Raw genomic sequence first — 133,703 nt, forward strand, 5'->3', positions numbered from 1 at the left:
GTTATCTAGCCCACAACACAGCAAAATGTACCAGACTTTGTTTAACACAGGAGGTCCTGAGTGTGTGGGGGGATGTTAATAAAACAGTAATAAAACAGCTCGACCTTCTGAACTGCCCAAGTGTACACTGCCCTAACTAGAAGCAATGATGCAGTGCAGAGGTTCCCAAACTATTCATTCATTCATTCATTCATTCATTCATTCATTCATTCATTCATTCATTCATTCATTCATTCATTCATTCATTCATTCATTCATTCACTCACTGCGGCACCCCAGGGCTCCACCAAACCCAGCCAAGGGCACTGTGAAATCCTCAGAAGTATGTCCATAGAATCCACGGAAGTCCTCAGTCTGGGCTTCCCCTCAAAGTATCATGGTGGGGGAGCCATGGCTAGAGAACACAACATTTTTCATGCAATTGGTCTGCAGTATTTGGCAGGGTGCCTTTCTCATGACAGGCGACACATTGTTCACAAAAGCAGTCATGTCTACCTGTTTGTCTGAAAACCGTGCACATGCCAAAATGCTACGTGTAGTTTTACCTGAAAGCAGGTCGTTTCTTATAGCTTGACAAAGAAAATTGTTCCTTCATTTAGCCAGGAATAACTTGGGATGGGTAATGGATGTGTTTTTGATGGATTAACACATACATGCATCCGCAGCAATACTTGAAACCCATTTCTTAGTTTTATCCTGTTAGTAAAATCTACTTTCCTTGAAAAGCTATAGAATTACAGCCACTTAGACAAGGGGAAATTCTTTCATTATTTTGGATTCAAATGGTTTCCCCCCCCCTAAAATGTGGGACATGATTCCCACCCTCATGAATAAGGAAGGTGTAAAACCATATGTACGGTGGACCTTCTTGGTTTTAGATGCAAGTCCTTTTGAGGGCTTTTAGCACATTGTGGCAATGTGTCAGAAAGCGGATGCTTTTCTTGAGAGGAAGAGTGTGCGGTGGGGTGGGGAGTCAGGGTGCACCGCTGTTCCAGCCAGCTATTATTATACCGCTTGAGCGAAATGAAAGAACTATGCTTTCTTCTTCAAATAATGGGCCTGGGTGATCGTGCGCGATCATCGGCACATGCTTTGAATGGGGGCAGGAAACTGTGGGTGTGGGGATTTTAAAAAGGCACCATATTTGCAGTATGATAAACCAAAGGCCTGATAGTTTGGACTAAGGAACATAAGAAATACGGTAAAGGGTTAATTTACATGTATTCGCGAAGGCTTTCACGGCCGGGATCTAATGGTTGTTGTGGGTTTTTCAGGCTCTTTGGCCGTGTTCTGAGAGTTGTTCTTCCTAACGTTTCGCCAGTCTCTGTGGCCGGCATCTTCAGAGGACAGCACTCTGGTTAATTTACAATTCCCAGGGAATAGTTACTATGAAAAGATTGATGGTGGGGTTCATTTTGCCCCCACTTCACTCAGGTTCCCTGTCACTCAACCCTCCCTGTCTCTCAGAAAGCTGAGTGCCCATTTACATTTGTCAAAATGCAGATGTGAAAACTTTGCCGTTTTTTAGAAGTGTGAAAATCCATAAAGCAACTCCCGAACGGAAACTGTCTTCGGACAAGCGCTGGCTCTATGGCTTGAAAACGGGGATGAGCACCGCCCCCTTAGAGTCGGACACGACTGGACTAAAAATGTCAAGGGGAACCTTTACCTTTACCTATGCAGACTAGGGACAAAAGAGGAGAAGAAAGACAGAAGAGGACCCTTAGCACTGCACTGAGACACCTGGGGAGAACAATGGCAACTTTGAAATTAGAAGTGGATGGCACATTTGCTTTTCTGCCTGAGCTATCAGACTTGCAAACAGGCTTGTTTGTATGTTTACCTCCTGGTGACAAATCACAAAAGCAAAGAAAGGGGGGGGGAAGGATTTCAACCAGTGGAAGGAATTAAATCTCATGCTAGGACAAACAGAAATCTTTTACTTTATAAAAGAGATCTGCTTCAGACAACATAATAACTGTATCATCTTCTTTGCCACCCAGTGGAATATACGTTATGGCATGTGTTTGAAGACACTGCCATGATTGGTGAACCAGCATGTGTTGTCCTTTCTCTCAACACATATAAAATCAAGGAAGCATCACATTGCACCTTGATTTTTCCAGTAACAGTAATACTGAAATAAGAACTGACATGCACAGAAGGTTATCCAGGCAGATGTATTGTAAAAATATTATATGGGCTTCCAGTGGATTCCCAGAAAACATGGAAAACACCAGGAAAACTAAGGAACCAACTGAGTACAATGTTAACAGCAGTTAAAATTACCTCCCCTGCTGTTTTTTTAGTTACACTCTAACATTTTTTAAGGAAATGGAATATTCTATTTTTTGTCCCTCGTTGGTTTTCTAAGATACTTTTAATCAACTTCCAGGTGCATTTGCCGAGCTGGATGAGGAACTGCATGCATGAAGAATGAAGATGTTTTGTTTCTCTGTCTGCTTTTTGATGTAGAAAAAATTGCATACTTTTCTAATTGATTTTTGCACATTTTCATAAATATACAAAATATAAAACTACTAGAACTGTTGTGTGGACTACCATACAGGAGTTCATTTGCATCTTTTGAAGCATTCACCTTGTCTTTTTACACATGCACGCGCGCGCGCACACACACACACACACACACGCACACACACACAAAAAGATGCTACAGACATTTTGTGTGCATTTTGCAAAATATGAGTAGAGAGAAAAAGCACTTGGTGTCTTAGAGGATGATTACCTTGGCCATTTACCTCACCGTTCGTGTCAGATTTGGCATGAATGAAATCAAATTAAAATCCAGCAGCTACATGAGGTAAAGCTAAGCATGGGGAAGCCAGGAGGAAATCATCCATTTTCAGTAAGGAATGGTCTATTTTTAATCAACTGGTAGGAATGGTTTAATTTTGTTCCAATTACCTAGTATAGCTTTTCTCTACTTTTTCTCCCGTGTAGATTGCCTCATGCAAGCAGGGACTTGTAGGGGTGTCATTTCCCTTCTACTGAATATTTGCTGTCGCTAAACAGTGTTTTTTTCTTAACTTCCCTAAGTTAGCGCTGCAACAGATAACACTAAGTCACTTTGGGAAAATTAAAAAGAGGCAAGGGATGGGGTGTTCCTTGTGAAAATTGCTGATTAGCACCTTGTCAAATCACTTGAGGCAGCTTCTGCTGTTGGAACTCTGTGCGTGAGTAAACGGGCTAGAATTTTTTCTGGGCAGGGCAAAGACCTCTCTACTAAAAGAGTTCCCTGTAGCAGCATCTCCCTCAGAAAGGTCCTTACAACTGGGCAGAGCAGTCTTGATGGAAAGACAGGAGATAGCAAGTAAATTCACAGCTTCCTGCCTCTGCCCTGCTGAGTCCTGACATATGACAATTGTTTATACTCAACTCGATGGGTGAGGCAATTTCACCAGCAGAAACCAGCAGAGACCTAATTTGAAAAAAAATTCTAATCAAAGTAGATTTTCCCTCTATGTAATCATGTCCTCAGTCTTGAAGGAAAGAGAAGATCTCATAGAGTTTTGAGAACCAGCTCTGCCATCATGTTAATGGAGCGTGTCTCAGCCATAAACAAGGCAACATAATAGATTTCCTCACAACCCTTTAGGGAACACAGGAGAAACAATAAAATGTATATTAACCAGCCTTTTCTTTCTCACCTCCAAGTCCCATTTATTCCAGGTTCTATCTTTTGGGGTGGGGGAGGGACAGCCTCAGTCCCCAGTTTTTGCTTGTTTCCACTCTAAATGTACACATATGAGTACGCATTTAAAAAAACATTACAAAAATATGCATAGCTTGAACTCAATCTCTCTGCTGAATAAAGTGCACTTTAGCGGTGTTTTGAAACACTCCAGAAACGTGTGCCATTTTTTCTATGCTTGCTTCTCCGACAGATGCCTTTTTTCTTAGATACCTCCAGAATTGCTTGTCAGTTTGAAAAACTTTTGAGTGTTGTCTTTTGCCCACAAAACCTCCCAGAGGAATCTGGCCGAGAAGATGGCTCACACATCCTTATTGATGCTCCTGCCGGAGATTTATCCCTGCTGTGCCAACAGCGGTCAAGCAACCATGTTGGCATGATCAGGAACACACACGCACACAAACACTCACACAAGCAAACACACAGAGCTATTGTCGCTGGTCGCACCAAGAGGAGCCACACGTCTCAGAATCCAAGTCAGCTTTTTCTTTTCACAAGCGTGTGTCTCCATTCACTGATGTCTCCATGCAGGAAGACTCATCTTTCGAGGTTCCAGTCCCTGAAGACTTTATAGAGGGCACTTCAGTCCTTTCCATAAGGCTGACCTCTCCGTGGTGGTGTCCAAATCGCTTAGAGATTAAAATGCAGAGGATGATATATAAGAGGCAGCATCCAAACCTGAGCGCAGCAGTGAGTCCAAGGTAGACATTTCTAGAATACAAACAAAGGTAAGAAAAGCTCAACTGCCATAGAATTGGGCCTTATTGGTCAACTCAAAGACACAAACAAGCAAGCAAAAAAATAAATAATTCTGGGTCCAGATGAAAATCAATCCAGAGTTCATAATGAACTCAAATGTTAAACTGCTGCCCTTCAAACTCAAATATATAATGAGCAGCCTCTGTACCAACAGACAGAATCATCAAACAATGGAGCTGTAAGGGTCCCACAGGATCACTGAGTCAAACCACTGGGTAAAGCAGGAAATCCACAGCATGCTTCATCTGTCCCACGATAGCCCTTGAAACGTTTGAAGTCATTCATTCATTCATTCATTCATTCGTTCGTTCGTTCATTCGTTCATTTATTTATTTATTTATTTATTTATTTATTTATTTATTTATTTATTTATTTATTTATTTATTTATTTTATATGCTGGAACAAACTATATAAACTGACCAAAAAATAATCAAAAGCAAAATATCCTTGTTATCCTTAATATCTATAATATTAAGGATAGGAAGGCTGTCACACCACATCACAATCTTCCCTTCTCAGCTTCCTCAGCTGTTTTTCATACGACTTTTCAAATTCTTGAAAGACAAGACTTACAGAGGAGGGGCAGGATCTGATCATCCCAAAGTGCAGGACATGTAATAATGGACTCACGTTACAAGAAGTGAGATTTAGGCGGAGTCTCATGAAAAAATTCTTAACCGTTAGAGTAGTACAACAATGGAAGCAATTACCCAGGAGGTGATGATTGCTTTAACGCTGAAGACATTCAATAGAAAATTGGACCACCCTCTGTCAGATTTGCTTTGATTTGGATTCCTGCCTTGAGCAGGGGGTTGGACTTGATGGCCTTGTAGGCCCCTTCAAAGTCAATTACTCTATGATTCTATGACTCGATTTCCAAAATGTTTTCCATTCTGGTTGCCCCACTATGAATACATTCCATCTTGTTCATCTCTTTCTTAACCTGTTGGGCCCAGACCTGGACACAGTATTCCTGGTAAGGTCTGACCAAAGCCAAATAGTACTGTAGTACTACCTCCTTTGATCTGGACAAGAGACTGCAGTTGATGCAACTGAGTATTTCATTTGCTTCTTTAGCCACCACCTCATGTTTCTGACTCATATGGAGCTTGTGTTGTACTAAGACACTTAGATCTTTTCCCCATGTACCAACTCACCCCATCATCCACTTTATATTTGTGCTTCTAATTTCTCCTCCATAAATAAAGAACTTTCTCCTTGTTGACATTCCTTCTTGCTTACTGTTTTCCTTTCTATGATAATTGACAGCGAGTTGCATGTAATTTCCTATTAGCTGTCTCAATAGTTAAGGACTTTTTAGACATGACAGCTCTGTGATTCTTTGATGCCTAAGCAGTTCCTAACCATCCAGACACATAACAGGAAATAATAAATAGTCACCAATTAATGTGCAAGGAAGCCCGGAAAGAAACTCTGATGCAAAGCTTCCTCATAAGTTACTGTACTCATAACACAGTCAGAGGTACTTCTACATTGAGCCTTACCTAAATGTTTGTGTATCATACACCCTGCAAGATCCCGATCCACCACAGGTTTTCACACCCCATTTCAAGCAGGTTAGGTCAATCAGTGCTCCAAAATAAATCGGTGCTGGAAGCCCCCCTGCATAGAAGATACAGCAGCGAAGGTGAGCTTGAGTGAAGTTCAAGAATAGTCTTTTCAAACAGTTCACAATCAACCTTCCGTCCCAGTATTGGGAATAGACAATGTACTACGATCATCAAAATCTCATTGAGTAAATTATGGCTGCATTAAGGGCAATGAAACTATAATTGATGACAACTAAATACTGTGTTTACCTGAAAATAAGACAGTCATATTAATTTTTGCTCCCAAAAATGCAGTAGGGCTTATTTTCAGGGGATGTTTTAATTTTTTCAGGTACAATAATCTACATTTATACTAATACAGTCAAGTCATCTTTTTCTGGTTGCTGCAGAATGGTGGAAGGCAGGGTTTCACTTAACTGGAGTATATTTTTTGGGTAGGGCTTATATTATGACCATCCTGAAAAATCATTGTAGGTCTTATTTTAAGGTTAGGTCTTATTTTCAGGGAAACAGGGCAGTTCTTGCTTTGACTCTGGGTTTTACCTGGCTTGTCCACAACTCACCCACTCTCAGACTCATTGTGGGCCTGTCAAATGAGCTGGGAACGAAGCAGGAACTCTTTAAATACTGGCAAACCCCCTCTCTATTGACATTATCATCCTTATGGAAGCATAATTGATGCAATAGCCTTTCCCAATAAATACAGCAGAATACAATGCAGTACAACACTACACTACAGTATACTAGATAATGGTCATGAACCACAACTTTGGTGGGTCATGCCAGTTTGTTTTTTGATCAAACAGGTGTTTGGCAGTTCACAGCCCTACCTCCTCCAGCAGGTACCCTTCTGAGAAGTAGTGCCCAGAGGAGGCAGGGCAGGAAAGCCAGGACACTGCCTCTGAGTGGGCATCTGCTGGAGGAGGCAGGGTTGGGAAGGCTGAAAAACAAACCAATATGAACTGCAAAACTTGTTTTTTTGTGTCCATCTCTATACTGTGCTATTCTGTGCTGTGCCATATGTGATTGTCTTTTCTAGTCAAGGAGCCTTGTGGCAGAGTGGTTGAACTGCAGTCAAGACTCTGCCCATGATCTGAATTCGATCCTGACAAGCTTAGGTAGCTGGCTCAAAGTTGACTCAACCTTCTAACCTTCTAAGGTCAGTAAACTGAGTAGCCAGCTCACTGGGAGGCAATGTGTAGCCTGTGTAATTAAATCGCAAAACACCCAGCGAGTGTTTTAAGCTCTATAGGACAGTATATACGCAGCACACTTTATACTATGCTATGCTATGTTATTTTAAAACCAGATCAAAGAGACTATGGGAAACATTTACCAAACACCCTTCCACACAAAGTTTCAATGCCAACAGCAAAGGATTTTAACTCTGGCGAAACTGATCTGAAAAAGAAAAGAAGGAGATAACAGATTAGAAGTTGGCGTGAAATGAAGTGCGTGTCTTTGGCTTTCGAAGGAGGAGAAGGGTGTGGTACAGTAAGATTAGAATGTATCGTATGTCAAAATTGAATCTGTAGAATATGAACTGCACAACATGCTGACTAGTTATGGAGCTGAAACCAAGTTGAATTACATTCCACCATCGAGCTGAAATTAAGAACCTTTTTACTTCTCTCTTATTGGAAGATGACTCAAGTGCATAAAATGTGGACAGATCTTGCTCCACTAAATTTGAACATGTGCAAACTGAATTTCAAATTTCACATAGATTGGTTTTGTAGAGGAACCAGGGCTTTGGACTGCTCTTTTCTCTAAGACAGAGAGAAAGAGTTCAACCTTTTCTGCTGGAGCTTAAGCCACAAACATTCAGTTTTTCAGCAGGGCACCACCGATCTTAGTTTGTCTGCTCCTCAGGCATTTATTTTGCAACAGTTTCACTGCAGATCTTTTTCGCTCCAAACTGGACAGAAAAGAGGGAGGCCAGGATAAAGAAAGCATGTTCACCTGAATATAATCATGTACAATGGTGTTCCTCCCAGACCTAAGGTAAATGTCAATATGGACAACAGAAGTAGAAAATACGGCAGCTTTTTGGTGCAGTTCTCCCTTGGACATTGACCCAAAACTGCAGTGAAATTGCCAGATCCTGATTCTCCCACACAACTGCAGCTGTGAAACACCTGTAAGACAGAACTGGATGTGAATGATCACTGAGGAGACTTTGCATTTTTAAACAACAGATGCATTACTGCTTTGACTGGATTTTTAGTACTATTTGTGCTTTCCATTTCTAAGTGTGGCATTCGTTTTCTTCTAGGGACGTGGTGGCACTATGGGTTAAATCGCAAAGCCTCTGGGCTGAAAGATCAGCAGTTCAAATCATGATGGAGTGACCTCCCATTGCTTCTCCCAGCTCCTGCCAACCTAGCAGTTCAAAAGCCTGTAAAAATGTGAGTAAATAAATAGGTACCACCTCAGTGGGAAGGTCACGGCATTCTGTGTCTAGTCACGCTGGCCACGTGACCACGGAAACTGTCTACTGACAAACGTTGGCTCTATGGCTTGGAAATGAGGATGAGCACCGCACCCTGGAGTCGGACACAACTGGACAATTTGTCAAGGGGAACCTTTATCTTTTTACCTTAATAATGCCTTTTATACTCATTGTTCTTAGCTTTAATTATTGTCTTTTAATGATGTTAACCACCAGTGTACACTCATTGTTTTTCAAATTTAAATATTATCTTTCAATGTTGTAAACTGACTTGGGTCCTTTTCAAAGAGAAAGACGGTGGAAAAAATATTTTAAATGAATATATAAAATAAATAGCTGCAAACTATTTATAAAATAAATAGCTGCAAGCAGGCAAACAATACCATTTAATTAACTTTATGATGCTATCAAAATTCCCCTTAAGAATTTTGATGATGATGTTGATCTTAGAACTGCAGAGCTGGAAAGGATTCTATGGATCATCAAGTCCAGCGCTTATCATGGAGGCATAGTGGGGAATTGAACTCCCAACCTCTGGCTCAGCAGTCAGATACCTCAACCAATGAGGTATCCAGTAGTTTATGGTACTTCCTTCCTTTCAAGCCTCCCTTCTTTCTCAGAGATTCCTTGTTGTTATTGTTGCCACTGTTACCATTATAAATGGACCAAAGAATTTGAATACTTTTTAACAATTATTGGACATATTACCATTGCTTGTTAACAATAATTATTAGGAGGTTTTACCAATTATTGGATTACTGCTACTGTTATTATCGCTATTATGGTTGTTTTACAATGTATTACTACTACTAACTGTAAATACTAAACTAAAGAATGAAAATAGCCAGTCTCTTGTTTACTGGCAGACAACACTCAGCTTCTATTGGGTCGTTCAGCTAGTTTTACACACAGAACACACTCTCACAATCATTAAGCCTGATGTATCACTAATTCATTTTCTTCCCCTTTCTGTCTCACTTTAGATTTAAAAAAAAAAACTAACCAAAATTCATATGCAGTTTTGTGTATGTCTTCTAATATACACATTTTGTGTGCAGTTTTGCTTAAGAGGTTTTTGCAAGCTTATTGTTCAGCTAATTTTCACTAATGCACATTTCTGTGCACACTTACCTCTATTATTGCGTGCTTCTTACATTTATTTTTTTAAATATTAAGTCAACTATTCTATCATAATTACACTTCAGTTTGTACACTGGATTGGGGACTCTGGATCTTATAATTTCCCACTCAGATATAAATCAGACTAAACTTCCCATTCTTCATTGTTCACAAGTAAGTAGACACTGGCTCAAATCCTCTTGCGCAGCTATACTAACATCATACCTTATGGAGTTGAACTGACCAAGTTAAGAAATCACTGTAGACATTATCAGTTGCATGCTGAGTCAAACAACTCAGTATGCAATTTATAATGTTATGGTGATTTCTTAACTTGGGGCAATTACACCTCCTGTGTGTGATACACTGGTGTAACTAGATAAGAAGATTTGGGCTACTAACATCTCCTTTGCTGGGTTATTAAAAAGTAGAATGATATTTGCATTTACCATATCTTTTCCACTTCCCACTGATGCTTTGCAACCTGCTAGACAGGCACTCATGTACGTGATTCCGTTGCTTCCACAAACCGGATCCCAATGGTTATCTTCACATCCACAGTCGGCATTGCAGGCAGAAATGGGTTTTGCTTTCAGGAAGGATGGTTCTTGAATGCTTAAAAACAACAGAAACAAAGCTTCAGGATTTGAAGGAAGCAACTCATCTTGGAAAACTCAATTCTGTATGGATACTAATCATCATCTCATTTTTTTGACCAGCCGCTCGTGTGTTTCCAAAATGGCACCACTCACGCACAAGAGTGTGGGATATAAATGCATGCTGGTCTCATCCCAGCAGATTCAATCAAGGTATCACACATTATTCGACTTATCTACAATGACTGGCCATGCTCGTCTGCTTTTCTCCAACATCCTCACAATCGTGAGAACAACGTTGAGGTCAAAACCCAGCAATCGGCACAAATTACCATATTTTTCCATGTATAAGACTATAAAGGTAAAGGTTCCCCTTGACAATTTTTGTCCAGTCAAGTTTGACTCTGGGGGCGGTGCTCATCCCCGTTTCCAAGCCATAGAGCCAGCGTTTGTCCGAAGACAATCTTCCGTGGTCACATGGCCAGCGCAACTAGACACGGAACGCCTTTACCTTCCCACCGAGGTGGTCCCTATTTATCTACTCACATTTGCATGCTTTCGAACCACTAGGTTGGCGGGAGCTGGGACAAGCGACGGGCGCTCACTCCGTCACGTGGATTCGATCTTACAGCTGAAGATCTACAGACCTTACAGCACAGAGGCTTCTGCAGTTTAACCCACAGCGCCACCGCATCCCATATAAGACTATACTTTTGTCTAAAATCTTTAGATTAAAAATTGAGGGTTGTCTAATACACGGAAGTAAGCTGAGAGGGGAAAAAAGTGGAAGGGAAAGCAGGGATCAAAGCGATCCTGCAGTCCTTTGATCCCTTTCCCCCTACACTTGCTAAGCCCCACTTAGATTTCTTAATTTTGGGTTAGAAAAGTGGGAGGTGTCTTATACATGGGGGCGTCTTATACATAGAAAAATACAGTAATTGTACGAAACCAGGAGGTCTGCATCTTCATTTAAGGACTTGGATCAATGAAATCCTTGAGCTGGGTTGCTGATTCATTTGCTTACAGTCAGCTAGTCCTCTTGTGCTTGTTGTATGTAGATGCTTTGCTTTTCAAAGTAAAAGGATCCTGTACATAATACAGATACCATAAATCAGTAGTTCCCAACCTTGAGTCCCCAGATGTTCTTGGACCACAGCTCCCAGAAATCCTAATCAATGCAGCTAATGGTGAAGGCTTCTGGGAATTTTAATCCAAGAAGATCTGGGGAATCAAGGGTGGGAACAACTGCCCTAAATTAAGACAAGAGCCTTTGTCACACTCTTGGCATGAGATAAGGAACCTTGTCTTCTTGTCATATTCCATGTTGAGACTTCTTACAAACTGAGGCAGCCCAAATTTGAAATGTAAATCCCACAGCCTTTTAGCTTTAATGGGAGAAGCCAAGAAAAAAAATCCTCATCTCTCCTCACAGTAAGATTTTCCCAGCCTGAGATTCATTGATCCGTTCATTGATTCCTTGATTTTCAAAATTCGAAGCATTTCTTGGAAATTTCATGGCGATCAAGAAATACCAATCAGCATAGAATGGATTAGAATTCCTCTTTAAAATGCCTCTTTCCTGCAGATAATGAGATTCAGCTGCACAGAACTGTGCCATTTCTGTCCCAATGGAAAAGTGAAAAATGAGAGGGGGGGGAAGAGGAAAAATGAAAACAAGCTCTTATTTTTGCAAGAAGCCAAGAAATCTCCCTACTGCAAAAAGGGGCATTTTTTACATGGCGAGACCTAGAGAATCACTGAGACAGTGAACTTTTCTGAATACTCCTCCCAATCCTAGCCTAAATCACTTGGGACAAGGAATTTTATAAGTATTTTTCATGTCTGGAGTAGGGACAAGCTTGGAAAAATTCCATAGCTTGCAAGAGTGATCGTCTCAAAAAAAAAAAAAGGGTAGGAAATACTGTAGTTTATTAGGGAAATGGACAGGAACAGCTGATTAGAGCTGTGCATGTTTACTATACAATAGTTCTCTACTGAAAATCCCCATCTTAGGTCTTTAACAGAATAGTCCTAGAACGAGCTGGAATATTCAGCATGTATACATTACTGAAACAGCGACGTCTACGTTGGCTTGGGCATGTCGTGAGAATGGCTGATGGTCGGATTCCAAAGGATCTCCTGTATGGAGAATTAGTGCAGGGAAATCGCCCCAGAGGGAGACCACAGCTGCGATACAAGGATATCTGCAATCGGGATCTGAAGGCCTTAGAAATAGACCTCAACAGATGGGAAACCCTGACATCTGGAGGCAGGCAGTGCTTCACGGCCTCTCCCAATTTGAAGAGACCCTTGTCCAGCAGGCCGAGGCAAAGAGGAAGTCACAAAAGCAGCAAAACCAGGGAGCTGGAGAGGGGACAAATTGGATTTGTCTTCAGTGTGGAAGAGATTGCCACTCTCGAATGGGCCTCTTCAGCCACACTAGACGCTGTTCCAAGTCCTCCATACAGAGCACGACACCATAGTCTTTTGAGACTGAAGGATGCCTAACTAAAGGTCTTTATCAAAGATGAGGATTCAAAGATCACGTCTAGATGAAGGGATGAAATGCATCTGATCCTCCTCACCTATTTACTCTTCACCTTTTGTGATTGGCCATTGGAAGGTAGACATAGACCTTAATTTGCAAGTTTGATAACTGGGCTACATCTCTTTGAGAAAACCCCACTGTGGGAGGGGAAAACAGGTTAATTGTAATGAATATCTTAGAACAGCACAGCTGGAATTAATGTTTAGTTTAACCTGAAGTCAGCACATTCAAATTCTGCTGGCTAATTCCCCAAAAAGGAAGCACAGGATGGGGAAATAACAAGGGCAAGATAAAATGTCCAGAGCACAGAGATGCCGGCCAAAGAGACTGGCGAAACGTTAGGAAGAACAACCTTCAGAACACGGCCAAAGAGCCGGAAAAACCCACAACAACCATTAGAGCCCGTCCGTGAAAGCCTTCGCGAATACATTAAAATGTAGCAGTCACTAGATAATTCCTTATTTATCACTCTTAATCCTGAACTGCCTTTAAGGAACAACATGCATGGGGTTATCTCTTCTCAGTCATATAACACCAGGCTGGAGTGCATCTGTTTTCAAGCATGCATGAGTTTCATGTGTGATAAACTCAGGCAATTAATTCTCTGGGCACATTTACACTGCAGTCTTAAGTGCATTCTGTGACAGGATTAGGCTCTTTAGCAGAGCATTTTGAGCGTGCTCACTAGGCAACACTTCCCAGATGTCTTTCAAAAGAGGTCATGATCGAGGAGCTAGTTTAAGTTTATGGCCATACTACTTTTACACACACACACACACACACACACACACACACACACACACACACACACACACACACACACACACACACACACACACACACACACACACACACACACACACACACACACACACACACACACCAAAATTTTGTGGGCAATTCCCTGACCACTCTCACATGACTGAAATTTTCTCCTCTCCTCCCCTGCTTCCTGCCTTCTTCTATATTAGCTGAAAACTGGTTTCCCCAGCCTTCCAGAAAGGGTTTTAGATATCGATAAGGAGCTACAGAGAGAGGGGGGTTACTCTTTTCTGGCTCCACAGCTCCGCCATCCTATTCAATGCTGGCTTTCAAAAAATCTACACAGGCCTGAGTCAAGTTGGGAATTCCAATAAGAGTAGACCTATGTCATTTACATAATCATGGACCTTGCAGACATAATCCTGTTTCTTCATTACACTGGCGTAAGTGCAAGGGTTGTCAACTGTAGTAGTGAATTGCTGCCAGTTTATGAGTAGCCACCTGTATCATGCACCAACTCACGTAACTGGCATACAATGAAGGGTATGAGTGGTGACTTACTAAACAGCAGCAATTCGTCACTGCAGTTTATGCTGTTGCACTTATGCTGGTGTAACTGACAAACAGGATTTTGGTCACTATACCACAATTAATGCAATGGGTCTACTCAAGTTGGAATGACCAACTGGCCACAGCAACAATGTCTCTTTTTTTAAGCAATCAGATCTGAATAGCAAGAGTATAAATAAGGGTGTGTTTTTTAAATACTCCATGTGGCTGCTTTGAGGCAAGGGAGGGGGTGTTCTCTATGATGGATGGTCTTTCCGGCACCCTACACTACGTTGTTTTGTAGACACGAGAAAGGCACGAATCACTTTGATTGTAAGAAAATGAGGTGGAGTTTGGACTGTAATGGGTTGACGATCCCTGTGACATGGAGAAAAGAATAATCAGAAGATATTGGAAATATGCTACCCCCCACCCCACATTTTGTCCCCAGAATAGACAAGGCAACAAACCCAGAGTAATTGACAGTCAAGCCAGCCACCTGAAGCACCTCACAGTTGGATGCAAAGTAGAAGAGATTTAACAAGTAGGCCACCAGATACGTGATGCATGCTAACTTCACCATCGCTGCTGGTTGTAACTTGAACTTTTTGATGATGAAACCTCCCAGGAACATCCCGATAAACATAAACGGTAAAAGTATCACACCTGCAAAGAAATGAGAGTGTTGATAGGACCACATATATACTGACAAGAGATGGGCACAAACCCCCATTCCATGGTTTGGCGCAGTTCCGCGGTTCAGTTGAAGAGCTTCTTCCATAGGCACCCTGGCTTCCCAGTCTTGCCTCCCCCTGCAGGTGCCCACTTAGAAGCAGCGGCTGGGGGAGGCAGGGCTAGGAAGCTGGGGCACCCATGGAACAAGCTGTGTGATCAGACTGCCGTACCATGTTGAACCACTGTGTGGCGGTTTATGCTCTTCTCTAATAGTGATCTCTAATGAAACATAATCCTTCTTTTAATAACAACATAATATCAGAGGTGCAAATTGCTTTATCAGGTCCAAGCTGCGTTGCCCTGAGAGTCAACAGCCACAGACTGTGATAACGGAGAAATTCAATCAATGCAGCATTTATGCGCATGCAATTTGTGCCCCACCACATGTACAAAAGAAACCAACTCAATGCTATTGAAATAGCCCGCTTCTGATCAAAAACAGTCTCATTATCTCAACATTTGAATTTGTTTTTGGATTTTACCTTTATTTCATATACCTCCATAATTTTATATTGTGCAATGCTTTGATATGAAGAAAGAAAGTACAAGTTATTACACAAAGCAACAGGATTTCAGCCTCAGCGTTCAAGCATAGTATCTCTCTGACTATATGCAGAATGCTTTTTCTTCGGCGCTAAAAACACCAGGGTCTCCTACCGTTCTAATTAATTTCAAGTAAAGCACTTTTCAGTTTGTTTTGAGAACAGCAACTTGCTGTGCAAAACCCTCCCCACCCCCATCCTCTGGTGTACCTAAATCCCATCTTAGTCTGAACAAGACAAGCCTCTAGTCTGAAAATCATCTGACAGGCATCAAGGGGTCACATGAGTTTAAAACCTCTTAGGTTCCGCTTTCCACAACACTGTGCAATATCAACTTCTCCTACAATTTCCACACTGCACAATTCATGCAAAAGATCCCAGACATTGCAAGAGAAATGTATTGGTTTACAATTACTAGTCTATGCTGGTTAGGAAATTCTAAGATTTATAGTCCAAGAAAACTCTATCCTACATACAACCCTTGTCTGCATGAGGCCTTTTCTTCCCTCGGCATAGCTTCATGTCAAACTGATCACAACTCAGTCACTATGTTCTCTCTGCTTGGATATTTTTCTGGTTTTCTGCAGATACCCAGGACTGCCAGAAAGATGAACAACAGGGTCCTAGAGTAAATCAAGTCTGAGCTGCCTCCGGAGGCAAAAAAAAGTAATGAAACTGAAGCTGTCCTACTTTGGGCACAACATGAGACGGCAAGATTATCTGGAACAGACAATAATGCTGGAAAAGTCGAAAACAGTAGGAAAAGAGGAAGATATGGAGTGCTTCCCAAGGATGCCATAGGCTTGAGGTTACAAGAGCTGAGCAGGGCAGTTGAAAACAAGAGATTTTGGAGATTCCTCATTAATGGAGTAATCATAGGTCGGAGGCAACTTGACAACACATAACAACACTGCATCTGACACTGGAAACTCCCTTTGGCTGTCATAGCTTAAAAATCCAAATCTAATCACTAGCAAACTTTCCTTTAAATGAATTGCTCATCTTGTCCTGTTTTTTAAAGTTACCTGAGCTAGCGGCCAGTGTGGTCACCCACCATCTTCACATGGGGGTGGAATTAGGGGCAGATGAGTGGCACTTTGCTTACTTTTGATATGATACAATAAAACACTTCCCTGTGTGTATGTTTTGTATGTGCTGTTTGTTTGTCTGTCATATAATAACATTATATACATATATAAAAAAGATATTATACAATACATGGGTTTCCCTTGCTTCATCATCCTCTCACTATGTTTTTGCAGTCCAGTGCAGACAGTATAAGCACACTGACTGAAATTATGATTGAGGATCACAGAGACTCGGCATTTAAATGTTGCGAATGAATTGATACTGTGACATTACCTTACGGCAGGAGTGGACAAGCCTCCTTTGCTTTGGGCCAAAAACATCTTTCAAGGACCTTACCAACTCCTGAAAATGAAACTGGAAGTGACCAATACAGATGCCTTCCTTCAGGTCAGAATTATATTCTTGGGCTAGATCAGGTGATCCATTTTGCTTAAAAAAAGAAACGATTAGGGAGTCCTGGGGAATCCAAGCGAATCCCACTTCTTGTTCAGTTTATGTCATAAAATAAATACGTAATTCTACACTGGCCCCCAAACAAACACGTCAGAAAACTAACAGAAAGACAAAGGTGACCTACCAATAAAAAAGACGGCCCTTGAAATGGAAATGTTGAATTGCTGTTCCATAAACTTTGGCTCGTAAGTCACTGTGCCAACAAAAGAATTGAACTGGAGGATATTAAGAATCAAATAGACCAAGAAGATGGAGTTTCCAAGTAAGCTCTTCAAAGCAGGGAAAAAATCTGGAATGGAAAAAGGATACAATTTCTTCTTTCAAATTAAAGTATATCAAGGGAAAGGGATTCAGTTCTCACTCTACAGGCATCTAGATTCAATACTGGCTCTACCCCGTCTGGGCAATGATTTATACTCTCAACTTGAAACTGCACTGGAAAAAAATGTGGGCTGACTTGCATTTGTTTTAACTGACAAATTAAAGGGAAATACAAATCAGCCCACAATCCCACCCCATCTATATTATTCTCCTCTGCCTCTGGTGCTTCTAATTTTGAAAAGATCAGATCCATTCACATCAGTTCAGAGGTGTGATGACCAGAACCAATGCAGAAGAGGGATAATGACTGTGCAAATTGATTGGCACATTGTTTACTTAGTTTAAGGAACTTTTCTCTAAAGATTTCTGTGGGGTTTTGATCATACAAGCTTTTAACCAATTTTTTAAAATATGCAAATATTTGCACATTTCAAACAAAAAAAGTTAGCTTTTAAAAATCATCATCATCAACTTGGTGTGGGAGAAAGCAAAACTGATCTAGTTTTCTTACCTTAATTCCCTATATTCTCTTAAGCGGCATGGATCTCAGTGATGTAATAGAACAGTTCTCCAACACACTGATATTATAAAGTATCAGAGCATAATATATACTTTGACAGCATTACTACAAATTGACGTGCAAAAGAGAACCAGACCAAATAGATTCTTCAATTACCTTTTATTGCCTCTGAGACTTTCAGCTGTGGCGATGGTGGCTTTGGAGAATCTGTTTTGCCATTGTTATCTTTTGTGATGGTAAAAATGTCAGTTGTCTTTTTTCTTTCTTTTGGCAGAGAGTAAGGCAGGAACCAGAAAGGCAAGGAGGACACAAAGCTGACACCTCCAGCAATCAATATTCCGAGCCACCAGGCGCCAACCCAACGCATATCTTTTGAATTTATGGTCAGAGTATCTGGGAAAAAGAAGGAACCCCTTGTAATTGCACATTCCTCCTTGCATCAAGGGTGTTAAGGCCCATGGGATTGCCAAGGGTCAACTCTAGTTGAAAGAGAGTGAGTGAGTGAGTGAGTGAGAGAGAGAGAGAGAGACTGTAGGATTGGGGCTACTGTTTCGAAGAGAGCAGGAATTAAGACTGAGATCACCTAACTTCTGCATTAGAAGAACTAACCTTAGCATTTCCTTATGCAGTGGTGCCTCACAAGACGATGTTAATTCATTCCGCGAAAAACGTCGTCTTGTGAAAACTTTGTCTTGCAAAACGCAGTTCCTCATAGGAATGCATTGAAATCTAATTAATGCATTCCAATGGGGGGGGGGAAATCGTCGTCTTGTGGAAAAAAAAGTCTTGCGAAACACAGTTTCCCATAGAAATGCATTGGAATCTAATTAATATGTTCCTATGGGCAAAACAAGTCAGAACAAAGTCAAATCAAACAACTTTATAAATGTCATATAAAAACAGTCGTCTTGCGAAAAATTGGCCGTTAAAAAATCGTCTTGCGAGTCACAGACCCAACTGTCAAAAATATCGTCTTGCGAAAAAGCGTTTCTAAATAAAATCGTCTTGCGAGTCATGGACCCAAACATCGTCTTGCGAAAATCATTCATAGGAAAAACCGTCTTGCAAAGCGCAACAGCAATCGCAAAAACCAATCGTCTTGTGGATTAATCATCCCACGAGGCAATCGTCTTGTGAGGCACCACTGTATTATTAAAAACAACCAGATGAGGCCAAACTCTTTAAAAACACAGGTCTGTGTGTTCCACTTAAAGAACGGAGAAGCAGTGAGGAAGCTCTGAGTTACCTGGGAAGGCAAGATTTTGGAACATTGCCCTACCCAAAAATATTTGAGTGCTACTCTGGATTGAACCCTGACCTACAAAAAAAAACATTGTCTAACCACCAAACAAAAAGTTGCCATCAGAAATAGCATACTTAGGAAACCAGCTGGGTCAACACATGCACAAACAATAACAGCAACAGGTTTGTCCCTGTGTTACTCCACAGCAGAATGTGCTAGAGCTAAAAGTAGGTATAGCACTTAATCATACAGGATTATTACTGTCTGCCTGAAACCTACCCACCACCTGAAAAAGTCTGTTATTTGGCTGGCATTGCTCCTCCAGAAGTATGTCGAGAGGTGCTAACAAATAATGAATGAAATAAAGTAATACAGCACCAAGCCCACCCACTTTATGGACACTGATGTAGTGGTGTCTTTGTAAGTTCAGGCATTCATTATGGCAGTTCCTATAGCCAAACTGACCACCAAAATGCAGGCAGCTGGATTGGACCATATCAACAAATTAAGAGCAAGTCTTGTGTAAAGTTAATGCCTTTTAACTGCCCATATAAAACATTTAGTATCTCTGAAATACTTTCCCTTGCAGCAGGAATAGCTTGGAATAATATACAGTGGCGCCCCACATGACAATGATAATCCGTTCCATAGAAATCGCTGTTTAGCGAAAATATCATCGTGTGAAAACTATTTCCCCATTGGAATGCACTGAAACCCATTTAATGTGTTCCAATGGGGAAAGGTCATTGTCATTTTGTGAAGATTGCCCATAAGGAAGCCATTTTGCGAAGCGCCGATCAGCTGTTAAAATGGCTGCCCTGCAAAGCATCGGTCCGAAAACACCCGTTTTGCAAAGTGCCGATCATTGTTAAAATTGTCGTCTTGTGAGAAACAGTTTGTGAAGCAGGGACCCAAACATCGTCCAGCGAAAATTGCCCATTGGAATCACTGTTTTGTGAATTGCTATAGCGATCACAAAACCTCATCATCATGCGGATTCGTTGTTTTGCGAGGTTGTCGTCTAGTGAGGTACCACTGTACTATTCTTCAAGAAATCAACTTCCTGCTCAGTTAATGAGGATTCCAGGTAAGTTCAGAGGAGATTCTTGAGTAATGGGTGTTTCATTATGATTTCAGAGTCCCTGCTAGTAAGAAAGTCTGGCTACACTACACAATTACTTGTGAGCTTTAAAAAAAACAACTCTGGAGGACTAGGAGAGCCTCTGGTCTAGATTTCTGATGTCCTAGGAGGATATAACAAGAGGGTGAGAGGAAGAAAATCATGATTCTGTTAGCACTGGATATGGAAATAGAACATTAGTTATTGGCCAACACACATGTTAATCTAAGAAGACTGCATTTCAGATTCAACATGGGGACTCACTCATCTACTTATATCAAAGACATGACAGGAGATATGAAAGAGACATTCAATTCGGTACTTAAGAGAAAAGGAAGGCATAGATGATCCAGAAGAGATACAGCAATTAGGTACAATTTGAGTTCTTTCTTCCTTACCAACATTGACTGCTCCAATGTCAACCCACAGGTTAGCGCAGAAGGATCCAAGCAGAAAGCCAAACATGGGTCCAAACAACCCAAATGATCTTACTATTCCTGTAAAAGATGTCTTAATGTAAGCACAGCAACATATTCGTAGTAATTGTCACAGAAGATGATAGGAGACCTAGAAGGTGAGAAGGGGATCTTCACACATTCTACTATGAGTTGGATTCATAGGTATCCATGGAGGAGTCAAAGGGTGTTTGCCCTCCGAAATCTTGCATTTAATCATTATTTTAATTTACACAGGCAGATGCACTGTGCTGCGTATTCTGTGTTTTGACTCCCTCTCATGGTAGAATTCCTGGGGACACTTTTGGTAAGAAGAGAAACATGTGCAATGACCTGGAAGAGCTATGACCTTACCTTCTCACCAGCATAAGATCAACCTGCTCTCCCAGCTGACCAAAGACCTCAGGTGGAACCCTTTACATGTTTACCGAGAAGTAAGGTCTACAAAATTTACTGGCACATTGTCCCAAGTCTTTCTATAAAACAGTGGTTCCCAACCTTGACTTCCCAGATGTTCTTTGACTAAATCGGTGGTCCCCAACCTTGGGCCTCCAGATGTTCTTGGACGTCAACTCCCAGAAATCCTGGCCAGCAGAGGTGGTGGTGAAGGCTTCTGGGAGTTGTAGTCCAAGAACATCTGGAAGCCCAAGGTTGGGGACCACTGGACTAAATCACCCATAAGACCTCTCCATTAACTGTGCTGGCAAGGATCTCTGGGAGTTGTTGTCCAAGAACATTTGGGGTCTCAAGGTTTGAACCATTGCTAGGGTTGTGACCTTAGACTGCTGGCAAATTTTTCAATGGTGCTGCAATAAGAGAGCACATCTCTGTTTATTTGCACAGCTGCTCCTGGTTTTGTTTTACTGGGTGCAGAAGACCAGTACTTCCCCTGGTAGAGATGTTGAGAGCTAGATTCTAGGGGACAAAAAATGGCAGCCTCCTTCTTCTAGAAACTCTCCCGGGAATGATGTGAAAACTTTGGAGAGAAGTGTTTCATCAGCATTTGGTGGTCTAGGTCAGGTGAGGCAAGGACAGCTAGAAGCTAGCAAGAAAAATTCACAACACTATAGCTACTAATAACAACTACCAATTTTTAAAACTAATTTAAGATAAATGAAGAGCAACAGAAGATGCTGAATGATCCATAATTAAGAATCTGAAGGTGGAAAGAAGTGTTTTTTTTTTTTTTTAAAGGTCATTGCATTAAACGTCTGTCAGAAGTTGGCGGTCATTCTCCCTTAGCCTGTCACTACAGACTGCACTGGGGCTGGGGCAGGAAAGGGCTGTTTTCAGCAATTTTAACGAAGAATATAAACAGGATATGTCCCAATAGGCACTTCCACTTTTAGGTTTGTTCCCCCCCCACACACACAATTTTTTGGAAATGAGGAAAACTTAGGGAAGACCTCAAGGCCTCCAAAGTTAAAGGGGTGTCTTATACATGGAAGTAAGCGGAGAACTTCCCTAAGTGCTTTTTTATATACTAACTACAAAACACACAAAAATTCAGTGGGTAGAATCCTGTTGCCCTATGAAATCATATAAGGGGTAATCATGCAGGTGATTCTACCTCATTACCATGCCCTCTGTTGTGCTCTCTTACATCTACCAGCAGAACAAACAGTAATGCCCCCATTTTTGTGCCTTCTGACACTACGGATGGTGAGTGACAAGGCAAACAACTTGCATAATTGCCCCTAAGCGCATTATTTTCTCCAATAGGATAGTGGCCAAGAAGGTCCACAATGATTTCTGGGTAATTTGATACCAGGGTTTAGTGGGTTAAGGTGACTTCAGTAGCTCAATATGTTGAGTGAATTCACACAAGGGCAAGGGTTATGTGAGGAACAGAGAATGGTGTCAAACTTTCCCGGGAAAGTATTGGGTAATAAAACTTCAGAACTCTATTACTCAAGGTCAAGAAATTACTTTGAATCTTTGGCATGTTTTAGTTTTATAGGAATTCTTGGGGCATTAAGAGTTCAAATTTATGGAAAAGCTGATAACTCCTAACAATAAATGTCACAGAAGATTTTTATTATTATGCTCTGATGTTGTGGGCTTCTTGGCTGTCAGAAACACACCAGAACAATATGAATGCGGCAGCTGAGCAGTCCAGTAGGAGACAGCACAGAAGTTGGAGCTCTCTATTTTTATTCAAGACTCTCTTTTAGATTATTAAAACAAATATTTTTTGAAAACATAAATATTAGTCGGCCAAAATTCTATTGGATATTTATGTACACACAAGAGGAACTGCAGAAGTTGCTATAGCTACCATATTTTTCCGTTTATAAGACACACACACCCCAGACTTTTCTAACCCAAATATTAAGAAAACTTAGCTTGGAGCATTCAGCCTCTGAATGCTCGGAAATTATGAGTCCCTGTTGCATCTGAGCCTACAGGTTCCACCTCCAACGAGGTGTGTTCCAATTGGTTTGTTCAGCATCAGCTGACGTCAGTTCCATAAGGTTCGTGATTAGAGGAAGCTAAGTCTCCTGACTGTAGGAAGCTAAGCCTCATGATTGAAGGAAGCCTGTTTACAGAGGCAAGGTACGGGCCATTTTGTTTTCTTTGTGTTCTCAGCTTACTTCCATGTATAAGACGCCCCTCAATTTTTAGTGTAATGACTTTAGGAAAAAGTAGTGTTTTATACACGGAAAAATACGGTAATTGTGGCAAATTAACAAGGTGCCAGGCATTTGCCAGATGCATGCCAAGCATATGACTGAGCAAACAATCATGCATGCAACTGGCACCTCATCAATTAGCCGTGGCAACTACTTTAACTTTGGTAGTTAATATAGTACCAGAATTTGAAATCATCCTCAGGCAATCTGCAGTGCAATGCTTGTTTGGAGCATTAAAATCACTATAGGTATTTATGTGGCAATTTCAGGCTCCTAGTTACTAGAATATGGTTGTATGATGGCCAGTCAAGACAAAGGGGTGACAATCGGAGCTAAAAAAAAGTCCTTTCCCAGTTCTAAGGACAGCAATTATGGGATGGAAGAGTGGTAAGCAGGCTTTCAACACTAAGTTCTTGATTGCTTTTGTCTTTTGAAAACTGATGTTTTTCATGCAGTCATTTGGTACCATATGGGGCTTTGTGACTGAGAAGTACAGTACCAATTTAAACCAAGATATAAACTGATAACTGATACATGTTGTAGACTGGGGGGTGGCACTCTATTCTAAGAATGTAAGAACATAAGAGCCCTGCTGGATCTGGCCAAGGGCCCATCTAGTCCAGCTTCCTGTATCTTACAGTGGCCCCATCAGATGCCTCTGGGGACACACGAGACAACTAGATACCTGTATCCTGATACCCTTCCCCTGCATCTGGCATTTTGATGTGCCTTCTTTTTACGCCTGGAGATTTATACATTCCCAACATGGCTTGTAACCTGTGGTGGACTTTTCCTCCAGGAATCTGTCCAGTCCCCCTTTAAAGGCATCTAGGCCAGATGCCATCACCACATCCTGTGGCAAGGAGTTCCACAGAATAACAACACGCTGGGTCAGGAAATAAAGTCTTCTGGTGTTTTAGTTTTCTGGCACTGACCAGACAGACTGATGGACAGGCAGAAAGAATTGTTTTATTTTACCTATGTAGAAGGCAGAGTTTTCTTCTGTGGCAAAATCATCAATGTAGGACATTCCCAGGGGCATAATAGGGGCTTCCCCAACTCCACGTAGGAGATTTCCTGCCATCACGAAAATCCACATGTAGGAGGAACTTGTCGTTTTTTCACATTCTGCAGGCGAAAGATTTCACACATCTTTTAGTGAACATCTCAACAGAACGGCACCCACAGTTCTCACGTAAACATACATTGCAAGTACGTAGTTTGGAACAGGAAGGAGGCTAAGATATCTTGTAACCCCTGGGCCAGCCCGAGAAGTTTTGCTTCCTGCACTGCAGGAAACGTGCAAGAAGGAGAAAGAATATTTTGGTTGAAAAAAATCTGAATGCAACTCAACATTGTTGACAGCTAATGCATCCAGAATACTGTAGCTATGATGATGCCGAAACCTCTGATAGAAAAAGCATAGGAAGGGGAAGAGATGGTGCTGGTGGGGAAGGAGACGCAGAAGGCGATGAAAGAGAAATAAATGCCACTCCTAGCCCTCATTTCATGTGCAGAGATAACACGGTGGGAGTGATTTTCGAAAGGGTAAGTCCATGTCTCCCATGTTATTTCTTAATATTATTCAGTTGAAAGAAATCTTTTGAACATCCAGTCCCAAATCTTGTTCTGTGTGCCCTTAGACTTTGAAGCTTTGAGTTCAGATCTGACCTTCATCCTCCAAGTAGTCACATCTAGAACTTTCTCCCACTCACCCTGTCATTTCCCCTGTCTAGCCTATGGATAGAAGAGTAATCTAGATGAGAGGGTTGTTACAGAATCAACCTGTCACACCGGAGTCTCGTGCCAATACTTGATGTGTAAGCAAATCTCCCAGATGGAAAGCAAAGTTAATAGCCATAATTGTTTGCCATCAAGTGACGACCTGCCCAAAGACTCACAACAGGATCAGGTTGGAAATTGGAACGATCTCATTTTATCTCCCACGTCTCTGCCGAGCCACAGAACAGATGCACAACCTGGCACGTGTTTCGTCCGCGGAGCACCTGAGATGAAAATGCAGATGGGCTTTTGCTTACCAAGAGTGGTTAAATCTCCTGCCCCTCCCGTGTCACTCATCGCGTGGTGAAGAGGCGATGCTGATGAACAGGCCGAGACACTGGCAGACGAGTTGGCCATAGAAACAGCAATGCTTTTGTAATTGTAACTTTAAAACAGGAGGAAAAAAAATATGCTGTTGAAATGGGTGAGATATTATTTTCATCTTATATTACTATTGTATTGTTTTTGTTCTGGCAAGCCAGAGTAGTCCTTTAAATCAATTTGCTTGATGATTCATGTATGATTAAAAAAAGCATGCTGTCTTTTTTGAAAGTGCAGAAAGCAACTACTTCTGTTATTATAATATACAACCTCTTTCTGTTTCTTTTCTCACAGACATATGTATATATATTAAAATATCTTCTCATTCCTCTTCCACCGGATACCTGCGTAGCCACCCTGACTGTGCTCACGACCCAGGGTTCAATCCCAGGTATCTGGCTCAAGATTGACTCAGCCTTCTATCCTTCCAAGGTCGATAAAATGAGTACCCAGCTCACGGGGGGGGGGGGCAATGTGTAGCCTGCATAACTTGTAAACCGCCTAGAGAGTGCTTGAAGCACTATTGGGGCAGTATATAAGCAGCACGCTTTGCTTTAGATGCACATCTATTTATTACACATATTACATTTATTGCACATATTATTATGTTTAGTCAGCTGGATAGCTCAGTGGTTTAGGTCTCTGGCTGCGGAGCCAGAAGTTGGGAGTTTGATTCCCTACTTGTGCCTCCAGGAAGAAGAGCCAGCCTGTGTGGCCTTGGGCAAGCTGCACAGTCCTATGGCTAACCCAATGGAAGGGAATGGGAAACCACTTCTGAGTATTCTCTACCTGGAAAGCCCAGAGGAAGGTTGCCATAAGTCTGAATTGATTTTACAGCTTCTTCTTGTAGTAGTAGTAGTAGTAGTAGTAGTAGTAGTAGTAGTAGTAGTAGTAGTAGTAGTAGTAGTAGTAGTAGTAGTAGTAGTAGTATTTTATAAGTATATTCATAGATGTAATCATATATAGATGTGGTGATATTTATAGGCGGGAAAAGTCATTTAGATTTAGATTAGATTAGATTAGGCATCCTTAAGTCTCGAGAGACTATGGTAACATGAATAGCAGTCTTGGAACAGCGTCTAGTGTGGCTGAGGAGGCCAATTCAAGAGGGACCATCCCTTCCACACTGAAGACAAATCCAATCTGTCCCCTGTCCAGCTCCCTGGTTTTGCTGCTTTCGGGACTGACTCTTTGCCTCGGCCTGCTGGACAAGGGTCCCTTCAAATTGGGAGAGGCCGTGATGCTATTGCCTGCCTCCAGGCTGAGGGCTCAGATGTCAAGGTTTCCCATCTGTTGCGGTCCATTTCTAAGGCCTTCAGATCCTGCTTACAGATATCCTTGTATGGTTTCCCTCTGGGGAGATTTCCCTCCACTAGTTCTCCATACAGGAGATCTTTTGGAATCCGACCATCAGCCATTCTCACGACATGCCCGAGCCAACGTAGATGTTACTGTTTCAATAATGTATATATGCTGACAATTCAGGCTCATTTCAGGACTACAATATTTGTCCTGACAGGTGATGCCAAAAATGAGTCAGAGACAACGCATATGGAACGTGTTCAGCTTCCTCTCCTGCTGTGCACAAAGGGTCCAGGACTCACCACAGTACAGGAGTGTACTCACTGGATTGGATTTTTAATTTTTTAAATTTAAATCCAGTTTTTAAATAAAATGCTTACTGACTAGTGATCTAAATCATGATTTATATCAGATCCACCCTGATTTCAACCCTAGTTCTCCTAAGTTTTAGTCTGCCATCTTCCATACCGCACTGGGTCTTCAGCGTACTTACCGGCCCATTATGAAGTGAGGCACCACTGATACAAATGCCCCGACGGACATGATGAAGCACCCGATCCCAATTACCTTTGGACGATGAATTTTTGGTCCAAGGTAACTCACCAGTATCATCACCAGTAAGTTCCCTGCATTGGGAGATGAACAATATGGGAGAATCACTTTTGAAATGGTTCCTCTGCCATTCAAAAATAATTGTTCACTCAATCCTGTATTGCAGAGACAGGAATCTAGATTTCATGTTCATGTGCAAGGATGAAAAGATTCCTTTCCCCCTTCCCAACCTTCGTCTACAAGCCAACAAGACATCTGCTAATTGTGAGGAGTTTTTCACATTTAAGAGAACAACTTTTGTGCAAATTGTGTTGTTAAATTATTATTGCTGCCCTCATCATATGAATTTTTAGGCAGTAGAAGCATCAGATAGATTGTTTTTGATTAATCAGTCTAACCATCCATGTTTTCTCTATGTGTGTGCTAGCATGCTTCTGTACACATGCATGCCACGTTTCATTTGAGGGAAATGACATTTGTTCTTGACAGGAATATTTTGTACACATTACTGACACTTAAATGTGGAAAATGGGACGTGGTGGCGCTACGGGTTAAACCACAGAAGCCTCTGTGCTGCAAGGTCGGAAGACCAGCCATCGTTAGATCAAATCCACACAACAGAGTGAGCTCCCGTCACTTGTCCCAGCTCCTGCCAACCTAGCAATTTGAAAGCATGTAAATGCAAGTAGATAAACAGGTATCACCTCGGTGAGAAGGTAACGGCGTTCTGTGCCTAGTCGTGCTGGCCATGTGACCACGGAAACTGTCTACGGACAAACGCTGGCTCTACGGCTTGGAAATGGGAATGAGCACCACCCCCTAGAGGCGGACATGACTGGACATTTGTCAAAGGGAACCTTTACCTTTACCTAAATGTGGAAAATGTCCTTGTGCTGAAGGTGAGAGGCATCACAAGGCTTAACAAATTTCCAACATATGTTGGTAAAGTTAACCCTGTTCAGGCATTAAGCCTGAGAGAATCTAGGGCTCATATAGTGGGGGTGATAAGGGGATGAAACTAAGCCACACTCCCCATGTTTCCACCCAGAATTCAGACAAAGTTCTGTATAAGCATTTACAATATTTCTGTAGTTAATATCCCTGATAAGGAAAGATCACCCGTCTTGGAAACATGGTGAGCTTTTTCAACTTAACTCATATAGTCTACATAGATGTTCATGCTGAACATGGAAATGTGTGCCTGGGTTGCACATCAGCAAGGACAGGAGGGTTGGAACTACCTCTGTCGCCATACAGGTAATTCCAACCCACTAGTCTTTCAGTCCTACACAGGTTCAGACAATGGGGACTGGTGAATCCAATTTCAGATGTGCTGTTAATCCACTCCAGGTTTTCGTCCACATCCAAAATAGGTGCATCACCTTGGATAGCTTATGTAAAGGACAGAGTAAAATTTGGAGCACCTTCAATACTGGACTTCCCAGTCACCACTGTTTTTGGGCTTGACGCAGAATAGGGTCTTTTCTCATCAAGAATCTGGGAAGATAGCTTGACACCTCAATTAAAAAGGGAAAGTGCATACCCAACTCAAAGCTTCCATCAATCAGACCGGTCACAGATGAAGAGATTTCAAACCTCCTCTCAATTTGAGTTATCATACTCTTCATGTAACTTCCTGAAAAGCCTTTGGCAAAGTAGGAAAATGCCAATGCGATGAGAAAGATCTATCATGGAAACAAAAGAGAAATTAATATGTGAAGTGAACATTTTAAAATTTTAAAAGGGTCATTACATATTTTTAAGGATACTTGGGATTTATAGAGTATTTTTGTAAATGGAAAAGAACGAATTCTAGCCAAAATTCATTAAATTTTTTGAGAGTATTAGGGTGTGTTGATGAGAAAGGAAGGAAGAGTGAGGGGGGGAAGGGTCATTAACAAGTTAATATCTCAATGGTGATGAGGAGCTTGTGTGGACTTTTTTGTACATTATTGTATTAAATGCACATTTTTGTAAGTATAAAATTAATTTTTCAATAAAAATTTTAAAAAAGAAAGGGGAAGGGCAAGAGTAAGTTGCAAAGGAGTTTTTCTCAGCAGGGAAGCTCATATTGATGCATCATCTGCACATCCTATTTGCTCCTGTGGAAGAGGGGGTTCCATCCATTGATTTGGGCTCATTTTATGGATCTACATGATGTTACAGGAAACGCTAATCAACCCTTGCACTTCCAAGTTGTTAGCCGCCACCTGAGTTTTTTGGGGAGAGGTGGAGTACCGTATTCTTCTGTATATAAGACTATATTTTTGTCTAAAATCTTTAGACTGAAAATTGAGGCTCGTCTTATACACGGAAGTAAGCTGAGGAGAGAACAAAAACAAGTGGAGGGGAAAGCAGGGATCAAAACGATCCTGCAGCGCTTTGATCCCTTTCCCCCTACACTTGCTAAGCCCCACTTAGATTTCTTAATTTTGGATTAGAAAAGTGGGGGGCGTCTTATACATGAGGGCATCTTATACAGGGAAAAATATGGTAGTCAGGAGAGCCTGATTCATTCTGGGAAGTATCAGCCTTTAGAACATTGAATCGCCATCTGGCAGTGAAGCCACAGAAATGCCGGGAAAGGCAGCATCCAGGGAGGGAAAGAGATAAGAGACGGAGACTGGGTGGAGAACAGAGAAGACATGAGAGAGAAGGAGGGGGTGGTGGAAGATAATGTGGAAACTGATACGAGAAGAATTTGGATTACACAGAATGGGAAGTGAGTAACAGTTATGGAAATACGGCATGAATGATTCCAGATTTGTGGAGGAAAGGGACCGCGGCTGCAGTCCACATTAACTCAAACTACACACCTCGAATGGATGAGCCTATAGCCATCATCACACCTTAAAGTGGCGAACGATGGCGATGAAGATGAAGTGTGTTTTCAAGAAATTGTATAGTACCATCAGTTTGTCGTGACTTGTAGAGATGCGTGGATATAAAAATGGATGGGTCCCAGTTTGGAACAAGCTTATGTGCTAAAAGGGGAAAGGGAGGGAAAGGGAAAGTTGTAGAGAGAACCTCGTTTTGATTTCCACTACAAATCATCACAATATTTTAGCCATTTGCTTCAGAGAAAGTTTCAGAGATATTTCTACCTTAAGCTTTGAAAAACAGAGTGAGATTCTCTTCATGGTGTGTGGCCCAAAGCTTTTATCCAAGAATGAAGGATTGTCTTTAGGTTGCTGAGTGTCTGTTTTCCCATCCATGCTGTAGGCTTGTGAACATAGACCTGTAAAGAAGAAGGAAGGGGTTTACATTACGTGCAAAGGCATTTTGGTGTTCTTCACTATACACACAACAAGCACCTGCCCATAGCATTCCAGCCAACTTTGCGTTTTCTTGGTATGTTGGACTATATCCATCTCCACTTGTGTGGGAGGGGTTAGTTCCAGAGCACTAGGAAAAAAGTGCCGAGGAAGATCTGTGTTGTAATGTGTTTATTGCAGTATTTTCAACTTGAGAGAACCAGTGAATATTTTCATGTACTAAGGTCATGAGTTAGTAATGAGAAACCGGGTGTTACTTTCACATGTGTACTGATCCAAAGTAATGAATAACCAATTAAGTTCTCTTTCAAAATCCATGTTCCAAGCTCTTTAGCAAGGGTAAAAGCTTGCAGCTGTCAACAACAGTGAATTTGATATAGTTACATGCAAAAAAATATTTAGTTAGCCAGTACTGGTGTGAATCCTGCTGATATTTGCCTAAGATTTGCATAACTTGTCACAGCTATTTGCAGCGGATCAACAAGGTGCTGGGGTGATCTCAGCTATACAATTGTGTACATAAGCAGGCATGTGACTGAGATATAGTACTCTGGCACCTTGGCAATTCGCTGCAATTAACTGCAACAAGTTACACAAACCTTATGTGAACACCGGTAGGAATCTGGCCATTGTGAAGCAATTAAAATAACGTTTAAGCAAATGAAACATCAGCATGTTTATCCTTGAGAAAAGAAAACAGAGGGGTGATATGATAAAACTTTTCAAGTACTTGAAAGGCTGTCATACAGAGGAGGGGCAGGATCTGTTCTCAATCATTCCAGAGTGTAGGACATGCAGCAATGGGCTCAAGTTACGGGAAGCCAGATTTCAACTTAATTTCAGGAAAAGCTTGCTAACAGAGCAGTAGGACAGTGGAACTAATTACCTCAATAGGTACTGGGTGCTCCAACAGTGGGGGCATTCAAGAGAAACTTAAACAACCACCTGGCAGATATTTGTACAGTGGTGCCTCGCATAGCGATCGCTCTATATAGCGATGAACTTTTTGCCATCACAAGAGTGATCGCTTTGCGATCGTCCCTATGGGGAAAATTCGCTTTGCGATGATCGCGGGGAAGCGATCATCGCAAAGCCCCCATTTTCGCACAGCTGATCGGTGGTTTCAAAATGGCTGCCGGAAAAACAAAATGGCCACCCACTGTTTTGCCTTGCTTTAGAGGCACCGAAAATGGCCGTCCCTATGGAGGATCTTCGCTTTAAGGTTAGTTTTTAAGCCCATAGGAATGCATTGAAGGGGTTTCTATGCGTTTCTATGGGCTTTTTAAAATCGCTTAGTGATGAAATCGCTTAGCAGCGATTTTTGCTGCACGGATTAACATCGCTAAGCGAGGCACCACTGTATTTCTGCATGAATGATGTTCTTTGATTTTATCCTGGAAGTTGTAGGACTGGCCTCCTGCAGAAACAATTGTGGCCTTTCATATATTGTGTTAGAAGCAATTCTTCTTGCCCTGGCAAGAATTGCTGATGAGAATTGTCCTCTCACAACACAAGCTCTCCTCTCCTGGTTTAAAATTACATGTTTTTTAAAGAAAAGGGGTGGTGAGAATAAAGCAAAGTCACAATAACAAAATAATAAGTGAATCCTGACAGGCAAATTTAAAGATAAGTTAACATTCCTGACTTCATTCAGTACTGGAAGAGATTTTAATTGCTCAGTTGAATTCCAAGCATACTATTAATTCCTACCTACTAATTCTTATTTTGATTCAGTTTTGTACCCTAAATTTTAAGTTTGTATCTTGAAATACAACAAAAGCTTTTGACTAAACTCCATAGCTCTTATTTTAGCAATATAACTGGGTCTGATTGCTGATTTTTTTTCTCGTTTAATTTTAATTATGCCTTTCCTTGCAAGAAACCGAAGGATTCTTCCTCCACAATTTTAGACCAACCTTGCCAGGTAAGCAGGGCCACTCCCTGAATTACAAATCCTGTAACACCAAAGGAATGTCAACAACTCAAAAACTATTATTACATCCTTAATGCTGGTTATGCACTCTAACTGCTGCACCGTGATGCCTCTTAGCATCTTCACAACAGCTCAGTGATTTAAGCCAGACTGGGGCCCAAAGTTGCCCATTGACTTCCATGGCTCAGCAGGAAATGGAACCCGGAGCAACAATGTGTTCAGTCCAGTACTCCATCTGCTACATCAGTGGTCCCCAACCTCGGGCCTGGAGATGTTCTTGGACTACAACTCCCAGAAGCCTTCATCACCACCTCTGCTGGCCAGGATTCCTGGGAGGTGAAGTCCAAGAACATCTGGAGGCCCAAGGTTGGGGACCACTGTACTACATCACATTGTCTCTCAATTAGCCTCAAAACAGTATCTTCAGCTTGCAGGGCCAGTAAACTTTCTTTGTCTTCTGCCCTTAAGTTCTGTAAGCAATTACAATGAATGGTGGCTGAATTAATCGCAGGCTACAGGTAGCAAGCAGGAACAATACGGTAATGAGTATCTCTAATCATCAATGGGGCTTCTGAGGTGGAACTGATCAGTCTATTTGTCTGTCTGTCTGTCTGTCTGTCTGTCTGTCTGTCTGTCTGTCTGTCTGTCTATCATCATCATCATCAGTATTATTAGTATTATTATTAGAAGTAAATAATTATATTATATTGTATATTGAATATATTGAACATATTCTTACTCGTCACAATTATACTAAATGTGACTTTTGTTCAAATGTTTCATTCACTTACAACTATGTAAGTGCTTTGTAAAATCATTCTTTGTAAATTTTATTGTTTATATATTGTATATCCACTGGTTTGTGCACTTGTATATTATTATTTTTTTTAATAAACGTTCCTCCTTAAAATATCTTACAGCATTGAGCTCTCAAAATAAAAGGTGCACCAACGTCCAAGCCAAGTTGCATTATGTGCCATCAAGTCAGAAGCAACTTATAGAAACCCTAATTAGCCTTTGGAGGCAAATGACATATTTAAGGAGTTGTTTTACCACTTCCACATACCTTTCCCCTGTGAGTACCCATTGCCAAACACGAATTCAAACCCAGGTTTCCTGAGTCATAGTCTACCTCTGTATCCATTACAACACAGTGCGGGGGGGACGACCATGTCCATACTCTACTTCCACCCTCATGTTCCTGGCCTTTTATTTCAACTCAGATGCATGGACTGATTTCATGATGACCTTTCTTGATTTGGGCTTTCCCCACCACTACCCATTCTGCCAATGTTGCCCAATTTGGCCTTTAATCCCTTCTGTACATTCTGGCTGCATCTGAAAAGTCCTGACTTCACAACATAGGATTCTGAACTGCTCGTCTCCTTAGGATCAACAAACAATTAACAAGTCTGACCTCAAACCCGATAAGCATGCAAGGAGTTTTAATCTTTCCATTAAAGAATGTTCCACTTCTCCTCAGGGTTTCCAAAGAATTTCACTGGAAATCTAGAGTTTTTCTCAACATGTGTTAAATGGGTCTTTATCTTTATTCACACACACACACACACACACACACACACACACACACACACACACACACACACACACACACACACACACACACACACACACACACACACACACACACACACACACACACACTTTTGAGTCAGAACAGAGAAATTTATTTTGTCTTCTCCTGCTGCTCCACAGCTCATGGCTAGAACTGAACTGGTGGGTGGCAATGTCAAGAAAGCAAATTGGCAGCACTGGTTGACCATGGCTCTCCTTCAACAGAGAGATTTAAAAGCAGAGACAGGATACATATCTGTCACATGGTGTCTGCGGGATTCTGTGAGGTCTGATCCAACATTTCTAAAGTGTAATTACAGTATCTCTGCATTGACCCAGGGTGGTAGGGGAGACTTCCAAGATTCCTTCTGAAAGATTCTACTTCTCCATGTTAAATGGTGTGAGGCAATTTTTCACTACATTCACCAGAGGAAATGAAATGGAGCACATTTTCCTCCTGAATCAAGTTGACAAGGCTCAGGGTTTCACAGAATGCTTCCTCATTGATTCATTACATTTATTTCAGACCTCACCTTTCACCCAGTGTAAAACCTAAGGCTGTTTACTCCATGAATTTTAAGCCATAGATATATAATATGTCACAATATGAAAAAGCAATGAAATCAGTTATTAGGATTTAAAATAAGCACGGAATCATAACAATTGTATACACAGCACCAAAGATAAAGTTCAACGCTCACCATTAAAGGGCCCCTTCTCAACAGCTGGTCAGTCTGAATAAAAAACAGTATTTGTCTGCAAGGAAAGAGCAATTGGGAGGGGCAACATTTATCTCTAGAAGCAGGAGATCCATTTAACTCCTGGACTTTTCTTTTACAAGGTGTGGCCAGGAGCAAAAGCCTAGATGGGTTTAAGAAGCGATTAGATAAATCTATGGAGAACAGACCTCTCCCTGTCTATTAACCATGACAGCTCAATTGAACCTCCAAAGTCAGGGGCAGTATGCCTCTTAATGCTAGCTACTGGGAACAAATAATCAGAATTTGGAAATGTTACTTTTTTTCAGAATAGCAACTCCCAAGATCCAAAGATAGCATGGCCAGATGTGAGATGTTCTATGAGTTACAATCCAAAAACAGGGAATTTTTTCCAAAAAATACAGTATGTGATTTTCATGTTTGTTATTTACAAATCACATTAGCAAATAGAATATTTCTGAAAGCCAATTGGACCCAGAAACTAGCTCCAAGAGAAAAGGTACAGACAGTCAACTTCCCGGGCCATTCTGGGAGATGAAGTTTAAAAAAAAAAGCAACTTATCCAGGCTCTAAATGGGGGCAATCTGAAAGCAAGAGCCCTAAGCAGTTCAAATCCAAGTACAAAGAGTATCTATCAAAGCAGACATAAATGAAGGGACTGATAAGGGTAGAGCCAATCTTAGGGGTCGGTTCCAGGAGCTTTCTTATGCCTCATGAGTCTTTCTTTTTCCCACATGGGCATTCGGCTGAATAGCCACCAGCCTTGCGTATGCTTATAACCAATCGTGGTCTCAGGCCTAAACTGCATCCAAAAATTTGGGAGCTGAGCAATCCACCTCTTATTAAGCGGACTCCAACAGCCTCTCCACTAAGGATCCAGGATCTTCATGCATGATCTGTTTAAGTACTGTGCCCATATGACCCAGAAAACACTGGATCCTCCTCAGAAGAGGGTCCCTCAAGTGGAGCTGTGACACTGAGATGACGCTGAGGTGGCTTAACCTTTCACCTCCCCTGGAAGAGGCTCCTTGAAATCCTTTATCTTCAATTATCTAAATGAAGGAACAGCCAAATGAGTACATATGAAATCTCATTAAGTCCAAATTTATTACACTCGTCATTTACTAGAAGTGGAAGTGTCACCTTTTTGGCCAATAACTCATAGAATACCCCAACAAGGACAGTAGTACTTGCTGGGGGATTCTGGGAACTGTAGTCCGCAAAGTCTTCCTTCTTCCAGGGAGTCTCATCCTTTAGTGTCTCTTGGAAGTCAAGTCAATATGGAAGAGGTTCTGCAGGACGTGCCGGATTTGTGGGAGGCGATTTGTCTTTGTGTTTCTCCTCTAGCTATTTGAGGGTCCACAGTCCTTCCCTCTCAGGTCTCTACCTCTTCCATTCTGATCATGGTGGGTGGCTGTCATTCTATCCATTTCCTCCTCAGCTGCTACCAGCCAGCTGGATGTTGGTGGCCTAGTGTGCACAAGAGATTCTCTGCTTTTTCCTCCACACCTTCCCAGCCTCTTCCATCTGCTCTGGCCCTGCTCCAAGCTCCTCCATACATTAGGTGAACACAATGCTAATTTTGCAGTTAGACGGCAATCAAACGCTTTCCCTCCTACGACACAGTCTTCCGAAGCTGCTCTATTTGTCCATGCAAACTGCCAATGAAGCCCATATTTACCTCCTTATGACAGATCACCATAGAAAACAAGCTAATGTCTCTTACTATAATTACCTTCTAGGGCGAATGAATGAACCTTTTAAGAATGACCTGATTCTAATGATGGGCTCACTGTAAGGTCTGTTCTGACCCTTTATCTCAGGAAGAGACCGAGTCAGTTTACTGCATGAAGGATGAAAATGGCTGCCCTCTTGAGCCAATTACGTATTTGGTAGACAGACTGACAATTTGACTTTATTCCACAAACATAAAGGGACTTCATCTTGCATTAGATTAGGCTATAGGATGCAGGATACTTTGGGTGTCACACAACACTCTTTCTTATCTTGACACCATTCAACATCTTCCCCGGGTATCTGATGACTGACGTAGGGTAGTCAATGTTGACTAGAGATTAGAAATGGAATCCACAGCTAACATGGCCACTAACATGGACTTTTTCATTCATTCATTCATTCATTCATTCATTCATTCATTCATTCATTCATCCATTCATCCATCCATTCATTCATTCAAACATAGCATTTTTAATTGCTCCACTTAGTGAAAAATCCACTACTCTGGGTGGTCTTAAAGCACAATGTAAGCCCTTTCCAACCCACTCACATTCTCAACAACAAAAATTAATGAAAAGAAATAAACAACTATGCAAACTGATAAAGTTCCAGGCAAATAAATAAACAAAGAAAAAAAATAACTAAATGGTGGTGGCAGTCCTCAGAAATAAAGATGAAACATGGATCACACGGCTACCAGAATGGAGGATGTTCTTGAAGGCTTCTTTAAAAAGTTTATTTTTGAGTAATTGCGTAGTAAAGGTCTGGAGGGAGGCGTCCTGCTAGATCTCCAAAGGAAGATTGTTCCAGAGTATATGGGCCACCACTGAGAAGGCCTGACTCTTAGTAGACGTTTTCCATGCCTCTCTTGGCATGGGCACCTGCAGCAATGAGGTGGTAGTAAACTATTACCAGAAAGACTTTTCTCTGGTTGTCTCCTGCCTCACTCCAGATGATAGGAGAACCTATGAAGATGGTGTGCCTCTCCACTGATGTGAGGAACAGGTTGATAACAACTTAATTTATGCTGAGAACTTCAGAGACCTCTAATCTGTTTCTGGTTTTATGCCCTAAATCATGGCTTTCCCATAGTTAAAATAGCCCCACTGGAATTTACCCAGAGTGTGGTAAAGTTACTTTTTTTGAACAAAAGATTCCACAACCCCCAGCCAACTTATATCTACTCGCTATTATGGCTAGACAGCTTGGAAGACTTATTTTCTGAAAGAGTAACTTTTCCAACCTCCAGCATTAACAATAACAACACATCTTCAAGACCACCATATTTTATTTGGTAAAAGCTTTTGTGCACTGCAGTCTACTTCACAAAATGGGTGACAAAATTCCATCAATTTCAGTGGCTCTATTCTAAGTATAACTGAACATGGATCGAACCCTTTATGGACAGTATTCTATTTGGAACATAAGCACAATTCAACCTGTCGTGTGGCTGATCTCTCAAGCCATGTTGGACCAGGCAAGCAAAGAGGTTCACATAACGCAGTGGGCCTCTATCTTTATTTCTTCATTTCTATATTTTGTTGTCTTTAGAGTAGAGATCTAGGAACCTGTCTTTGAGGAATGGAAAAACAAGCCTACAAAGAACTCCTAAGAAACTACAGTGAAAATATTTCAAACCATTGTGGCCTTAAAAAAAAAAAGAAGAAAATCAGTGCACCTGCTTCCTTGCCTTAAGACTCAAACAAATTCAGCTCAAGAGCCTTAAATATCCTGACATTTGCAAATATAAAATGAATGGCTCCAGGGCTCTATATTTAACGGTAGTGTAAGTGTTAGCTCGCTCCCTGCACCCCCAGGGGCAGCATTAAATAACTGAGCTAAGCAGAAAGGGAAAGAGAGAGAGAGAGAAAGAAAGAACTTACTTGTGCTGTTCACTGGTCTGTCCGGCAATGTTACTTGTTACTGCTGCGGCAGGCAGCCAAGCCACGGATCAGCCTCCTTTGCAAGGCAAAGATCAGCCAACTAGCTTGCAAAACTTGTGGGCTCTTTCATTCCCTTTGCTTCCAAATACCTTCCTTGAAATCACTGACGCATCAAGGTAATAAAAGAGGTGCACAGTTTTCAAAATCGGCGGCTTTCGGTCACTGGTGCCAGGGTCAAGCTGTCATAAACAAATTACAGGTCTTGGTTGTTTATTATTGTGGTCAGAAAGAAGAAAGCACACCTAGCATTGTTTCATTCCTGAGGTTTCGACGATGAGGTAGAGGCTGTTGATGGAGCAGGTAAACTTGTTCTCGCTGAAAAAAACATTATGAAACCTAGAGCAACAGGGTTTATTTAACATAGCTGATGGGCACTTACACATGCGTAAGTACAGACAAAGACAAGTGACAGAATACAGCCATCACATATTTGCAAATGATTCAGGATTAACCCTTGCGCTTTATATAAACAATGTAACCTCCTTACATGACAAATTAGGCACATGGCTTTAGGAGGGAAAACATATACGCCGTCTTACTGGTAGAGTGAGGTCGGCATGATTCATTGAAGGATGAGAGTTGGCCTCCTTTAAGGCAGTGTTCTCCAACCTTGGGCCTCCAGATGTTGTTGGACATCAACTCCCAGAAATCCTGGCCAGCAGAAGTGGTGGTGAAGGCTTCTGGGAGGTGTAGTCCAAGAACATCTGGAGGCCCAAGGTTGGGGACCACTGCTTTAAGGGAACCAGAGAGAAAGACAAGGCACTATCTTCTCTCTTGCTAGCTTTGCTTTCCTCACAAAAGGTGACTTCAGCCTCATCACTCTCTATGCTGGTTAGGGCAGATGGGAGCTACAGTTCTCCAACATCTGGAAAGCCACAGTTTGCCCACTCTGGGATGGGCATAATCCAGGGGTTCCCAACCTTGGGTCCCCAGATGTTCTTGGATGAAAACTTCCAGAAACCTTCACCACCAGCTGTGTTGGCCAGGATTTCTGGGAGCTATCGTCCAAGAATATCTGAGGACCAAAAGTTGGGAACCACATGAGAGAGAGAGAATGAGAGAGAGAATGTTCAGTGCTCAAATAAATAGTTCATTTCTTCTGGACCACCGAAACATGAATGAAGATCAGATGGAAGAAGTAGAAAAAACCCTGTCCAAAAGAATGGTGAGATATTCATAGAGTAAAAGGTAAAGGTAAAGGTTCTCCTTGACAATTTTTGTCCAGTCGTGTTCGACTCTAGGGGGCGGTGCTCATCCCCGTTTCCAAGCCGTAGAGCCAGCGTTTTGTCCGAAGACAATCTTCCGTGGTCACATGGCCAGTGCGACTTAGACACGGAATGCCGTTACCTTCCCACTAAGGTGGTTCCTATTTATCTACTCGCATTTCCATGCTTTCGAACCGCTAGGTTGGCAGGAGCTGAGACAAGCGATGGGCACTCACTCTGTCATGTGGATTCGATCTTACAGCTGACGATCTACAGACCTTACAGCACAGAGGCTTCTGCGGATTAACCCACAGCGCCACCACGTCCCATTCATAGAGTAAACCTATTTGTAAGCCTCAGAAGAGCTAATCTTCCAAACCACGTTCTTCAACCAAGTGCCCCTCAGTCTTGTGAATTACAAGATCCATTATTCCAGGCATCTGGGAAGGAGTGATAGATGTTGTCATTCAATACATGTGGATGGTACCCAGGACCAGACCATACCTGACATTCACCTCTGTTGCCTTAAGGTGGAGCAAAAAGGAAGTCATACGAACTCTCCCTGCCTGTTCCATTTGCTTCTCTGGCAGGCTCCTTGTTGAATGCCTGTTCTTACTCTGGTTCCAAGACTGTTCCTGCAACTGATCATGCAACAGGGAGCCTTCCAGGACAGGTGGGGTGGGATGGGGAGATATTTACTGCAATTTCCCTTTTGTTTCACATTTAGGTGACATGGTTGTAGCCCCTATTAGAGTGATATCCCCAAAGACTTGATCGTGCATGATGGCTGGGCCATCCTGTGGTTCACCAGATATGCTTTGATTTACTCTGTGATTGGTCTCCACGTCCACTTTTTCCCTTTGTAAGAGTCTGACGACGTGGTCAAATGCTGCAGGAGTTGTTGTGCTTATAAAATGGGTGAATTTGAAATATTTTGTACTGACCACATGACCTGGGATGAATCAAATGTTTTTCTTTCCCCTATATGATTAGCTCATACATTCTTGTAAAGAGGTGTGTGTCTGCAGCTCCTGTGTTTCAGTGACTTTGGCAGTTGGGAGCATGGGGATACCATGATTAGGGGTCGATGTCAGACTACTACATTTCTGAAAATTTTGTATAGAAAGACCAAGCTAGCATATGCACCCACACGCGCGCGCACACAACACAACACACACACACATGCGCAAAGTGGTGCTTCAACAAAGCCCCAACAAAGCGCACACGCACTAATATACATATATACAAGCAGTGCCAGCACTCACATCTGTCCACAAAGCCTCTCCTCCCCAAAGCCACTTAATCATTTTTAAATAGCTCTTCCCCACAGTCCTGTATATTTATGTACTTATTATTAACAGTGTCATCTGACAAGATAAGATAAGGAAATGAGTGATTAGGAGGAAGGAAAGCCTTCTTAAAGTAGTTCCTTTTAACTGCGCTACCGACAGTTACTTCTAATGGAACTTCAAGCAGAAGGCTTTTTTTCTCCTCAGCTTCTGTGGCCAATTATAGCGGAGAGAACCGATTGCTTGGTGCGACTTCATGGTGAAAGAAGGCAAGTTAATTTGCATTTTCGCTGTGAAGTTGCACCCTAAGTCTGATCACTCAGACATGAAAGGCTGCCTCATTCATTTCTCTAGAACACTAGATTCCAGAGTGGACTTCTGCCAGGAGGGTGAAGGCTCGTTGAAGGATGTTCTGGTCCATCTAAATTGGTGATTGAGGACAAACAATAACGACAACAAAGCAAAACAAACACTGGGTCCTGATTGACTATTGATACAGTTTTCTTTTTTAAAAAAATCTACTAATTTATAAAATGGTGCAAAGTGTACTCCTGAGCTTGAAGGGTGGACTTCAATATTCTCTTCCAAAATGTAAGAGGTTTTCAGTTCCAAGGAAATAGCAACCATTTTGTATTTGCCACCCTCAGCCCAAGAATTTGTTACTTTACCAACTTGTTCAAACCACGGACAGAACACAGAGCTTACTGGTTAACTCAGAAAACCAGAATGTGTTGACATTTAAAAAGATACGTAAGCAATTAGCGGGTGGGAGTTCTATATTGGTTGTTTAATGGTTAACAATAAATAGTCTGCTTATTGATGATGTAGTGAAGCCAGAGGTCAAAGCCTTTGGACTATCCAAGTAACAGGAGCTTGGACCTCGTCTGTCTGCCCTCCCGCCCTGGCTTCCTGGTTCCCTTTAAGTTTAGCTGTACAGTAATCCTTAACAGCTGGGATGGAACTCGAAGATCTCAGGAAACACACAGTATTGCAAGCCAATCTGCTTACAATGCAAAATAATTGAAGGGGGTTTGCTCTAGAGTGGACAATGAAGAGCCATCAACTTTACAAGAACGAACAAACAAACCACCTGGCTTCTCATGCATTGATATGGACTGGTCGATTTCCTTAGATTTTGGGCTCTCCCAGGAAAGGTTGGCTACGGGCTCTGTCAGTGAATCTTATCTTCTCCTAGTATATCCAAAATGCAGTTGCTTCCGTTTAGCTACTTAAAAGGAGAACATGTATCTTGCGCTCTAAGGAAACAAGAAGACACGAGACCCAGGAAGCTGGACACAAGAGGGCACTGATGTGCATACAATTTTATATGCTAATTTTAAAGAGACCCACTTTTGTACATATATTGTCCTTTGCTGGCTCTCTACTTTCAAAAGTAATGATTTTACTGTTTTGTTAGTGAGATCAATTCTCTGTTTTGTAATACCTTCCCCCCCCCCCGCTGCCAGTGGAGCTGAGCTGAAGGCCTCTCGTCTCCGACACGTGTGTGTGTGTGAATATAAGCCCATTCACAACGGCTGGTTGATTTCTGCAGGCTTCTTTCATCTGTCAGTGAGAAGTTCTATGCATCCAATGAGAGAGAGAGAAAAATTATTCTTGGTGAATGCTGTCTTCTTTTTTTGCTTGCAAAATCTGGTTACAAGTGGTCATAGCTAAGAATCCAACCATATTTAGAGATCAGGGTAGAATGTTTATTACTTAGCTTTCCTTTAAGATTGTATGGATGGGTATAATCTGCACAGGACAGGGCCTACACAGTAGTGGCTTCTCCCTAACAGAAAATCCTTCCTTGATTTCAGTTGTACCCTCAATTGTCCTTTATTTTGAAAGGTTTTGGAAACTCACTTGTTCCCCATGATGTTCAACTGAAATACTCAGGATGAAAGATACTTTTATTGGATTCTACTGTCTTGATGAAAATATCATTACTGTACATCCAGAGATTCATCAAAAAGACGAAATTCATTTCAACGCAAACATACACAGATTTGTGACTTTTTCAGTGACATGAAGCATTCAACTGTGTGCGAAACAAAACACATACAGTTCAAAATGTGAATGGTTCAAGTTTAAAAATGCATATAAGCATGCTTTGGTCAATGCGACAAATGCACAAATTAGGTAAAATAATACTTAAATAAAACAAATTATAAAATAATAATCATAATTGTGCGCTGTCAAGTCAATCCTGACTTTTGGTGACCCTCTTCAATAATATTTAGGTAAAATAAATTATATTTAACACACATTTTAAATAATGTATATATAAATGTTTGCCTTAAGAGAAAATGCACAAAAATTATACATTTCATAGGAGAAGGAAGAGCAAAATCTTGCTACTTAGTAGCAATGGAAGAAAATGCAGGTGGGAACTCAAGACAGAATGGTTTTCACATCCTCAATTCAGGATGCTTTTAAAATGTTTTATTACTGTGTTTGTGCAAAATGCTTATATTGACTGAACTATATTTTAATATAAAATCAGGACAAGGCCACATGGTGTTCAAAACAATACAAATGCAGGAATAGGTAATACCTTTATTAGACCATTAAGAAAATAAAATGCACAAAAAACGCAAGCTTTCAATGATCATTCATCTTCCTCAGGCTGTGCACCAACTTGTTTATGAAGTGAGTGATAAATTCCAACATGCTGCTGGAGGAGAGGTTTGCAGCCACGCCATTCTCCCACAGGCTCCTTACAGACTGCAACTGTTTCCATCTGAGAAGCTGACCTGGCATCTACAAACAGTTGGGGGGGGGGGTCAACATTTTGAATCACCATTGTGCCTCTCAAGAGAGGGCCCAGCCAATATCACCTAAGGCCTGATGGGTTACCTGCCCGGTCACCTGGGTGACCTTGGAAGTGCTACACAGCCCTAGAGCGCCACCAGAAGGAAGGACTGGGAAGCCACTTCTGAGTTCATTCGGTCTTTCTAACTCAGAAGTGCCTTGATGGGCACATTGTTATGCTTATGATAATACAGTGGTGCCCCGCATAACGGGTGCCCTGTTTAATGACGAATCCACATAGCGATTGAGTTTTTGCAATTGCAAAAGTGATCGCACTGCAATGTTTTAAATGGGAAAACATCGCTTTGTGATGATCAGTAAGATGTTTCGCTTACTGATTTTCGCATAGCGATGTTTTTTAAACAGCTGATCGGTGGTTCCAAAATGGTCACCGGGTAAAAAAAATGGCCACCCACTGTGTTTTCACGCCCTTTCCTTTCTTACCAGGCAGTGAAAATGGCGGCCGTATGGAGGATTTTCGCATAACAGTGAGTTTTAAGCCCATAGGAACGCATTAAACAGGTTTTAATGCATTCCTATGGGCTTTTTGGTTTCGTACAGTGATGATTTCACATAGCGATGATTTTTCCGGAACGGATTATCATCGCTATGCGGGGCACCACTGTATTGTATTTAATGTAGTTTGGTAAACTTTTTTGCATGTGGTTTGCTCCCTGCCTCAGGCTTGGAATGTGGGATTAGCCTGTCCCTGTGAGAGGTGAAGGAGATACATTTAAGTGTTGTGTAAATTGGCACGAGGCAGTGTTTTCAATCTTATTGCATTGTTGACATTTCTCGGGGCGGGCCTCGGCAATTCACTGTTGAGGCATTTTTAATTAGTTACATCTGGCAAGTCCCATCGAGGTTGAAAGCAACTGAAGCTCTGCCCCTTTTAAGAATAGCGGCATCAAAATAAATTGTGAAGTGTGGGTTCCTATCTTGGCAGTTCCTGTAGCTCCACCAAGGAGAATCCAGAAATATGTGGGGTTGCCTTGATCCATATCAAGAAACCAGTTTTAGCAGTTGTCATCTGCACCAGGAACAGATGTTTCGCTGACAGGCATGACCTGACTATTTAAGACCAAGCCACCCCAAAATGTTTGGCATTAGAAAAGGAGTAATTTAAAAAGGGTTAATAAGATCATGCGAAAGGCCAGACTGGAGGAATCTGAAGCCGGAATTAAGATTGCTAGAAGAAATCTCAACAACCTCAGATATGCAGATGATACCACTCTCATGGCAGAAAGTGAGGAGGAATTAAGGAACCTTGTAATGAGGGTGAAAACGGTCTGAAGCTCAACATCAAAAAAAGCTAAGATCATAGCCACTGGCCCCATCACCTCCTGGCAAATAGAAGGGGAAGATATGGAGGCAGTGACAGATTTTACATTCTTGGGCTCCATGATCACTGCAGACAATGACAGCAGCCACGAAATTAAAAGATGCCTGCTTCTTGGGAGGAAAGCGATGACAAACCTTGAGAGCATCTTAAAAAGCAGAGACATCACCTTGCCAACAAAAGTCCACATAGTCAAAGCCATGGTCTTTCCAGTAGTGATGTATGGAAGTGAGAGCTGGACCATAAAGAAGGCTGACCGCCGAAGAATTGATGCTTTTGAATTGTGGTGCTGGAGGAGGCTCTTGAGAGTCCCCTGGACTGCAAAGAGAACAAACCTATCCGTTCTGAAGGAAATCAAGGCTGAGTGCTCACTGGAAGGACAGATCCTGAAGTGGAGGCTCCAGTACTTTGGCCATCTCAGGAGAGGAGAAGACTCCCTGGAAAAGACCCTAATATTAGGAAAGTGTGAAAGCAAGAGGAGAAGGAGACGACAGAGGACGAGATGGTTGGACACTGTCATTGAAGAGACCAACATGAATTTGACCCAACTCCGGGAAGCAGTGGAAGACAGGAGGGCCTGGCGTGCTCTGGTCCATGGGGTCACGAAGAGTCGGACGCAAGTAAACGACTAAACAACAATTTAAAAAGAAAGAAACTCACCTTCTGTTTTTGTCCCACACCTAAAATGAGGAGCAAAGCTAATATATCAGTGTGGAGTGACCATTGCTTCTTTGCCAGACTTGCATCACCCAAACAGTGGATATGGAGGGCAAGGAACCTCAAAAAGAAGGGCTGGATAGCTCAGTGGTTTAGGTCTCTTGGCTGCTGAGTCAGAGGTTGGGATTTCAGTTCCCCACCGTGCCTCCACCAAGTCGAGCCAGTCTGTGTGTCCTTGGGCAAGCTGCACAATTCCAAGGTGTCCCCAGAAAAAGAGAAGGGTAAACTACCTCTGAGTATTTGCTACCTGGAAAACCCTGAAAAGCTTAGCCATGAAGTCAGAATTGACTTGATGGCATATAATTATGATTATTAATTTAAATAAATATATGCAAATATATTCACAATCAGATAATCTTACTATATGCACTACAGCTCACTAGATCTCAACTAGATAACCACCTTGAGACAAAGCACTGAGAGAAGACAGGATATAAATCAAATAAATAAATGAGTCCCCGTATTGAAGAGCTTGCTGAGATGTCCTGAGCTTTGTATTTTCTGAAGCTTACTGAAATGGGAATATATGTGGAAAGAAAATAAATAGAGGTTGCTGCAGTTTTGACAGAATATCTAGCCAGGCAACAATCAGTTATTTCAGAGGAATGGTCCGAACAGTGTTTCCAGAACATCCAGTCCTGGGACTGACCTCACATCTGAAGTTCGAACACGCCATGCCGTATCCTTACTGCCATGCATCACTAATTGTATTTCTCGTAGTTGGCTTTTTTCTTATGAAATCACACACACAGAGACACAGAGAGAGAGAGAGAGAGAGAGAGAGAGAGAGAGAGAGAGAGAGAGAGGGAGGGAGGGAGGGAGGGAGGGAGGGAGAGGGAGAGGGAGAAGGAGAGGGAGAGGGAGAGGGAGAGGAGGGAGGGAGGGAGAGGGAGGGAACAATTTTATTTAGAAAATGAGAGGTCTGATTCGATATATTTACTAATCAAGGCCTCTCCTACACACCAAAATCTAACTTCACAAATTCACAACTCATAACAAATTATTATCTTGAACAAGCTCAAATCTCCAGGGCCAGATGAACTACATCCAAGAGTATTGAAGGAACTGTCTAAAGAACTATCAGAGAACCACTGTATTATTTTCTTGAAATCATGGAAAACGGTTGAGATGCCTGATAACTGAAGGAAAGCTGACGTTGTCCCTGCCTTTTAAAAGGGCAAAAAGGGGGAACCTGGGAACAACAGACCAGTCAGCCTGATATCAATGTGAGGGAAATTCTGGAACAGTCTATAATAACCTGTCCTCAACCTTTGTCCAACCTCTAGGCAGCTTTTGCTTCTTCTCACAAAATTCTTCTCCCCAGCTCTGTAAAGAACAGCAGGATGAAGAATTCAAAAGTTAGAGAGATTTTACTGAGGTAATGAAAGCATCACCTGAGAGCTAGCCTGATTTAGCACATAGAGCGTCAGACGTTTTTAAAAATGATTTTTAGAAATTAAGCAGAATCCAATACCTCTCAATCAAACAAGGCTGATTGTGGCCTGATGTTTAAAAAGAAGATTGTTCTCCCTTAAAACAACAACAACAACAACAACAACAACAACAACAACAACAACAACAACAACAACAACAACAACAACAACAACAACACACGGTCACCTGCCAAGGAAATAGAACATCTTCATGTTTGTTATGAGCATCCCATGTGACTCATAACAAGACCATCGAAAGAGCCCCATTTGGCAAAACGGCCTGGCCCTTTGAGTTCTTCCGTTTATTATTCAGGGGGCAGTAAGGGAATACTTTTGAAAATTGTGGGGAAAATATGGTAATTTTCCGATAAACTTTTCTGTGTGCATGGCTTCCATGCTGACCTTCTGTAATAAGGCAGCTCATGGGTGTGTGGGGGGTATCACTTTACAACCCATGTGCTGTTTCTTTGGGCTTAAAGCATGACAGGTAGGTTTTGTTGTTACCACTGTTGTTTGAAGGGCTTTGACTCTTTTGTTAGTATTTTTTAAACCAAACAAGCTTATTTAACTTTCAGATACTTATTAGGTAACAGCTTGAGAAGGCCTTAGCAGTTCGTAAGGTTAAGTCCACAAACGTTTTCCAGAAAACCAGGAAGTAGCAAAGAAGAAGGAAATGGCCGTGTGACCGAGTGGAGGTAGGGGAATCTGTTTCAGTTTCTCCCACACTCATATTTTTTGAGCATCAAATACTTCCTCTCCCCCAAATTTAAAGAAAAGTTTAAAAAGTGAAGAAATTCTTCACATGCAACCTGAAACGAAATTCAGGTTGCATGTGAATAATATTTGTATTGCTCAAATCTAGATGAAATTCTCAAAAGTTCCCAGAGGACCCTCTTGTACCTGCCTCCTCTATAAGCGCTAGCGATAAGGAGCCTTTTTTTGGGGTGGGCGAGAAATCATAGCAACTCTCGTTCAGTCCTAAAACAGCTGAATATGCAGAGATTCAAATCCAGGCTTTAAAAAGTGAAGCACACAAAACACTGGGCCAGGAATGGACAAATATATCAGAATCAGTTTCTCATACAGTCTATTTTTATACATGATATATATAGTTCTTTCAATATGAAATGCAAAGACATCTGCAAATTTTGCCAGATTTGTATAAGAATGAACAAAATTTAAATTCTCACCACCTGCCAGTCCATTAGAGTAAGGCAAGTGTGGATTCCAAAGGCCTTCCTTTCTGAAAAATATTTTTAAAAAAAATTCGAGGTGCCTCTTTTAAAAAGGGGGCTGGAGCTTCTCCTTCAAATGTAGGGAGGTAAAGATCGTATTATGTCTGTCCATCTGTCTACTTCACCAGTTACTAGTAAACACTACTCTGAGTGGTTTATATGCAACAAACACAAATTGAAATACATGAAGAACACATAAATTGAAATAAATTTTAAATAATATACTAAATACTAAACCACATATAAACAGGTATAGCAACCCACAACAACAACAACAACAACTACTACTACTACTACTACTACTACAACTACTATTACTATTACTACTACTACTACTACTACTACTACTACTACTAACAACAACAACAACAACAACAACAACAACAACAACAACAACAACAACAACAACAATAATAATAATAATAATAATAATAATACAACCAATTGACAGCAATGGGCAAATGAATCCAAGAATCATAATTGAGTTGGAAGGAGCCTATAAAGTCATCCAGTCCCTTGAAGGTCAGTCAGTGTAGCATTAAGAGAGGATGCTTTCAAAGGCTTTGGTAAACAGCCTTGTTCTGAGCATCTTATGAAAACGCAGGAAAAAAATTAGGCCAGGAACAGATGAAGCTATTGAGGTTTGTGCATGTCTCCGCTTGTTGCTGGACATTGTAGTTTGTAAATATGTGACACTTCCTTGATCCCATAACTATCTTCATTGTGTCTTTTTTTATTTATTTATCTTCTTCACTGTCTTCTGTCTTCAATCCATCTTGTACAGGCAACAGAACTTAAAAGCCAATGTTGCATTATAAAAACATTATGTAGACATATTGCACCAACTCTAGGCTCTATGGGTACATAGTTAAAGAAATGCTCCTTTTTATGCAACTGCTTTTGGCATTTCTTCAATCTCTCTGAAAACCTAGAACAGTGGTGGCGAACTTTTTTGGGCTTGCATGCCCAAATTGGAAAACAAACAAACAAAAAACACAGCAGGCGGCAGGCGGCAGGCGGCAGGCGGCAGGCGGCAGGCGGCAGGCGGCAGCGGAACTGGAAGTGGCAGCAGGAAGGGGAATCCTGGCACGGAGGTGCCTTGAGACCCCACTCCGGATCAGCTGCTCTGGATCTGCCTGCCGAAGCACCAGCACTGCGGCTGGAGCCGCCTTCTCAGGTTTGGCTGCACGGAGGGGGAGTAGCGATCTGGTGAAGGGGTTCCACATGCCAGCTGCGGAATGCGTGCCATAGGTTTGCCATCCGCTGGCCTAGAAGAACCAAAAGTCTTTGATCATGCTACAAGGATAATGTTGAATTCAGCTAACTTCAGTTGCTAGTCCCAGCACAATTGCAGTTTACTAAGTCTGTGCATTTCAACAGAATCATAGAATCATGGAGCTGGAAGGGGCCTAGAGGGCCATCAAGTCCACAATGCAGCTCAATGCAGTAATCCAAAGCAGACCTGAGAGATGGTCATCCCGTTTTCTCTTGAATGCCACCAGCACTGGAGAGCTCACCATCTCTCATGGTAATCGGTTCTGTTATCGTACTGCTCTAACAGTTAAGAAGTTCTTTTTGATATTCTGCCAGAATCTGGTTTCCTGTAACTTGAGCCCATGATTGCATCTCCTGCACTCTGAGAACAGATTCTGGCCCTCCTTCGTACTATTCAAGTATTTGAGAAATGCTCTCACATCTCCCCTCAGTCTTCCTTTCTCAAGGCTAAACATGCCCAGTCCTTTACCAGTTTTTCTGCCAAAGGCTTAGTTTCTAATGCATCCCAAAACAGCATTTGCCTAGAATAGATCTACTCTAACTCTGACTAGGGATTTGATTTTGGTCATTGTGTTAAATAAGGAAGAATTTTCTTCTCAAAATTTAAAATGTGAAACCCATCTCCAGGGGTTTGAAATATAGTTCTATAATTTTGAAGTTTAAAAATCATGTCACAGCCTTTGAGATATCATTGGGGAACAAGCTCTACCAGTAATAATGCCAGAATAAAATTTATTTGCTACCTGGCAACCGTCACACATTTTACCTGTTGCTCCAGCTTTCCAGAAAACTAACCCAGAACAATAGATGCATTAAAAACTGCACTGTGACCTGTACAATTCCACTTCCCCATCAATCACAATGAAACGGGTAACTTTCAAATCTATTCTGAGCCCTTAAATTATGAGACTTTGGAATCTGGACAATGATTAAGCAAGTTTCATGCTTGCTAAAATGACACACAGAAGCCAAATCCAATTCCTTCGTACTCCTCCATTCCCAGCTCTTGGCCTCTTGTCAACTAGTTTCTGCATGGAGTGCCTTCCAACCGACTTGGCAAGATGCACTCTCAGTCTCACACCTCATTTGATTACACAATGAAAACTAATCATCTTCTCTTTGTATATTTTTCTCAGAGGTTGAAAGCAAAGCAAAACAAAGTGTGCTGCTTATGTACCTCCCCATAGCACTTAAAGCACTCTCTGGGCAGTTTACAATTTAATTATGCAGGTTACACATTGCCCCTACCACTCAATCTACTGACCTCAGAAGGATGGGAGGCTGAGTGATCCTTGAGCCAGCTACCTGGGACTGAACCCAGGTCAGGAGCAGAGTTTTGGCTGCAGTACTGCAGTTTAACCACTGTACCATGGGGCTCCAAGGTTACTTGTTTGCCCCCCCTTTTTTTAAAAAAAATCCACAATACGGACAAGCTAGCTGAAGGATTCTGGGCTTTGTAGTTCCTGGTAAATTTGTTGCAGTATAGTGCCCACTTCTAAGGATTCCTAGCCCTGCATGTGGTGACATAGAGGACTGTGTAAGCAGAGGGACATCTTGGTTTGTTTTGCTTTGTGTTTTAAAGCCTAGGGTTCATTCCAGCTTAACAAAGTTCCAGCGAATGGCTTGGATGAAACTGTGCCATAGAGATTTGATTTTACCTACCATACCAGGCAGTGACAGATTTTACTTTCTTGGGTGCCATGATCACTGCAGATGGTGACAGCAGCCACAAAATTAAAAGACGCCTGCTTCTTGGGAGGAAAGTGATGACAATTTTAGACAGCATCTTAAAAAGCAGAGACGTCGCCTTGCCGACAAAGGTCCGCACAGTCAAAGCTATGGTTTTTCCAGTAGCAATGTATGGAAGTGAGAGCTGCACCATAAAGAAGGTTGACCGCCAAAGAATTGATGCTTTTGAATTGTGGTGCTGGAGGAGGCTCTTGAGAGTCCCCTGGACTGCAAGGAGATCAAACCTATCCATTCTGAAGGAAATCAACCCTGTGCGCTCCCTGGAAGGGCAGATCCTGAAGCTGAGGCTCCAGTACTTTGGCCATCTCATGAGAAGAGAAGACTCCCTGGAAAAGACCCTGATGTTGGGAAAGTGTGAAGGCAAGAGGAGAAGGGGACGACCAAGGATGAGATGGTTGGACACTGTCATCGAAGCGACCAACATGAATTTGACCCAACTCCGGGAGGCAGTAGAAGACAGTAGGACTTGGCGTGCTCTGGTCAATGGGGTCACGAAGAGTCGGACACAATGACTAAACAAGAACAGCACCATACCAGTTTGTGCACATTTATTCTGCACGTGCAGGAGATCAGCCAAAGGAGTTTACTCTCTCTTTCTCTCTTCACCTAGAAGGTGGAGTAACGGATTCCCCCCTCCCTTGAACTGGGTACTCAATTTACTGGCCTTGGAAGGCTGAGTCACCCTTGATCCAGCTACGTGAGCACAAGATCAAACTCGGGTCAAGAGGAGAGTCTTCACTGCAGTACTGCAGTTTAACCACTGTACCACAAGGTAGAGCCAGGAGAGAATCTTTCATGAAACCATGAAGAACCATGGTTGCCAGTCAGAGTGATATACTACAGGGTGAAATGGACCAAAAGTCTAGCTGAGTATAAGGCCACTTCCTACATTCAGCTCACAGGAAAAGATGAACAGGAGGTCCACAATTCTTCAGGGTCCAGCCAAATCTAAGTCTGCTAAGTCCATGGGAGTTAACTCTTCCTGGAGACAGCTCATCAGCAAGTAATGCTCAGCTTTTTCAACGTCTCTCCAGCAGCAAACAAGATCTTCCAGGATAATAATCTTTAAAAAGCCCTTGAGTCCTTCCACTCCCATGAATGAGCCCTAGAAAGCATATGAGCACTTGAGAAAACAAGCCCCTTTGGAGGAACGGGGAGAAGGTACTCTCGGACCTTATCCCTTGCTTCCTCCATGCCGCAGCTCTCTACTCTTTTCATGACTGCTGGCCACATTAGCTGGGGATGATGGGAATGGTTGTTGCAAATATCTGAAGGGCATCAGGTATGCTCTTATTCTCTCAGGAAAGGAGATTCTCACAGCCATGCTTTCTGAAGTTCTCAACACCCGGGCTCACTTGGCAACTGCTGATGGTGGTCTCAGCTTCTGAAGCTCTCTCCACCAAACTAACAAACATAGTGCATTTTTATTAGTTATGTGTACATGCCAGCTCTCTTCCCAAGAGTTCAAGAAGTACACAGTTTTCCTCTACTTTGTCCTCACAACAGTCCAGACCATGGTTTCTTGTGACACGTGCCTACAGTCAAATATAAAAGATAAGCCAACATCCCCAGAGATTTAAAAGACTTCCGATTAACCTGAGATGATCTTACCTGAGAACCTACCTGAGATAATCTTTCAAAACATTCCCTTTCCATAAAAATACAGTGGGGTCTTGACTTAAGAACGGCTCGAGTTAAGAACAATTTGACTTAAGAACCACTCTCATAGGAAAATATTGACTTGACTTAAGTACTTAGATTTGAGTTAAGAACTGAAAAAAACCACGTGGGAGGCAAGGAAAGTGCAAAATTTGAACTTTCAGTTAACTGTTGGCCAGTGAAAAGGGTGCCTGTCTGCTTCCTCACTCCTCCCAACGTTTAGAGAGTGGATTGGGAGACAGTCTTCGGACTGCCTGGTACTGTCCTGCCTGGACTGTATTTTCCCTGCCTTCCCTGAACCTTTCTTGACCTAAGAAAAAAAGAAGCAAAATATCCCCCTCTAGTGGTCGAAGGCGGAATAGCAGCTTCCCATTAGTTTCTATGGACGGAAAAGAGCAGATACGGATCAAATGGTTTTCAATGCATTCCTATGGGAAATGCAGATTTGACCTGCAATCTTTTTGACTTGAGAACCGCCTTCCAATACGGATTAAGTTCTCAAGTCAAAACTCCACTGTATGTAAAACTACTCAGCAAATCCCCCCCTCTCTCTACCTTCTTTCTCCGGTGCATGTTACCTTTTAAAGGGCCAATAATGACTTCTCAGGAAATATTCGGTCATGTGTACTGTTAGATGGATATCCTTAAAGAGAAACCAAGACTTTATTTGCCGAGAGTTCATTTCATGCAAATAAGTAGATGGCGTGGCTATTTCGGCAGCCATTTGGTTTCTCTTACTGCAGCACCCAAAATTACTTTTAGTGTTGCCAATATCAAGATTGCCTAGTTATTCTCCATTCTGCACTGGCAGGGCAGTAAACAGATACCTGTGAGCTTCATAATGGAGGAGCGACAACAAGCCCCAGAATCCCCCGACCATCATGAGCTTTGACCAACTCTTCCAGGCTTTGTGACCAAAAGCAAAATAATCCCAATCTCGGTAGGCATGTCACAAGTTGCTAAACGTCTAAGCTCGCTGGGTGATGAAAGTTGAGGTGGGAGAGTTTTTGTAGGAGCGGTGAGGCAAACATGACGGATCCAAGGGCCTAAGTCAGGACCCCTTCACCTGTGGGGCCCTTGACACTCATGCACTCTAAAATGCTTGCCAAAAAACTTAAAAACACCAAATAACCAAAACTGGAAGAGTCCAGAAGCTCACTTCTGGTTTTGATTGTGAGGTTTCTTTGTGGAGTTAGGATGAACCAGAATAGTCCTAGATAGCTGGCTGGATAGCTCTGACTGCTAGAGCCAGAGGTTGAGAGTTCAAGTCCCCACTGAGAATTCCAGAAGAGCCAGCCTGTGTGGCCTTGGGCAAGCTGCACAGTTCCAGGATGTCCCCAGAAGAAGGGAAGGGTAAACCACTTCTGAATACCTTTTTACATAAGAAACCCTGTAAGTCAGAAGTGACTTGACAGCACACATAAACACACAGAGCACATTCTTCACAATTTTATGCCTTATGTGAAAATTCCCCCTCCTGAAAGCTTTTCTTAACCCTCCCTCAAAAGTGTTTTCTCCTCTGAAAAAAAAGTTTGTTTTTAAAGTAACTATAGTGGGTGTGGGCCTTCACAAACTCCTCTGAGGGGAGCCCACAAGTGGCCCATGGGACCATCTTTGACTACCCCATGGTCTAAACAAACCCCAAAGTCAGGCAAACTATATTTGTATTCAGAAGTCTGAAGTGTCAAACATTCTGTATTTCAGTTGCTCTTAAGGGTGGGCCAAAATAATGCTCTCAATCCAGCTCTGAAAATACTTGGTCACTTTGAAGGAAAAAAAAAAGGAGGGGGAGTTGCTCTCATTAACTAACAAAAGATTGTTGTTTCTCCTCAGGGTAGAGCTTCAAGGCAGGTTGCCCTTCCTTGTTTCCCAGGTTACCCTGGCACAAGAAGAGTAACTCAAGAGAAATGCTGAAGAGGATTGTTGTTGTTATGTGCAGTCAAGTCACCTCCGATGTACGGTTTTCTAACCCTCCCTCAAAGGGACCACCAAAATGTACTATCAGAAAGTTCCCTTCACCTCAGGCAACTCTGAATGATGATATCCATTGGGAATAACAAAGTGCAGGACACTGTGCAGGTCTAACAGTGTTGAAGTCAGGCCAGGCTTCTTTATCCATAAACTGGACTTTGCCAGGAAGACCTTCAGCTAGAAAACTCCTCACGGTCTCCTGCAGCCCTTCAAATAGAGGACTGTCCTTTTAAAATTAGGGCTCATGGCCACTCCTGGAAGTGAGAGGATGGTGAGGCCTCCTTACTCTAACTGGAGAGCCCATACCTTGCTCCTTGCACTAGATACTGTTCCCAGCATATCCAAATGAATATACAGTGGTGCCCTGTTTGATGACGTTAATTCCTTCCAGCGAAATCGCTGTAGAGTGAAAATGTCGTCAAATGAAACAAAAAAGCCCATTGAAATGCATTGAAAACTGCTCAATGCGTTCCAATGGGCTGAATACCTGCTCGTTTTGTGAAGATCCTCCATATGGCGGCCATTTTCAGTGTCTGTAAAGCGAGGAATCCGTCCCTAGAAAACAGCGGGGGGCCATTTTGAAAGCTGGTGGCCATTTTGAAGCGGCCAATCAGCTGTTCAAAAAACATCATTTTGTGAAGAATCAGATCCCGAAGTAGGGAACCGATCATCGCAAAGCAAAAAAACCCCATTTAAAACATCGTTTTTCAATCGCTTTTGCGATCGCAAAAACCTCATCGTAAAGCTATTTCTTTGTTAAGTGAGGCAATCGTTAAGCGGGGCACGGCTGTACACATAACAGCAGACCAGGGCCTCACAAGGATTTGCAGCTATTAGAAGAAAACAGAAAAAGTGTGCTGCTTATATACTGCCCCATAGCAAAGCATTCTCCGGGTGATATATCTCTGAAGATTCTCAGTCGTCCAGGTGAGCTGATCTGGAAGTTGAGTTATGGCAACTGGACTTCTTTCTTATTAGGTCAAAACGTTTTGCTGCTCATCCAAGTACTGTAGCTTCTACTTGTGGTTATCAAGTAGCTCTATGGACTGAAGAAGCTACTTGAATGAGTTTCAACCTAATAAGAAAGAAATCCAGTTGGCATGACTCAACTTCCACACACTCTTTGGGCAGTATACAATTTAATTATGCAGGCTGCACAATCCTCCACACAGACACCCAGCAAGCTGGGTGCTCAATTTACCAACCCCAGAAGGATGGGAGGTGGAGTGAATCTCAAGCCAGCGGCCTGGGATTGAACCCAGATCACACGCAGAGTTTTGGCTGCAGTCCTGCAGTTTAACCACGGTGCCATGAGGCTCCATAAGAAAGATAACATCAGCCGAACACTAGAAGATGGAATGTTGTACAGCCAGTTTTGTCAAATGATCTTCTTAGTTTCATGTCGGCTCCTCTGGTGACTACATCACACCAGTTAATTTCAGGGCCATTCCGCCAAATTCTAGGCAAACTCTGGGCATCTGTCATTTTTCCAGCTCCATATCCTCCAGATATGACACAATTTTTTCCTAATGAAAGATTTTAAAAAAGAAAGTGTTTTTTTTGCCTAAAAAAAAGGAGAAACTGCACTTCCTTGAAGTGGGAATCACCCATTTTTAAGGAGATTATTATTATTTTAAATGGGGGGGAATGATTTTTCTCTTCTTCTGGTATGTTGTGGGGGCCATGATTCTTACCGCTGTTGTCTTTGGTCTTTTGAGATGCATCATGGAGGAAAGCCAAGGAAATAAGCAAACCATGGTCATAAAAGCAATCCGAATGACTTGTACCCCTCCCAGAAACACCGAAATGACAGAAGAAGTAATGGACACAGACAAAGTTGGCAAACATACACATCATAGTCCAACATACAACTTTGGCAATGGAAGCAAAATAGCAACATAAATAATCTTCCACTGCCCCTTGCATGAAATGTTTATATTTGGGAGGACCACTAAAGGTGACATGGACAAAATTAAGGACCTACACCTCCATCACTCATCTTGAATACAACCTTTTGAATACAATCCCTTATTCTAAATACCACTGATCCTTTTTTTTTCCTTCACAAGTCCGTGTTTCTGCAGTCTTTCATCTCTATTGTCTCTTGCTGCAAATGTGTCGCATTTTGAGCTTCTGGCATGTCTTTCTGTTCCACTGTCCCATTTTCTTCTTTGGCTTCTAATTCTATGTTCTCGTTTGTCCGGTTCCTGTTCTGTTTCCTCAAAATGAGTAGTACGAAGGCACAAGGGATGTACGAGATCGCACGGAGAACTGAAGACAGACCGAGGTACAGCAATCTGGAGTATAATTTAAAACCACATTGGGGGGGGGGGGGAGAGCAGCCATGATTATCTGGAAGTGCAAAACACAGATTCCACTGGGCCCATAAATCTCCTTCCCCAATGACAACCTTGCACTGTTATCATTAAGTATGCAGCATCATAGTTAGCAGCATTCATATATTAACTTTAGGGGTTTAAATACTTTACCCCAGTACATGTTATAAGCATTTGTGAGGGGACTTTGTGAGTTAAGGTGCGACTAGTAATAAAAACTTTAAAAATTATCCCAGGCTTTTAGAAAGGGGGGGGGGGGAGAGAGAGACAGGAATCTCATGCAAAATCTGAAAAAAAAACTTCAAACTGTTGTGTTGTCACAGAAAGGGCCACCCAGAGAGGTCCAGAGTCTGAATAGATGTCCAGACTTAGCCTCAGGAGCTGAATTATTCACTTGAGCATAAGTCATCCTCCTTGTGATGCCCTCTAACCACGGCCTCTACAGGTTGTGCATTCAACAACCATACGAAGATTCTCCTATGGAGGATATCTCCATTCATGTATTGGGCACCTTCTCTATGTATTGTGGCCGACTGAAGATGTAACTAATTCATGCTCCTCATACTCCCCAATCTGCAGTTTTATTCCATTGGAAGGACAGACCAGGGGCAAAGGAAGAAGGGCCCTAGAGTGACCACAAGTAGGAAAGACCAATGTTTTCTATGACCTGATCCCAGCGATGTTCCAGATCACTTCCTTTGTAGTGCATTTGGAAGGGTCTTTGGACCTCTTGCAGTAAAGGCTGTAGCTTAATTCAACTAGGAAGCATTCCAGCCTAAAACCCTGCCAATCAAATTCAACAATAATGAAATAGATAGAGCAGGGGTCTCATCCTGACCCTATTCAGTCATTCCTTATCTAGTTTCTCAACAACACGTTTACAGAGGAGTGATCAATCCCTTCTCTGTCATTGCTTTCTCCATGCGAAGGGTGATTTGACAACCCCAGCTCATGTGTGGTCTCTACATGTGAGAAAGAACCCACGTTTTCTCCTATTCTTGTTTATGGAGGTTCCTCCTCTTCACCACATGGCAAAAGCAACAATAGAGAGAAAGGATGGGTTGCTCCCCTCCCACGTTGTTGAGAACAACCAGGAAGGTAATGACTAAATAGGGCTCCAGTTTCTTATGTTCCTATGACATCAATCAGGAAAGGGAGAACAAGAAAAGGGTTCCTTGCCCCCACTAGAAACTTCTTCCTTCTCCCAAAGCAATTGATTTTCTGGGTTAGGGTGTGGTGCCCTCTCGTTCAGTCCACCAGCTGACAGTGGCCTTGATTGCACCGTTACACATATTACCGCAGAACAGCCTTTCCCAACTCCGTGACCTCCTCGATGTGTATGTGTGGGGGGGGGGAGGGCCATGTGGGGTGATTACTGTTCTTGTACATTTGTGTCAGAATCAATGTTCAGTGGGACCCCCTTATCTGTGGATCAGTATCTACTGATTCACTTCTCCATGGTTTGAAAATATTAGAAATATTAGAAGAAAAATCCTAAAAATATATATTTCTAAAGATGAAGTTACCACAACTGTCCACAGGGGGCGCCAGAGACTGACTTATATATAGTTCTGGATTATCAGTACATTACAAGAACTGGCCACTAGAGGGAGATAGAGAGCATGTTTTATATATAATGTTTGCTATTAAAATGGCCTTTGCTATAATCCACATTTTTCAGCATCCACATCAGGGAGATTGGAACCGATCCCGTGGATACAGGGGTCCTCCTGTAATGTTCCATCTGGAGTGGAAGGGTGCCATCTTTACCCAGGGAATGCCCAAATGTGTTCATTGTCCTAACATTCTTCAGGGAGGTGCCTTTTATGTCCCCAATGTTTGGTGTTGTTGCCCATTTATTAAAAGAGCAACTACGTTGTGAAGAACCGCAGTAGAATGTGTAGTTAACCTCTAGGGTCTACATACGTTCTGTGAAAGGATGTTTTGGATGTCTTCTCTCAGATATTCCAGTTAGCATGGGCAGTGGTGAGGAGGTATGGGCTCTGTAGTCCAAAATATGAGGAAAGCCAGATGTTCTCCAGCTCTGCTCTACAACATACTGGAGTTTTACAAAGGAGCAGAGGCAGTATGCTAGTAAAAGTACCTGTACATGTCTGAATCGTACATCCGACAGGCTCCTTCACCACCGCAACTCTTGGTTCCCCATTTCAAGCATGTGGTGTCAATCATAGCTCCATAATAAATAGGCGACGGGATGCCAGCTACATAGGGTGTAGAGACAAGTCAAGCAGAGTCCTTATTCTGAGTGATTTCATAACTGTGCAATCTATTCTGCTGCTTGAAAGTATCAACACAACAGTCTTAACAGGCTTTTATGAATTCTTTTCTCCTTTGAAACATAACTGTTTCTACAGTCAATGAATTAATACCCCTGCTTTTCAGCTAAACAAACACACCACCTGTTGCTTCAGGCAGTAATGATGCTCAGATTTTTAAAAGTTCTCAACTGAAACTTAAGATAAAAACAAAGAAATTCAAAATACAATCAAGAAAACACGAACAAAAGGCATGGGGGCCTCTGCATGTGTGTGTCATCAAACGGATTCTGACTTAGGGTATCCTAAGTACACAGCACTCAAAAATGGCTTAGTATTCCTTTCTTCTTGCACAATGCAGCTTGGCCAAGGCTGCACGGGTTCATTCTTCTCCTTGGAGGCAAAATGGGGGATCAAACTCTCCATGTATGGTTCCATAGCCAAATAACTCACCATAACTCAACCATAACTCACTGAGCTATCCAGACAGCTAGAGTGGAAAGCATAGCTAATGCCTGACCAGCTGGGTCCCCTTCAAAAGAAGTCCTGACTGAACAAAAATGTCTTTCCCTATTGGAAACTCAGCCTTTCTTGGTGAGGAATTCCTGCCATGTCTGGAAAAAGCCACCAAGAAGCCACAATTTAAAGCAGGCTTGTCCAACCTGCGGCCCGAGGGCCGCATGCGGCCCAGGTCGGCTCATAATGCGGCCCAGTGCAATTTTTTATTTTTAAAGAAATTCCCAAGTTTCAAGTTACACTGCTAGCGCTTGTGGCTGGAATGCGGCCGGGGCATGTCACAACGGTAGGGGGGGAGAGAGGGAAGGAAGGAAGGAGTGGGAGGGGAGGGGACAGGGGGGCTGCGTGACTGCATTGCGTCATCCCCGTCAATAGGTGGACCCCCTCCCGGCCCCATAAAGCCACCGGAGTCGAAGCTGGCAGCCTCTGCTGTCTGAGATCGCAGCTGCCAGTAAGTGTGCTTGGAGCGGGGCTGCGAAGGATGGCTAGGGCTGCCCCCCCATGCGGCCCAAACCAAATTTTCATCTTCTAATGTGGCCCAGGGAAGGTGAAAGGTTGGACACCCCTGATTTAAAGCATTACAAAAAATGATATGAACTTTTGCAAAAGAAAATGGTAGCAGAGAAAAGAGAGGAATGGGACTGGGTGAGGGAAAAAGGAAAATGCACTCTGAGACAATCGAGAACGGATCCTCCCCCTCTCCTGTATCACTACTTTCAAGTAATTGGAAAGTGCTATCCTATTTCCCTTTGGTCTTCTTTTCTCAAGGCTAAGCATGCCCAGTTCTTTCAGCCTTTCCTCCTAGGGCTGAAAGAATATATTTGGATTAAGAGTGTGACCAATAAAGAAACACTACTGCAAATGAATAAAGATCAAGAACGGCATCCTGTTTGATATTTACACACATGGTACTTGCATCTCAGAAGGTGCCCATTGCCTGATCTCAGGCACATGGATGGCACCTTATCAGATCACTGTAGCAGCTTCCACAGCAGGAATTCCATGCAGGTAAATACTGAACCAGGAGACAGATCCAAGAAGGATTAAAACACACAAAATGTAGAAAGAGAGAACGCTTCAGTCCTAGAATGAAAAACTGGGAAATACAGATAGTTACAAGATACAATAAATGGGAAAGGAAGTGGAGTAATAAGAAGAATAACTTGGCTAAGAAAAATTCGGAGTGGTTTCAATGCAACACAATGTGCAACATTCTATCGCATGACTTTGTGCCAGTGTAAATTGGACCAGGGTGCCGGAAATAATCAATTTAAATTAATGGTTGTTGTGGGTTTTTCGGGCTCTTTGGCCGTGTTCTGAAGGTTGTTCTTCCTGATGTTTCGCCAGTCTCTGTGGCCGGCATCTTCAGAGGACTGGAGTAGGAACTCTGTCCGTGCTCTGTTGGTGTTTGTTGGATAGTATTTATAGCTGTGGGAAACGTCAGGAAGAACAACCTTCAGAACATGGCCAAAGAGCCCGAAAAACCCACAACAACCATTGGATCCTGGCCGTGAAAGCCTTCGCGAATACAATTTAAATTGATTTACAGCTTCCTTTCCCCCACCACCACCTCCCTGGTTTCAGTTTCCAAGTCTCCTTATATCTTGAAAAATCAGTCTTACCGAAAACTCTTTCAACCAAGGAATGGAGTCCCACACCAAATGACTTCTCCTCGGGCTTTAAGGATCTGAATAACAAGAGCATTTCCTATTAAACCAATACATGAAATACAGTACAGTATTACAATAAACAAGGTATTTGCTATGGCGGATTCTTTGTACTCCAATCCAATCAAAGTGCCTACAGTGAACAGATTTTTCACTCATGTCCCATTATTATTAATTAGTTTAGTGAGGCATCGTGTCATCAGGACGGGAACACCCAGGTCGCTATACCCAGACCTGAATCCTGAATCATCATCATCATCATCATCATCATCATCATCATCATCATCATCATCATCCTAGAACAGCAAAGCTGGAAAGGATCCTATGGATCATCGAGACCAGCTCCTGCCAACAAGGCACAGTGGGAAATTGAGCTCCCAATGTCTGGCTCTGCAGGCAGATATCTAAACCACCAAGCTATCTAGGGAGACTCCCATAGGAATGTAAAGCATGCTCAGTAGATTACTATTTGGTCTTGTTTATTTAGGGTGCCTGGAGGTGTTGAGACTCCTCAGCTGTGAAACCCTGCAAGATTCTTCTTTCCCCACTGAAAGCCAGACAATAAGAATAATGGGACATGAGTGAAATCTTTTTCCTCCTTTGGAGGTCATGCCGTTTGTGCAAAATACCTCTATTGTCCTTTTACTTTGAGAAGCAAGCCCTGTGTAAACACAAACAAGGAAGAACAAGAATGTAATATTTGCACAGTGAAGAATTCTGACCAATCTGGATGTATATGATGTCAACCAGTCAGATATATAAATAAACGAGTGTCAGTTAGCAGTCTCTCAGATGGGCTTGATAAGACTGACAGGGTGTGAGAGAGCCAGATAGAGCAAATACTGTACGTAGTAGGATACAGCCTGTGTGATGTGTGATGTGTTAGGATATAAAATGTGTAGTGTAACTACCTCTGTCAAATTTTAAAATGCTCTAAAAACAGAACTAAGTTGCCCAGAGTAGACATGTGTCTAGATAGGTGGGGTATAAATTTAATAAATAAATAAAATAAAAAGTACAAGTTTATGTAACAAGTACCAATATGTCTAAACACTATGAGTTTTATTCTATTATACATATGTTTTAAACAGGAAAAGCTATGTAATGACTTTAACAAAGACCAAGGTATTGTTTTATTTACCATATTTTTCCATGTATAAGACACCCCTGCTTTTCTAACCCAAAATTAAGAAATCTCAGTGGGGCTTAGCAAATGTAGGGCAAAAGGGATCAAAGCACTGCAGTATCACTTTGATCCCTGCTTTCCCCTCCACTTATTTTGTTCTCTCCTCAGCTTACTGTATAAGACGACCCTCAATTTTTAGTCTAAAGATTTTAGACAAAAGTATAGTCTTATACACAGAAAAATATGGCACTTTCAACTGCTGGCACAAACACACACAAGGGAAAATATAGTTTTTACTGTAGAAATGTGTTTTTTTAATCATAACACTTGAAACTGCTGTGCATAATCTCTACCAGTCACATTTTATGTATTTTTTATAGTTCAGATCAACACAGGCTTTGACCTTGAGATTATATGATGTTCCACAGCCCAGCTGATTACTTGGACTGCAGGTGGAAAAACATTGTTCTATGGTTTTCAAAAATTATTGCATTCCAGATCCTAGTAGCAGTGGGAGGTGGGGGACCCACTGATTTGGCTGAAGATCTCTGGCAAAGAGGGCTGGGCAACTTTTCCAAACCCCACTGATTCTGTTTCTGAGGTTCCTGTTTTTCCCACCACAAGGTGGAGGCAGAGAAACCGCACTGCACAAAAGTTCATCAAAACAAGGAAAAAATTATCTAAGTGGCTACCGCTTTCCATCCACCTGTACTTCTATTTATCATTTAGTCAGACTTCCTTTTGCGCATTCAGAAGACATACCTTTTAAAACATGTCATGCTTTTTGAGCCAAGATCTGAGTCACAGTATTTGGTTTTAAAAAAGAAAACAATGGGAGTTAATGTTCCAGTTGAGCATATTAGTCTGGCAGGCACGGATTATCTCAGATCAAATCTGAATTCACAAAAGTCAAATTCCTTCAACTTCCATGTTTCAGAGGCTTGTGTAAGGGTGATTGCACACTGCCAGGGGCACACAGGTACAATCATGTGACTGTATCTGCTTGAGATCATAAAATAATTGAGCTGGAAGGGGCCTATAAGGCCATCAAGTCCAACCCCCTGCTCGGTTCAGGAATCCAAATCAAAGCAGATCTGACAGATGGCTGTCCAATTTTCTCCTGAATGTCTCCAGTGTTGGAGCACTCACCCCTTCCCAAGATAATTGGTTCCATTGTCATACTGCTCTAACAGTTAAGAGGTTTTTTCCTAACATTCAGCTAAAGTCTGGCTTCCTGAAACTTGATCCCATTATTATGTGACCTGCACTCTGGGATGCTTGAGTACAGATCCTTCTTATCAAAGACAAAAAGAGGCTGTCTTTTGCCTAAACCATTTTAAACATTAATATTACCTAACGGTCAAAGGAGATATTCATTGGATGCGTGTTCCCTATCATTCTCCTGTTTTACCTTTCACCAATATGATTTCCTCAGATATTCAAGTCTCAGCTAGCAGTCTTGTTAAATATGTTTGTGTTTACCTTGCAAAAACTAATTACAAAACAGAGCATGCTAAATGCAACATAGAGAGTTGATGAAAAGGCATTTGCTGTCAAAAACAGACAAGCTTCACCACTTGAGGCAGCACACATTCTATAGCCTGGTTCTTACTAAGGGGACAATACTATGACCAGAAATATAAATTTTAAAAATTAGCAAATGAGATGCATGCACCTTTCTAAACCAATGGGGATTTTAAATTTTTTAGTACTTCCCTCGACCACCACCACCGTCAACAACAACAACAACAATACCTTATTAGGACCATGTAACCTGGCATGGCTCCAAACGAATAAATTAAACAGCAGACTAAGGACAAAATTAAATAGTAGTGCAACATTGTTCCACAGCTTTCTTCTCTACTACACTGGCCTGGGATGGCTGAGCCATTTCCAAATGGAAATCCTGGTGATGCAATACAGGAGCAATTTCTAAGTGCCTGCAAAAAAAAAGAAGAAGAGAAAAAGTATCAATTTTAAATTATTTGAAAGCCGTATTGAGAGTGAAGCAAAGCGTTCTGCTTATATACCACCCCATAACTCTTAAAGCACCCTCTGGGCAGTTTACAATTTAATTATGCAGACCACATATTGCCCCCTCAGTGAGCTGGCTACTCAATTTACCAACCTTGGAATGAAGGAAGGTTTAGTCAACCTTGAGCTGGCTTCCTGAGCCTGGAATTGAGCCCAAGGTTGTGAGCAGAGTCTTCACTGCAATACTGCAGTCTAACCACTGTGTCAATGAGGCATTGTGCCAGGTTAACTATTGCACCATAAGGGAAGTCGTTCCCAAGTCCAGCTGGAAATTACAGTTGCATTCCATGGACTCTATGATGTTGTGCCAGTAACTCATATTTTAAAATTTAATTCATTTAAGTATATTCTTGTACTACCTTTCACTAAAATGCAATAAGATCACTCAATAAAATAACGAAACTGTAAGACCTCTCAGAAAAGGATAAGAAGGGCTGGTTGGCAATGCTAGCTGTCGGAAACATGACCAGAAAAATGAGTGGTTCACCGAAGGGAAAGGGAATTCCTCCTCCCTGGCAGCCTCCTCAGTGTGTGCGACCAGTTGTGTGAGTGATCTTGGAAGCCAATGCCAAAATGAAGAGCTTGCAAGAGGTGGCATGATGCTCAGAATATCATCCGTCTTGCATGGGCAGAGCGGCACCAACAAAATTCTAGACATTGTACTGTAGTTTTAGTTGTATCGATTGTTTAATAGGTTTGTAAGCCACCTGGGCTCCCTGCTTGGGAAGAAACGAGGGTCACAAGGGAAAGAAGTGAAATAAATAGGTGAATATGTAAACATATGTCTATTTCACCCATCCCTGGTCTGCAGGTAAAGCAGGATCACGGGCACCCACAGGAAATGAACAAGGAGAGAATGTGCCCTGTCCTGAGAAATCTATATGTGGGGCAGGAAAGCAACAGTCAGAACTGGACATGGAACAACTGATTGGTTCAAAATTGGGAAAGGAGTACGACAAGGCTGTATATTGTCCCCCAGCTTATTTAACTTATGTGCAGAATGCATCATGCAAAAGGCTGGACTGGATGAATCCCAAGCCGGAATAAAGATTGCTGGAAGAAATATCAACAACCTCTGATATGTAGATGATACCACTCTGATGGCAGAAAGTGAGGAGGAATTAAGGAACGTTGTAATGAGGGTGAAAGAGGAGAGCGCAAAAATGGTCTGAAGTTCAACATCAAAAAAACCAAGATGATGGCCACTGGTCCCATCACCTTCTGGCAAAGAGAAGGGGAAGATATGGAGGCAGTGACAGATTTTACTTTCTTGGGCTCCATGATCACTGCAGATGGTGAGAGCAGCCACGAAATTAAAAGACGCCTGCTTCTTGGGAGGAAAGTGATGACAAACCTTGACAGCATCTTAAAAAGCAGAGACATCACCTTGCCGACAAAGGTCCGCATAGTCATTTCCAGTAGCAATGTATGGAAGTGAGAGCTGGACTATAAAGAAGGCTCACCACCAAAGAATTGATGCTTATGAATTGTGGTGCTGGAGGAGACTCTGGAGAGTCCCCTGAACTGCAAGGAGAACAAACCTATCCATTCTGAAGGAAATCAACCCTGAGTGCTCCCTGGAAGGACAGATCCTAAAGTGGAGGCTCCAATACTTTGGCCATCTGATGAGAAGAGAAGACTCCCTGGAAAAGACCTTGATGTTGGGAAAGTTTGAAGGCAGGAGGAGGAGGGGATGACAGAGGATGAGATGGTTGGACAGTGTCACTGAAGCAACCAACATGAATTTGACCCAACTCCGGGAGGCAGTGGAAGACAGGAGGGCCTGGCGCGCTCTGGTCCATGGGATCACAGAGAGTCAGACATGACTTAATGACTAAACAACAAAATGTGCCCTGTTAAACCTAAACATATTTATTATTTTAATCTACACAGAAAGATGCATTGTGGAGGAGTAATGTGTGGAAATTCTGCTAAGACATCAGTATGCAGCCTTGACTCCCGCCCCCCCGGAAAAATTGCAGCAGAAACGCTTAGTTATGGCTCCCCTCACCCCAAGTGGTATTTCTATGCTGCCAGAAATATATGGCTTACTGTATGTTTTCCAGTTCCATTCGATACTTCGCACCCCGCAAGACACGCTGAAACATACGCTATCCCATTGTCTCCGCAAACGGGGTCCCACAGCTTGGTGGAGCAGTTACAACCACGGTTACAGTCAGTATACAAAGTTGTTTCCACATAGGAGAGTTGATCTATCCTGAAAAATATTCCCCAAAGGTAAGAAAGGAACAGGCAAGGGATGAAAATGAGGGCCAGACAGTGCTGTCCTCAAAATGGAGGGCTCCATGGCTCCCTTTAGGACAACAGCAGGACAAAAGATCTTGAAAGTTTGTGTGGCTTGGCAGGATGGTTATAGAGGGCTGGACTTAGCCCAGGAATGCCAGAGTTCATAATTCGTGTTCACACGTGGTTCACTTCAGGGCACTGGATATGTCATAAAGGGCTTTTCTAAACAGAGAAGTCTCTCCCCCTCACACAGACTCTTTCTCTTGCTTCGCTGTGAGAAAGCACAGGATTTCCTGAGCTCTGAATCAAAACTCACCCTTTAAAGAGTTGTTTTTCTTAAGAACAAGACTGCATGTCTTTAGGAAATCTTTAAGAAATCTTTTAAAATCCATTTCTCGTCCGGAGCTTTTTTGTTGTTGTTGTTTTTTTTTTGCCTGTCTGATTGAGGGCTAATCAAAAACTTCAATGTAAGCCGCCCAGAGACCTTTGGTTAGAGTGGGTGGCATATAAGTTAAATAAATAAATAAATAAATAAATAAATAAATAAATAAATAAATAAATAAATAAATAAATAAATAAATAAATAAATAAATAAACAATTAATTAATTAATTAATTAATTAATTAATTAATTAATTACTTTGAGAGGTTCTCACCACACATTAGCTTCTAATGGGCACCACAACACTAAATTTCACAGTGTGGGACAAGGCAATGTCTAGAATCCTGCTGTCGTACATTACACTGCAGAAGGCTAATGATGTAATCAGCCACAGTGATTTTTTAGAAATAAAATATTTCTAATTCCCCACCCAACCCTGAAGGTCGCAAGACTCCCATAGAATGCCTTTTGTCTCTGGGAAACGATGGAGGGAGGCACAGGACAGGTGAAAGTCTTTAATTTCTGGAAACTGACACTGCTGGGATGATTTCATTCTGGGTTCAAACACACAAATGACCACTGCTAATGATGTGTTGTTGGTGTATGAGTCATATGAGCCACCTGCATCCTATTTAACAACTCTTCAAATACTGCAGGTTTATAGAATATTTATTATTGGTAGATTCAATATTTTCCTGTCAGGAACACATCAGGGCAGATTCATGGGAATTCTCTGCCAAGAAGGATGCTTATTGGATCTTTTTCACATGCTCACATACCACAGTTTTTACATGGCCTGTGTGGCCTTGGGCAAGCTGTACACTCCCAGGGTGGCCCCAGAACAAGGGATTGGAAGCCACTTCTGAGTATTCTCTACCCAGAAAGCCCTGGATAGGGTTGCAATAAGTCAGAATTGACTTGACAGAACAAAACAACATCATCATCATCATCAACAACAACAACACCATATAAATTTCAGAATCATTCGATCAATATCTGGTTATGTAGACCAGACTTCCTGCATTACTACCCAAGTTGCTAATTTTTTAAATCTACAAGATGAACGTGAGTACAGGATACTGTTTTTTCTTAATTTTCGGTGTTCATTCTGTGTCTTTTATGTACACGGCTTGGTGCTTGGCACTTTGAAGAGGTCATATGATTATACTAAACAGTGGCCCGAAGAAGCAAGCCAGTGACATAACATTTAGTGGCAGATTACGATAAACTAAGTTAGCACAGGAATCTCCTATCGTACCCCATCCATCCATCCATCCATCCATCCATCCATCCATCCATCCATCCATCCATCTATCTATCTATCTATCTATCTATCTATCTATCTATCTATCTATCTATCTATCTATCTATCTATCTATCTATCTATCTATCTATCTATCTATCTATCTATCTATCTATCTAAATAAATAAATAAATAAATAAATAAACAAACAAACAAACAAACAAACAAACAAACAAACAAACAAACAGGGGGCCATCCAATGGGGAAAAAGGAAAAACGAGCCATAAAACTGCGGAACCATGCTTGGGCTATGGAAATATCGTAAGACAGCAACCCAGAACTAAGATGATTTGGACACTTACCCTTCATAGGAGACAGTTAGGCCCGCAACAGAAGCATTTTTACAGACCAGGAAAAAGGCAGTGAAATAGAGAAGGTACTCTGTCACAGAACTCCAAAAGCCAATGTGGGCAGCTTTGTACGTGCTTATCTTGAATTTTTTCATCATCAGGCTGCCAAAGAAATATCCAGCGCATATAACTGGTAAATTATAAACAGCTAGAAAGGAAAATCAAGAGATGAAAGAACAAAATAAAAAGGAAACAAGTTTCTCACCCATGTTGTCGTAAATCAGAAACAGTTCAAATAGACCTTATTTGAAAATCTGGGTGAGGGGAGAACAGAACCTATGATGTGGTGATTCAGTGGCTCACCAGCCTTCCTCTTGCATCCTTTGGGATTCTAACTTCCAGACATTTAATCTGTTATTCTTGAACTACATCTCCCATACATCATGGCCAGCACAGCTAGTGGTAAAGTTTCCAGGAGTTTTAGCCCAAGAACATCTGGCGACCCATGTTTAAGTATTGTATGTGTGTCAGTTTCCCATGTGATGGAGAACCTTGATCATGTAAATTCCATATCATATGGAGATTCCAAGCATGTATAAGCCCTTCCCACCAAGGCCTTTATCCCTAATTCAGGGACAGTGAGGTGGTGGAATCCATGAGGACATCATGGAGGTGCTGAGGCCAAATGGCTTGGATTGGGTGTCTCCCTAAAGATGTCCTTAATTATAAAACTGAAATGGGTTGTAGTGGAAACTCACCGCTGGTATTGCAGCAGCATCAACAAGCTCATGGTTGAAGTGCCGGGCTAATTTATATATTTCTATATTCATAAATCTTATCTGATTGATATCCTCACAAGAGCACAGGACAGCTTACAATTCACATAAAACATAAAAGTTAAGATCACTAACTAAAAAAAAATAAAAATTAAAATGTAACATCCTGAATAATGAATATCTAAAATCACACATCTAAAAACCAAAATCAGACACACCTCTAAAATTACAAGTTTTGAAAAACACAGAATGCAAGGTCATCAGGAATGATGATATCATCTGTAAACACCTCTCCCCCATCCCGACCAGATTATTGTGCCTCTGAGGGCCAAAGCGGAATAGGTAACTTCACAACTAGTAAGTTGTAAATTAGGAGCGAATTATTGTTTAACAATTTTTCACAGCTTTGTTTGTTATTGTTGTTATTTGGTGTTAAGTACAAGCCTCCCTCTGCTTATGGTGACCCTATGCCTGAGTGATCGCCAAAATGCCCTGCCCTCAGTAGCTCTGCTCAGGTCTTCCAAACTTAAGGGATTCAATCCAACTTCTATTTGGTCTTCCTCTTCTCCAGCTCCTTTCCCACCTTTCCCAGCATTATTGTCTTTTCTAGAGAATCCTGCCTTCTTATCTAATGCCCAAAGTAGGACAACCTTAGATTTGTCATTTTCACTTCCAGAGAAAATTCAGGCACCATTGGAACTGGGATCCACTTGTTTGTCTTTCTGGCAGTCCAGGGTATCTACAAAGCTCTCCTCCAGTAAAGGTAAAGGTAAAGGTTCCCCTTGACAATTTTTGTCCAGTCGTGTTCAACTCTAGGGGCCGGTGCTCATCCCCGTTTCCAAGCCATAGAGCCAGCGTTTGTCCGAAGACAATCTTCCGTGGTCACATGGCCAGTGCGACTTAGACACGGAACGCTGTTACCTTCCCACCGAGGTGGTCCCTATTTATCTACTTGGATTTGCATGCTTTCGAACCGCTAGGTTGTCGGGAGCTGGGACAAGCGACGGGTGCTCACTCCGTCATGTGGATTCGATCTTACGACTGCTTGGTCTTCTGACCCTGCAGCACAGGCTTCTGCGGTTTAGCCCACAGCGCCACCACGTCCCTGCTTCCTCCAGTACCACATGCCAAACAAATCCATCTTTTTTTCCTAGTAGGTGGATATCTCCCATGTTGGTTTTCACTTCCTGCCCCCAACTCATATTTCCTCTGCTTGTTCTTGCTCCCCTTGTCCCACCCTTCTCCTTGCTTTTTCCCTAGACCAGTGATTCCTGACTTTGAGTTCCCATATGTTCTTGGACTACAATTCCCAGAAATCCTGGCCAGCACAGCTAGTGGTGAAGGCTTCTGGGAGTTTTAGTCCAAGAACATATGAGGACCCAAGGTTGGGAACCAATGCTCTAGACTATATACGAACAGCTGTTGCCCTCTAGATCGGGGTCCCCAACCCCTGGTCTGTGGCCCAGTGCCAGTCTGTGGATTTGGCAGGATTGGGCCGTGGAGACAGATCTCCCCCCCGCACGCACTCCCCACCCACCCGTGAATGCAGGGAGTGCTCCCTGCCATGCACAGACCCCACACACCCCAACCAGTCCACAGTTCAGAAAAAGTTGGGGACCACTGCTCTAGATGCATTTTGGGAATCCTAATATATCTGCCATGCTGTTTGGGGCAATCCCAGCAGTGTCTAAAATAGATGGTTGTCTAGATAAGCTCTAATGTTTATAATAAACTCCTTCACAAACTTTCACACATACAGATAACCACACTCTCTCATGTACATTCATTTCTTTTACCTATTGAAAAAATTGCATCAGATGCAGAAATTCCATACTGCTGCTCCAGATATTTTGGCATAAAAGTAATCATCCCAATGTAAGCATTGAACTGTATGACAGTGATGCATAAGAAAAGCATATAAATTGGGTTGTGAACTAGACTTTTCAGGTAAGGGATGAAATCTGGAAAACAGAGAAAATAACAATTAACCATAGCCAGAGAATCTAGTTATTTGAAATGCAACATTATGTATCTCTTCGTGGGTTCACAGAATTATAGAGAAACGAAGGGACCTGGAGGTCATCTAGTCCAACCCAAAGGCAAATCCACAGCTGAACATCCCCAATAGCTGGTCATTCAAACTTTATTTTAAAATCTTCCTTGAAGAAGACTCTGCCATCCTCCAACAGGCCTTAAATAATCTGAAGATGTCCATCATGTTATACCTCAGCCATCTCTTCTCCAGGCTAAGCACACCTAACTCCCTCAACCAATTTTCATAGGGGTTGGTTTCCGTAATTTACATTTTTTATTAAGTACAAAACAGGTGATCCCCTCCACATGAGATTTTGGCCTAGGACAGCTCGAATCATGAAGTTTCAAAACTGGACAGATGGGATACTTTAAGGCAGAGGAGCCTCCCAGTCTGGCTTTTAAGGAACTTGTTTTTTCTCTTAAAATCATCAAGAACTGGAAGAAATCATGAAATTCACTTAATCTAACCCAGTGTTCAGTGAGTAATTTTGCATCCACAATATTCAGAACTAGAGATGGGCTTGAATTTAAAAATGAATAACCAAATTCATTCAAAAATTACTAATTTGTTGATTTGTATTCGTATTAATCAATGTCCCCAATGTCTCACGAATAGAGATGGGGGTATTTGTATTCGTATACGAATATCCCCACAGAGGTGGCAATCCACTCGCCACTCTTTGACCTTGTAGTGAGGCTTATCTTCCCACCTCCTGCCCTGGCAGGTGAGCGGATAGCGCACTGCGGATCAATAGGTAGAATTGCGCGGTCCACGTCCGTGGTGGTTCGGTGAGTGGACCATTTGGCCCCATGAGGCCAGACCCTCATTAATGCCACCTGTGCGGGGATATTCATATTCATATACGAATACGAATAACCCCATCTCTACTTACAAATCAATGAATGTTTAGTCATTTTTTTATTTGTTAATTTGTTTGGCTATAAAATAACCCCCACAGCATCTAGAGACACCAAAATTGCATGGAAACTTCCTCTGACTCTTTTCTACAAGCCCTTCAAGTAGAAATTTGGTAGATGGGCAGAATTTAAATCGATCAATCAATCAATCAATCAATCAATCAATCAATCAATCAATCAATCAATCAATCAATCAATCTGCACACACCATGCTTTGGCTTACCTTTAGCGATTTCACGGACATTCACTTTGGCATGGCTGGTATTTTCTGTTGCTAGAAATGACGTAGTACCTTTGGGTGATATGTCAGTGCTCTTTTCCTCCCCTTCCTTCGGGAGGGACTTGGGCACGAAGCAGAAGGGAACTGCGACGAGGAAGTTCACGGCGGCACATATGAGGACTCCCAACCACCAGGCCCCAACCCAGCGAGCATCTGTGAGACTTAATGTTACTTCCTCTGTGAACAGATGAATGGGGAGCGGATTAGTAGAACCATGGTATAAGCCAGCAATGGCAAACCTTTCTCCGGGCACAGGAGCCGTAAGTTGCCGGTTCGCTATTCCGACTCCCGCACAGCCAGACCTGAGAAGGAGGCTGCAGTCGTAGTGCTGGCGCTTCGACAGGTGGATCCAGAGCAGCTGGTGCTGGCAGTGGATCCAGAGTGGGGTCTTACTTTACTTTACTTTAGACACCTCTTTGTCTTGAGGCACCTCTGTGCCTGGGATTCTCCTTTCCACTGCCAGTTCTGGTTCTGCCGCTGCACCGCTGCGGCACGTCACCCGCTGGTGTTTTTTTTGTGTGTGTTTCCCCCCCAGTTTGGGCTTGTTGTTGTTTAGTCGTTTTGTGTCCGACTCTTCGTGACCCCATGGACCAGAGCATGCCAGGCCCTCCTCTCTTCCACTGCCTCCCGGAGTTGGGTCAAATTCATCTTGGTCGCTTCAATGACACTGTCCAACCATTTCGTCCTCTCTCGTCCCCTTCTCCTCTTGCCTTCACACTTTCCCAACATCAGGGTCTTTTCCTGATGTTCACCCAGTTTGGGTACGCGAGCCCAAAAAGGTTCACCACCACTGGTATACGCCATTCTTAGGAAAAGGCTATACCAACATTCAAAAGAGCAATTTTTTTCCCCAGCACACGCACAGATGTGGGAGATGGAGCCAGAAAGGAGAGAGGAAAAACAGTTTAAATAGAGGAAACGTCTTATTGTGCTATTATGTCTGGCTGGAAAGAAATAAATGTGTAAGTATCTCACAGCAAAATAACAGGGTACTCCATTTCTGGAATGATTCATGCTGACAATCACATTACCTAGGTCTATGAATCCAAAATCGACATACAGCTGGGCACAATAGGAACCGATCATTAAGCCCAATAAAGGACCCAAGACAGTAGCTATCTGTAGGCAGCCTAAAGGAGATGTTTTAAAGATAAAAGTACATAAAATCAGTTACTTTCATATTGCTTCTTCTCCAGCATTGGTTTGACTTGGCTTCAGCAATTCTGGGGTGTTCCTTGAAACAATAAAACAGTAGGACCCCCATAGCCACAGTGGATCAGTTCCAAGCCACCCCATGGATGCTGAAAAATGCAAATTATAGCAAATGCCATTTTTAATAGTGAATTAATAGCATGGTCTCTGTCTCCCTCTCGTGGCCCGTCCTGTTAATAACATTGTGGAAATATATTTCACTAGCAAATGCTATACAGTGGTGCCTCACTTGACAATGTTAATTCATTCCAACAAAATCACTGTAGAGTGAAAACATCGTAAAGTGAAATAAAAAAGCCTATTGAAATGCATTGAAAACTGTCCAATGTGTTCCAATGGGCTGAATAATTCACCGTCCAGTGAAGATCCTCCATGGGGCGGCCATTTTCGGTGCCTGTAAAGCAAGGAATCCGTCCAAAAACACAGTGGGGAGCCATTTTGAGCAGCCAGTGGCTATTTTGAAAACCTGATGATCAGCTGTTTTGATCATCATAATGTGAAGAATCGGTTCCCGAGGCAGGGAACCGATCGTCGGGAGGCGAAAAAAGCCCATTAAAACATTGTTTTGTGACTGCAATTGCGAGTGAAAAAACATTGTCTTGAAGCGGATTCGTCGTTATACAGGGTAATCGTTAAGCGGGGCACGACTGTACATAGCATTGTCTATGGCTCCTTCTAGTGGCCAGTTCTGGTAACTTAATTAAGAAGCCCAGGCAGAAATAACCACACCTACGAGGGATGTATCATTAAGTTGTAGAAAACACCCAGGTTTGCACAAGTATAAAACCATTTTCAGAGGGAGGGAAAATGCAGAAGGGGGGGGAAAGAGAAATGTCCAAAAATGTCAAGTGAGGAGGACCGAGTGAGGGTCTAGAATGTTAACTGGTGATGACACATGGGGAAACCAGAGGGGAGAATGGGTTGGACAGAAGTAGAATGGCAATCTGATTAAGGTGAGCTTGAAGAGAATTCAATACTTTAAATAACCTCCTATTTTGTGAATGTGAGTTATTGCGCTTCTGTATGATCAATTCAAACTACCAGGGAAATGGCCCAATATTGCAGCACAATATCAAGGCTGCGTTGCCAGCAGGAAAAAGGATGCCAAGCTTTACACTGCAAAGCACAGCCTAAATGTTGACAACACCAATGGCAGCAGTCAAGATGGTCTACAACAGCCATTCTCAACCTTGGGTAACCCAGGCGTTGGACTGCAACTCCCAGAAATCCTGACCAGCACAGCTGGTAATGAGGGCTTCTGGGAATTGCAGTCCAAGAACACCTGGTTCACCCAAGGTTGGGAATGGCTGGTCTATGGATACCCTTTTGTACTCACTACCATTCACAAAGAGACACAAAGCAAGGGAAAACCCAGAAGCTGATTTCTTTTTTTCACCAGTAACTCACTTTTCATCCAAACATAAAGCAAGGGTCAAGGATTTGATGAGCCAACTCTTCTATAAATTATGTTTACAAGTAGAACCATTTGAATCAAAGGAACTTATGGAGGAGGACTCACCAAACTCCCACTGATTCAGTGGACCTACTTAAGTGCAACTTACTACATTTAGCAAAGGGATTTCCATGGGCATGGAGTATTAATGGTATGCAAATTGGAAGCAAAAAAATTGAGGGGGATGAAGTGGGAATAAAATGAAATGTTGTGAAAAGAAACTAAGAGAGCAGCCCTATGCACATCTGTCTGGAGGCAAAGGACAGTGAATACAGGGAGATTTTTTTTTTTCTGGACAAACATGCATAGAATTGCATTGCAAATATTTGTAAGAAACTTTTTCAATCTTGGTTTAAAAACAAACAAGCATAACACTACGCTTAAGTATTGATTGCAAGCATACCAATATAGAAGGGAGAATTTTCACTTCTTGCAAAATCCTCCACGAATGAAATGCCTAAAGGCGTGATGGGAGTTTCGCCCACTCCTCGAATGATGTTTCCCACCATCACAAACACCCACATCAAGGATCCAGCTTGTTTGTTACATTCTAGCAAGAAACACACACACACACACACAATCAATATCACATCCATATGGAGGCTTTCGCAAGGTAATGAAATATTTCAATGCTTTCCATTTATTTGTAATGAAGCATTGATATACCCGTAGATAATGACATGTTGGCCTGAACTGGATCAATATGAAACTACAACAGGATGACACATCATTCTGCTGCCCCCATCTCCTAGTAAATCATGGAGTTCCAGGAGGGCAAAGAAAAAGATAACTATACATGTTGACTTAGGATGTGTTGATACAGCTGGAGAAATATGAATCCACTTGCTGTGAAGTCTCTCTGCGGAATTTAGATTTCCCTGGGTCTGTTTGCACTAACTGGCCACATAGGGAGAGGAAATTGGCTAAACAGCCTTGTTTGCAGCTTGTTAATGTAGTTCACCTGCAGGACAAATGGTTGCAGGAGAACTACTTAATAAGATGTAAATAAGGGCTGAGTGGCAATTTCACTCTCTATTTTTCTTTTTCTTTTTGGGGGGGATTGTCTAGGTGCTCTAACACAACAGTGCTGGCACCAAGCTTTTTTTTTAAAAAAAGAAAACATGTCATTATTTGTATTATTTGCAAAGATCCAGCTTGTCTAGGCTGAATCTTTTCCTCCTCTGCCACTTTTCTTAATCATTTCAAACAATCACACTACCTGAACCCATGCAAATGGATCCACTGTGGAAAAGAAAGTAGAAGCCCCAGTGGCAGATGGGGGAGGACTCTGGCATGATTCGCATCTGCTTTTACAACATGTGGTCAATGAAAAAAATGCAAATTCCAGCATCCCAATCCTGTATCATTTTCCACATTTTTAGTCAATGTAATCACTCATGCAGTTGCTTTGATGTCACAAAGGACCAAGAGTCCTAGCTGTTATCAATCTGAGTAAGGATTGCAGAATTTTTAGGTTCATCATGAAAGTGGGAAGAGTGGGGAGAGGATTTTTTTTAAGAGGAAAGGGTGACCTAATTATTGTGACGTCTTGTGGTAGGAAAGTGCATTAGGCATGGTGTGAAGTAGAACTTGGTTCCCTTTTCCTAGTTGGGGGATTCGGGACATATAAAAGGATGTACCTCATACAGAATATGATTTGTGACCCCAAAACGTAATAATAGCTGCCAGGGATTAAACCAGACTTGGACACATTCAGGCAAGTCCACACCACTGTGACTAAATATCTCCAGTATCAGAGGCAGTGTATCTCTCTCTATGTCATTTACTGGGAAAGACAACTGGGAAGTTGCTATAAGTTTCACGGCCTGCTGGTAAGCTCCTTGGCCACTGTGCAAACAGAATGCTAAACTAGACAAATCTTTAGTCTGATCCCACAGAGTTTCTCTTATGATTTTTTTATGGTTAAACAGAAGGAAAGACAACAAATATAGCAGGAATCTTACCTTCTAAGGGCTGTTCACTAGCAAGGGAAAATTGGCTTTGATTTGCAAGGCAGAGAGCCATACTTGAAGAAGAAGAGTTTTCCACTAAAGAAGCAGTGTTTTCATACTGGTACCTGTGAAGTCAAAATAAAATGAAGACAAAGCAGGAGGTGGTCAGCCTTCTTTTCTTTTGTGCTCCTCAGTAGCTGGCTGGATAGCTCAGTGAGTTGGGTACCTGGCTGCAGAGGCAACAGTTGGGAGTTCGATTCTCCCCCACCATGCCTCCTGGGAGGAAAACCAGCCTGTGTGGCCTTGAGCAAGCTGCACAGTCCCAGGGTGTTCCCTTGAAGAAACATATGGTAAACCTCTTTGGAGTATTCTCTATCTAGAAAACCCTGAAAAGGGTTACCATAAGTCAGAATTGACTTGATAGCACATGGTTATTATTGGCTGGCTGGATGATGCAGTGGTTTAAGTACCTGGTTGTTTGATTCCCCCACTCTGCCTCCTGCCAGAAGAGCCAGCCTATGAAAACTGAAAGCTGCAAAGTCCCAAGGTAATATAATATAATATAATATAATATAATATAATATAATATAATATAATATAATATAATATAATATAATATACTACACAATTAGTTTTGGTCCATGAAACCACTTTTTGCAAATGGTTGCATTAGCTTTAATTGACAGGATGGCCTAGGGGAATCCATGTGTGGAAAGTCATCATCATTCATGTTACCATTCTGGGCAGGTCTACTTAGAAATAAGCCCCACCCCCAGTTTAGTGGAGCTTACTCACAGGAAGAAGCCTATAGAATTGCTGCCTCTATATTTTCATCTCTTACTGGATTCATGTCTGCATGATTTATTTGTCATCTCAGAATTATTGAGATGGATGAAAGAAAGGGGTGTTGCTACGTCTCCCCCCTCCTTTTTTTCAATCAGAAACACAGCAGATATTTTTAATAAATAAATAAATAAATAAATAAATAGGAAAGAAAACTGTCCTGCCAGTACCACCAACAATGCTGATCATTGTTTTTAATTTTATAAATATTATTTTATTATGCTGTTGTTGTAATTAATTTTAAAAATGGCTTAAATATCTAAAACAGTGGTTCCCTACCCTGGGTAACCTGTACGTTCTTGGACTGCAGTTCCCTGATCAGCACAGCTGGTGGTGAAGGATTCTGTGAGTTGCAGTCCAAGAACATGTGGGGTACCTAAGGTTGGGAATCATTGATCAAAACCAAATGGAAATTATACTTTCTTCTTCAGTCATATCGTGTTGTTGTTTAGTCATTAAGTTGTGTCAGACTCTTCATGACCCCATGGACCAGAGCATGCCAAGCCCTCTGTCTTCCGCTGCCTCCCAGAGTTGTGTCAAATTCATGTTGGTAGCTTCGGTGACCCTGTCCAACCATGCCGGTCTCTGTCGTCCCCTTCTCCTCTTGCCTTCACACTTTCCCAACATCAGGGTCTTTTCCAGGGAGTCTTCTCTTCTCATGAGATGGCCAAAGTATTGGAGCCTCAACTTCAGGATCTGTCCCTCCAGTGAGCACTCAGGGTTGATTTCCTTAGGAATGGATAGGTTTGTTTTCCTTGCAGTCCAGGGGACTCTGAAGAGTCTCCTCCAGCACCACAATTCAAAAGCATCAATTCTTTGGTGGTCAGCCTTCTTTGTGGTCCAGCTCTCACTTCCATACATCACTACTGGAAAAAACATAGCTTTGAGGATGCGGACCTTTGTCGGCAAGGTGATGTTTCTGCTTTCTAAGATGCTGTCTAGGTTTGTCATCGCTTTCCTCCCAAGAAGCAGGTGTCTTTTAATTTCATGGTTGCTGTCACCATCTGCAATGATCAGGGAGCCCAAGAAGGTAAAATCTGTCACTGCCTCCGTATCTTCCCCTTCTATTTGCCAGGAAGTGATGGGGCCAGTGGCCATGATCTTAGTTTTTTCGATGCTGAGCTTCAGACCATTTTTTGCTCTCTCCTCTTTCACCCTCATTAAGAGGTTCTTTAATTCCTCCTCACTTTCTGTCATCAGAGTGGTATCATCTGCATATCTGAGGTTGTTGATATTTCTTCTGGCAGTCTTAATTCCAGCTTGGGATTCATCCAGTCCAGCCTTTTGCATGATGTATTGTACATATAAGTTAAATAAGTCATATCCTACCTTATAACAAAGATGCACTTCTAGTTGTTATTCATAAAGACCCTTTGCTCATTGCTTCTACATTTCCCCCTGCTTAATTCTTCCTCTGTGGTTTTGAAAGGTGTTCAGGGGTGTGTCAAACATTGAGCATACTTTGACAAATTTGGTGTTGTATAATGAAAGGGCAATAAGTTCTGATAGTAGGGTACATGCATATACTGCAAGCGTGCTGACATTGATAATGGGACCTACCTTCCCATTAAGAAGTGGGGCAGTGATATCAAGAAGCATCCCAAACCCATCACTGCACAACCAAGAGCAATCATGCGTGGCCTGTGAAGTTTGGATCCCAAATAACTCACAAAGGCAATCACCAGCAAGTTACCTATAAAAAGAAAGATCACAGAATATGATCTAGCCAAAGAAATATACAGTGATACCTCGCAAGACGAATGTCTCGCGCAATGAAAAACTCGCAAGACGAAAGCTATTAGAGATTTTTTTGGTGACTTGCAAAACGAATTTTTCTATGGCCGTGCTTCGCAAGATGATTCCCCCCCCCCAATGCATTCCTATGGGAAAATTCGCAAGACAAAATTTTCACAATACGAAATGACTCGCGGAATGAATTATTTTAATCTTGCGAGGCATCACTGTAATTGGATGTCCCATCCCTTTCAGGAAAAGATAGGTTAAGATGGAATTTGGGGCTCTATATCTGTATGGCTAAACTTATTCACTAGCATACCGATTTCAAAGCTTCCATTGATAACTCCAACCAGTGAGGCCGGGATGTTGAACCGCCTTTCAATCTGTGTGAGCATGCTGTTCATGTACGCCCCAGACATGGTCTTGGCCAGGTATGCAAAAAATAATGCCACCAGAAACACCTACAAGGGGATGAGCAAAACCCATTAGATTAACGCTAAGAAATTGTTAGAGTGAGTTAGAATGATAAAACCACAGAGCTCAGAGAAACCTTGACATCCAAGACTCTGCTCAGTGTAGGATATGCAATTCAAACGTTTTGCCATTATTGTGTAGGCATCCTTCAGTCTCAAGAGACTATGGTAACGTGCTCTGAATAGAGGTCTTGGAACAGCATCTACGTAGTTTGGTTGAGAAGACCAATTCAAGAGTGACAATCCCTTCCACAGTGAAGACAGATACAATCTGTTCCCTGTCCAGCTCCTTGATTTTGCTGCTTTCAGGACTGCCTCTTTGCCTCAGCCTGCTGAACAAGTGTCTCTTCAAATTGGGAGAGGCCATGATGCAACGCCTGCCTCCAGGCTGAAAGCTCAGAGGTCAAGGTTTCCCATCCATTGAGGTCCATTCCTAAGGCCTTCAGATCCCACTGCTTGCAGATATCCTTGTATCGCAGCTGTGGTCTCCCTCTGGGGCGCTTTCCCTACACTAATTCTCCATCTTTTGGAATCCGACTGTCAACTATTTGCCGTTATATTATCCTTGATAAATGGCTACCCAGGCTCTGGCAGAGGTTAAGAGTAACCATTGGAAATAAATTGAGTTAGTCAACCAGATTGTTTGCCTGTGAGAGTGAGAAGTCTGGGTGGCATGATGGACTTGTCTAGGAACTGTTTTTTCACATTCCTTCATATGGCACTGACCTAGGTTCGGTTCCAAGATCTCAAATCCACCTTGTAATTCAGATGAACCACACTGGGAGGAGAAACCTGTACCCATAAAGGGAGGAGTAAGGAAGAAGCAGGTAGGGTCTAAGACTTGTTCCAACCAAGCATTCCTTGATTCAGGATTTTCCAATGAAAGAGAAGGCTTTAAAAATTAAACAAACAGAATTGTAACGACTGACCTAAATTCTCCACCTCTGCACCGTGCTTGGCTTTTAAACAAATGCATACAACGCGAAGCAAAGAAATAAAATAACCACATGTCGTGCATCCTAGTGCATCAGTGATATAAGACTCAGTGTACAGCTACAGGAGTGACAGGGTCGCTTTGGAACAGTTTGGAAGGACAGGGGTTGATAGGATCATTCCTTCCATTCACATGGAAATCACTCCTCCAGCCTCTGGCATTGCAATGTAACTATCAGCTACATGTTGGCGTTAGACCATTCCATTTTAGTCTGTTAGGTCGCAGTGTTCCCACCCCCTTCTTGCTCCCCACACCTTCTCTTTCGCAACAGTTGTCAGCTGGTTGGGAAACAGCCCGCCTCCATTTGCTTGCAGGAGGGCATGGATGCTAGAGAACCCTGAATGTCCTTTGGGCTTTCTTCATTTCCAAAATACATTTCTGCCTTGAAAAAACAACATTATTGCCTACTATATACTGTTGCGTTATGGAGTCTCCACTTACAGGGATTTAGCAATGTCAGCTGATCTCCCTGAGAACAAGTTTCTGCTAACAGAGAGAACCTGAGGTCTTAGTGGCTCAAACCTGAATGCTCAACGGGTTTCCGGACAGCAGCTACTACTCCTAATGTTACTACTGCTGCTACTCTTACTACTACTGCATATGAGTTGCTTCAGCAAGACTTGTAGCTGGAAATATCCAAAGTGAGCCTAGTTTTTTTGTTGTTGTTGTTCATTATTTTTAAAACAGCTAAATCCTGCTGAAGGGTTTATGGTTCTACCCTGTTGTGAATGACGTGGATTCTCTCTTCTGTGGTCTTGTGCTTCTCCTCCCATACTTTTGTTCATCCCCGTTGGCTGTTTGTACAGGCTTGTTGACTGAAGAGACATCCTCTTCAGAACTGATGCTGCCTGGTAGGACTTACTTTCAATCTGCTGTTTTCCCAAATCCTGCTCTAGCTGGCTCTTCCACCACTGGCATTGGTGAGAGATATTAGCCCATGGGGTTCCTTGGCCTGAAAGAAGAGCACACACACACCCACGGACCTAGAACTAGGACAGTTTCTTTTCTTCTTGTTGTTCATTGGGAAGTTGAATGCGTGTTTGTTTGGAGAAAGGAGTGCTTGTGAAAAGCCCCCTTTCCCTGTTTTCTCTGTATGGCGCCCTCATTCTTTTTTTGCATAATAATAAGCTGTGAGAAAGACCTGCTTTACACGAGGTGAGAAAAATGATATCAGATGGAATTTAAAGAATTAAGTATGGGAATGTGGTACACCTTACACTTAATCACATTATTTCCACTCTGGGGACCATGGACAGACCGTAAAGCCAGCACCCTGCAAAATAATGATGGTAATAATAATAATAAGCTCAGCATCCTTCTCCTCATGTTCTCCAGTGACAATCCAAAGCACTACAAATAAGTTTCTTGACAGGCAAAATGATCCTCTTAAAGCTGATAAACCACATTCCTTTCCTCCCAACCATAACACCCTAAGTTTTCTCAGGAACAAAGATAAGGTGGTGATCTGGAAGGTACAGCTCCCTGTCCCAAGGAACTTACATCCAAAACAGTGGACACAGTGGTGAAAACAGCGATTATCTCCCAAAGTTATATTGTGTGTGTGTGTTTAGTCGTTTAGTCGTGTCCGACTCTTCGTGACCCCATGGACCAGAGCACGCCAGGCCCTCCTGTCTTCTACTGCCTCCCGGAGTTGTGTCAGGTTCATGTTGGTTGCTTCGCAGACACTGTCCAGCCATCTCATCCTCGGTCGTCCCCTTCTCCTCCTGCCATCACACCTTCCCAACATCAAGGTCTTTTCCAAGGACTCTTTTCTTCTCATGAGATGGCCAAAGTACTGGAGCCTCAGCTTCAGGATCTGTCCTTCAAGTGAGCATTCAGGGTTGATTTCCTTTAGAACTGATAGGTTTGTTCTCCTTGCAGTCCAGGGGATTCTCAAGAGCCTCCTCCAGCACCACAATTCAAAGGCATCAATTCTTCGGCGGTCTGCTTTCTTTATGGTCCAGCTCTCACTTCCATACATCACGACAGGAAAAACCATAGCTTTGACTATTCGGACTTTTGTTGGCAAGGTGATGTCTCTGCTTTTCAAGATGCTGTCAAGATTTGTCATCGCTTTCCTCCCAAGAAGAAGGCGCCTTTTAATTTCAGGGCTGCTGTCTCCATCTGCAGTGATCATGGAGCCCAGGAAGATAAAATTTGACACTGCCTCCATATCTTCCCCTTCTATTTCCCAGGAGGTGATGGGACCAGTGGCCATGATCTTAGTTTTTTTGATGTTGAGTTTCAGACCGTTTTTTGCACTCTCCTCTTTCACTCTCATTACAAGGTTCTTTAATTCCTCCTCACTTTCTGCCATCAGAGTGGTATCATCTGCATATCGGAGGTTGTTGATATTTCTTCCGGCAATCTTAATTCCGGCTTGGGTTTCTTCCAGTCCAGCCTTCCGCATGATGTATTCTGCATATAGGTTAAATAAGCTGGGGGACAATATACAGCCTTGCCGTACTCCTTTCCCAATTTTGAACCACTCAGTTGTTCCATGACCAGTTCTAACTGTTGCTTCCTGTCCCACATATAGGTTTCTCAGGAGACAGATAAAGTGGTCAGGCACTCCCATTTCTTTAAGAACTTGCCATAGCTTGCTGTGGTCCACACAGTCAAAGGCTTTCGCATAGTCAATGAAGCAGAAGTAGATATTTTTCTGGAACTCTCTGGCTTTCTCCATAATCCAGCGCAAGTTAGCAATTTGGTCTCGAGTTCCTCTGCCTCTTCGGAATCCAGCTTGTACTTCTGGGAGTTCTTTGGGATTGGGATGTAGACTGATCTTTTCCAATCCTCTGGCCACTGTTGAGTTTTCCAAACTTGCTGGCATATTGAATGTAGCACCTTAACAGCATCATCTTTCAAGATTTTAAATAGTTCAACTGGAATGCCATCACCTCCACTGGCCTTGTTGTTAGCCAGGCTTTCTAAGGCCCACTTGACTTCGCTCTCCAGGATGTCTGGCTCAAGGTCAGCAACTACATTGTCTGGGTTGTCCGGGATATCCAAATCTTTCTGATATAATTCCTCTGTGTATTCTTGCCACCTCGTCTTGACGTCTTCTGCTTCTGTTAGGTCCTTCCCATTTTTGTCTTTTATCATGTTCATCTTTGCGCAAAATGTTCCTCTAATATGTCCAATTTTCCTGAACAGATCTCTGGTCTTTCCTTTTCTGTTATCTTCCTCTATTTCTTTGCATTGTTCATTTAAGAAGGCCCTCTTGTCTCTCCTTGCTATTCTTTGGAAGTCTGCATTCAAGTTTCTGTAACTTTCCCTATCTCCCTTGCATTTTGCTTCCCTTCTCCTCTCTGCTGTTTCTAAGGCCTCGTTGGACAGCCACTTTGCTTTCTTGCATTTCCTTTTCTTTGGGATGGTTTTCGTTGCTGCCTCCTGGACAATGTTACGAGCCTCTATCCAAAGTTCTTCAGGCACTCTGTCCACCAAATCTAGTTCCTTAAATCTGTTCTTTACTTCCACTGTGTATTCATAAGGGATTTGGTTTAGATTATACCTGAGTGGCCCAGTGGTTTTTCCTAATCTCTTCAGTCTAAGCTTGAATTTTGCTATGAGAAGCTGATGATCAGAACCGCAGTCAGCTCCAGGTCTTGTTTTTGCTGACTGTATAGAGCTTCTCCATCTTTGGCTGCAGAGAATATAATCAATCTGATTTCGATATTGCCCATCTGGTGATTTCCATGTATAGAGTCGCCTCTTGTGTTGTTGGAAAAGAGTGTTTGTGATGACCAGCTTATTCTCTTGACAAAACTCTATTAGCCTTTGTCCTGCTTCGTTCTGAACTCCAAGGCCAAACTTCCCTGTTGTTCCTTTTATCTCTTGGCTCCCTACTTTAGCATTCCAGTCCCCTAGAATGAGAAGAACATCTTTCTTTGGTGTCAGTTCTAGAAGGTGTTGTAAATCTTCATAGAATTGTTCAATTTCAGTCTCCTCAGCAATGCTGGTTGGTGCATAAACTTGGATTATTGTGATGTTGAATGGTCTGCCTTGGATTCGTATTGACATCATTCTATCATTTTTGAGATTGTATCCCATTACAGCTTTTCCCACTCTTTTGTTGACTATGAGGGCTACTCCATTCCTTCTACGGGATTCTTGCCCACAATAGTAGATATGATAATCATCTGAGCAGAATTCGCCCATTCCTGTCCATTTTAGTTCACTGATGCCCAGGATGTCGATGTTTATTCTTGCCATCTCCTGTTTGACCACCTCCAGCTTCCCAACGTTCATAGATCTTACATTCCAGGTTCCTATGCAGTATTTTTCTTTGCAGCATTGGATTTTCCTTTCACTTCCAGGCACGTCCACAGCTGAGCGTCCTTTCGGCTTTGGCCCAACCATTTCATTAGCTCTGGAACTACTTGTACTTGTCCTCCGCTCTTCCTCAGTAGCATGTTGGACGCCTTCCGACCTGAGGGGCCCATCTTCCAGCGTCATATCTTTTAGCCTTTTGTTTCTGATCATGGGGCGTTCTTGGCAAAGATACTGGAGTGGCTTGCCATTTCCTACTCCAGGTGGATTGCGTTTAGTCGAAACTCTCCACTATGTCCTGTCCGTCTTGGGTGTCCCTGCACGGCATAGCCCATAGCTTCTCTGCGTTACTCAAGCCCCTTCGCCACGACAAGGCAGTTATATTACAAAGTATTTTTGAAGGCTTTCACGGCCAGGATCTGATGGTTGTTGTGGGTTTTTCAGGCTCTTTGGCCATGTTCTGAAGGTTGTTCTTCCTTACGTTTCGCCAGTCTCTGTGGCCGGCATCTTCAGAGGACTGGAGTAGGAACTCTGTCCATGCTCTGTGTCCATGCTCTGTCCAGAATAAGTGTCCAGAGCATGGACAGAATTCCTACTCCAGTCCTCTGAAGATGCCAGCCACAGAGACTGGCAAAACATCAGGAAGAACAACCTTCAGAATAGGGCCAAAGAGCCTGAAAAACCCACAACAATCATTATATTACAAAGCTGAAAAGCAATGCAGAAAGCAGGAACCCAGAATGTTCGTTTTTTGGTTGTAGTTGTTGCTGTGGTTGTTGGTAAATTTTGTCAAGTATTTTCAAGTGGCAAAATGAGTATGTCACTAAAGGGAACCACATCCTATTTTCCTGTATTTTTCCAGCAGACCTGAAAACAAAACATTTATTTCAAGATTTTGTGTTTCATATAATAATACTGTACTCTTAGAACGAGGATATCCTGTATGGAGAATTAGTGCAGGAAAAGCGCCCCAGAGGGAGACCACAGCAATGATACAAGGACATCTGCAAGTGAGATCTGAAGGCCTTAGGAATAGACCTCAACAGATGGGAAACCCTGACATCTGAGCGTTCAGCCTGGAGGCAGGCGGTGCATTACGGCCTCTCCCAATTTGAAGAGACCCTTGTCCAGCAGGCCGAGGCAAAGAGGAAGTCACAAAAGCAACAAAATCAGGGAGCTGGCAGGGGACAGGTTGGATTTGTCTTCAGTGTGGAAAGGATTGTCACTCTCGAATTGGCCTCCTCAGCCACACTAGACGGTGTTCCAAGTCCTCCATACAGAGCACGTTACCATAGTATCTCGAGACTGAAGGATGCCTAACTAACTCTTAGAACGGCAAAGCTCAAGGGGACTCTATGGCTCATCAAGCCCAGCCCACCATTGCACCAGCACTGTCCTACTAGGAACAAAGTATAAATGTTTTTCACTTTAATGGGGGTAAATCTAAAGTGATGTTTCCAACCTGTTAAGCTGCTTTACCCTGACTCTGACTTGTGTTCCACCCAGCCTCATACTGTCAATACCACCTGGGATTGCTCCTCATGGCTTCAGGTAGGATTCCTCCCTAGCCTTTCCTGGAGACGGTGGGGACTGAGCTTGAATCCCCCCCCCCACTGAGCCTACACTGAGTTCACATTGATAAAGGATTTAGAACATCCTGATACCTTCAGCTTGGACATATAACAGGACACCGTTCGTTTCTTGGCTCCTCTCATGTCGCCTTTCGAATCAGCTGCGGATTCCTCCTTGGGATTTGCGTCAGTCACCGCATCCTTTTTAGAAGCAAAACAAGGAAGAAGTACGTGGATCAGCTTCAGAACCTGTTATGGAGAAGCATGTCCTCCTTATGGGAATTCCGTAGGCATCAGGCTGGCCACTCTGAAAACAAAACGCTGGGTGAGCCAGCTTTTGGTGGAATCCAGAGTGGCTGTTCTTATCTCCTTAGGTAAATTCAACTTTGGATGGGACTTTGGCTGTCCACAAACAGCCTCTCGAAAATGCTCCACCCTATCTGTGGACAGAGAAACTGCAGGGACAATTTTACCAATTTCTCCACTACATCAGTAGTGGCAGTTATCAGATTTTTATTCCCCCCTTTTTTCTTCAAAGCCAAAGCGTTTGGGGTCTTGCACAGTCACTGTAAATAGTAACAGCTCCTTAGCCTCTTCTTGCCTCTTCCTCCACAGGGCCTTCTAAACCAGTGGTTCCCAACCTTGGGTCCCCAGAAATCCTTCTGGGAATTGCAGTTCGAGAACATCTGGAGACCCCAGTTTGAGAACCACTGCTCTAGGGTGTCTCATTTCAAGGCACTGGGATGCAAACGACCAAAAATGGTGGAGACGTGGAAGGGGGATTCTCCAAAGTGGCCTCCTGTTTCTAGGGAAATAAGAACAAGAAACATCTCAGAATGTAAGGGGGGAAAAAGAAATTAATGAGACAGTTAAATACTGGAGGAGTCATTTTGACTCTACTGCAGATGCTTATATGATAACTCTTGGTCTTCAGTAGTTATCAGGGAGGATGGTGTTGTATCTAGCCTGAGGGAAAATGTGAAGTGATAATCATATCATGAGTGTCATCCAATTCCCCCCCCCCCAAAAAAGTTGTTTTCCCATAAAAAAGCTTTTGGTTTTTCTAGATACTTCTCAGGCTTTTTAGAATTTCCTATAGTAATATTTTTCAGCTTACTGAAAAGATGGTCCAGAGTCCCCCATTGATGTATTTATTTTTCTTTCTGTCACCTATCTCTTCATCACTCTGCAGCTTCCCTGGCTGCCCACACTTCATGATTTGGGGGGAAAACAAAACACCTGTACGAGGAATTATCCTATGACAGATTCTCTTGAGCCTTCATTGAAGCATGGGCAGATGGGGAAACTGCTGGCTATCCCACAGATATTAGACAGGGTATGGACATACAGCTGCAGCTACACCATAAATAAAGCAAGCACAAGAATCCTGGGCTTCACCGATGAAACATCTCTGAAATTCTCTTCAGTGATAATGGTTTCTTACCAAATTGAAAGCCAATTGGTAAAACTATCATATGACAAACTCATGGTGTAGCGCAACTGGAACCAATCTGGAGAATCCTTCCAAACATAATTCTTGTGATCCAAAAATTTGTAACACCACAGAAAAATGTTTAAGCTACTATCCTATACCCACTTACTACAGAGTGGCCCCATAGAAGTCAGTCGGTCTTACTTTTTGAGTAAGTGTGCAGTGAGTGATTATCTAGGTAACAAAAACATTAAGATGAATGGATTCTGTGCTCATCTGCTTGGAAATTAAGTTGCACTGAAAACTAGGAGAGTTCCTTGAACCCCTCTCCTGCTTATTGCAATGCATCCAAAGACTCAGATCCCATCTTTCTCTCATTGTTGTTGTTTAGTCGTTTAGTTGTGTCTGACTCCTTGTGACCCCAAGGAACAGAGCACGCCAGGCCCTCCTGTCTTCCACTGCCTCCCGGAGTTGGGTCAATTTCATGTTGGTCGTTTCGGTGACGCTGTCCATCCATCTCATCCTCTGTCGTCCCCATCTCCTCTTGCCTTTCTCTCATTACCAGTTTTATATGATTCCCAGGTCAACACCATTCTATTTTCTGACATTTTAGGGCCAAAAATAGTGACCAGAGGGTGGCCCCTGTGATGCCATATTTGTTTGTTTGTTTGTTTGTTTGTTTGTTTGTTTGTTTGTTTGTTTGTTTGTTTATTTATTTATTTATTTATTTATTTATTTATTTATTTATTTATTTATTTATATCCCGCCCATCTGGTCTGGTCAGATATGGAGGCAGACAAGGATTGGGAAGGAGGCAAGAATCAGTTCTTGACCAACTGGTTACAAAAACAGGCAGAAGGGGAATGAAGGGAAAACCTAGCTAAAATCTGGAAACCCACCACCGGGGAATTATTCACCTCTGCTTTTTTGGTGGTCAAGCAAGTGTCATTATGTGTCCCCAAATGGTTCCTGCCATTCCTGCTAGGAGGTATTGAATGCAGGACAACATGATCTACAGTAATTATAGCACCTGAAGGATTTTTCCCCCAGCCTCTGTGCTGCTGTTGGGGCTTACAGAAGGCTCCACTCCCTGACTTGGTCCTAGCCATCTGATGGACCCACCAGCATGCACTCAGTAGTTCTCTATCAGGACATTTTTAAGACCATCCTCTATCTGAAGGGCTGTTGAAACACTGTCTTCTCGTTGAAGGTGTCCATTTGAAGGGTGCTCTAGTTATAGCCCAATTTAAAGATAAGGAACCATAAGGAGGAAAATCAGGGACCTTAGAGTTCTCAGAAAAATATTTGGGAGTATGGCAGTGGCCCTGGAAGATCCTGGGGACAGTGGTCCTTAAGCTTCTAAAGGTGGCCCTCCTCCAGCTATTCTCACTGTTGCTTTTCAGTCTCTTTGTCCTCATCTCCAATGTTGGCAAAGACATCGAATGTACGCAATTCATTGGCCAAGTCAAGCACAGAAGTAAATAATTTATATTTCCCTTCCATCCCAAAATCAACTTTGATGGTATCTATCACAATTGCCTCCCCTCTTACCTAAGCACCTGTAATTTGGCACAAGAGGTACTTCTATGATGTCTGCTATTTCTACACAAACTGCCCACCTGTTCATTCACTGGCCTTCCCTGGGCTCTTAAACAAACCATCCATGGCAACCATGTTTGCCTGCCACCTTGAGCAATAGAAATCCATATCTGGTGGCTCCAAGTCTTGTGGACGCCTGGATCAATTTGCCACCTTGCCTCCTCCACCCTTTGCTTCTGACTAAGCTTGGAAGAAAAAGAATGTAGGTGTTCAGAAATGCTTGGACAAGTTAATGATCAATGCAGAAGCAGATATAAAATGAAACAACAGGAGAAATCCACAATTGGTTTGGAGCAGAAGTCCAACCTAGCTATCTTATTCTTTTAAATCTGGGAGTAAATCAATGGAAGGCAAGCCAAAATCATATGTTGATATCTGGTGCCAGCAGAACATAGTTTTTTTCTTGTCCAGCTTCTGTTGTTGCAGCTATCCTAAAGAAGGAAGACAGTGGATTTTCACAGAAGACCTTGGGTATAGTGGTGCTTCTAGGAACCCTCCTTAGGAGATAATATTCATGAGATAATATCAAACCCTCCTTATGAGATAATATTCATCTGGCTGCTAGTGGGACTAACTACGTTTAATTCCAGTACCTTTTTGCAATGTTTTTAATCTATATTTTTGGATGTAAGAAAAGGAAGGAAATATAAGAGTCAAGCCAGATAAGCAGGTGACAGAATAATGTAAAGCTCTCATGTTTAGACTAGTCAAAACAGCTGTTTAATGCTTTTTTAATATTGTCATAATTTATTATTTAGCTTTTAACTTTATTTCTTTTAGTACTGTAAGCCACCTTGGATCGTTTAGGAGAAAAGTAGCATATCAATATTCTCAGTAAATCAATAAATATTAATTAATTTAGCCCTGCAGCAAGACAAAACAAGACAAAAGAGGTGGATACGATGTGACGTGGGGGAAGAGATCCAAAGATGCTGGAGAAAGGAGAAGATAAAGAACGAAGGGTAAGATATTGACTTAAATCCAGATATTACCATGTCTAGGCACCAACAAAGGACAGATGATTCTTCAGGAAGAGGGTTGCTTGAATTCAGATGCTCTTCTCTTTTGGTGGGATTTAATTATCTGAATGAGTTGGAGCTTAGATTGGGGACAGTTGGATTCCTCACACTGTCCCTGCTTGATTACACCAAGGGATCAAAACAACAAAACTTGGGAGGATTGCAGGGAAGGGAGGTAGCAAAGAAAAGAACAGTGGACAAGGATTGGGGTTCTAGCTTGGCTTAAAGAAGCTCCACTCACTCAATCCTCTTCTGTTCCTACTGGATGGGATGGTGGGAGAGACAGAACAGAGACTGAACACGGAGAGACAGTGGTAAGGGACGACAGCTTCCTTATTAAAGGAGGCAGAGATGATCGGATTAGAGTGTTCTTCTAGTGAATGGCAGTTAACGAAAGTTGCCTAGCAAATGGAAGCAAGAACACTTCGTCTTTGGCAGGCTATCCATCAGAGGTTTTCAGGTGTGCCCAGAATCTGGAAAGGACGTTGAAATGCTAGGAAGCACCTGGGGAATGTGGAAGTTGAACAATGGAGAAAGCTGGTAATGGAAAGAAACGATTTGTTCGGAATTTTACAGATAGTAGGGACTGTCAAAAAGATGAGTGGGTTCTAGATCAAACCCAACCTGAACTCACACTAGAAGCAGAAATGGCCAAAGAGAAACTATCTTGCTTTGAACGTATCATGAGAATACAAAACTTGAAGGCAAAACCCCCAAAATGGTACAAAAAAAAATGGGGAAAATCATAGAAATAGAGGGAAAGTAGCAGGAGATGGATTTACTCAGTAAAGGAAACCACCATAACTCAAAAAAGTTGATGGCAAATAACACACATATCCTTCTACATAAGAAAGCAATTTATTTCATGCACTCTGATGTCTTCTCCTGGGGCTGCTGTTCAAATTGATAGACCTGCCTGTCCCATGAGCCAGCCAATGCTGTCTTCCACAGGTAGTCCAGTGTGGGAAAGCAGAGCCCCCCAGGGAAAGAGGAAAGCTGATGGCTGCCTGTTATCCATCTCTGAAAGTTACATCACCAGCTTCTTTGGCAACATACAGTACGTTGTTCCTTTAATGCAGGGCTGGACGTCATCCAGAATTTGGGGATCAAACTTTCAAAGTCCACACCAGCCCCTTCCAACACATGTTTAGCTTTGGAAAATTACAAAGCCAACAAGGGAAACATTTCTTTCAAGAGCAAGCTGTCTTTGAGTGGCATCTCTTGATCAAGAGGGGAAGCACTGATCCTGGATCCTTCCACTACCAGCAGAACAAACTGGGGGATCTGGTGGAGCTTAGCAAACGAATGGAGGGGGATGATTCCTAGCTGTGCTTCAAAGACAGAGCTTGGTATTGGAGTAGTGGTGTAATGGAGCCCATTTGACAGAATCAAAGCTCCAGTTGTTTTTTTTTTAATTAGGAATATTGGTAGCATCATCCATCGCTCTCAGGCTTCTCTGTTCCTCCCAGGTGTGCCTACAATTCTCACAATAGCAGAGGATGAGCAATGCCTTTATCGCATCACTCAAAGATCACAGATAAGATAAGCTTTTGAGTTCTCCAGAGTTCTTCATCGGGCAAGGATAGCATAAAACACTGAGTCAAGACAAATAGTTCAAAAACTGGGCCAGGTGGCTCACAGATCCAGATTGCCAACAAAGCAAAATGTTGAGATTCCACCTGAGATAGGGTTGATAAAGGTATCTTGTTGCAGTTTCTTCCCCCTCTGAAGACAAAAGGTTGTCTCACAGTTGTCTTTAGTGAAACCACACAGGACTCTTTGTAGGCTTCCAGCAGCAAAAACTTGAAGCATAGTCGCAGTCAGTAAAAGTAGAGAATTAATTTTGTTGTCACAATAGGTTAGAAAGTCTATTGGTTATTAGTCTCATGGAAAAGCTCCTTCTCCTGTGAAAGCCTCATAGTAGTTCAGGATAGAGTTTTCCTCTCCATAATACAATATGGTGAACTCTCCCTATTGTTACGCAAAGTATCTGGGAGTGTCTTAATCTCAACTGGGCGGTAAAGAGCCATTATCAGTCCAAAAGACCTGCTCTTGGTGCGAACAAGCTTGTTGAAATGGGTTAACCCAGTTTCACATATTTTAGGATGCTCTTTGAGGGGCTGGGCTATGAGGACAGTCACAATGAGCATGATCTCAGTTACAAGCATGCCGCTACATCGCTGTGTCAGCATATCTATATACACACAAAATCAGTACAAAGTATCCTCACCCAATTTAGCTAGGTTACAGTTAAAAGTCTATGAGAAGTCTATTGTTGATTTTCCAGTAATACATCGTTATCTTTCTGCTGTCCTAACGATGTTCGCCAGGCATCATTTCATTCTGTGTTGTGCAATTGATCAGAGTACAACTGACATTTAACAACCAAGCCTATCACCACACCATCGTTGTAACATTTGCTATGAAGATTTGCTTGTCTAAAAATCCAATGTGTCAAGATCTAACTGATAATTCTGCACACAAGCAGGATTTCAAAGAGTGTCCGTTTTCTCTTAGCATCTGCTTATGCAATGGCTTTTCCACAGGGCATTCAGATAAAGGGCACCGTATTTAGAACATTAGTATGCTGTTACTGTTTTAATAGCTTGAGCTCTTGATTCAAAGAATGCCAGCAAAAAGATCAACTCTTTTGCAGATCACGGTTCAACAGCACATAACTCACCAGCAGTAGGTGCCCTGAAAGTTATTTAAAAAAGAATTGTTGAAATCTTGAGAATCCAAACATTCATCCTTTTAAAATTAAAAAGTAGGTTTCTAGCTCTCATGAATGGTTGCAAGAAAAAAATGTGAACCTGAAACAGGATGTACTTGCTAGACAAGTTGGTGCATCCATCAAAAGCCTGATGAACTACTTGATCCCCATTAAATCCCAATTAGAAACATTTCTCTCCCCCCCCCCCATACTTCTCCCTCTCCTTAATACCCGTATGCCTTTATTTGCCTCCATACCTGGATGATATGCTCATTAACAGCCAATCTGTTTTTATCCTCAAACTTGACAGGTCCTGGACCTTCCTCAGGATAAAAGCTTTGAAGCATCTGGTGCTCTAAAAATCATTCTGCAGAGAAGTGAACCAGGACAAACTAGAGAAAAGCATGCGTTTGGCTGTCCTATTTGGTCAAACTGTGAAACCTTTGTTTTATTTAGCAGTCGCCTGCTGAGTGACAGAGAGAAAGTGGAAATTTGAGCCAAAGGAAGAAATTGCCCTATGCGAGGCATGGATATTTCTCTGTTTCTAGCCTTTCTTTCATTATAACTGGTCACACTGAAATGGATGAATTGCTATTACCCACCTTGATGCTATCACTCATCTTGGCTTCAGTTTCCATCTCGGATCAGGAAGGGACCTTATGCTACCTGTAGGTCTTCTTTGCTCTCTCCCTCCTGTCCCCTCTCTTATTTTTTAGCCAAGCCTGTAGAAGACTGAGTCCCTTAAATCCCTGAAAAATGTTAATCCTTGCAGGTCTTTGATTACCTTGATTTCTGGCCAGTCCACTTGCATTAACCCCTAACAGGGTCTACTGGACAAATTTATAAATTTGTTAATGGCAATTTATGTGTACTGAGGTCAGTGATATCGATGCTTGGCTGATGCCCCTAATTAGGTGCAATTAATTAATTTTAGACTCTGGGATTAGTGACCACGCACACACCACACACACACACATATACACATGCACACAACACAATTGCTTTGAAATGTGGAAAGCCAGGTATTGACTGCCCCAAAATCTTACCTTGGTGATGTTGGTGTTTCAATTTATATACCACCCCACAGAGCTGGAGCACTTTCTGAGCAGTTTACAACATAATTATGCAAACAATACTTTGCTCCCCAAACCTCAGAAGGGTCAACATTGAGGAAGTTACCTAAACCCACCAGGATGAATCTCAAGTCATGAGCAGAGGCTTGATTGCAGTACTGCAGTTTAACCACCCTGTCACAGGGCTGTTTTGGTGCCAATTGCAGAGTTGCTAAAAAGGTTCTCTGGGCTAGGGACATATCTACAATGTTGTCCAGGAAAGATAATAGCTCCTGCACAAGTACTGGATTCTGTTCTGTTGGTTTCCATATGACATAAGGACAGATCCAATATGATCTGTGGATTTTCCATTGTCTTACTGTTTTGTTGTTCTTTTTCAGGCAGGCTTTCAAGCAACTATCGTCTCAGGAATGCTAGCTTTACTTAACTTAGAGATTTCTTTCAATTTTTGAAATTGTATTTAATCCTGGTTTTAATCTTGATGTTCTCAAGTTACTTTTTAAATATGGTGTTTGTTTGTTTGTATGCTGCCCAGTTAGCGCTAGATATTACTATGGGCAATTTACTTCCAAAGTAGGACAAGCATACCGTAAATTTTATTTATTTATTTTTATTTATTTATTTTATTTCTATCCCGCCTATCTGGACATATTAGCCCACTCTAGGCGGCTTACAATAAAAGAAACAATATAATTTTAAAACATTGCACCTAAACTAAGATAGAAATCAAAGAAAGATATAAGAAAAGAAAAATCGTCAGGAGTTTTCTGTTGGGAAATGTACTCAGAAATAAGCACCACATAAGGCAACAATCAACTAATGAATCAAAGAAAAACTGAGCAAAAGTGACCAGGAATCATAAAGATGGCCAATCCATGGAATGTTTAGGAGAGGATGCTCTCAAAGGCTTCAGTGAACAACCTTGTTTTGAGCATGCTCTTAAAGGCTTTGAGGAAGGAGGCCAGATGCAGCTCCACCAAGAGCCTGTTCCAAAGGGAATGGACCATGACCAAGAAGGCCCTGTTTTTAGTAGATGACTTCCTGGCCTGTCTTGGACTGGCAACCCAAAGGAGCATGGCCTGAGAGGACTGGGTGATATGTCTTTAGGGACAGGTAGTTAGGTGTTATGGGGAGACAGGTGGCATATAAATAAAGTGAATGAATGAATGAATGAATGAATGAATGAATGAATTAATTAATGAATTAATTAATGAATTAATTAATTAATTAATTAATTAATTAATTAATGAATTAATTAATTAATTAATTAATTAATTAATTAATTAATTAATAATTGATAGTGGTTGAGGCAGGGGTGCAAATGTAGTGCTATGGTGCTTCCTTGGGAAGTTCATTTTTGCATCAGAGATTCCTTGCAGAATGCTTCCAATTGGCACATAATATTTTTTAAAACCAGCTTAATGAGAGAATATCAAGTCAGAGAAGCTGATTTCATCAGTCAGTGATGAAAATGTACTCAAGTCTCAAGGAGGTGTTTTCTATCTAATTCGTGCTCTGCAACTGTGGTTTAGTGGTGGATCATTCATGGCATTGCTTTTCTGCACTGCTACTCAATGACCGGGTCTGCTGTGGGTTTTTTTTTTTCATCTATAAGCTAAAGAAATCATGTTTGTATTAATTTGTTCTAGGCAGCTTTTCCTTTTTCATCCACAAGGAAGGCTATAAATTGTGCATCATTTCATGAACACCTCACTTCCACCACTGTGTGAAAGATGAGGGTTTGATCACATGTTAAGAGAACAATACATTTCCTGCTCTTATGTTTTAACTTTACAACCTCTGCTATTCTGGAATTAAACATGAAAAGGAAGTCACTAACCACTTACATTCCAGAGATAACCCTGCTCTCACATATGGTTCTACTTTTAACATGTTTCAACAACTATCCCTTCTTCACCACTTGAGGGAGCACTCTGTTGAAATTCTTACATGAGAAATCCTCATATTTCATATTTGCTGAATGCCACCTTTGCTATTCTGAGACAGCCTTGCCAACTTCTAAACAAAAGGTATTTAAGGTATTTAAGCCATTAACCGAAGCTTCACACACCATTGACAACCTCACCTGTATGTCCTGATTTCGACATCGATCTTTTTTTACAGTCTGTTGGAAATAAACTTGTAGTAACGCCAGACTGCCCATTAATGGTGCAAGAAGGAGCAAGACCATTTAGAAAAATTAAGTATAATGAAAACCGTACTTTCAAAGATCACAACAAATCCATTTACAGTGGCATTTTTACCAACACAAGATGTTATTTACTTACCAAGATCACTGTAATCCTTAGGATGATGTTCAATAGTGTCCCCAGATTTTTGACTGGTATCTTTCTTTACTGGTGGGTTGAAAATTAACTAGGAGTAGCATGATGTAGGTTTTTCATTCTGTCAAATATTTCCAGCCTCACGTGTCAACTTGCTTTGGTCTTTGAAATTGTCAGTGGGTTTGCTTTGTTTTTACATTGACACTCGATGACCCTACAATGGAGTGGCCAAAGGGGAGATGAGATGTCAAATTGGAGCAGGCTGGAGCAGGTTAAATAGGGTCACGTATAGGTGCAATATGCCTTTTGGTGTGGTCCCTTCATTCACATGCAAGGACTGGGTGGTTTGGGGTCAGAAAACTGCACTGCACCTCAAGCGACTTATTTTGGCCCAGCTCCCTTTAAAGTGAAAGGGAAAAAAGTCAGAAGTAACAAAACAAAACAAAACAAAACCCTACTTGCCCCCTCCTTTCTCTTTCCAGGAGGAAGCTTTCTCTTTTTTTTCTAAAAAAAATCTGCACTGCCATACAAGACGTTAAAAAAACCAACAACCCACCTTCCTCTCTCTCCCCCTCCATGAAGGAGAGGAGAAAGCTTTCAGTTTCCGAAACCCATTAAGTGCCTTAGGTAGACAAATTAAGCCATTCTTTTTAGTTTGATCTCAGCAAGTGCACATGCTGAAACCAAACCAAAACATAGCCATTTTACTTGCAGTAAAAAAATAATTGTAGCATCTGACAGGTAGCCAAAAACGTGCAGGTAGGGGTGTATCAGGGATGAGCTGGTTTGTGATGGCACTTACATCATGTGGTTGCCAAGAAAAGGAGAGAGCCAGCCTATCTCCTCAGTGGACCAAAGAATGGGACGAATCACCATTTCATTCACGGAGCCAACCTGGATTAGTCTAAAGGCCTCTTCTCTTCAGCATTCTGTTCCAAAGTGCCTAATCCAGAATTCTACAGTGTCTAGTGCAGGACTTATTTAGAAAAAAGAGAAAGTTTTCCTAAGCTGTGTCACAGTCCAGCCTATGTCTGTGACCTTGAGAATTCCACCACCAAGGGGGAAAAAATGAGTGCAGCAGCTTCTCCTGCTTCTGTTTTCCAGGGAATGGTACTGAGAAGCATACAGAGAGATAATACACAGCTTTCTCTGACAATTAAAAGTGTCACGGCCAGATCTCAGCATGCTGGGAATCGCTGTGCTTTCCTGGATCTCCAGGCAGAGAGACAGATTTCAGGGTGAACAGTGCTAGAGAGAGCAGGCTGATATTAGTGTGTGAGGTAATTTTCAAGTTAGGACTTTACTTTCATTGAACGTATACCCCGCCCCTCTAGACAAAGTCTACTCGGGGCGGCTTACATCCTCCTCCATCTTGCTTTTTCCCTCCTCTGGACACTGCTGGAATTTTATTTGCAATCTTGCATGCTGCCTGTGGCTTGTTTGACTGGGAGGGACTTTTCTTGATTGGCGTGATTATCTACCCAGCACTAACCAATCGTGGCTTAGCATTCAAAGAGAGCCTCGCCTCTGTACTGAGTGAACACCTTCTGGTCTAAAAGTAAATGGCATCTATTACAGAAATGTATGCTGTTGAATGACAAGGAAGCATCACATGTTGTGGTCACCGAAGCAGATCGCTTGTGTAACATTTGCGCAACAGCAGAAGTGTACACAAAGACTCTGATTTAAGCAATGAAACCTTAAGGCAACGCGTTCCATGCATCTGTTACGCATTCTGCTAGAGCGTCTGTTCCAAGGCGCATTGCATGCGCTTCTTGACTTTTTCCCCCAAAGTTCCATGAACAAACATGCAGCTGCTTGACTGACAGTTCAAAGGCATCCGCTCATCTCTCGAGTCCTCTTTTCCTTCTGAAAATGCCATTAACGATGATTCATCAATCAATGTTTTATATAATCTGCGATCACATTTCCATTTTGTTATCCATTGTGAAATGGGGCACCAAGGCTCTCCGTGGGCAGAAATCGTCAAACTTTGTGAGGTTAGATTCTAAGTAAGGGAAGAGGGGATCGCTTCTCCCTCACTTTGCTTTTCTGGTGTTTTAGCCAGGAGATTTTTGTGCCTGTAGTGGCTTGGTTACTCTTCCTCCCCCTGCTACAGAAGCTATTGAGGAAATATCCATGACCACAAATAGGACAATGGGACCCTGCGTCTGTGGTCCCACCTTCTGGACATAAAGAATTTCGACTGAGTGTACAATTATTTGCTTACATTCGTACAGGCTCAGAATTTTTTGCAGGCCAAGGCAAAGAGGAAGATTCAACCGTTTATTTATTTAACATATTATTTTAAACCACACCTTTCTCCTTGAAAAGGACCCAAGGTGGCTGACAGCATTAAAATACAACATTTCAAAGTTAAAAACAGTAAGTATGCAAACATTAAAAAGAAGCAAAGAAATACCACAGTAAAAATAGTAAACAAAATCAACACCAAAAACACATTCAAAGCAACAAGGCAGAAAGAATAGCCTTTTTTAAAAAAAAAAAAATCCCTCTCAGCCAATCCTTAAGGGAAAGCTGGTCTGAAGAGAAAGGTTTTCATCTGTTTGTGGAAGGATAGCTAAGATTGAGCCAGCTAAGATTTGGCCTTTGACTCTTTCTTCAGGGTTCACAAAGGGGCATCTTCCACTCTGTCTGAGAGCAGCAGCTTAGCTTAGGAACCACATGGGCAGTGCTTGGCACACAGGTCTCTCCTTGCTGTCACCTCCTGACGTCCTCCAAATGATAACCATTTGGTTGTTTCTGTTGTTTTCCCCATCGTGCCCTGTGGGGGGGGGGGAAGAACTCACCTGGCATGTTGGAATGGAGTCACGGGCAAGATTGGCTTACCTCGATGACAGGAGAACTGAGCAGAAGCACTGTTGGGTTGTTCAAAATCAAGAGGAACGCTCATGTGAAGAGGAGACCATTCTAGCGCCTCCCCACCATCATCCTTTCTGTTGTACCCTTACACAAGGAGGTTGATGAAGAAGGAGAGCCTCCATGGAGAGTAAAGTGAGGCTCTTAGGGGGAAAGAGTCCTGACTCATGTGGAGAGCTCCACCAATTCAGACTGATAACATACACTCACACACACTTGTATGCTAGAGTTTTTACAATCTCACATGCTATCTGTGGTTTATGTCGCTGGGAGGGACCTTTCTGAGCTGAGATGAGCATCAATCTATCCAGCACTAACCAACTGTTCCTTCCCACCTCTGAATTCAAAACTCTCTGCTGAGTTTTCCCTTTCCTTCTCTTTAGTCTTTTGGAAGCAGTGTTTGCTAGTTTGCTGTTGATTTGTTCACAAGTGTAAGTAATTCTTCCTCCTACAAATGTCTCAGGGTGAGTTACTGACGCCTTAAGAGCCAGCTAATGAGAAAAAGGTGGACTATCTGGGGAACTGGACGATATTCTCCTCTGTGAATCTCTGTACTTCTGCTGCGCAGCAAAAGGAATTTTAAACAGAAATACAAAACTCTGCTATAAGTGTAGTAGAGCAACAGTACCAAACATAGAGGGGAGAGAGCTAAAGCATTTCCCCTCTAGGTGTAAGTACTTGACAAAGTTCTGATGAACTGAGTGGTGCTTGAGATGATCTTCTGTCCTCTCATTGAGAAATGGAGATACTTCCAACATCATGACCCTTCCAGGAACATAGAGATATGAGAAGGAAGAGAGGTCCAGTGATCTTCTCCCAGCCTGGATAGAGCCAGCCTTTCCTCCTCTCTTCTCAAGTCCGCACATGCTCAAGTGATTCTACCTCTTGAGCATCTTCTGCTTGGGTCATTCTCCTTACCAGCCCCTGCCACCGACCCTGCACTGCCATGCTGTTGAATTTCTGTAGTGCCGCACTAGCCACACAGTTTCCCTTGCAAAAATAGTGGTGTAGTTTGACTGTAACTTCTACTTAAGTTTCTGCTGACGTGTCTTACTTCCAAGACAGTTGAGATTCCATTTTCAAATGTGACTCCCCCAAATACACACACAAAACTCTGAAAACTGGGGAGGGGGGTTAGAGAGAAATAGCGGGGGAAATGACAATCTGCTTTTTCCGTGGGATGTTCTCAGGGGTTTTTTAAATGACGATTCCTTGACAAGTTGGCTATTAATAGTGACATTTTCTCTGTGATGTTCAGAGTTTGGATGGGGAGGTTAGGCTGAAGCAAACGGGGAATGCTGTTGAGATATTCGTAATAGATTTCTGCCAGCAGCGAAGATGAGACAGTAAGTATAGAAATAAATAGGCACTTGCTCACGTAGGAGGCTTTCGAAGGCAAGGAATGAAAGATATATTTTTTTTCTCCCTGTTTTTGTAAATAGTGGGATGTTCCAGCTACAGGCTGCTCTGGAGAGAGAAAATTTCAAATGATGTTTTTCTAAAGTGAAAAGCAGCGACCAAAAAGGTACAGTATGAAGAAAAGCATAGGAAGAAAGTATTTACTCTTACCTCCTATTTCACGATTCAATTCACCCCTGCCTTCTTTTTTAAAATCCACTAGTGATACCTATCTCTTTTTCCTAGTGGATAAGCAGCCAGGGGTTATTTTGAGTATTGGGAGTATTGCAGAGTATTGGGAGACTGATGCAGAAGTCCCCTGTGTCCTTTTCTAGAGCTTAGAATGTTACATTTTAAACAGAACATGCTGCATTGATCAACAGCCAGATTGTTGTTATCATCACAGTTGCTCCAATGGAGCAGTTAATTTGTTCTATTCCACTTTAGTTCCATTGTCTTTACAAATCAACCACTGAAAAATGCAAATAAATATTCTCTGGTTCCCTCTAATGGCCAGTTATGACATTGCTGCTTGCAAATACGTCTAAAAAGAGCAAAAGCAGCAACAACGATAGATAGATAGATAGATAGATAGATAGATAGATAGATAGATAGATAGATAGATAGATAGATAGATAGATAGATAGATAGATAGATAGATAGATAGATAGATAGATAGATAGATAGATAGATAGATAGATAGATGGATAAAGTAAAGTTTCAATATATTCGAGTGCTGTGCAAATGCCCTGCCATCGATGTTCCATGCTGGGCACTCAAAGCCAGTCACCAACCTCTAGCTTCTCTGCAAGCCACCATTTTGTTGGCCACTGGTGTGTGGAACAGGCATGCATGGTACACTGCTTTATATACATGGTTAGCTTTCCAATTCTATTTGGTACATATAGAGAAAATGTTCATGCATTAAACTAAATTATCTTTAAAAGGCCTTTAAACCTCACTCCTTAATAAGTAACATAAGACACGGTCAAATAAGGTCTGTGGCCATTGTTTAACTTCCTTGCTTCCTTTGGCCCTGGAGAAGCTGAGACTGGAGTGATTTTGGGACATTTAAGGGTCCCCCTCAATCACTTATCCCACAGTTGCCAAAAGCTTCCTCAGGACCAAAGGGACCTTAAAGGCTTCTCCAGACAGGGGGAATGGGAGTGGTCCGGTTCACCCTTAAAGGGTTCTGATCTATCAGTGCAATGTATCATCCTGCCTTTTAAGCTAGAGGTATTTGTGCTGAGGTTGTGGTTGTTTTCCTTATTTGTGATTGCATGTTGTAATTTTGATTTTGACTTTGATTTTGATTTTTGTATAACCCTTATGTTCGATTTTTTAAAAAAATGTGTAACAGCTCTATTGTGTTGTATACCGCCCAGAGTGGCCTTGCAGCCAGATGGGCGGCATAGAAATCAATCAATCAACCAACCAATCAGTCAAACAAACAAACAAACAATTAAACATTTTAGCTCTCACAAGCCATTTTTTCAGCTCCCAATGGCAATGTTTATTCTCCTCTGAGAAAGGTCCACATAGGTCTTTTGATCACCAGTTCACTCATGAGTAATTGTTTACTCTTTACTCACGAGTAAAGAGGCCACAGGGGCAGTACTGACATGAGGGGAAAACATTGGGGTGAAGGTTGAGGAGACAAAAGGGAAGTTACCCCCCCCTCCTTTCCCTGCCTTTCTCCTCAGCTGGGCTCTGCTGGGGCTGCCTTGTGGGGTTTAACAGCCCATGGAGTCAACGTAGCCCCCTTCCCTATCTTCTCACAGCCATCATTCAGTGGGTTGAAATGGCTTTCCTTTGTTGTTGTTAAATAAAGTAAGTGACACATAGATAGAGCAATACTTCAGCCTATCATACTATTAAAATTATGCTGTACCAGTTAGGGAAATATTGGGGGGGGGAGAGACAAATATAGAGGAGGGGGTTTTCTCCATTCTCCCTTTTAATGTCATAACTGACCTATTATGCCACCGGGTCGTCGGCTTTAATAATGCTGCCCACAGCTCCATTTGGGTGCAAATTAACTGCCCACACAGGCTACACAATGAGATAATTAGGATCACACTGAATTGTACCAAAAAGAGCACATGCCCTACTACTGTGGCAGAAAGGTGCGCAGCCGCTCTGAAAGGGGCAGGGTGGATTGATCTAAGTAGCAACATGTGTGGATGCCGTCATTGGGTTCAAACAGAACCAAACCATCAGATATTCACATGCTATCTATATGCCAGTGTGGACAGGCCCTAAGGGGCGGGGGCTAGGAACCTTTGAGGAGGTGGGGGATAGGAAACTGTCAATTAACATAATACACAGCAACAGCTGATGAAGCCATCAGGCTTATGGGACTAACCTTACATATATGTATTTCAGTTATTTAATATTATTGCATTGTCATTTTCTTGTTGTAATGATTATTCTATCATAGGATTTAGTCTATCTGGGATACATCTACACACACATACACCCACAACATTTTTGCAGTGTGGAATATTCTGGGTTCCTGACAGCCAGTCATGTCCGTTTTGAGAATATAGCATTCCATCTTCCTCTCTCTGCTCTCCATCCGCACCATTACCCATGCAAAGATGTATAATATTCAATGGCTATGGAGTAAGTTCTATCTTCAATGGACCATTGTGTGTCACGTTAACGCTTTCGTCCTCCTTTTCTGCCTTTATATGTAACTTATAGCAAACCTAATAAAGCTTTCAAGATAAGGGAAATATTTAAGAAGTGATTTTACCAGTTCCACACCCCCAGTTAGTTTCCATGGCTGAGCACAGGATTCAAACCAAGGCCTGGTTCATCACTCTATCACACCACACTGGATGTGTGTGTGTGTGTGTGTGTGTGTGTATGTGTGTGTGTACAGTGATGCCTCACAAGACAAATGCCTCGCGCAACAAAAAAACTCGCAAGGTGAAAGCGTTTTGTGATTTTTTTTTTGTGACTTGCAAGACAAAGTTTTCTATGGCCGCGCTTTGCAAGACCAATAGGAATGCATTAATTAAATTTCAGTGCATTCCTATGGGAAACCGCACTTCACAAGATGAAATTTTCGCAATACAAAATGACTTGTGGAATGAATTATTTTCATCTTGCGAGGCATCACTGTACCTATATTTATATACACTTCCCTATATCATCTTCTCTCTCTCTCTCTCTCTCTCTCTCTCTCTTGTCCTTCAAGATTTTCTGCAAATAAAGTTTCAAGGTCTGGGCATCCTTTCCACACACACCCCTTTCCCCATTTTGCACCTAATTCCCAAAATTTCTTCTTCGTTCCCTTATTTAGCTATAGTTAACGCCCACAAGAACAGTTACTTCAGCATTTTATTAAAAGCTCTCCCTGAAACCCGAAGCATTGGTTCTCGTGTCACAGTACCATGTTTCATTAGGATCACTTCATGAGGACTTCTTGAATGGGCTAGACAAAAATTTACCTATGTATAAATGTAGTAATGACCCATTATCCTCTGCTCTCCATTCAGGATAAAGGTTTGTGAGAGAATTATTCTGTCTCTCCCCCCCCTCCACCCCTCTCTCTCCTTCTTCTGCTTCTTGATGTCAGAGCTGAGAGAGATATCAGCAGTATATAAGAGCTGTATCGCTTCCTTACAAAGCAGGTGGAGGCATTAAATAGTTCAGAGGCAGAAGCAAGTGTGTGGTTACTTTTTGGGGTCTGTTCCTTCTAAAACAGACAGTTGCTTGCTTTGGTCAACGGATTCCTCACCTACGGAAAGGTAACTCATCCGGATGATTATTCTGTTTGCTCGGGAAAATGTTTTTGAAAAGACAACAGGGAAAGGATTAAACTCTGTCCATGTAACTAAAATCTGCTTGCTTTGGTTAGGAAATGGTTGCTTTCACATGTGAGAGGAGGATGAAAACTATATTTAATTATTAATTTGGAAATGGGGTATATGATTTTGTTTCATGTAACCCGGGGTGTGGCTCCCCCTCCCATTGTGTTTCCTGTGGGTGTTATTTCTGTTTTCACTCAGGATTTACAGTGGTTTTTTTGCTAGGAGTACTGTAACATTTTCTGTGCAGAATATAATGAAAAATTAATGTTTTAGGGTGTTTTCTCTTTTTTAAAAAAAAAAAAATCTTGTGATGCTTTTCTCCTCCAGTAACACTCAAAGAAATATGTGTCACCTAAGAGGACTTTTTATTTTCATCATTTTGTCTGTTACCTTGAATTCCCTGGAAGCAACACCTGTTGAGAGGTCAGTAGCCACTTAAGCCCATTTCCTGCTTTTCCAAAAAGGAGAATCCTAGTGTATTTTCTTGTTGCTCGTCTCCTCTTCTGCTCTATAGTTGCAGAAGATGTTGGCAGGTGGAGCGCAGGGGAAGAGGAGAGAATAGGAGGTGTGTTGATGGAAATAGCAATTTTCCTTTTTTTTGTTTTGCTTTGTTTAAAGACTTCTCTCTTTGGCTGATGATTTATCTGATGGGAGTCCCGACAAACAAGAGTGGTTCTTACCCATCCTGTCCAGAAGTACTGGCTTCTTGAGAATTAAGAATGCGTTGCTCGGAGAGGAAACGGTAAAGCCCCAAAGGTATAAAATTCTGATTAATTCTGATTTGAGTGCCCACCAGCGTTGTCATTTTCTGTTCAAGGTTTTCTTAGTTTAGAGGTCTTCCATTTTGTTTCTTTGCCAGTGAACTTTGAGTCCTTAGGAAAAAGGCACTATATAATTTAAGTAAGTAAGTAGGTAAGTAGGTAAGTAGGTAAGTAGGTAAGTAGGTAAGTAAGTAAGTAAGTAAGTAAGTAAGTAAGTAAGTAAGTAAGTAAGTAAGTCACCCTGTTTCCCTGAAAATAAGACCTAAACTGAAAATAAGCCCTAGTATGATTTTTTAGGATGCTTGTAATATAACCCCTACCCCAAAAATAAGCCCTGGTTAAGTGAAAACCCACCCTCCACCCTTGTGCAGCAACCAGAAGAAGATGACAGGACTGTATTTGAATAAACATAGATTGTACATGAAAAAAATAAAGCATCCCCTGAAAATAAGCCCTAATGTGTTTTTTTGGAGCAAAAATTAAGACCCTGTCTTATTTTTGGGGAAACAGGGTAGATAATAAACCTTCATTCATATTTAAAAACATAATTTGGGTTTTTCTTTAGCTGCAGCTTTCCTCATATGACCCAAAGAGATGCAATTCCACCGAGGGCACTAAAATGGGGAAATTCTGTATAGGAATATTTCATGGTTTATAAGATTATTTGCTTTAGTGTTCAGGAAACCCAACAGATTAAAACCTCAAAAGTTTTGAAGATTTAAAACCTTTCTTGCAATTATTAAAAACAGTCTTTTAATTGATCCTAGGGTTCTGCGGGTTAAACCGCAGAAGCCTCTGTGCTGCAAGGTCAGAAGACTTGCAGTTGTAAGATTGAATCCACGCGACGGAGGGAGCTCCCATCGCTTGTCCCAGCCCCCACCAACCTAGCCGTTTAAAAGCAGACAAAATGCAAAATGCAATTAGATAAATAGGTACCACCACAGTGGGAAGGTAATGGCGTTCCATGTCTAGTCACACTGGCCACGTGACCACGGAGGATTGTCTGCGGACAAACGCTAGCTCTATGAATTGGAAATGGAGATGAGCATCGCTGCCTAGAGTTGGACACGACTGGACTAAATGTCAAGGGGAACCTTTACCTTTACCTAGGGATAAATGAAATTTTCATGTGTGCATGTTCTGAATGAGACTTTTCCAAACTTTGAAAACTGCTTCCTAAATCTGATGGAAAGTATTTACAATTTAATAAATTTATATGTGGAAGAGAGTAAATGACAAATTCCTCCATACAAGGAGAGTGCTAGTCACTTTAAAATCAGAGTTTTTAATTCCTCTGCACTCATGGTGCTGAATTAGATTTGTGGCCTCTTTCTTTCCTGAAAGATTCTTTTCCTACAATTGTTGCATGGGAGTCAGAAACAAGGCGGTCTTCTTCCTTCTGGGAATAGGGATAGCTATTAAATGCAGACTATGAAAATGATTGAAAATTTTATTTGGTTCATTTTTGAGAAGAACTCACAAGTTTGCAAAATTTGTTCATAATGTCAGCGGAAAGAAGGTGAGATCTTGAATGTCTGAAAAGGAAAGGAAGCCAGTCTTGAGATTTTTACAAACTCTGAATGATTAACTACGTCTTAACCAATGCAGTCTGCATAAAAAGTTGTTGTGTTGTTGAGGAAGAAGATCCAGAAACTCCACTCACTCTTTTCTATTTTCCTTTTCCTTTTCTCACTCTCTCCTTATTTTTTTCACACGCACATACACACTGCATTTTCTTTTCATCTCCAGTTGCTCCCAAGGACAATTTAACTAAATTTTAAGGGGTGGGGAGGGGGAGAAGGATTTTAAAACACCACACATATTTTAAAGGCACCTTAGAAATTAGAAAAGAATTCAACAAAAAGTCATACATAAACATTTATTACAATTCATTTGCCCTCTGGAAAATATTTATTTATTTATTTATTTATTTATTTATTTATTTATTTATTTATTTATTTATTTATTTATTTATTTATTTATTTATTTATTCATTCATTCATTCATTCATACATACATACATACATACATACATACATACATACATACATACATACATACATACATACATACATACATACATACATACATACATACATACATACATACATACATACATACTGGCCATCTCACCAATGATCACTCTGCTCAGTTTCCAATTTTTTAATTATTATTATTTTTTGTTTGTTTCAATTGGAATTTTCCTGCTATTCCTTTCAGAGTTTCAAAGGAAACATTTTTGTTTTTCTTGTTGGTTGGTTGGTTTTTGTCCTGTATGTTTGCACAGACTAAAATTGGGATAGCCGGTGTTGCATCAGTTTAGGGTGTGGGACGTGGAGGTTCTAGACATTTCCCCTACTCCCCCCCCCACACACACACCATGGATGGAACTTTCTAGATCACCTTGGGCCATTTGCTCTCACTCTCTGTCCAAGCTAAGCGAGGACGTTGTCATAAGGGGAGGACTTGTTGCACACACCTGGTGCTCAGGGGAAGAAAGGCAGGAGATAAATGTAACCAACACATATATAATAATAAAAGAGGTATTTATTCAGCCAACACTTGAAAACATGAGGTGGCTAGGGAGGACTTTGGAGAAAATACAAGAGTTGTTGTTGGATGGAGGTCTGTTATTTCAGTAAACAGCTGACAGGAACACGAGACGGATTGTCATGCCGATCATTCTCACGATATCAGCCTTTAAAGCTTGTCTGAAAGCTAAACCCTGAATTATTGCTGTCACTCGGTGACTTAACTATAATTATCCCTTCCTAGAGGAGCTGTGAAGGTGCTACTATGAACAATCAAGACTGTGGTGCATGATCTACTTCTATGATTAATACCAGTCCCTTTAAAAGTTCGCCGCTTATATACCGCCTCATAGTGCTTCAAGCACTCTCTGGGTGGTTTACAACTTAATTATGCACACTACACATTGCCCCCCCCAAGCGAGCTGGGTAGTCATTTTACTGACCTCAAAAGGATAGAAGGCTGAGTGAACCTTGAGCCGGCTACCCGGGATTGGACCCCAGGTCGTGAGCAGAGTTTTGACTGCCATACTGCAGTGTAACCACTGCACCACGAGTTCCTTGTCCATTCCCCCACCCCACAACATAAAACAGTGGCAAATGAAGAGTAGCACACATGCATTTGCTTGGGAATTAGAATAATTTATTGACATTCTCCCAGGGAACTTAAGAACTATAAGATAAAAGAGCAGAGTGAAAAACTGTCATTATGAGTGCTTTTAAAAAAACACACTGAAAAGATCTGAGAGACTTATAATATATTTGTGTGACAACTTAAGAGATAATAAAATGGGGACAAAAAATAGGTATCGGCAGAATTCTTTCCAGATGTTTTTTCTAAAATCAAGTCAGTACACCTGAAAAACCCTTGTTGCCACATTCCCAGCCTCTGATGGTGTTTTTGGACTACACTTCCACTGTGGCCAAAGGAGGCAGTCTGAAAGCTGCAATTCCCCAAAGTAACTTCTCCCAGATCTTAGTGACATTTTTGAAAAAAATAATATCACAACGGAAAGGCCCCTGGGCTGTTTGAGTTGGAAGAAGGTAGCTCTCTAAGCACCTGGATTCTAAGTCTCTGAAAGCTTTGAATTTCAAAACCAGAATCCTGATCTGGGCTTGGAAACAAGCCGGACCTCAAAAATAAATTTCTTAAAAGCGGTGAGACATGTTCTCCTTTGCCCTGTCAGCCAGTGGGAGCATTTCAATTATCCTCGAGAGTTGCCAATAATGTGGCACCCACCCGTACTTAGTTATAAGCAACCCTTTTCCAGACGATATTGGGAAAGACAATCTAATCCACAACCTCTGAGGTGAAATCTGAAAATGGCGACCTCTGAATTGAGCCTCCCTTTTGGAACTTGCTTTAAACAGACGAACGTGGCCAGCACATCTAGCCATCATTTCTGGCGCTTTTATGTTTCCTCTGCGCCACTCCCCAAGCTCTGTTAGGTGCAGCCTGATTGAAAACTTCTATAGGAGTGAAAATCTCGCTTCTGTTTACAATATTTCAGTGATCTAATAAAGGGATCACCCAGGGATCATCTTCAGATTGTGTACAAGGGCCACACAACTTTTTTCTTCAACAAAATTGGTTGTGTTCACAATGGCTAATATAACTAACATTTATGACTGAAGGCAGGCGGTGCATCACGGCCTCTCCCAATTTGAAGAGACCCTTGTCCAGCAGGCTGAGGCAAAGAGGCCGTCCCGAAACCATCAAAATCAGGGAGCTGGACAGGGGACAGACTGTATTTGTCTTCAGTGTGGAAGGGATTGTCACTCTCGAATTGGCCTTCTCAGCCACACTAGATGCTGTTCCAAGTCCTCCATACAGAACACGTTACCTTAGTCTCTCGAGACTGAAGGATGCTTAATCTAAATCTAATCTAATCTATGACTTGAATATCCTCATCATTTCCTAGCCTCTGTGCTATCTTTTTCCCATTCAAAAAAAAAAAACAAGGAAGCCTTTCACTGACTTACTAGATGTCATAAACTTTTTAAGCTAAATGGTGCTGATATTTTGGGCCCTGCAATTTTGACCAGTGGAAGGTGGCTCCTGTTTATATTTATAAATATATTTCTTTGGATATAAAAGGGATTGTAGATAAATATCAAGGGGAAAGCAGTAGGCAAGACATCAGGGTTTGTTAATGGCCTTTTGCTTGCTGAATTCTTAGAACTTCTGGCACAACCTGTAGAATGTTATAGCTGTTGTTCTGTATAGTCAAAATCCGAGGGGGGAAATGTGCACTGTAAGGTTAGAGACAGTTCACTGGAGTTTGTGTTCAAGGCGATATCCTTTTAGGTTAATAAATTAACTACAAAATTCCAAAGTCATCTCTCCAAGCATAGCTGTTGGCAGTCAGTGCAACATGTAAAGTTTATCCAGTTAGAGCAATATACCTCATTTTTCAGCCCATAAGGCTCCCGTAACCACCTACAGTACATATGATCAGCAAAAATAAAACAATCCTGCCCATACATTTACTGCAAAAGACATTGCACAAAGGGAAGCGAATGGGAAGGAGAAATGAACAGCAACTCTCTGAGTGTTGGCAAGTCTTTTGGCAAGTCTCAAGTCCTAGTCTTTGGTATCAAGTACCAAGTCTGAGTCCCTATGCCACAAAGGGAGGGGTGGGTGGTTTCCTACTGTACTTGCTAGTCAAGTCTGAGTCATTGGGGGGGGGGAACCAAGAGTCGAGTTCAAGTTGAGTTGCTGGTGCAACTTAGGTCCAACTTGACAGTGACTCCGACAACTCCAGTCCCCAACCCTGAGCAACTCAGCCATCAGTTCATAATGCTGGCTAGTTCTTATGATGGAATGGAATCAGTTCATGGAGAAAAGGAGCTTGGAAAAGATGGTAGTCAGGCTGTCTTGTTTAAAATCTGGGTTCTGAAGTCTAAAACATTACTATTCCAAGTCCTAATTGCTCCTGAAACAAATGGCATTCTAACCTATTGCTGTTTGATACACTGACTATACTTTTCCAATGAATGAGACAAAATAGTATGTTGTTGTTTTGTGCTCTCAAGTCCCTTCTAACCTAATGGGGCTTTCATGAGATGGCTTACCATTGCCACCTCCCAGTGAGGGTGTGAGCTCACCAGGAAATAGATCACATTTTGGACCACTTGTGGATTGCTCTGGTGTGGTCTATTTCCCAGCAAGCAGTGTGGTCTGTTTCCCAGCAAGCAGGCAATGTATGAGAAATTGTGCTCTACTCTGACCCTGATCTATGCCCAAGCTGGACCTTTTTAGACCAGCTACAGGACTACAACTTTTTCGGTCAGACTGGAGCGATTCGCTGGCAGATCAAAAGGTTGCTTTTTGAGAGATCTCTCCCTGCAAAATGGACCTTTCCTGTGCAATTCGGCTTGCTTATTTCCAGCCGTCGGATTGCACCCTGGGTTTCCACAGTCAAGCATACATTTGGACTCAGTAGATTAGTCCAACACTCTATCCACTATGCCATAATGTCTCTTGGGTATGCTTGCCCATTGAATTTGCTGTGTTGGTTATATTTTTCCATTTTTAGAAAGATCAGTTAAAATGGTACAAGCAAGTAAAAAGATAGGTTCCCCACTTATTATGATGCTGGTAGGAGCTGCTTTACTTTTAATCCATTTCCTAATAATCTCTTGGCCTCGTCTCTGTTCTGTTTCGATTTCTCTAGCCACCGCTTGGAAAAACGAAGGTGTAACACGGCCACGTGCGTGACACAACGTTTAGCAGACTTCTTGGTCCGTTCAAGCAACACCTTTGGTGCTATCTATACACCTACTAATGTAGGATCAAACACTTACGGCAAGAGAGACAGAGAGCCTTCCAATCATCAACAGCTTTAGTGCTACAAGACCACAATGGCAGCAATGTTCACTAGGAATTCCTTTTCCTCCAGAGGTTTTTGTGTACATTTCTTCCTAAAATCCTTCATACAAGTTCCTTTTGTTTTACCGAGGCTTCAGAAAATCACTCAAAGATTTGTCGGCTGTCAGGGAAGTTTTGCTTACTGGCCACACGTGCATCCTTAACAGTGCCTTGTTTTCTTTCTGTGTGTTTCATGTACATTATGTTCATGGATCTGTTGTACAGCTGATGACACGCTGAGGAATTCTAACAGGGTGTGTCCCGTACGATCAACCTGCTTGTGAAATTCCTCTGCTCAAAACAAAATAAACCTTACACCTCCCACGCCGCAAGAATTTGAAAGCTAAATGTGTGACAGGTCTTTGGGTTTTTTTTTAAAATTAAAATTGTTAAAAAGAAAAAAAAAGAGTGAAATGACATCTTTGTATGAAACCGTTTTCTGTTTGTGAAACCAGTATTAAGTCACCTTTGTCCAAGAGTAAACTCCAGGGACGAATTTATTACGAAACTAATGAAGCTTGAACTTCAGAGCCCCAAATCCTAGAGGGGTCCCAGATGTGACTTCTGTCCACATTTTAGAAAAAAAAATTCTGGTGATCTGTTGTGGAACAACATGACTGAAGAAGGTAACACTGGTTACTAAAACTAGTTGTTGGTTGCGAAGGGGCCCACATAAAGTGTTCATGCTTCGGGGTCCCAAAATGTAGGTCCACCACATCAATCAGAACATTGCTGGGAAAATACTCTGTGTTCAGCAGAAAACAAGCAGTCTTGATCCTTTACCATAGTGCTAACTGCATGATCAGTCCCATGCTGGTTGGAAATCCTGTGATCAGTCTTGGGCACCCAGCAATGGGAATAAACCACTTACACAACTACTGTTCCATATATATATTTTTACCTAATGGGATTCTTTTCAATATTGAAGCCTGAATTCATATGTACAGTGGTGCCTCACTTAACGAGCGGACCGTTTAACGACGAATCCGCATAGCGACGTGTTTTTTAGGTGGCAAAACATTGCGTTGCGATGATCGGTGAGCGTTTCGCTTACTGATCTTCGCATTGCGATGTTAGGGAAACAGCTGATCAGCGGTTCCAAAATGGCCACCGGATCAAGAAAATGCAGCATTTTCGCATCCTGCCCTCGCTTACCGAGGCGGCGAAAATGGAGGCCGGATGGGGAATCTTCGCTTACCGGTGAGTTTTTCCCCCATAAGAATGCATTAAACGGAGTTTAATGAGTTCCTATGAGGTTCCCCCCCCCCGCATAGTGACGTTTCCAGAAAGCGACATTTTTCCTGGAATGGATTAACGTCGCTATGCGGGGCACCACTGTAATTAGAAGACCACAACTCTCATGCACTTGGGGTTGCCAGGTTTAGAAGATGCAATTCCCAGGGATTTCAGGCCCAACCCTCACACTAGAGTGTCTCTTCTTGTTATGTCATGGGGTAGGTCCTTGTGATGTCCACAAAACTAGAAAATAGGGTGAGGAGAGAAGCAACACATATGCACAAACACTTTCATGCTGAGCCCATGACCTTTAGCACCTGCTGGGAATGACTAGAAAAGACTGTACAGGCTTAAACCCCCCTCACATGCAAAAACCAAATGGCCCAAATCCTCTTGTGTAGCTACGCAATTGGAATAACTTTTGGCAGTATATTGCCCCAAGTTAAGAAATCACTGTAGACGTTATCACTTACATTCTGAGTCATACTAGGCTATATGTAACTGATAATATCTATAGTAATTTCTTAACTTGGGGTAATGTTCCTCTAAATATTCATTCATTCATTCAATTTATACCCTGCCCACTAGAATGAAGTCTACTCTAGGCGGCTAACAATAATAGATAAAAGTAAAAACTATATAATAAAATAAAGACAACAGTAATAATATAATTCAAGATGGCAAAAGTATTATGCTGCTTGTGCTACACCAATATAACTAAGCAAGAGGATTTGGGCCACTTGTTCTCCTCTGTTTGTCCTGAGATTTGTCTTCCTACCTGGAGACCCAGGGAAGCACAGAAATTCACTGAGGCTTCAGTCAGCAAGTTGAGACCTGGAAATTTCAGTATTGCCTCTTCAAATTTTCTGCTTGCTCCAAAGGGGCAAAGAATACAACACATGGATTCCCCCTCCCCCTTGTGGGAAGCAGACTTTCTAAGGGGTGAATGACAGAGGATTTAGGATTTAAAACTCCTACATCCCCTTAGTTCCCCTATTAAAATAGGCCCTAACGTGTCTGAGTTACCAAAAGCCCAGAAGATCGATGAGATGTTACAATACAGTTTTACTCTGAGAGAATTTTCTCCCCAATGGTTTCTGTGAGAGTTAGCTCCGAATCACTGGTTGGGGTGGTGTTTGATTGCTCATGTTTTCACATTTATAGTCTTCCTATACACAAAGAACAATGCATGCTCATCAATATCATTATTGGTGGTATATGCAACATAAGTTCTCAAGAAAAAACAGCAATGGTGATTTCAAAAGAAAAAGGATTTAAGGAGGTTTACTCTTTGGCCATCTCACAAGAAGAGAAGACTCCCTGGAAAAGACCCTGATGTTCGGGAAATGTGAGGGCAGGAGGAGAAGGGGACGACAGAGGACAAGATGGTTGGACAGTGCTACTGAAGCTACCAACATGAATTTGACCCTACTCCGGGAGGCAGTGGAAGACAGGAGGGCCTGGCGTGTTCTAGTCCATGGGGTCAAGAAGAGTCAGACACGAGTTAACAACTAAAGAACAGTGTTCACATGATGGCTAGGTAGGTAGATTCTGAAGGAATCTAGACTACAAAAAAAAATCACATCCAGGCAGGAGATGGTGTGACCTGATCCAGGGTGACATGAGGTAACATCAACTTCAAGGAGACAGGTAAAATTCTGAAAATTCACAAAGGGTACTGGATGAGATCATAAGAAAAACTGGCTGGATCAGATAAAATCCTTACCTAAGCCAGTGTGGAGTTTCCCACCATGGCTTACTTGATGATTATGGGAAGCACACATGCAGGACATTAGGGTGACAGGACCCTCCCAGTGTTGCGCAGTAAATGATAGCCAGTAGAACAGTGTTTACAGGAGGTAATATATATGGCCATCCTAATTAGTAGGTATCAACAGGCTTATTCCCAACCAATCTCTCTAATCCAGATCTGGCAAGAAAGTTCTGGCTTTGGAAATATCTTCATTGGTTTACTTCAAAATTAGAAGGAACGTAGGTTTTATCTTTCCCACACGCTACACCAGAACACAGACAGGATTCTAGCTCCTGTTCTCTGAAGGGGCTGGCCACAAACACTGGCAAAACGTTAGGAAGAAAAACCTCCAGAACACGGCCAAACAGCACGAAAAACCTACAACAACCATCAGATACCAGCCATGAAAGCCTTTGAGAATACAAAGCAGGCTTTTTCAGACTTCTTCATCAGATGATGATGGGGTTAAGGCATGTGGGTCACAAAGACAGACTATCAGTAAAACAAAAAGAGGCTTTAGAGGCTTTATGAAACAGAAGTGCCAAAGTTATCAATTTATAGGTACTCCCCTGGGCTCTGCATAATGATGTATGCTTGTACGTAGTCTTGATGGAGAGGGGGGAAAACATGAAGGAAACTTTCAGTCTCTACATCAGCAAAACACAAAAAACAAGTGTCACATAAGGTTTAAAAATTCAATTACAGCCACATTGATCATCATAACTAATGGCTGGAGGGAACAGGTCACAATGTTTTGGCCCATTTCCAATGTGTGTGTGACAGCACTTCAGGATATTGGCAGCCACTTCAGGATACTAATTAATCACTTTCTCTGCTTCATGGAGAGGCTGAGGAAGTCTATTTCTTTATTAACTGTTTATTAGAACAGCAATATTTGCCACATCAATTTTTTTTAAAAAAAAGACAAATGGAAAGCTTCCTCCCAGAAGCTTCCACTTGCTTAAAAAAAAAGGTCTGGTCCAGAACCTGCCCAGTTCAGCTGGCTCCTTCCTGGGGGGAGGGCACATTTGGGCAGAAATGCACATTTAGTGCTAGTTTGAATAGTGCTTTGGACATTGGCTAAACACAGTGCACATCTCTAATAGAAACTGCAGAATAAATGGAGACAACTATAAATTTAAAAACGTGAGAATGGCATAAATAAAGAAGAGACTCTGTATATAAAGAGCTTATTGAAACACAGTGAAAGACCCCCCACGGAGCCCACATTATAATATTGAATTGTGACATTTTCATAAACCGTAAAATTTATGTGTTGTTTCACTGAACACTACATGTGACTGCACTTTTTAAAAGAATTGAACGAAAATAATAGATAAAGTAAGTGTCATGTTCAGGAAGGAAGGTGGGGTGTTTAAATGAGAAATGAATTTCATTTTCGAGGAAAAGCTATTTGCAGGATGAACAAAAGGAATCAAAATATTTCTCCCTTCTTTTTTAAAGTTGTTGTTCTGAGCTGATATTTAGCAACCTTACCAGCACTTTCAAGGTTAGTAAGATATTTCAGGAGTGGTTTTCTCCTTTGCCATTCCCATCCTTCAGTGCATTTCTATAGCTGAGTGGGGATTCAAACCCACTCTCCTGATTACTTGTCTTCTTCTGAGTACTGGGCATCTTTTTCCTTTTGTAGTCATTCTTCAGTCTCGGAGACTATGGTAACGTGCTCTGAATAGTGGTCTTGGAACAAAGTCTAGTGTGGCTGAGAAGGCAAATTCGAGAGTGACAATCCCTTCCAAATACAATCTGTCCCCTGTCCAGCTCCCTGATTTTGCTGGTTTCACGACTGCCTCTTTGCCTCGGTCTGCTGGACAAGGGCCTCTTCAAATTGGGAGAGGCCATGATGCACTGCCTGCCTCCAGGCTGAGCGCTCAGATGTCAGGGTTTCGTATCTGTTGAGGTCCATTCCTAAGGCCTTCAGATCCCACTTGCAGATCTACTTGTATCGCAGCTGTGATCTCCCTCTGGGGCGATTTCCCTGCACTAATTCTCCATACAGGAGATCTTTTGGAATCCGACCGTCAGCCATTGGCATGTCATGACCGAGCCAACGCAGACGTCACTGTTTCAGTAATGTATACATGTTAAAAATTCCAGCTCGTTCTAGGACTACTGTATTTGTAACTTTGTCCTGCCAGGTGATACCAAAAATGCATCAGAGACAATGCATATGGAACATGCTCAACTTCCTCTCCTGCCGTGCACAAAGGGTCCAGAACACACTATAGTACAGGAGTGTGCTCAGGACACAGGCTCTATAGATCTGGATCTTGGTATATGCTGTCAGCTTCTTATTAAGCCATACTCTCTTTATGAATCTAGAGAACATGGTAGCTGCTTTGCCAGTGCATTTACTGTATCCAGCTTGACATCTAGAGAGAGACATCAGACATCAGAGCTGGTTGAGCCAAGGTACACAAAGTCATGAACAACTTCCATGACTTGTGTTTTCTTTAGGCTGATTGTTAATCCAAAGTCTTGGCAGGCCTTGCTAAAGTGGTTCATGAGTTGTTGGAGGTCTTCAGCACAATGTGCAACAACAGCTGCATCATCAGCAAAGAGGAAGTCCCGCATGCATTTCAGTTGGACTTTGGTCTTCGCTCTCAATCTAGAGAGATTAAAGGTTTTCCTTTTACAGGGCAGGAATCTGGAGCAGGTCCTCCTCTCTCTCTCTCTCTCTTCCAGATTATGAAAAAATATTTCCACAACTACACCAATGGATGCTCAGAGTCATGAATTCAGATACTAGTTTGGAAGCAGAGTCAAAACAGAGATGAAGATGGGATGGGGAATTTCCAGCCTTTAGGCCTAATCTGGTCTGTTGTGGTCACTCATCTGAGCCATAGAGGAATTTGAGGAAGTCCTGCTGATCTCCCAAGCCACATGCTTCAGGCTATGAGATGATGGGCACTGTAGCCCAAAACAGCTGGTGGCCACTGGTGGGGATGACCAGTGTAAGCTCTGACTCTTTTCCAAACCTAGTGTTTAAGTCCACAAGACACCCTTCTCTTGCAGTGATGCAGCTAGTTTTGAGTTTGGGTGTGAGACATCCACTCTAGGTTGCTGCAGGTTTATGAGCATTATACAAAGCTGACATAGCTCAGTGGATTGGAGCACTTTGTTGAGGGCCAAGAGTTCAAATCCCCACTGTGCCTCTCAGAACTGCTTGAGATCATCTGGAGTGTGTATAGCTGATGAGATTAAGCACATGCCCTGTCAGCTGAGATGCCTTGTAGATCTCACCAACCGAGTATCAATTCACACTGCCCAAATCATGAGAATATGCTCTGGGATTAATAAACTTCAGGGAGCATTCCCTCAAAACCTAAGTTAGACCTTCAGTAGAGACTGCTAGAAGGCTGGCTCAAGATGGCTTGCTGCCTGAATCAAAGAAAGTTAAACCTTCATTCCACACTGAGCTGGTAGTTGAACCTTCATTCAACACTGATGATAGGGCAGTATCTTTCATCACATGAGGGCAGAAGCTAGTTTATGGGGTACAAGACAAACTATATAGCACATACAACTGTCCTTCAACAGCAAGAATGTACCACCTCCAGCAGTTGTTTCACTGTTCCTAATGGTAGGGCCGGCAATAGGAATTTTACATTGCATTTTATACTGACTATATTTTTTACAGTGGGAACTGCCTCCCCCTCCTGCTTTCCTCTCTTGCCAACTTTGGGGAAAGAATTTTAAAAGCACCCTTCTAACCCCCCAAACTCAACTTGTGTTTCATGCACGAGTCAAACCAGCATGATCTTCTTCTTGAAGTCATTTTGCACTGTATTAATCAGAAAAGCCAACAAAGGCAAAGTTGAAGTTCAGGATAAGATAAATCATTTAAAATGCTAATCGCCTTGCACATTTGTTCTCCTTTTGTAATGCTAAAGGTTCTCTAACAATAGAAAAATACTGATATTATTCCAGTCATGTCTGGAGGTTTATGTCAGTATGAATGCTGAACTATTTTCCACAATAAATTCTTGTTTGAATTCTCAAATTACAGTGAAAGAGTTCAATGTCCCACTTTGGGTAATATTTTAATAGATATTGGGGAGTGGGAGATACTGCCTGAAGGACTATGAGATGCGTCTTGTGGGAATCAAACATTGTACATGCACAGTTAGAACATGAGGGATACTTGGCTCAGTCATATTTTGAGTGATAGAAGGACCTTGGAATTGTGGTAGATCACAAGCTGCAAAAAACGCAAATACTATTTTAGGATGCATTAACAGGAGTACAGTCTCCAAATCCTGTGAGGTACTAGTCCTTCTCTATTTGGCACTGGTTGGACATTATTTATAGTACAGTGGTGCCTCGCTTAACGGGCGCCCCGTTAAACGACAAAATCGCATACCGATGAACTTTTTGTGATCGCTCTTGCGATCACATTGCGATGTTTTAAATGGGGGGAAATCGCTTTGCGATGATCGGTACCCTGTTTCGCTTACCAATTATCGCAAAGCGATGATTTTCCCCCAGCTGATTGGCGGTTCCAAAATGGCCGCCGGGTAAAAAAAGGGCTGCCCGCTGTGTTTAGGGACGGATTCCTTGCTTACCGGGCAGCAAAAATGGCCACCGTATGGAGGATCATCGCTTAAAGGTCAGTTTTAAGCCCATAGGAATGCATTGAAGGGGTTTCAATGCATTCCTATGGGCTTTTTAAAATCGCATCGTGACAAAATCGCTTTGCAGCGATTTTTGCTGCACCGATTAACATCGCTATGCGAGGCACCACTGTACTGTGTCCAGTTCTGGACACCACACTTTAAGAAGGATATCAACAAACTGAAGCAAATTCAGGTGAGGGCAACAAGGATGATCAGGGAATGGAAAACCAAGCCCTATGAGGAAAGACTGAAAGAACTGGGCAAGTTTAGCTTTGAGAAAAGAAGACTGAGGGAAGATATGATCGTGCTTTTCAAATACTTGAAATGTAGCAATACAGAGGGGCAGATCTGTTCTAATTGGCTCAAGCTGCATGAAGCCAGATTTTGCTTGAATATCAGGAAAAACGTCCTAACTACTAGAGCAGTATGGAAATAGAACTAATTATCTCAGGAAAGCTGGAAGCATTTGAGAGAAAATTGGGCAATAATCTCTCAGATCTGATTTGATCCTGCCTTGGGCAGGCGGTTGGACTTGATGGATTTATAGACCCCTTCTACAGTAATTCAGCTATTCCATAACTCTATAATAATTTCTAAAGAGGCAGGACATAATATTTATGTTTAAGATTTAACTAGACATTTCAAGAAAGATGAGCTATCTCTGCTCCATGGCTGGTTTTCACTCCACTCTTTTGTAACATCTGAAAATTAAACTACATCCCATATCAAATATGCAAAAATCTTTAACCCTCTCCCTCTCTCTCTAAATTTACAAATAGTTGTGCTAGTTCCTGATTCGGACTGAAACCACTTTAGATTTTTGTTGGCAGTTTTAAATCTTTCCCCTATAGCTGCTTTTTCCCTCAGAAAATTCCTGCCTCACTAATGTATGGGCAAATATGGGACAGGGCTTGTCATTTGGCATAAACAGGTTTTCTCTCTTTTTAATGACAGTGCTGGAGGAGAATTGCGGGGGGGAAAATGCTCTAGGGTAGAGATTCCCAACCTGGGGTCTCCTTGGACTAAAACTCTGACAAGCCTTCAACACTGTGTTGGCCAGAATTTCTGGGAGTTCTAGACCAATAACATCTGGTGACCCAAGGTTGGAAACCACTGCTCATGGGGAAGATTTCAACCAGAGGAAGGATGCATGGTTTGGAGACTTCCTTCAGCACTCTGCTCTACACCAGTTTGAACCCCATCCTAACTGCTTCTGCAGCTTTCATGTTTTGCCTCTGTGGTTATCCTTTTACTAAAGGTAAAGGTTCCCCTTGACATTTTAGTCCAGTCGTGTCCAACTCTAGGGGGTGGTGCTCATCCCATTTTCAAGCCGTAGAGTCAGCGCTTGTCCGAAAACAGTTTCCATTGCCACATGGCCAGCGTGACTAGGGAACGCCATTTTACCTTCCCACTGAGGTGGTACTTATCTACTCGCATTTACATGCTTTCGAACTGCTAGGTTGGCGAGCAGCTGGGACAAAGTGATGGGAGCTCACTCCGTCACGTGGATTCAATCTTACGACTGCTGGTCTTCTGACCCTGCAGCACAGGCTTCTGCGGTTTAGCCCACTGCGCCACCACGCCAAAAATGCAGTGAGATGCTTAGGAAACTGGATCTGGGTTGTGGGGCTCACTTTTGCAAAAGAAGCAGGAGAGATTAAGGCTCCCCCTTGAAGAAACATAACCTATGTTGTGTCTCCATCTGATCCCTGCCATCGTGTACTTCATTGCCCAACATTCAGCCAGGAGAAAGCAAATGCTGATTACAATGGGCCATTGAGATATGTTCGTCTTGCTTCCCTTAAACACCAGCAAGGAGATTCCAGTAAGACTTAAAGAGAGAGCAGGAGGAGAATGTCATAAATGTGTCACTTCCCTTGCATTAGATTTATTTCCATGGCACCTTCTTCCCTTAAGGGGCAGTGAGATTGGATAGCGCTAACCAATGTCATGGTTGTAAATTATGAACGCAAGAAATGCTTTTTGTCAAACCAAAGAACTTTTAAAAGGCAGAATGACTTGTCCCTGTTTTTAGCCTAACTGCCGTCAACTGCACGTACTCTTTTACATCATTGTTAGCTAAAGTTAGATGTTAGACTTGTTTGCTGTTGGAGGAAAAAAATAGTAGAGCTTTAATTTTCCTCTCCTGTCTCATTTCTTTTAATTTCTCACTGCTACAAGCAGGGTAAAAATGGTTCAGCCTTCACTCCTGTGAGGGAGAACATAGTTTGCCATTTCTCTCTTCGAAGAGAAGAGAGATAAAGAGAAGGGGAGGCTGTTGTATACAAAAGCTGCAGAGTTTTCTTGTGCTTTTGCACACTTTTTTGTGCCTTTTTGTGAAGCAAGACTACAAAAGTAGACTTCTCTTCCTGAGGACTGAGACCGAAAGTAGGAATCAAGTGGTGATGTCTTGATTTTTAAAAGCTTCTTTCCCATGGCTCTCAAAGGCTTCCCTGGGCTGAAAGGGAGTCTGAGGGAGCTTCAGAATGCAAAATGAGGGGGATCAGAAGCTTTTAATTTCTTTGACGTGAACATTACCAGCAGCAGCCAATGACATCATCAACTCTCTCTGCCTAACTTTACTCAAAACAGGATTTTAACCCTTCAGTTTCAATATTCTTGTTGTTTACCATAAAGAAAGCAGACCGCCGAAGAATTGATGCCTTTGAATTGTGGTGCTGGAGGAGGCTCTTGAGAATCCCCTGGACTGCAAGGAGAACAAACCTATCAGTTCTAAAGGAAATCAACCCTGACGGCTCACTGGAAGGACAGATCCTGAAGCTGAGGCTCCAGTACTTTGGCCATCTCATGAGAAGAAAAGAGTCCTTGGAAAAAACCTTGATGTTAGGAAGGTGTGATGGCAAGAGGAGAAGGGGACGACCGAGGATGAGATGGCTGGACAGTGTCTGCGAAGCAACCAACATGAACCTGACACAACTCCGGGAGGCAGTAGAAGACAGGAGGGCCTGGCGTGCTCTGGTCCATGGGGTCACGAAGAGTCGGACACGGCTAAACGACTAAACAACAACAACAACCAAATTATATAATAATAAGTGCATGTCACCAATTCAATTCTGACTTATGGCTACCCTTTCCTGATAGAGAATACACAGAAGTGGTTTGCCATTCCCTTCTTCTAGGGATACCCTGGGACTGTGCAGCTTGCCCAGGGCCACACAGGCTGGCTCTTCTCTCTGGGAGCAAAGTGGGGACTGATTGATTGATTGATTGATTGATTGATTTGATTTGATTTGATTGATTGATTTGATTTGATTTGATTTGATTTGATTTGATTTGATTTGATTTGTATCCTGCCCATTTGGTCTATACGACCACTCTATCTTAAAAAGATAAGTTATCTTTTTATCGTTACAACAACCCTGTTTATTTTATTTATTTTTTTCAGCAGCAAACAAGTCTAACTTCTAACTTTAGGCTAAACAAGAGTGACTAGCCCATAGTAATCCACTGTAGGGATCTCTAAACCCATTCCTCCACACTTCCAATAATATACTTTGGCTTCATTATTACTCAGTTGATGAGCTCATACCTCATCTACAATAGCTTCTTCTAGAAGTTGGGACATTCTTGGTGAATGAGAAAAACAGACTCCCCAAATATGCTGTTACTTTCACAGGTCTACTTTGGCAACATACACAAGATAAAAAATAGCTGTTGTTAGCCATAAGTGGAATTTGTCATCGGTACAAATTTTTCTGGATCAGAAGCAAGTTTAAAGGCATAGCTTTCATTCTGTTTCATGCAATTAGTCACTACTGATGATTGTACAGTTGCTCACTTCAAAAATCCAGGAACTTTGATGCTATGAATTAAACTATTTTGTTCGCATATGTTGACTTACACATCCTCTCATTGCTCAGTGTAACTCATTGCTCATTAATAAGACTTTTTCCAGACTCTTGAATTGGAAGGTTTAATGGAGCTCAACATCTTTTAGATGAGTTGAGAATTCACACATTCACACAGTACACTCTGGACCTGTATTCCATTGGTTGGAGGTGGTGACTCCTTAATGGACCAACCAATGCTTACATGTCAGGGAAGAATAATTGACTATGGTCATTGTGACCGATAATTTGGGGGGGGGGGGAGGAGAGAGTCCCACCTGTTCAGCCACCTCTGATGTCATCAGTGTATTATATTTCTTCTAAGAACCACAACCATTATCAAGCAGCATGACCTTTGGGCTTTAGTATTCAATGGCATGTTTTACAGAGAACATCCTGAACCAGATAGCAAAAGGAAAGGATTGACTGACATCTCTTCCTTTCTACAAGTAAGACAAAGTGATCTGGCAAAGTCTGGGTGATGCCTGAATACATGGATTTGATGCCAATACCAAACTGAGGAGGCAATCACATTGATTTTTTAAAAAATTCAGGAAACACCCCAGAAATTATAATGGGCTCATATACATTTTTTCTTTTGAGCACATGACACAAAAGGAAATTCAAATCAGCATGGAGTCCTCCCCCATCGGAAGTTTTCCTCCACCACTGGGGCTACTCTATTTTTTTAAATAATGATCCATTTGCATCAGTTCAAGTCTGATCACTTGAGCTGATGCAGAAAAGGTCTTAGCAGCAAACACTTACAGCTTCTCCTCCTTCTATGTGCAAGACTCTTTTTTGCTTTTACAGCTTAAGAATGGAGAGAAGGGCTTTTTAATCTTTTTTTCTATAAAAAAATAACTAGTTGAGGAAATGAGAAAGGAAAGCCTTGTTTACAAGGCATTAGGTTGTTCCTTTGTAATGGCACCACCTGCAGGCCTACAAATAGAACTGCAAACAAACTACTAACAAGGCTCTTCTCTCTGCCTGTGTGGCCGGTCAAGGTGAAGAGACCTAGGAAAATCTAAATCCCTCATTGAAACTTCCCAGCAAGGGAATTCACATTTCCCTTGCTGTGCAGTCAGTCACACCTTGAATGTGGCATCAAATCTCTGAGCAACAGTTTTAAGAATGCTAGACCAGACATTCTATATGATTCTTGCTTTTGGAAAGTAATTCAGCCAAGCAGAAAAAATGCTGGTCTCATCTGTGTTTGCCTTCCCAGAACTTTTCTCTTTTCTTTTTTCCATTTAGCCTCTATTTGCAGATATGCCGTATTCTATTTTGTCATTAAAAAGGCAGCCGACTCAGAACTTAGGGAAGCTGTTTTCATGTTATAAATCCCATGCTGGCTGCAGAATTCTGGAAGCTGTAGTCCAAGAGTAACCTTTCTAAGCTCTGAAGAAGGTAATAGAGTTCATGCCTTAACTGACATCTGCCATGGCTTGAGTTCAACAATATATCCCACAAGTCACTTAGATTGTAAAGATGTACATTAGACAGGATCTTTTTTGTGGTATTTCTGAACATGCTGAACTCCTTCCTAGAGGAATTATGAGGCTGGCTACATGGGCTTTTAGCCTACTGTTTGGTCTGCTGTAGGGAGGGTTTGATTTACTCCTGAAGACAGTGATCAGACAACACCTTTGCTGGAGCAAACCAGCCCACCCTCTGTATGTTCCTGACCACACCTTTCTGGCCTCTGCCAGCTGCTTCTGCTTTTTTTGTGTGTGTATGCACATTGTGGTTCATTTCAGAGCATTAAAAAAAGAGTGTGTGTTAGAGCAGCAATTATACACAGCATCCCTTTAAAAAGAGCATTTGGTATGTATATTACAAGTTAAGTATATATATTAGGTAGGCATACCTAATACACATACTTATTATATACACCTAACTTGCAATGCACATATCTAATGCTGATTTTATTAAACTGATAAGAACAGAACCTAGCTTTGATCTTAGCCAAAAGGCCAAGAAACGATGCTGGCTTTAAAGTGAGGCAGAATATTTAAGCATTTTTTTTTACTTCCTCAGCCCCTCCACAGAGCGGAGGAAGTGTTTAATTTGCCAATATCATGCAGCAGCAGTCTTCTTAAGCCACTTCAATATATTGGCAAATTGAGAGTAGGCTGCTATGGACCAAATAGGATTGCTTAAGGTACATATGCAAGCATTATTCCAAATGGCATACCAGACCATCTAGCAACCCTACTTAGTCCGATCCAGCCTGATCCAATTGCCACGTACCCAAGATTTCGATCAGTATTTTGCCAGCTCCAAGCTGGCAATTTAACTTTGTATACCTGTATTCCTTTGCCTTAAGTGGCACACAAATAAGGCTTTACCAGTGCTTTCCCCAAGGTATAGGCTCCCCTTTAATATTAAATATCTGATGTAGTTAAATAGAGAGAGAGAGAGAACTCTGAAACAAAGCTCAAATGTATTTCTTGTCGATAAACTACAGTGCTGCATGAAAGTATTAAAAAAGTTAGAAAGCAGAGATACAGACATAATTCAACAAGAAAACAGGTTCGTGCAAGTTCAACGTTTCCTTTTTATCACCTAAAAAGCTCTCATGAGGCATGTGTTAAGAGTGGCTCCTTTGCTTCCATCTGTAGAAGTTTATATAACTTTTTAAGAGTATCCAACAGCCCTCGTTCTATGTAACAAATTCTAGATATTATGAACTACCTAACTGATTTCTTAGCTGCAGTTCTTATATCTGATAATCGACAAAGACTACATTTTAATGGTTGTTGCCGGCCACAGAGACTGGCAAAACGTCAGGAAGAACAACCTTCAGAACACGGCCAAAGAGCCTGAACAACCCACAACAACCATTAGATCCTGGCCGTGAAAGCCTTCGCGAATACACTACATTTTAAACCAAGTGTCTTGGAGTTGCACAGTTCAAGGACCAGAACACTGTTTAAACTAATACCTGATTGTCCCCCGGATGACACTTAAAATTTCTAAGCATTTCTGTGGCTTACTAGTCTTCTGCCATAAATCTCGCTGAACTTCACCTTTGTGAGTGGTGCTTTGAGGGTCTGCTTTCCAGTGCCTCTTAAATTTTCAGTAATTAACCTCTTAACAATTTTTAGCTGACTTTTCTTACGGAGAACATATATTAGTCCAAATGAAATATGACATACATTTCCCAGTTTTTTCTCCTCACAGAACCAGGAAATAAGAGTAGTCATGACATGGTGGCTCTTCTGGGTTGACATGTTTGTATCACAAATTTCTGAAGAAATCCTGCTGCAGAGAAGAAGTGAGTTAAATGTAGGGTTTATGACAACGACTTTAGAACTGAAGAGCTGGAAGGGACCTTATGAACCGTCAAGTCCAGCCCCTGTAAAGGAGACACAGTGGGGAATCAAACTCCTACACATCTGGCTCCACAGTCTAAACCAGTGGTTCTTAACCTTTGTTACTCGGATGTTTTTGAACTGCAACTCCCAGAAACCCCAGCCAGCACAGCTGGTGGTGAAGGCTTCTGGGAGTTGCAGTCCAAAACTCCTGAGTAACCCAAGGTTAAGAACCAGTGGTCCAAACTATTGAGCTATTGAACAGTTCATACACATTCTCTAAAACTCGGCCCACAGGTGCTGAGACTGTGCCCATCTTACCTGATGGACTGGGAATAAGTCAACAGACTTATCTAGTTCCATTCCAACACACTGGGTGGAATCCTATTGACATTTGTGTAAGGTGTGTGTAACTTGCCACAGCTAACGGATGAGGGGCCAGGGTGCATCTGGGTTGTGCAGTTGGGTATGTGGCCTAGCACATGACTGAAACATGCTGGACACCTCATGAACTAGCTGCAATGAGCTACAACAGGTTACACACACTTTACACACCCAGCAATAGGATTCTGGCTGTTTTCTCTGAAAACAAGCAATATTTAATATTTCTATTGTTGATAGTCTGGGGTCTTTAAGCAAGCTAAGTTTAAAGAAATAAACTGAAACTAGATTTTTTTTTTTACTCTGTAAAGGTTAAAGGTATCCAATATGTCCTAGAAATGAAGAGGAAAGTTCAGATTCCCATAAGGTCATATTTCCAGATCAAAAATAAAGAAGTACGGAATTAAGGTTGCTGTCATTCTGCCGGAAGACATTTTTAATGTGAAACACTGGAGATGTGAAACACGGAAGATCCGTATTGCTTGAATTTTTACAACTTCCCTCCCTCCCCGAAGAATAATGCCAAGCTGACCTTTTTCTCATAAATCATATGAATCTACAGAAAATCACTTCTGATGGCTCCATGCTCTCATCAAACAGACCTTCAAAAATCCCTCCAAAGCTTAGGATCAAGTCATCATAACGCAGTCGCTGATGACCAGGAGCAAAGGGGATGCATACAAGTGAATCATTCAAAGAGGCGAAAGGCAAATCAGAAAATCTGAATTCATCATCTCTAGACATACCATCAGTTATCCAACCCCAGGCCACAGTGCTAACTCAGTCCAGTTTGAACTAGATGAAAGCTTATTTAGCCTGTACGTTCTGCTATTGTTTACTTGGAGTTTTGTCCACTTTTAATTGTTGTTGTTACATGCTGTCAAGTTACCCCCAATTTATGGCAGCCCTATGGATGAGTCATCTCCAAGATGTCCTGTCCTCAACAGCCCTGCTCGTCTCTTTCAAACTCAAGCTTGTGGCTTCCTTTAGGGAATCGATCCATTTTTAATTCCTATTGGCTTGTTTACCACGCTCGTATAGTGTCTTTCTCAAAAAGCACTCAGAGTAGTTTGAAGTTTATAATAATGGCTAATCGTCTAGAGCAGTGGTCCCCAACCTTGGGCCTCCAGATGTTCTTGGACTTCAACTCCCAGAAATCCTGGCCAGCAGAGGTGGTGGTGAAGACGTCTGGGAGTTGTAGTCCAAGAACATCTGGAGGCCCAAGGTTGGGGACCACTGGTCTAGAGACACAATACAAAGGCTTTGATCTATATTTCAGTTGGCTGAGGTTGTCCAACTACCCAACCACTGGTGAGTTCTGGGATGGCAGAAGAACCCAACTAGCCCAGCTAGGCAAAAAAGCAGATTCAGAAGCAAAGATACCCAGGAGGTGGCAAGCTGAATCCCACCTGAACTCGAAAGCAATATCAAAATGGCAAGGCAGGATCAAGCCAGCCCAGATGTTTCAGAGGCAATTTTGACTTCCTCCCGCAACAAAATAGCTTTATTGGAGTACTCTGAATTTGAATACACAAAACAAAATGACTATGGAACATAGGATCAGTGTTTACTTGAGGTCTATCAATGAATACACAGTGTCGAGGAAAACTATGGGGTGCATCTCGGTCTTTCCCACAGGCAAATGGGGAACTTTTGTTGATATTCTTTCTTAGGTAGTTTGTTCTTCATTTTCAAAGAAGACCATTTCTAACAAGCTGCAGGGAAGGGTCCACTCTTTTGGCTCCTTAGCAACCGCAGATCACATACCATGAAAAAGAAGAGAAGGCCCCTGTTCTTTTCATTCTTGTGTGGAAGAGCAATTCGGAATGTAAATTTTTCCCCCGTGTTATTTTGTCCCAAGTAGAGGGTTATTATCGTTGTTGTTCCACTAGCAGTAAAGATGCTTCACTGCAGTGCCTGTTATTAAGGCATTGTGTTGCAGTTGCTCACTCCTGAAAAAAAATCTGAGAACTATTCTCTGTTTCAGTCTAGCTCCTGATTTCACCTTGAAAATACTGTATTGGATAAGAAACAATATTTTGTAGCCACTTAGGCTTCACAATTAGGCATCCTTCAGTCTCGAGAGACTATGGTAACGTGCTCTGTATGGAGGACTTGGAACAGCATCTAGTGTGGCTGAGAAGGCCAATTCGAGAGTGACCATCCCTTCCACACTGAAGACAAATACAATCTGTCCCCTGTCCAGCTCCCTGGTTTTGCTGCTTTTGGGACTGCCTCTTTGCCTCGGCCTGCTGGACAAGGGTCTCTTCAAATTGGGAGAGGCTGTGATGCACCGCCTGCCTCCAGGCTGAACACTCAGATGTCAGGATTTCCCATCTGTTGAGGTCCATTCCTAAGGCCTTCAGATCCCGCTTGCAGATATCCTTGTATCGCAGCTGTGGTCTCCTTCTGGGACGATTTCCCTGCACTAATTCTCCATACAGGAGATCTTTTGGAATCCGACCATCAGCCATTCTCACGACAAGCCCAAGCCAACGTAGATGTTGCTGTTTCAGCAATGTATACATGCTAAAAAGCATGGCTTCACAAGAGAATGGCATAAAACTTGGAGCAATTCCTGTCAAAATGTCCTTGAAATATAATTCCTTAGGGCCACTTTGTGAATAATGTTTATATTTTATATTGTCTTATTTTATGCTGTAAGCCGCCCCAAGTAGACATGGTCTAGAGGGGCGGGGTATAAATAAATAAATAAATAAATAGATAGATAGATAGATAGATAGATAGATAGATAGATAGATAGATAGATAGATAGATAGATAGATAGATAGACAGACAGACAGACAGACAGACAGACAGACAGACAGACAGACAGACAGACAGACAGACAGATAGATAGATAGATAGATAGATAGATAGATAGATAGATAGATAGATAGATAGATAGATAGATAGATAGATAGATAGATAGATAGATTAAATAATTAAATAAGGAGGTGCAACAAGAAAAGGGTCACATAAGAAGCAAGAATAAATTTACTTTACAAGCCATCTCTAGATTGGGACTTTGAGGGACTACACTTTCAGAATCCTTGATCAGCCACATAGACAAGGAATTTTAGTCCAAAGAGTAACTGCTCCAAACTTTGTACTAGAGATAGATGTTGCTGAAATATTTTGGGGGGAAAGCCATTGCTGTCATTGCTGATGTCAAGCCAAAATACCTACTTATATTTCATCCTCATTCTAATGCAGTTCCAAAATTGCATTCAATCTTCAGATTTGCAAACCCAGATTCAGCCGTCATCAAAAGTTCATAGGGTTTCCCACTCAGTGACGTTCAAGTTTACACCGTTAAATCCAAACTGGTCTGACTTCAGGCCTAGAAGAGGCTATATTTGTCTAAATTTAATGTAACTGTGCAACCCACTGTCATAAAGGTTAGTGTACAGAAGTGAAATGTATTCATTTATCCAAGTGAGGGAAATTCCTCATTTTCTTTTGAATGTCCTTACCTTGATGAGAAAAACCTCAGAGGCATATTTCATATCTTACGACGTACACCTATCCAATTTCTTGTGTTATTTTGGTCAGATCATTTTATGCTGCTGGCAACAGGCTGAAAAGTGAGAAAGAGTAATGTTATTTTTACGGCCAAACTGTCTAGCAGTGTCTTGGACTGGGGAAATTACATTTAGCTCCAAAAAAGCAAAGCTGCTTTTTTCAAATAATAGGCAACAAAACAGAAACCATGATGACAAACAGGTTACAAAGTCCTAGACCATTTCTTGATGCAGCCGCACAATGGAAGTGTGCGAAAAAGAGCATGGGAGGTGTTTGATATATTCATAAAGATAAATATAAACATTGAGTAGCTACAATGGTGGCTGAGGGAGCAAGTCTGTGTTGTTGTTATGTGCTGTCAAGTAACTTCTGATTTATGGTGACCCTAAAAGAGTTTTTGAGTTATGTGAGATGTTCAAGGACCAGTTTACCATTGCCAGCATCTCTAGTGGCTTTCCAAGGCTGAGTGGGGATTTGAACTCAGAACACTGGTTCTCACAGGTTCATAGGCAGACCCAGTTCAATCGCAAACATTTCTCCTCAAATTAAAGTTTGCCAACCACATACCGTGTTTCCCCAAAAAGAAGACAGGGTTTTATATTAATTTTTGCTCCAAAAATGCACTAGGCCTTATTTTCAGGGGTTGTTTTATTTTAGTCATGTCATCTTCTTCTGGTTGCTGCACAAGGTTGGAGGGCAGGGTTTCACTTAACTGGGGCTTATTTTTGGGACAGGGCTTATATGACGAGCATCCTGAAAAATCATACTAGGGCTTATTTTCAGGTTAGGTTTTATTTTCGGGGAAACAGAGTACTAAACGTCCCGGATCTTCAAACTACAAACCAGTTTTCCCAATACTTTTTAAGCCGCAGGTTGAGTACTTTTTCGTAGCACCTCTGAAACAGAACAGCCAAATTGTTTATTAATACAGTATCTGTATCCTTGTTATCCCAAGAAAACGGTTACCACCTTCTTTTGTCACAGAAGCTGTTCATCCCTCAGGGTTGTCCCTGAGGGAATGGAGATGATAGCATTGCCTAGCAAGTCGGCCCAGATTATGATTGGAATTAATTGGGTGTAACTCAGTTTGCATGAAGATGATGTGTATCTTTGCATGGGGAGGAGTAATGACACAGATAAAGAGCTCCTTAGATTTTTCAAGACTGCCCTTTAGCTGATGTTGATCTTCTTTTCCAAGCATGATGATATTCTTAGGGTTGCTGATGTCACTTCCTTCTCACATTATCTTCTTGATATTTTCTGAAAACGAATAGAGCAGACATTTTGTCCTCATTTTGGAGAGGTACAGGAAGAAAACATGGTTCCTTTCACTTCTACCTCTGTTAGCTAGAATGGCATTTCCTATTGCCAAGTATTTCTCTACTAAATAGTAGCTTTCTTCTTTTCTTAGAAGAAGAAGCATGGATACAATTTCTTTCCAAAGTGTGACATGTGCTGTGCTAAGAGTGGTGCCTCGCATAACGTTTTTAATTGGTTCCAAAAAAAAAACCTTATGCGAAAAAAACTTTATGCGAAACACCATTTCCCATAGGAATGCATTGGAAACTGGTTAATCCGTTCCAATAGGCACGGATTGGCGTCCTTAAGCGAAAAAACCCATAGGAAACATTGTTAAACGATACAATGTTTCCTCCATTGGAATGTATTGAAGCCGACTCAATACATTTCAATGGCTTTGCGAAGTCAATTTTTGCAAATTTAAGTGTGTCATAAAAGGGTCAAAAATGGTTTTGAATGCTTGGATTAGCTTCTGCACCCTCTAAAACGGATGCAAAAGTTAATTTGGCTTTGATCTGACTTTTCGTTAATTTATGGTGAATTTTTTCCCCCCCAACTTTTGACAGCTGTCAAAATCTGACAGCTCCATTGTTTCCTATGGGGGAGAAAAAAATTCACAAAAAATTAACGAAAAGTC

General features: G+C 42.0%; 2 protein-coding genes and 1 pseudogene across 7 annotated transcripts; all 3 read right to left on the reverse strand.

Annotated features, from left to right (window-relative positions):
- Positions 1 to 3,655: 3,655 nt before the first annotated feature.
- LOC110088803 (solute carrier organic anion transporter family member 1C1) lies at positions 3,656 to 38,372 on the reverse strand. 2 transcript variants are annotated; one of them, XM_072999735.2, is made up of 15 exons: positions 38,260 to 38,372; positions 30,242 to 30,375; positions 28,681 to 28,822; positions 27,079 to 27,211; positions 25,220 to 25,347; positions 24,159 to 24,308; positions 20,491 to 20,589; positions 17,886 to 18,122; positions 17,013 to 17,177; positions 14,540 to 14,735; positions 10,064 to 10,229; positions 8,006 to 8,181; positions 7,380 to 7,444; positions 5,978 to 6,095; positions 3,656 to 4,423 (listed from the first exon to the last, which is right to left on the reverse strand). In XM_072999735.2, exons 2-15 carry the CDS (start codon positions 30,350 to 30,352, stop codon positions 4,204 to 4,206), a joined length of 2,106 nt encoding a protein of 701 aa, XP_072855836.2. In that variant the 5' UTR covers positions 30,353 to 30,375; positions 38,260 to 38,372; the 3' UTR covers positions 3,656 to 4,203. The 2 variants fall into 2 exon arrangements, with proteins under 2 accessions (XP_072855836.2, XP_072855837.2); XM_072999736.2 differs by lacking the exons at positions 30,242 to 30,375; positions 38,260 to 38,372 and adding an exon at positions 29,954 to 30,121.
- Positions 38,373 to 56,855: 18,483 nt separating this feature from the next.
- SLCO1A2 (solute carrier organic anion transporter family member 1A2) lies at positions 56,856 to 97,932 on the reverse strand. 5 transcript variants are annotated; one of them, XM_020811334.3, is made up of 15 exons: positions 97,818 to 97,932; positions 87,787 to 87,894; positions 80,703 to 80,844; positions 80,207 to 80,339; positions 77,816 to 77,928; positions 76,255 to 76,401; positions 74,218 to 74,316; positions 73,130 to 73,363; positions 71,751 to 71,915; positions 69,191 to 69,386; positions 67,010 to 67,175; positions 64,679 to 64,863; positions 61,753 to 61,817; positions 59,443 to 59,560; positions 56,856 to 57,299 (listed from the first exon to the last, which is right to left on the reverse strand). In XM_020811334.3, the coding sequence occupies exons 2-15, from the start codon at positions 87,835 to 87,837 to the stop codon at positions 57,065 to 57,067; spliced, it is 2,049 nt and encodes a 682-aa protein (XP_020666993.3). In that variant the 5' UTR covers positions 87,838 to 87,894; positions 97,818 to 97,932; the 3' UTR covers positions 56,856 to 57,064. The 5 variants fall into 5 exon arrangements, with proteins under 5 accessions (XP_020666993.3, XP_072855835.2, XP_020666992.3 ...); XM_072999734.2 differs by lacking the exon at positions 97,818 to 97,932 and adding an exon at positions 95,059 to 95,146; XM_020811333.3 differs by lacking the exon at positions 97,818 to 97,932 and adding an exon at positions 94,714 to 94,890.
- A 28,467-nt stretch (positions 97,933 to 126,399) lies between these two features.
- Positions 126,400 to 126,532, reverse strand: LOC140707903 (U2 spliceosomal RNA; annotated as a pseudogene).
- Positions 126,533 to 133,703: the final 7,171 nt, after the last annotated feature.

This window comes from Pogona vitticeps, chromosome 5 (genome assembly GCF_051106095.1).
Source record: "Pogona vitticeps strain Pit_001003342236 chromosome 5, PviZW2.1, whole genome shotgun sequence".
In the NCBI taxonomy this organism is placed as follows: Eukaryota; Metazoa; Chordata; class Lepidosauria; order Squamata; family Agamidae; genus Pogona; species Pogona vitticeps.

What these genes read in the sequence shown, in the direction of transcription:
- LOC110088803 (XM_072999735.2), bottom strand. Translation starts at nt 30,352, where the DNA reads ATGGATGGGAAAACAGACACTCAGCAACCTAAAGACAATCCTTCATTC. An exon ending in TGATGGAAGCTTTGAGTTGG is followed by an intron (nt 27,212 to 28,680) that starts GTATGCACTTTC and finishes CTCCCAATGCAG; the next exon opens with GGAACTTACTGGTGATGATA. An exon ending in CCTCACTTCATAATGGGCCG is followed by an intron (nt 25,348 to 27,078) that starts GTAAGTACGCTG and finishes CCTGTTTTAAAG; the next exon opens with TTACAATTACAAAAGCATTG.
- SLCO1A2 (XM_020811333.3), bottom strand. Translation starts at nt 94,803, where the DNA reads ATGCTTCAAAGCTTTTATCCTGAGGAAGGTCCAGGACCTGTCAAGTTT. An exon ending in CTTGGTTGAAAGAGTTTTCG is followed by an intron (nt 59,561 to 61,752) that starts GTAAGACTGATT and finishes CACCCTATGTAG; the next exon opens with CTGGCATCCCGTCGCCTATT. An exon ending in TACGATTCAGACATGTACAG is followed by an intron (nt 57,300 to 59,442) that starts GTACTTTTACTA and finishes ATTATACTCCAG; the next exon opens with ATTGCTGTACCTCGGTCTGT.